At 42.2% G+C, this 144,179-nt stretch overlaps 4 protein-coding genes across 5 annotated transcripts; 1 reads left to right on the top strand and 3 right to left on the bottom strand.

Annotated features, from left to right (window-relative positions):
* Window positions 1-13,878: 13,878 nt before the first annotated feature.
* tox (thymocyte selection-associated high mobility group box) lies at window positions 13,879-61,011 on the top strand (the record flags this gene model as incomplete). Its single annotated transcript, XM_080467083.1, has 10 exons — window positions 13,879-13,983; window positions 32,351-32,416; window positions 36,933-37,043; window positions 43,641-43,925; window positions 50,349-50,594; window positions 51,537-51,761; window positions 52,350-52,430; window positions 52,527-53,048; window positions 59,128-59,291; window positions 60,383-61,011. The coding sequence occupies 10 exons, from the start codon at window positions 13,879-13,881 to the stop codon at window positions 60,414-60,416; spliced, it is 1,839 nt and encodes a 612-aa protein (XP_080323209.1). The 3' UTR covers window positions 60,417-61,011.
* Window positions 61,012-74,317: 13,306 nt separating this feature from the next.
* Window positions 74,318-78,339, bottom strand: LOC308120484 (quinone oxidoreductase-like). Its single transcript, XM_080481105.1, has 8 exons — window positions 77,749-78,339; window positions 76,908-77,060; window positions 76,646-76,809; window positions 75,866-75,917; window positions 75,476-75,625; window positions 75,296-75,397; window positions 75,055-75,150; window positions 74,318-74,632 (listed from the first exon to the last, which is right to left on the bottom strand). The coding sequence occupies exons 1-8, from the start codon at window positions 77,854-77,856 to the stop codon at window positions 74,471-74,473; spliced, it is 987 nt and encodes a 328-aa protein (XP_080337231.1). The 5' UTR covers window positions 77,857-78,339; the 3' UTR covers window positions 74,318-74,470.
* Window positions 78,328-83,241, bottom strand: LOC308120470 (quinone oxidoreductase-like; the record flags this gene model as incomplete). 2 transcript variants are annotated; one of them, XM_080481086.1, is made up of 8 exons in its annotated part: window positions 83,035-83,241; window positions 81,398-81,550; window positions 81,136-81,299; window positions 79,864-79,915; window positions 79,457-79,606; window positions 79,277-79,378; window positions 79,012-79,107; window positions 78,328-78,734 (listed from the first exon to the last, which is right to left on the bottom strand). In XM_080481086.1, exons 1-8 carry the CDS (start codon window positions 83,140-83,142, stop codon window positions 78,573-78,575), a joined length of 987 nt encoding a protein of 328 aa, XP_080337212.1. In that variant the 5' UTR covers window positions 83,143-83,241. The 2 variants fall into 2 exon arrangements, with proteins under 2 accessions (XP_080337212.1, XP_080337211.1); XM_080481085.1 differs by having other exon boundaries at window positions 78,573-78,734; window positions 83,026-83,188.
* A 2,871-nt stretch (window positions 83,242-86,112) lies between these two features.
* Window positions 86,113-143,185, bottom strand: hydin (HYDIN axonemal central pair apparatus protein; the record flags this gene model as incomplete). The annotated part of the gene is made up of 83 exons (XM_080464816.1): window positions 86,113-86,322; window positions 86,971-87,246; window positions 88,359-88,580; window positions 88,647-88,877; window positions 89,074-89,224; window positions 90,057-90,220; window positions 90,297-90,506; window positions 90,895-91,117; window positions 91,639-91,748; window positions 91,870-92,037; window positions 92,155-92,307; window positions 92,457-92,655; window positions 92,856-93,025; window positions 93,877-94,098; window positions 94,182-94,389; window positions 94,462-94,609; window positions 94,728-94,887; window positions 95,065-95,191; window positions 95,256-95,453; window positions 95,854-96,090; window positions 98,157-98,317; window positions 98,401-98,610; window positions 99,054-99,196; window positions 99,514-99,744; window positions 100,541-100,649; window positions 100,983-101,178; window positions 102,185-102,333; window positions 102,448-102,680; window positions 102,889-103,093; window positions 104,047-104,119; window positions 104,607-104,762; window positions 105,226-105,396; window positions 105,477-105,567; window positions 105,848-105,941; window positions 106,027-106,228; window positions 106,299-106,471; window positions 108,007-108,166; window positions 108,256-108,375; window positions 109,109-109,291; window positions 109,365-109,690; window positions 109,777-109,822; window positions 109,897-110,483; window positions 110,807-110,971; window positions 111,899-112,150; window positions 112,261-112,335; window positions 112,732-112,859; window positions 113,267-113,404; window positions 113,487-113,657; window positions 114,796-114,918; window positions 114,994-115,123; window positions 115,462-115,701; window positions 115,787-115,936; window positions 116,035-116,115; window positions 116,669-116,782; window positions 117,611-117,677; window positions 119,573-119,700; window positions 119,864-119,991; window positions 120,602-120,776; window positions 120,866-121,051; window positions 121,234-121,443; window positions 121,834-121,957; window positions 122,387-122,598; window positions 122,685-122,777; window positions 123,349-123,492; window positions 124,174-124,317; window positions 124,830-125,094; window positions 125,409-125,647; window positions 126,025-126,177; window positions 126,257-126,418; window positions 126,813-126,948; window positions 127,276-127,376; window positions 127,771-128,012; window positions 128,646-128,713; window positions 129,250-129,473; window positions 129,679-129,797; window positions 132,119-132,218; window positions 132,661-132,766; window positions 133,165-133,354; window positions 141,726-141,850; window positions 141,950-142,149; window positions 142,393-142,524; window positions 142,691-142,792; window positions 143,030-143,185. 83 exons carry the CDS (start codon window positions 143,183-143,185, stop codon window positions 86,113-86,115), a joined length of 14,004 nt encoding a protein of 4,667 aa, XP_080320942.1.
* Between the last annotated feature and the right edge of the window lie 994 nt (window positions 143,186-144,179).

The raw sequence follows: 144,179 nt of genomic DNA, 5'->3' as shown, positions 1-144,179 counted from the left end.
TCCTTCCTTTTTACATATAAATCATACAGTTGTGGTCTATACAACGCGGAACTGCAATGCTTGGGTCTGAATTCCTCATTATTATAGCTCCACAGGCCCCTTTTCAACCCCTTTTCTGATGTGCTTCTGAGAGCAACTCGTTTTGGGGCTGTCTCTTCAAATGCAAATGAGACACTTCATACCCCGCCTCCTCTCCAGGTTGCAGAGGTCACACTCGGTTCAACGTCACCCTGTTCGGCCATCTTTGTAGTTTGATAGAACAGATACAATTATCTAGCGGCGCAGAAACTTTATATTCACACATTATTTACAAAATGTCAACAACGGAAGATTTGTCCATCCAGCCATACATGTTGGAGCCAGAGTCGGACCCGGCGGAGCGAGATGAAAATGACGATGATGCACCTACAGAACGTCTTCATATGGATGTAACGCAATGGTGTGTTACTATATTTACACTAACTTCTCCATCCATGCCCACTACTACAATACTGCCTGTATTACAATGACTATTTAACACAGAAGTTACATTATAATCTAAAACGAGCACACAGCGCTAACATATGAAGACGGTGCAACTGCTAATGCTAAAAAAACAATGACAGGGACGTCTTATCATCACACTTTTTAGCGTTATATACAGCTTACCGAAGTGCTCTGTTCGTCGTCTCCATAGATAGAAGGAACTGACCGCTCAATCAGACGAAGTCTTTCGGCAAATCCTTCTTTATACTGGCGGAGGTTGCTGAAGCAGTCATTCTTGAAGTGCTTCGCGCACACAAAAATGACCTTACCCACAGATGTGGGTACATTTCTGTGAAAAATAAAACTCAACCAGGCACTTCGAAAAGGTTCTGATGCTGGGAGACGGTGTAACGAAGCTTGTGGGTTACTACATCCAACAACCGAACATTTCGACTTATCCTCTCGTAACTTCGGTTGGACTACAAAATCGCAGCGAGAAACAAAAATGGCGGATTGCTCGAAATGTCGATGTCCTAATTTGGCAGTTCCGCTGAGAATACTGTGACGTCATTGTTCAAAAAACGTAATAGAGAATAGAAAAATCGAAACCGATCGCAAAATATGACCAAAACAGAATATAAAGATATCAACGGAGCACCTGAAGAGACTACTTTGAACTTTTCTGTACTTCTAAACACTCTAAATATACAACAAAATGCATTTAAGGGCTAAAAAAGTGGATTTAGCATGATATGTCCCCTTTAATCCGAGATGAATGAACTTACTGGCTTTCAGCTCAGAAAAGGCCTGGTCTAGAGTTTTAGTAACTCTTCAAAACCAGGATTTCGGTTGAAAAAATATATACTGCAGCTCTATTTTCATAATCTATGTCTCTGCTTTCATTCGTTGTCTAGTTCTTGTATCTGGAATGAAGTGACAGAGATGTAGTGTTTGATAATGTGGCTCATACATTGATGAAATGATGACGTTTGCTTGGTTGATGTTGTAGTTGTGTTTGAGACATGCATGTTGATGGACCCTTGTTTTCTAGGGGATTAAAAGAGTTTTAAATCAGTTATGTTCCTCGTAAGTTCAGCAGATCTTCAGAAAAGTTATTCTTGTGTTTTCTAAAGCCATGAAGTCAAAGGGTTATTAGAGCTTTGCAATGAGGAGTGCTGAATGCGACTAAGGAACCACTCCCACGAGGAGGTGGTGGCTGTTGATGCTCTTTCACTGTTAAATTCATGAAAATGCACTTTTTTTCTTTGATTTTGTGGCTCCATTGCTGTGTGATGCCAATGGAGCCTCTATACGGTGGGACATAAGGGAAAACTCAAGGAATTGATTTCACTTGGTCAGAATAAACAGCTATCTTTTATTTAATTTTCAATATTATATTTAATAAGATGCAAAAAAGTTTGTAGACGATTCTAACTGTAACTATCACAATGAAGTTAATATGCTATTAAGGAATTACTAAAAAAAACAATTTTATCTGATCATTTTGCACCTGTAGCGTCAATGAATATTCACATTTTCAGTTAAATTCCAAGCTATTTTTTTTTTTAAGTAGATAAATACATTGTATATACAGCATAACATCATTTACAACAGAACAGATTTATTTGTATTCAATTTGGTATTGCGTTCACAATATAGTTTATGATTATAGGAGATAATAAAGATTAAAGATAAAGAACTCAACAGAATTCACTTACTCAGGTGTTAAAATCCACAACATAAATATTAAATAAATAGCAGTTTTATGGTGATTCAGCGTTGCAGTTGGTGGCACTGTTAAAGGAACCGCAAATTCACACTGTCTTTTTGAAGTTTGAATGTTCTTCCTGTGTCTGGATGAGTTTCCTGAAAGCACAAACACAATTGTCTCATTGCAGCAAGAAGCACAGTGAGTGTGTGGACAAGGCATGGATGAATGTTTGGTTTCCTGTTCAAAAGCCTAACTGTGTACACCGAGAGACTCACGATTCAGATTAAGTGCGCACTCCTCTAAGTCTGATGAGAAAAGAAATCCCAAACTAACAGTGTGTGGTTAACCTCCACCTTCCCAAAGTCTGTACCACTTTCAGTCAATCCTCATTCCAATTCTCTGCCGCTAACGACTGGAACTCTGCAACAATTCCTAAAATTCACCTCATACGTATCGCCCTCATCATTTTATAAATCAGCTAGAGAGACATTTCAGGACCACTGCACCTGTTTTCATCCTTTCTGTTTTACAATTTGTGTATTTTGTTTTGTAATATTGTGTGATTTGCTCTGCCGGTATCTTATTTTCTTGTCCATCTTGTTCTCTGAACCAGGTCATTATTGAAAATGAGAACCTGTTCTCAACTAACTTGTCTGGCAAAATAAAGATAAGATAAAAAAAAAAAAAAAAGACTACAGAACCCGCAACATAAAAACAAACTCCCCAGAGGAAGGCCCGGATTCAAACCCACAACCTTCTGGAATGCAGCAAGAAGGCGAACCATTAAACCACCGTGTGGCTGGTGATCACATGATTCCTGCAAAACTTTATTGTTGAAATAAGCTAAAGAACAATGGCCGCCATCTGGACTATACCCTAAGCATGTTAAACGTGTTAAAGTGACAGTGTCTGATTCATTGAGTTTTACAGAAGCACAGCTCATCGTTTTCCATTCACATCACCTCACAATGCTCCACAGCGGACTGCAACTCATTTCCTGTCAAGCAGACTTCCCTGTCAGCGGTCCGGGGCTGAGGATGGAAATGCCCAATGACAGCCTGGACATGATATGATGTACGCAGAAAACTCTGGGGCTTGTTACTAAGTGCTGAAATTTGGGGAGCGCCACTTCGCCACTGACTTCATGCTCCCGAACCGTCCCAGATAAATAATTTTTCTAGATGAGTCACCTGCCGCAGAGAGTTTATTTTGAAGGAAATGCAAGTGCACATTTTTTTTTGCGACATGACAGACTCGCTAGTGAAATACATGAACACTGACAGAACTTTCTTTTTTTTTTTTTAAAGTGCATTGTGTTGTAGAGCCGACTGTTTTCGATCGGAGGCCAATTTGGAGACTTTTTTGGGGGATTGAATGCAGATGAGGGACAGAGAGCGTGCGCAGCATTAGACTTAGAGATCAAGAAAGTAAAGGCTGTCTCTCTCTTTATTATTTAGGCTGTTAAGAGCAGATTTAATTGCTCAGTTAATGTATTTATTTATTCATCTTGCGGCTGTTGACTGAGTTAATGCTTTCTCTTTGTGAAGTGGATGCATATGGCTTTGTTTTCTACTGTCAACGTTAATAGCAGGTTGAACGTCTCCCCATGGGTACATTGTTCTCTTCAGCATCTGTTACTGCAGAGCAGTTAGCAGAGCTTTTCAGCAGAATCATAAACATCTGAAGTGGTGCAAAACAGGAACATCAATATTTCAGTATTGTCAATTCGCAAATCGTGTAACATTCAATTTTTTTTTTGTTTTGTTTTTAACAATGAAAAACACAGAAACATGAGATGTTCTATTCTTACACTTCCCGTTGAAATTACTTTTCATTTTACTTCCTTTCCATAAAACAACTTCAAACATTGATTGAGAATACTGAGAGCCAGTGACAACTAATGGGATTAATCCGTCATTGGATCTCTGTCGGTTCTTGCTTCTGGTAACAAAATGTGTTTCCCGTCTTACATTAAAACATAGCAGAGGATTGATAACGAGAAAAGTGAACGGCCAACACGAGTGAATTTATTTCCTAATGTGAGCAGCTGGCTAAATAAATACCCTAACTGTTTTTAAGCACTATTAGACACTGACTGCAGCACATTTATTTCATAATGAGAACAAATACTTTGTGAGTTGCTTCAGAAACTGCAATGAGAATACTCTCTAACTATGTTACTATCACAACTTCAGCATTCCTCATCAAACATTTATCAGTTTGCCGAAGAAATTCTTCTTAAAATACCTGAAAAAAAAAAAAAGATGGCTGTGTTGATACAGGATTTGATCGCCCGTGGAATTCACTGTACAACGCTTCAGTTTTTTACTGATCGAACTCATAAAGATCCTGCTGTTATGTTTACAGTCATTTTTGTCATTATTTCTTACCCCGGCACACCCTTGCAGTGATAGATGGGTCTCTTAAATACATCATTTTTGTTATAGAAAAGCAAAGCTACAGTATAAACGTTAGATTTTGTTCTTGCAATGCATGTAAATCTAAATGTGCGTGTGTGTGTGTGTGTGTGTGTGTGTGTGTGCATATATTTCACACAAGCATAATAAATAGCCCACCATGAAATAATGATGAGATTGAGTGTAAAACAGTGACTGCAGAGAAAAATAGGCCTGAATGATGCATCAACCCTTTCCCACTAAAAATGTGCAAATGAATTCAGTGGACTTGACATTCATCGAATATGAGACTGTCAGATCAGAGGAGGGTGTCTGCCTGTGTGTGCGAGTGTGTGTGTGTGCGTGTGTGTGTGTGTGTGTGTGTGTGTGTGTGTGTGTGTGTGTGTGTGTGTGTGTGTGTGTGTGTGTGTGTGTGTGTGTGTGTGTGTGTGTGTGTGTGTGTGTGTGTGCATGTGGTCCAGATAATATTGTGGACATGTAGATGTGTTTGCATGACTGTTTTTTTTTTTAACAAAACACAAATCCTTTTAGATAAATTCTTAAATTCCACACAGAAGACACAGTTAGATGAAGGTTGAGGTTCGGAGGGATAGTTTGTAGTTTTAGCTAACATTACAGAATGGCCAGGGGACATTGATGTAAGTCTGTTCGATGTTTGTCGATACAATAGGTTAAAAAAAAGCTGAAAAACAATTATTCTTTGATATAATGGATTGAGCTTTTCAATCAATGTCTATTTTCTGTGTACAAAACTGAGGCTCTTTCAATTCCTCATAATGAAAGTCGCCTGTCTTCTTTCCTTTCCTTTCCATCAAAACCACAGTTAATCTGTAATCTATAAATGTTTGTAATATCTATTGCATTTAAGTATATGAATAATATAATTATTTGTATCTCATCTCATATCATCTCATATCATCTCATCTCATCTCATCTCATCTCATCTCATCTCATCTCATCTCATCTCATCTCATCTCATGCAACCATCTGCTCGTGTTGTATCGCAGCACCATTTGCACTTGAAGCCTGCAGTTTGGATCAATTATCAGACTGTAAAGTCAAAAACTAGATTGTCCTGAAAGAACTGGCTCTGCTTTGACTCAATAAAGCCGCCGCCGTATATAAAGTACGCATTAAAAGCTTTTGGCTCCAGGTGCATTACTTGCTCATTAGCATCTTTTTGGTGTCTGTTGAATAACATACATTGTAAATGCAGCGTCGTAGCGAAGGTCATGCGACACGTTGTTTACATCAGAGATGAGCCGGGCCCATGGGGGCTTTGGTCCCAGCTGAAGTCTGCAGAGCTGAGCCTAGCAGCTCCTGACAGCATCTCAGCCTCTCTGATTTACAAAGTGACAAGCAAAACAAAAGCCTCAATCATTAAACCTATGGACTTGACGGTCTCTGAGGTTTTATTTTATAGAAACGCGTGAATAATTGAAATTCCATGGGGGGGGGTCTGGGGTCTTTGACTGCAGTGTTGGAGGAGCGCAGAGGGAGAAGCAGTGAATACAAAGATCAGCGTCTCTTAAGATGTAACCACGCTTGACGTTCATCATATATGCTGCTCGACATCACTGTAACTATCCCAAAAACATGAGCTCAATCGCACCCTGTGGACTAACTCCCCTCTCATTAAGTCGTTGGCTGCAAGCCAAAAAAAAAGTATACAGTAAATAATACACAGTTATGTAAAAACATGTAATGAGAGGGAATAAAGGCGTTGAGGAAACAATTAAAGGATAATACTCCTGCCCTCAACTATTAAATCTTCTTTACTATCCTATGCACTGTATTTTCCATCAACTATCCGCTCAGTTGTCTCCTTTCATGAGGAATTCTATAATCGGCAGTGTTTTACTGGGAAGGTCTCATAAAGTGCCTTGATTCCACCGTGACAGTTAAAAAAAATGACAATAAGTGACAAAAGCTGAAAACAGTTACAGCACAGCCGAAGGTAGGCGCCTTAATACCGGGGCCTCCACAGGACCCCTGAATGTGTATTACCCAAATCAACATGTAACCCAAGTAGCATTTAAAAAAAACACAACCATTGTGTGTAATTACGGTAGCTGCTGTGACTCAGGAGGTGAGAAGTCCTCCACTAATCCACCTGGCAGGTTTTGATCTCTGCCGTTCACGTGCTGAATATCCTCAAGCGAGACACTGAACCACAAACTGATCCCACCAGCAAAAGCAAACAGCCGGTGTGTTTGTGTGTTTGTGTGTTTGTGTGTTTGCAAAAAAGGTAATTCACCATTGCAATTGACTCAAAACACAATTACACTGCACATGCATTTCAAAAGAACATAACTTGTAAAGGATGAATTATTACCATTGATTACGGTGCATGTTATAATCCTCTTGGAGATTAGAACAGTACAAGTCTTTTTTTTTAAAACTCTTGTCCAAATTACCACAATGCATTTTTTTTTTAAAATAATGACGCAAATCTTATATATAGAAAGAAGATATAGCTTTTATCTAATGTGTAAAACAAGTACAAATTAGTAAAGGTAAGATATCGTGCATTGACTGAGATCAATTAGTGTCAATTTATTAGCAGTAAAGCTAAATGCTCATTGATATCAGGCACAGACTGTGAAACTGCAATCAGCATGTTGTTAGTAATCTCTGATACTACAAGCACGATACATATTCCACGAGCAGGTATTTCAGTTTTGCTGTGATTTTCTTCATTAATCTTTCCACTTTAAAACTATGAGGCGTGAACAAGTCACACTGGTGAGAAAGACACACAACAGACATTCTAATCACGCAGTGAAACTATGGATTTTACAAACATCTTCAATTAAGGGAAAGTGTTCATTAAGTCACTTTAGATTATTGCATTTCAATAAGTCCTTTGTGTATTTTGCGTGGCGACCTTTTCGATCGCAATTGATTAATTGAAACCAGTGTGCACTTTCATAAGGTATTCTCAAAAGACGACTTTCTACTAAAATAACGACAGCAGCTAAATGCTTATGAGAGAGAGAGAGAGAGAGAGAGAGAGAGAGAGAGAGAGAGATTTAAACACGATTCATAATGAAATATTAAACGGTTCACTTTACGAGCTGAAATAACCCAAGCATGCAATGGTCCTGTCAGAAGTCTCCACATCCAAAAAATGTTGCTCCTGGTCACGCAAAGTGAGCATTAGAAAAATCTCACAATGCACTTTAATAGATATTTGTACCTCGTGTCTTCACTAATAAACTCCTTTTTTGTGTAATGTTCTCTCTCTCTTTCCCTCTTTTTCATCCATCTCATACTGGGAAGCCATAATGCCTAAAAGAGCCGGCTGTTTTCACCCAGGAGTGGATTGCTGTGCTATGAATCTATAATGTAATCCCCCCCGACATGAAGAGACACACATCATTCAAATGCTACAGTACATTACGATTTCAAACCATAAAAAAAAATGTGTTGGAAAGTTCATGCATGAGAATCTGAGAACTGCATGAGGGAGAGGGAGAGAGAGAGAGAGAGAGAGAGAGAGAGAGAGAGAGAGAGAGAGAGAGAGATTTTGTTCATGAATGTGTTTTTGTGTGCTGACATGCATTAGCATATATGGTGCACCACTGTGTGTGTGCATGCGTGCATGCATGGTGTGTGCGTGCATGTGTGTGTGTGTGAGTGTGTGCGCGTGCGTGTGCGTGTGTGCGTGCAGTTGTGCTCCTGTATCTGCATTTAAATCTGTGTGCGTTTGTGTGGGTGTATGTGACATATTTGTAGTATATAGGTGCACGTACGTGTGATTGGTTTAGTGTGTACAGTATGCGTATGCATGTGTGTGCATGTGGAGTTTTATAGAGAGCAACTGTGTGTGGGGGAGGAGAATGTGGAAGTGAATTATGCCTTTTTCAGAGGGGAGGGGTACATTTATGTATGTGTGTATGTGGGGGATGGGCGACTCACACTGTACGTTCACTAAGTATATGTGGGCTGGCTTGTGGTGTGCATGTGTGTGTGTGTGTGTGTGTGTGTGTGTGTGTGTGTGTGTGTGTGTGTGTGTGTGTGTGTGTGTGTGTGTGTGTGTGCGTGTATGTGTGTGTGTGTGTGATAGAGTGTTGGCAAATGTATAAAAAAAGACAATTTCATATACTGTATGTGTTTGTAGTAACTACAGTGTTTTCTTTGAAACCACTGAATGTTTCCTAATGTATGTGTTTGGACTGTATGCATGTGCTATTATGTGGGTATAGGAGGATAATTGTGTGTGTGTGTGTGTGTGTGTGTGTGTGTGTGTGTGTGTGTGTGTGTGTGTGTGTGTGTGTGTGTGTGTGTGTGTGTGTGTTTGTGTGCGTGCGTGTCTGAAGTGAAGTGAAGTGGATTTTTGTGTTAGATATGCATGTGTTACCATCTGTTTAAGTTCACCGTATGCATGTGCACATATGAGAGTATGTCTTTGTTTACGTACGCTTTTCTCAGATAATGGAAATATAATGTTCTGTCATTAAAAACGATCCAGATGGGAATTAAAATTAACTTTCAGTCTGCCGTGTATGAAATGGCCCTTCCTTTTCTTTTGCTCTGAAAAAAACAACAACAAGAGTCTGATTCACTGTTTCGCTTATTCTGCCTCCACCCTGTAAAATCACTCATGCATTAGCTCGGTTGTCTAAATTAATTGTCATGATTCAAATGGCTTTTCAATTGTACAGCACTACAAGCTTTTTTCTTTTTTCTTTCTTTTTTTTTTTAGAGCCCTGAAATAATCCTATGCTGTACCATGTATTAGCTGTGAAATGAGACTGCAGGTGTTGCGCATACCACAACACAATTAACTTGTTTGCTGTGATCACATCCAAAGTTAGGCGGTAAACAATAAGGATCTTTTAAGCGCAAATGCATCTCTTTTCTAAATGAATACTTTCGACATTGAACCTTATTTCAGTGTTTGCAATCGACAGAAATGAACCAAATCAACAGGAATGGCAGGTCTGACCGAGACGCATGTTGAATAATCACGTTGTCGTGAAAACACATTTGCCTCACATGTTATTTCCAAAGGCCGCATAGTGGCGAGGTGTTTAGCCTTTTGGCATCATAGTGACTATTTTCTGCACGGAGTTTCCATGTTCTCATTGTGCATGCAAGGGTTGAAGCTAACAGTTGACATCGTGATGGACCTTCGACTTATACAGGGTGTCCCCTGCCTTTGCTCATATGAACTGCTTTCAGTATAAAACTTGCTAAAGTGCATGCACGTGAAAATATATTTCAATTATATGCATTTTATGGACGATCAACTAAGAATAATACCATGAGTGACATTGAGTACAACCATGACTGTTCAAATGAGGTTTTTGCATTAGATCCTGTTGACATGAGAACGGTCTACTTCTTGCAATCATCAAGCATTTTCAGATGGAATAAACTCCACGGTGCATTGTACATAAACTCCTCCAAGTCTTCTGCACAATCGGGGGACACACAGCATTGTTTTTAGCCATGGTCTTTAATTTATAAAATGACATGTCACCTGAATAACTTGCTTAGAATAACATAAAAATGATGATTCCAAGAAAAACCAAATAGATACACGTTATCTACTATAAATAAGGATTTAGTTAACATGTTGTTTTTTCTGCTGTGCATATTAGATTAGATAAAACTTTATTGTCATTCCGGTGAAATGTTGATTATTAGATGCAAACAAGCAGTAAATTGCAGTTTAATATGGTATGTGGGAATGTTTTGTTTTGGAGTATTTATAATGATAATAACAATAATATGTACTTTAACACTGATGTTAAGTTTAAATCAACCACCATGCTTTAGACAACATGAACGCTTATGTAACGAACAACTGGGGTTAGAAATGTCATATAAATGTACATATAAAGAAGAAGTATTTATATTAACTATTAAAATCAAAAAAATCTTATGTGGTTTATAATCTGCAATGGTATTAATTGGGCATTGAATCAATGTGAGCTTTTCAATTTTAAGAATAACTAGTTTTAATATATTTATAATGAAGGTGAATTATTTTTTCTCCCAAATTGGCAGCGCCATTAAAACTGCACTAAAAATATAAACGTAGCAATGTACTCATGATTTATGTCGAGACATATATTTGTGGCTTTATTCTTACAGATTTACTGTAATAGCACTTTTTGAAACTACCAAGAGTTTATGAAATCATTAACGGAACCAAAACAGCAGAAGGAATTCTCTTTCAATGATCCACTCTGAAGTGACGAACTCTGAAATGCCTGTACGAACGCTCAGTCCAACCGATCATGATATATATATTAGTATCATGAAGACGGCTTCACTTTCTTGAAGAGTTTGGAGGTGAAACATCTTTGAGAACTTAATTTTCAGCTGTAAATACATGCCAGTCTGGAACACCTGTAACTTTACTCAAACTGCATTCGACTTGTTTCGAAATGATTTCAGATCCTCTCCAGGGGTTTTGCATTGATTGATTGATGGGCGCCAGGGTTTATAGAGCAGCATTCATACGGCCACAGATGAACCACACTAATCCGCCTTTCTGGGAAACATTACATGCTCGCTATATGTCTGCATTCAAAGGGGCAGAGTTATCTATAAATATACACATTGTGACCTCTGTGTTATTTATGGCCTTCAACTCATATATTTGAATAAATAAATCTACTGTGTGGGCTTAATGGTCCTCTCACAGCAGTGTGCAAGTGGGGAGTGAGTATCAATAATTATATGAATTATACATTAACAAAGGATCCAATCAGTAAAGTCTTCAAGTAACATCCATAATTAATTACCCTCTGTAGTTTTCATTTTTTCACAAATCAAAATATCCACCTCTGAAAGTTTTATAGGAAGGAAAATTAAGTTGCTGTTGACCAACAAGATGAGGGTTTAATTTACATTACAACGGGGAGAAGACAAGACATAAGCAGACATTAACTGACAAACAAGACCACGAGTCAATCCAGTGAGTACAGTTACAAAGGATTTTTCTCAATGAATCCAATGAATGTGATGGTGTGAGGTCTTTAGAAAAGCCCCTCTGTCAGTCATGTTGAACACCAGAAGAGCCACCAAGAGCAAACCAGCTCACATTAAAACGTTGCATTATTTTTCAGCAATCCACATCACTAGTTTAATATCTCACCAATCTTATTTTTGCGGATTTCGTGAAAGGTTGGAACAATTTGGTTGAGTGTTGTTCTCTCGTTGTATTTTTCGATGTGCCGTTACTCTTTTTACTTTTATATAGATTTTTTATTTTTGTAAAATCTATTGTGGTGTTATGGCTGTAGAGTGCTTCTGCCCAGTTTTCCAAGATAACTTGAACTTTTATCTGACAGTTCTTTCCTGTTATTGTTTTTTTAATGAGAAGCTTGTGTTATACATGTGATATGATGGTGAGCCTTGTGTGTCATACTTTGGAAGTCATCTGTGGCACTGTGATAAATAGTATATGTGCAGAAAATTCTATTTCTCTACCTTCTGGAAGTTTTTGTCAGCAACTTGCAGCTCTGGAGTCACGTTTAGCCCCTCTCTAGTGGCTCATTGAAGCTCTCACAAAACTATATGTAAATGTAACTTTTTTTTTTAATCTAATATTTATTATTTTTCCACCTAGGATTGGCTGTCAAAAAGTGACATGAGTGACATTTAAATTCTCACTGTCTTTTCACATGATGAGGGGAAAAAAGAGTTTCCTTCACCATGGACAGACGCATTCACTTTAATAAACCTAGTGCCTCACAGCGAGAAGGTCCAGGTTCAAACACCAGTCGGGCCTTTCTGTGTGGTGCCTGCATGTTCTCCCTTGTGAGTGTGTGGGTTTCCTACGGGTAGTTCAGAAGGATGTATGTATGTATGTATGTATGTATGTATGTATGTATGTATGTATGTATGTATGTATGTATGTATGTGTGTGTGTGTGTGTGTGTGTGTGTGTGTGTGTGTGTGTGTGTGTGTGTGTGTGTGTGTGTGTGTGTGTGTGTGTGTGTGTGTGTGTGTGTGTGTGTGTGTGTGTGTGTGTGTGTGTGTATGTATGTATGTATGTATGTATGTATGTATGTATGTATGTATGTATGTATGTATGTATGTATGTATGTATGTATGTATGTATGTTATTAGAAGGGCATGAGACAGGTTAGTTTTATCCTACTGATGATGTGTTGTTACAATAGTAATATGATTTGCAATCTATATGTTGTGGTTCTGAGATGACGTCAGGGCTGACAGGATAGGAGTAGGAGTTTCAACAATATTGATGTAATATTGATTGACCCTTGTAAGGTTATTATTTCTTTTAACGAAAGTAAGCTTTATTTTGCTGTGAAAAATGTTATTCCCTTACACAAAAACAGAAAACAATATTCGATTGACTGACAGGAAAGAGTTGATAAGAGTGCCCTGCTCCTCCTTTGACCTTTATAATCGGTGTTTTGTGCTCCAGAAGCGGCAGGCTGGACCGCAGGACGCGCTGGACGCGCTCTCCCCTCTAGATGGAGCGCACGGTGCCGTCATCTCCGCACGTCTGTCAATTTATCCCTGAAAGAATGAAGTAGTGTCGGCCATTCCCCAAAATAAATCCCCTGTGTGTGGAGCTTTTTATTATTATTATTTTTTTAACCTTGCAATTTCTTAAACAGTCGCTGAAATCGAGCGTATAGATGAATTTTACGCATTGCGCGCAGGATTCGCAGAAGCGCGTTTTTTCTTTGTCGTCACGTTGTTTCCCGTCGATCGTGTGCAGGCTGTTATTTTGTGATGAGGTGAGCTTCCGGGGTAGTTTGTGCTGACTCTCGTTGACTTGACATCCGAGCTCTTTGTAGTGCCTCCTCTCCGCGAGGCACCACGGACGGACAGCACCGAGCACACGCGCGCCAGCAGCAGCAGCAGCAGCAGCAGTCACACGCAGCCACACGCAACCTCACGCAGTCCCAGACAGGGACAGACAGGATCGACAGCGCCTGTCCAAACCTCACACCGGGACCGGAGAAGAAGAACGACGCTCTTCTAAAGTGCGCTTTCAGTTCTCTCCCCCCCCTCCTCTCCATACCAGACGCGCTTTTACCGGGAACTTTGCTGTTCCAATGAGCGGCATGAAAGCCGGTCTGTATCGAAGAGCATCCACCTAAACTTCTCTCACTCTCAGGGCTCCGTGTAGCTTTGTTTTCTCCCCCCCCCCCTTTTTTTTTTTTTTTTTTTAAATCTAAACTTTATTTTCTCGTGGCGTCTTACACACAAAGAAGGACAAAAAAACAAAAAAAAACAACAACAAAGAAAAGCCACAAGACAGACGGAGAAGTGGATGTATCTTCAGCCATGGATGTAACAGTTTACCCGCCTCCTCCCCAGCCGCTGGCCGCTCCAGACCACACCAGGCTGGGGCAGCTCTCCTACCCTGACCCGGCCTTTGGGACCAACAAGGTAAGAAAGGATGGAAAGAAAAGCAGCTGCTTCTGTCTGCTCGTACAAAAGGAGACACGAACCAGTCTGTTGCCCTATCTCCGCTGCCTCCCCTCTCCTGTGTGTTCCTCTTTCTTGCCCTGCCAATTAAGGGCTAATTAATTGCCTTATTAGGCTGCAGTTAATTACCGCAGCTATTGACGGTAACTACATCTCATTGTTACTCGTTTCCTCTCAACACATTCACCCACTAGGTGATGCACAGCCTGTAATTTCATTGCAGGTTTGTCTTCAAGCAGGGAAATGACACCTATAATTAAAAACTTCGCTAAAAGGCAATCAGGCTCCTTATTTTAGGCGCAAACAGAGGAAGGGTTGTTAGGAGTGGATACCGGCGAAACAGAGAGACTCCTTATATCACTTTACTAGAATTCACAGCAGTGATTCTCATTTCTACCTCTGTCTGGGAATCCCCCCCCCCCCCCCCCCAAAAAAAAGAAGAAAAGGTCAGGGTCAGATTCGCAACAGAAACCAGGACCTGGTCTTTTGGACTCATTCTTGGATGTCTAAATAAAGTAGAGACACACATACCCAGCCACAATGCTCATTTGACAGTGATAAATTACTTGATTATTTAATTAGCTTCAACTGAGTGCATCCAGCAGAGTTAACAACTAATTAACCTCTCCTCAAGCTTTGCACTGTATAATAGCAGGCATACATCTATGCATACTGCGATTTTTAACTCACAATAATTAGAAGAAATATATATCTCACTGCCCTTCCATAGCATGTGCAAGCTGAAGTCATGTTGTTAGAAAACCTGTGATTGGCTGCTCCCTTTAATTCTCAATTAAATGAAATGTAAATATTTGTTTTGGGAAAAGCATACAAAGCTAAGCCAGGATAATATTCACACAGCAGGGCAGAAGCAGCAAGGTAAACTGAAAAAGGATCCAGTAACATCCATGTAATGAGCTCCACTCACCTCAGATGTGTAGTAGTTTTCATTTTCAGGGGAAGGGGTTATTAAAATATATGGAACTTGGGGGGACCAGCAAAACCGGACTACTGTAATTCAGTTCTGTTTTGTTTACGCTAAAGCGACCTGCTTTTCACATAACTTCATATTTAATCGCTTTTTTTTGAAGACTTAAACTATCTCGTGTGTCACAGAACCAGTAGCACCATTAATACCAGCAGACACAGCTTCTGATGTGCTGGTTGCTTCAACATTATCTCAAACCATTAATGTCCATTGACTACAATAAAAGTGGTTTTCCCCCCACTACTCCTTGCTTGCCAGCATCTGCCTAATATCCACCCCACCCCCTCCTGCATCCACCCACCTTAGTCACATTCCAGGTTTTTATTTTTTTTTAATGTATATAAAGAGCTGTTTTGACATCGTATAGCATGACCATTCTAAACTATGAAAGCTTTACGAGATTTCATGTTTCTTGCACTAATGTCAAAATAACCTAATTGTTAGTCTTTCTGTTTCTACCAGCTAGTAGAGTTAAAGGGTTTTACATGGTCAATCTTTTTGTTGATAAATAATTTTTGGTGGTTAGAGAAGGTAACTGGCATCGTGATTGACAGCTGTCAACTCCTCACACTGGATTGGTTGGGATCGATTTCAGGGCGGGGCTACAATCCAACTCTGACAATCTACTGTGATCATTACTAATCACATGTATTTTAGCTGTACTTTTATACAATATTTAAGGAAGCAATCTTTCGATCTTTACACGCGGTCCGTGGTGGGCGACTGCCTCGGGTTTAGGCTATTGGTTGATTATTGATGCCCTCGTGTTGCACTCTTCTAACTTTGGTGTGTGTGTGTGTGTGTGTGTATGTGTACTCGTGTACGTGCAACATCGGATTTACAAAGCAACACAAATTCCATTCATATCCATGCGTCGGCGTGGAATAGCCAGCTCAACATGTTACTCTGTAACCTTCACCACTGTATTGACTGGTCTACTGCTATGTGGCAGGATAAACATGTGGAAGTGGGAACAGACCAAAGTAAATGAGAACATGGGTATCCCTCTAAAGCTTGTAGAAAAGTGAAAATGAAAAACACCACCACTCAAACGAGGATTAAAGGCTCTCACACTACATCTCAACACATTTCTAATTGGAAATGTTTCTCTTCTAACTGGGTTGAAAGGGAAATGATGAGGTTCCCACCCTTTATATTGTCTTGCACTTTTTTGAAGAAGAAATATGAATAACGGTGCACACTGAGTGATGTCACGCCTGCTTTGCGGAAATCTTCTACTTTCAGAATCCTTCAGTTTTTGCAGATATACACGTGGGTTGTTTTTTTAAAGTCTCAGTCAGAAACAGACTTTTTCCCATTTTCAGTTCCCTCCCGAATACACTCCAGTAACTTCAAATCGTTCTCCTTAGTCTCCTCTGATCTTTCAGTTATTTGAAAGGAGGTAATTGATCATTTTCACCAGTGGTTTGTACTTCTCCTCGGCTGGATGATGAGAAGTACTGTGAACTCTGCGATTTTGGAAACTCAAGTTTTCTGAACATAATTCTGCATGCATAAGTGAAAGTCTTTGCCCTCAGAGCAAAGACATGTAAAGTGTGATAATTAATATTCAATATGCGGTTCATGTGTAGGTAATTGAGATTACAAGTGATTGATGGCCCCAGGTTCTGTATCTGACTGTGACCTCTTACCTTCATACATGCTGACTGGGCGTCAGTAGGATTTTTTTGTTTTTACACTCAAGACTTTATGAGCCAAGATATACATTCTGTGTGTTTTTCTATTTTATTGTTATTGCTATTTTCCGCTGACAAGTTTATTGTCTGAAGTCGGAGCTCTGTCATCAAAGCTGCAGTTCCTGAGCTCAGATACTGTGGAGAAAGGTGCAGCATTGTGTTGCAGTGTTGCCAGCGAGCGTATTTGTTTCAGTAAGAGGGAAGGAGAGATACAAGATAGAGGCTGGTGATGTGGAGCTGTGTGGTTGGGGGTAGGGGAGAGAGAGAGAGAGAGAGCGAGAGAGAGAGAGAGAGCGAGAGAGAGAGAGAGAGCGAGAGAGAGAGAGAGAGAGAGAGAGAGAGAGAGAGAGAGAGAGAGAGAGAGAGAGAGAGAGAGAGAGAGAGAGAGAGAGAGAGAGATGTTGGGGGTAGGGATGTTGTAGAAGAGAGAGTGTGTAGTGGGGGTGGGGCCACCAAGGTTTGCACTATATTTCTCTGTGTGTCTTTTGATTCACGGCTCTGTCGGCCTGATCGACGAGATCATATTACTGTGTGGGGGAGCGAAAGGCGGGAAGGAAAAAGGAAAAGAAACGGAGGAGTAGAAGAGAGAGAGGCAGGAAGTGGGATTCAGAAAAAAAGAAAAAAGAAAGAAGTAATGTAAGAGGAAGAAAAAAGAATGGAGGAGAGAAGAAGGAACGGTGCGTTAGTGAGCGAGCGTGCAGAGGTGTGTCCTGCAGATGTGTTAAATCGAAGACGTTACAACAGTGATGATCTGCATTTTTCATTTCAATTAAATAGAGAATCTCTGCCTAGTTAGGTAGTGGAAAGCGACCGCCTCGTTCCGTATTATTCCCACAATGAAGAGTCATAAGGACGAGTCTGACGTGGATTTAATTCTCTTTGGTGGCATACATTAGCTTCTTGGATGCGTGTGCTCGTTAGATGGTTTTAAATCAGAAATCAAAGTGAGATGTTTGTATGATGATAACATACCATCAAACCCAAAGCACTGTTCGGCACAAGCGAATTTGTGTTGAATTGTGTTCACTCGAAATGAGCATTTCATTGTCGTTTTTGCACAGAACAGGCAACTACATTGAATGTGAAGGTTTATCATGACATCAGCGATTGAAGTCACTGTATAAAGTTGGAATAATGAAAACCTGGGTGGATTGTGGAAGATTGACGGATAAAAAAAAATTTAAAGGTTTATTCAAAATGATGCCTAGGCCCTTTTTTTATACATGTACAACATAGCAACATGGGATATGTTTTGCATGGCTCTTGATTACGAGGATTTTCAGCATAATGAGGAAAACCTTATTGACGACACCATCTGGTTGCATCAAGAAGATGTTTTCACTGCAACATATATCATTTGTATTCCTGCTCTCGCAACACAGTGATGTGTCGTTAAAAGTTTAATGCTTTTATTTATCCACTCGCAGCACTCAGGTAAAGTAGCCTTGGCCGAGGAGCACACGACTGCATCGTACCATGAAAATTACATTGTTTTTTCTCTAAAAGATGTACTTCAGTTACTGAACTACAGTGGACGTAGACCTTGGACTCTGGTGGTAAAGTCCTCTCCATCCACGCTTCTCCGCTCAGAACCTGCTTTGTGGTGCAAAGTCGCTTTTTTCACCATCTTTTGACCAGGAAGGTATGTACAGATGTTGGTTTAAAGATTTTAAATGTCATAATCTGGGAGGGACAACTTTTAGAGTTGTTCTGCTTTGGCTTTATCGTCTTGACCAGATGGCAGAATTATGACTTCTACACTTTTACAACTAACATATATCAGAAATCATGGCTAGTAATTAATTGAAAATGGCTAACTGCATATCTATCTTCAAGATGAAAGTGTTAATAACCTTGTGAGCATATTGTATTGTTCACTACTACATAATGATTTATAGATTTGTACTAATTGCCGCTATTTGTGTATCTCTGCTCCAGATGTTAGATTTTCTCTTCATTGTTTGAGTTATGTCAAAATAAAAGCCACAAACACAATGAAATGCTTAATTTTGTCCCGCACACACACGCACACAAAAAAAAAAATCCTTTCACCTACATCGTTCTTCCATTATGTGTCGCCACGCAGATGTTTCAGTTTAAATTCTAACTATACATTTACAGTTGTGGAGAGACGTGGTTGATGTTTGACATACCAGAGTAGCCAGACAAGATCTGTCTTGAAAACTCAACTGCAAAAGGAAAAAAAAAAAAAAAAAGAAAGGGTTCGGTATGAGCTGAAAATTGCAGTTATGTCGGGCAGCCACACACTATGTTGCTCCATATACAACTTGTTATCAGTGATGGCTCTCTGCCGTCAAAAGCAGCTCAAATCTTTGGAGGATTTGTGGAGCAGACAGTTATGATGGACATCACGTGGTTTGCAGTGAGACAGATGGCTGCATGTATTTTTATTGCAACAACAATGTGTGCTTGAGGTCAGATTTCGCTGCTTCCTCAGTGGGTCAGTTTGACATCAAGCGTCAGCGTTGTTGCCTGCGTAGCCAGTAGCATTTTATGGATGAAGTCCTGTTGAGCTCTGACTGGATGCGAGTGCTCACAATGAGTCTCAGCAGCTTGGAGTAGAAGCTGGAGTTTTTGGTGGAAAGAGAATAGAGTCCGCGTTTGTGAAGCTGTGAAAATGTGTCTTTGTTGGGGAGCTGTCCAAATGAATAGTTCAGTTTTCAAACAATGTCACACAAGTACAAGAGCAGTTCTGGCAAAGTTAGATGGGGTAAATGAGGGAGAGTAAAAGAGGAAGGAAAGAGGGACAGAAAGAGAGGGAGAGAGGGCCTAATGTAAACATAATCATTGTGAAAGCTGGGTGAGGTATTTCTAAAGCAAATAAAGAAGAAGAGAGAACATGGAGGGCACAGAAAAGAACAGGAGAGTTTAGATCGAAGCGCCACAGCGAGGAAATAGGATTTCAGTAAAAAAAAAGGCAGCGTGAACAAAAAGAGCAGCAAACACGATGAACTGAAATATAAATTTAGAGTGGCAAAGTCTTTACTCCTCACCGCTGTACAAAAATAGAGTTAAATATTTTTGCTTTGTGCTGTAATGACCATGCAATGGAGCCGTACGTTATTAACGTCTGTATTGTGGTGCAGTGGTTTGTAGTTCCTTCAGATCTGCTTACATAAAAGCCGACATCAATTACAAACTGTCAGCACAAAGTGTGGAGTGCAGTTGAAACGCTTCACACAGAAAAGCTGAAAACACGGTAGTTTGCATGCCAGGCCACTAGAAGGAGCTATTTTCATCCATGCACTGGTACATTTAGAAAGCAATATCAAATATTCAAGTCTGGGCCCAGTCAGGATCTACTCTAAGAAAATCCAGACGACACATGTGGTCAATGTACACTTTCTTATAATTTAACAGAGTGAGTTGCACAAGTAGTACTGTGAGAGCTGACATTGGTATTGCTGAAGTTACAATACTCCTGGAAAATGCAACTTTTCAGAAACACTGTCGCCGCACATGCTCACCACGGCCGCAGCAAATAGTTGTTCTGCACATGTGCGAGTCGATGGACAATAACAACAGTGTCGGCCTCCAGTGTCTTGACTCCCAGACAGTCCACATTCTCCTGGGACTTGGTGGGTTTGTAGTTGACAGTCACTCACAATAGAAATGCAACTTCATCGTCGCTCCATACGACTGTCCATGTACTCGCCGTTGTTGTTTATAGAGTATTGCTCACTGCACCTGTGTGTGTGTGTGTGTGTGTGTGTGTGTGTGTGTATGGTTTCATTACAAAAACAACTAACGGCACCAACTCGTGGTCAAACTACATCGTTTTCAGAGTTTCAGTCATAAATATTGCTGGGAAACTTTTCTGAAACTAAAACGCGAAAACAATACATATTCACTTGAATCATTGTCGTGTAAACAACCTGAAAAGGTGTTGGTTTTTTATGCTCTTGTTGTGTAAACAAACAGTCAAAAGTTTAACCAAAGTTTATTCTTGCGAGAAGGTTGTAGTGTAAACGGGGCCTTTAACGCTCTTTAACCAGATAAGCCTCTCTTTGAACTTTTTTCTTTTTTTTTTAATGGCCCAGTCGCAGCTGATTAGGGGCAAGAGAAAGAACACTGTGATTTGGAAGAAAAGAAAAATCTTAAAGTACAGAAACATCGATTTTTGTATTCATTGCAAATCATATCCTTATTGCAATACTCACCAATGCTTGCAGCAACCTTATGACATAATGTGTGTTTATCCGATATTGTGCGGCTGTAGCGTTTATATACATTGTTATGATAGAGACCCCTGAACGAAGTGTGTAATTGCTAACTTTATATCACCAAGATCCACCAGAAAGAACATTATCTTGCAGATACACAGGCCTTCACAGCACCACAGTTAGTACATTCATTTCTGGCTTTCTGCCCATAAACTGTATTCAGGCATCTGAATGTGGACTTGAACACAAACTCACCGGGGTCTTTCCCAACGGAACCAGGCAGGTTGGTGTGTAAGTCACCTTGGCAAACAGAATAATAATATCACACCTTTTCCTTAAGCTCGCTGTATAGCTGCAGGGTACACAGCCTTTGTCGTGTCATAATGAATGTGCTCCACGTGAGTTGGCCGACTTTACTCACTGTATATTGTGATTACTGGCAAGTCGCCACGGCATAAACAGGATGATCCTCTCGGCTGTGAAAAAAATAATAATTTAACACGCACTTCACCAAACCCCGACGGCGGTTTACCGTTTTTAAAGAACACATTTTGTCAGTCAGGATTACAAAAAAAAAAAGAATTCATGTGGATTTGTTGGTGAATTTAGAATGACGCGTCATATAGAAGGAAGCCAAATGCAAATGTGTTGTGGTAATTTGAGTTTTCATAGCGATGTACAGCGAGAACACAACCTGCTGCTGGAGGTTCTCAACTGGCTTGAATGTTGTTGTGTTGCTTCCCAGTGATGAGTAAGGTGAGGGAGGATGAGCAAACAACAATCTTTAATGAAACGTTTTAATAAAGCACGACTTACGGTGTTCTTCCATTTTAATTGCACATTGTCGTAATGATCGTAAGTCATTACCTCCTTCATAACATTTCTCTAATGTCCTTTATTTTAGTGTAGCGGAATAAAACCATGAAATCAATCAGAAGAGGATCTTCAGATCAATTCTTCATCCCTTTAATCACTAATATACGATTGGATCACCAATTACCATGTCGGTTGATTTCAAGCTTCGGGTATCGGATGTGACGTTTTGGAGTACTTTTATGAGTATGAACACCCACAGGTTACACAAACCCCCCCCTCCAAAGAGTTAAACGAACTTCAATATTCTAATTTATGATTTGCTTTGGTTTATTCCTGTGATATTAAATCAAATGCCAACATTCTAATAAAGTCCAACAAAAGTTACTTAATAAGGTAACTTAATCTTATTAGTTATAAGTATGTGTTACTCAAACGGAACACTTTGTAGTACCAATTCAGCTTTAGTCAAGAAAACACATTTTTTCAGGATCTAATCTTAAAATCTCCAGTTTACATTCATGTTTTATAATTTTTTTTACAAAAGGTCAAATTGCATTGATATTACATTATTCACATATATAAATAGATTACATTAATATTCTGATCACATTTCACCTCCACAGTTCTCTTGTCTTATGGGTCTTTCCCAGCAGATTTGTCCGTATGACGTACTTCCATTGTCCCCCTCCTCCGGTTTTCCAACCAGCCAAAGTGTCGGCATTTCATCTAATTATCTATCAGAACACAACCGGTCAATCTGTCTGTCCGTCTGTCCACATTGGCCGTCGTTCTCCGCGACAGAACGTCTCGCCAGACCCCCCTCCGTCCCTCCCCTCCCCCGACGCTCGCCGGTGATTGGGTGACTTCTCAGCACTGTTGCTCGTGTGCTGGTGCGTCTGAAAGCGCTTCAGTTGGTCGAGTCGCTGGGACGGAGCGATGAGGGACTCCTGGTTGGTGGAGGGATGCCAAATGGAACAGATGGGCGGAGACAGAGCGCTGCCAGAAGAGACTAATTATCAGGATTTGGTTTCCAAAACAAACATATTGCAATCAAATCGCATATTGAAATCATTGCTGCATTGTTCTGTGTTTGTGTGTGTGTGTGTGTGTGTGTGTGTGTGTGTGTGTGTGTGTGTGTGTGTGTGTGTGTGTGTGTGTGTGTGTGTGTGTGTGTGTGTGTGTGTGTCTAAGTGACAATGACTTGGATCAATTAGCTTCTAGTAGAAGAGATTGGATCTGTGCCCGAGGCATTATCCAGAAACTGTTGCGGCCCATTTTTATTATTTTTTTCCTTAGCGCTCGGCTTTTGTTCCCAATCAGACAATCATAGCTGTCGTAGTGAAGTGCTAATTACTGTGGATAGATTGAAATAACTTTTATCACATTGGAAATTTGTAAACTTGTGCCTGTTATGACCTTGTCTCCTTCTGTTCCCTCAAACTGTTTGCGATTTCAAACAAACTTTCGTGCTCCTCTGTGATTTATGTGCTGCTTTTATTCAGCGCGTACAATGGAAATCTTAGGCTCGTTAACTCAGATTTCACTCATATAAAGTAAGAAAAATATACACAAAGCAACATTTTTGGGTGTTTTTATCTGAACTTTAAGAAAAATATACATATATTTATTAAAACTGTTAAAAGAAATGTCACTACAAAGCTTGGAAAAAAAACTGCATTCATCAACTGGAGGAAGCCATAAAACAGCGTCTGCACTAGACATGTCAAGCTCCAAATTACATTATGCTATTATATTTCTTACGTCAACCACTGCTTTTCCACCCCTAAAAACAAACCATACTTTGTACATGAGTCAATGCACGGATCTGGAACATTTGTAAATTGCTGGGGGGGGAAAAAAATCAGAACAGGAGATAATTGGTAGACGAAACTAAAAGGAGCTGTAATAACAGTGTCACAGTTTATCAACTGGCAATGGGAAAACAATGTGACAGTGTGAGAGGCGTAACTGATGTGATGAACCTACAGGAAATTCACATTTAAATCTGCCTCCCTCAGCTTTCTGGGCTTTTTCTGGTGAGTCTCAGCTCATTGCTTTGCTGGCCGCTGTTTGGATTCACGCTCGATGCCTTCTTGATGTTGTTCTCAGGTGCAGCAGGCAGCAGCTATTTTCACTCAGAAGACTGTACACACTCTGCTCAGCTGCAAGCAGCCAACAAACACTTTCTTCCAGGGCCTCCGTGTCGGAGGCACAGTTTGTCACATTTTCAGTGCAGCGGAGGAAAGCAAACAAACAACAAACCAAAAAAAAGAAATGCATCAAATAAATGAAAGTAGTCAAAAGTCTCCGATTGGCTATAAATCTTACGATAACCTTTCACACACCCAGAGTGTTGAATTGTTTGTTGGTTGGTTTGTTTGTTTGTTTGTTTTTTTACAAGTCAAAATGTCTTTTGATGCTGTTTTTAGTATTTGTACCTAACATGGACTTCATGTAGAATATGGTGCTGTGTTGGTAGAATATTTTGATTAGTGTTTGTATCTTGTACCAAGAGTGTAAGAATCTTTACAGCTGCATGCTCTCAATAGAAACTATGATTTTAACTTAAGAAATGGCTGAAAGTGACATTGTTTAGACTCTTTCTGTCGTCATTGTACAGTCAATGATGTGCCACTTAAGAAAGAATTCATGGGACAAACACACAAGTGAAGTCTATTGGATAAACAGTGTGAGCTTGGAGACCGTTGGTGAAAACACAAAGCAGAGCAACAAAACGACTATTGGATCAGAAATGCATCATATAACTTAATGAATGTTGATTTCACGAGACATTATGGACCTGCAAAAAGGCAAATGCTTCAAGCCGATCGTCTCATCGAAATCACTGAGCTCCACAGGGTTTTTTATGGTTAAGCATGCCCAAAGACATATTTCAGGGAGAAGTGCCAAAGCTACAACTTTTCTTGATAAATGTGTTAATGATGCGTTGGCTCTGTTGGCCTTTAGGGAAAAACCCTCTCCAAACACACACATACTCGCAAGAATGTGATCATGTTTAGGAGAAAGTGAAGATGTCCCTCCACATGTACAGTGCAAAGTAGACACGAACGTGATGGCCTGGGTACACTCCGTGGAGATTTACAGTCGGGGTGGATACATGGAGCCAATAAAACTTGGTTTATATTGTCGTCAGGGTGACAGAGATAAAAACTGATAAACAATCGTTGAGCTGAACTAGCACAGCTGCAAGTAGCACACACACACACACACACACACACGCACACGCACACGCACACGCACACGCACACGCACACACACACTATGTGGAGGTTGATTCATGATCCCTCATACAGTTCAGTTGAACAAAATACGTTCAGTCCAGCAAAAGCAAATAGTTTCACACGCCACGGGTGATAAAAGTGGTAACCAGTGTCTTTTTTTGCCACATTTGCTCAAAGATCGCTTCACAGGAGAGGTCACGTTTCCAGCTCGGACTTTATCTGAAGGGATGTCAGACCCAAGTGTGCAAACATGCTGACGACAGAACCTTTTCTACCACCCACTACAGTATTAACTACAATCACTGAAGCACATGCAAATATCCAACATTATCTGAAAATTTCTGTCGATTGATTTATTATTTTTCAATGTAACGCTCTCCTCAATTTTTTTATTTTATATTTTATTTACCTAAATCACATCACTCTTTGCACATGTTTTAGGGCCTCAATAAATTCATTTGGTTTGGTTACAGAGAAGACAATCGGTTATCTGGGAAATGGTGTAAAATCACGCTCCGCCCATTTCCATCCTCTGAATTCACTCTTTATCACTCCCTCTCCCCCATGTTTATATCTTTCTCCATCTCTCATTCACCGCACATTTCATGTCTCCACCTCTCCCTCATTTTCCCAGCTCTGATTTTTCCTTGACATACTGTATTTCTCTCTTTTCGCTTTGTCCTTGTCTGTCATCCTAATAGTCTCTCTCTCTCTCTCTCTCTCTCTCTCTCTCTCTCTCTCTCTCTCTCTCTCTCTCTCTCTCTCTCACCCCCCTTTCTACCCCCTTCCTCCGACCCTGACCCACTTAGCTGGCTGCTTGTTATTCAAACCTTTGCTTTACCCACACAAGTACACACACACACACACACACACACACACACACACACACACACACACACACACACACACACACACACACACACACACGTAAAGAAGCGAGGAGAGCGAACAGCGAAGATGAGAGTGAGAGACAGAGGCATGGGGGGGGGGGGGGGAGAGAGAGAGAAAGTAATTTGGTTTGACTACAAACCTTGCCGTTCTCTCTAGTTTCCTGCCTGAAAGGTTTAAGACTGATACTGATTTTTATGCAGCCTCATGTTGATAGCAAATGTAAAAAATGTGAGATTGTCTTCACCAGGATAATGAAGGTGAGAGACAAAATCCCTCAAAACACCTTTCCACGTTGACACGGCATCGTTCTAATAGCCGGGGTTTTCCTGGCTCTGCCTCAGCTGTCACCTGCTGAACCTTCAATTACTTTAAAATGCAAAATAAAATAAAATTCAGCGTAGCCACCAGTAAGTAGACGTACCCGGCCAGCTTGTCTGCCTACAAGAACACTATTATAACTCTGTGATCGAAAAAAATCGAATGTTTTTAATGGGTTAATTTTCCAGCTATTGTATTACACCATTTCTCCAGGAAGATCACAGGATTTTCAAACAGGTATGCATCGCAGCGGAGCCCGGCAGCTATTGCACCATCTGTTGCGCCGCACATGTCCATTTTTCTTGGACCAAAGCCAGCAGCTAGTCTGCAAACCGCTCATACTTGCTTACAAAGTGTTTCATATTCTCCCAGAACATGCATCCCATATCTGACTGTGCTATCGTTCGCTTGTCGGTGTTGCTTTAGGGTACAGGTGGCTGCAAATGATAACATGTTTCATAGTTTTAGAATAAGTGTTGGTTTATATAGAAATCCTTGTTTAATCAACTTTGCCTCCCCGTACTTGGATGCTGCAAAAACAAAGTATGTCCCATTTAAATCAAAGGAAAGACACGCAGTGCTCATTAATGATGCCTAATCCAACATGTAAAAAGTCTAAGGAGAAGTACTAATGTAATCCCACAATCGCATCATACTTCTTTATTACTTCATCCAGATTAGGGATGTATTAGGCCGGGCCCAGCTATGCATGTACAAATGCAGAATACACCCTGGACAGGTCACCTGCCCGTCGCCGAACAAATGGAGAGAGAAAACCACACACAGACTCACTTTCATGACCCGAATCACTGCTGGACTAAACCTCCAAGTGATTCTTTCTTTAGGAGGAAATGGTCCCAGACTTGGAAGCGAGGCTCCATTGGCCGTAATGTTTATTCCCTACGGAGGGCTATCGTGCATGTGCAACAGTGTTGAGAGGAAGAAATGGAAATGTTAAAAACCACACGTGATGAGAATGACGATGAGTTTGCATTTATTATTTCTTCCACCCTCAGATTGATCATCAAAACTAGCTTGGAAATTGATCCAAATGAGCCTATTGCACCAAAATGTATGTAAAGTTTTGACTTGACGTTAACATGGTTGAATCGGTTCTTGTGTCCTATTTTGATACTGAAGATTGACAGTTCCTCATTTTTTTTGCTGTCCGTCAGTGGAAACAAATGCAACTGTTGGACGGTGGCATAAAATTGCTGTGAAAATTCTTTTGAACTTTGTGTGGAAAGGCAGCAATGACTCATTTTATAATAGCAACACAAACAAGTCAAACCCTGTTTCCCCTCATTGAGTCCACGGCGCAGTACACCACAGCTGCAAACCAGCATAATTGTTGTATTTGCTGTATTTATCAAGTTTTGCTCATCATAAAATAGCAGTTTTTCCTCTTGACAGAAATGAATGCGTCCTGCTCTCATATGAGTGACAGTCAGTAGAAAAACCAGAACGAGTCGATCAGTCTGCGCAGCTCCTTCATTCAACTAATTGAAACAAAGGGCAAATAAACATCTGCATCCCGAGTGTTGCTCTTAACATGTCAGGACACATTTAGACCGTTTTAATGGATTCTGCATCATTTAAACAGAACTTGAGGAATCATGAATTAAAGTCACTGGCAGCTGCTGAATTCCCCCCATAGAGTATCTGTGTCTGTCCGTCCTTTTGAGTTAATGAAGAGCATAATAGGTTCCACTCTGCCTCTCAGACTGAACGCCAGCTGAAAAGAAATCATCACTATTTCTCTCCTCTTGCTTTTTTTCCCCCTCCCTCTCTGTCCTCATTCTTTCTCATCTCCTCTCTTCTCCTCTCGGGGTACTTACAGTAAGTTGAGAGCTGCATTTGTCCTTTTGCAACACACCACTGCATTAGCCACTTAGCTTACCACCTACAAATCACTGCCGGGATGTTTTTACGTCTCGTGTAGGATTTGTTTTGTGTCCTTTCGAGAGCGTCGGAGATTTGACGAGGACTTGAGTAACTGCAGTATTGAAGCACGGAGTAAAGGTTGCAGTGTGCGCGTGTGATTTTTGAGATGAGGGCTGGGGCACAGGAGGGGCAGCGAAACCGACTGAAACAAAAGCAAACGGCACATGAAGGGGCGGCTCTCCTGTGTCTACCTGAATCCCAATCATCAGCCAATCATGGGCTGGTGGAAAGGATGTAACAAGATGTCAAATCAACTATGATATCAAACTTGGCGTCGTCATGCTCTCCGCTGGGGTCTGCAGTTGATAAACCAGAAGTGTCCATATGGGGCCCAACTGCCGCAACATGTTGTGAAGCTGAAATGAATCTTGCACTTCACTGAATTGTACTTAAACATGTTAACATCTCAATAAAACCAGGCTAAACTGAAATATTGTTGCTGCAGCTGATTGAAAATAGTAGAACGATTCCCACAAGGAACTGAGTATCTGGTGCATTAAATTTGAAAAAACATAAATAAATTGTAAAATCTCTGAGCCTGTTTACATTTGACTAATATATACATTTTATTAAATCTCTACATTGATCTCTTGAAGCCTTTTTGTTGTAATAAATCTAAACCCAATAAATCCACATCTGTTATACAGTTGAGTTTTTTAACTATCAAAATGTAAACAAATCAGATTTTCAACTTGAAGCTTTGTATATGAAAGAAAACTAGACTTAGGATAATGAAATGCCATGACTTGAAGGATCATTTAGGTGCATGGATTCATTCATGGTCCAGCCATACACTGTTCATTGTTGTGTATGAGCAGTATGCGCATTTTGGTTATTTCTAACTTTCTTAGTTTTTCTTGCAATATAAAACGTTTTTTCCACTTCTGGTGCGTCATAGTTCATAGTTTTTGGTGATAACCTACGTGGCCACTGTTCGAAACATTATGTTGCATTCAGGTGTGTTTGTTTTTCTTTTCATTTGCAGTCTGGCAGGTAGATATCAGGCTTTGTTCACTTGATTCCAACGTGCAATTGAAAGGAAGACTGAAGATCTGTTGGAGATTATAATATCGCCTTTCTTCACTCCACAAAAAGCATTACGAATTAACTGTTAATTCTACAAAGTCAACAAACCGTTTGCCACGCAACATTTGTTTTTTTCTTTTTCTTTTCTCCTGTTGACTCTGTAAACCTACACCTCATTTGCATAATACCCAACAGCTGGCAAATGGACGGGGCAGCTACACCTGTCTGTCCACCTGTGGGGGTTGGGGGTGGGGGTGGGTGGGGTTGCTGTATTTGTTTACACAGAGTCATTATGTGGCCTAAGATGCACGCTTCCATATTGTAAATTTAAGGCGGGTAAATGTTAAGTAACTCTAGGAAATGAATTGAAGCCAGTGACACGTCACTGTCAAACAAAGTCACAGAGACACAACTGTGTGTATTTGTTGTCACAAGGCAGTGCGTCTGTCCACCTGCTCAAACGTCTTTCTTGCATTTGTGTTTGTCAGCTTAGACAATGAATATGTACCAAGGCTTCAATGAATTATTTGCATATGTCCTGTGGATTCAAATATGGATTTGTTTGGTCTTATGTTTTATGAGTCATAGTCACTGGGACGGTTCTAATGTTTTTAAAGCTGACACACAGATCGAGTATGCTCGTACCATTTATAGGTGAAACAATTCATATCATTGCTTATTGAAATCATCACAAGTAACTAGAGACATGCAATTCTTGATATTTCTTCTAATTAATTCAAACTTGAACAGATGCTTTTGTTGTCAAACTCTGTTAATGATAAAGTGTGACTGAGAGAAAAACACGTGGCTGAAGGTGAAAGTACACAATTTGGACAAGTGATCATAAAGATACACATGTGGAAGCTTTTCCAGGAACCACTGCTGGGTTTACTTCTTAATCCTCATAAATATTCTAGTTTCTTTCGGCCTTTATGTAATAAAAATGGCAGTTTGAACACATTACTTGCAATTATCAAAATCTAGCTGCTCGTATTATTTCCATTTTATTTAAGAACAAATCTTCAGAATTTGAAAACGGCACTTGGTTTCACTCGAGGTACTTTATCTTCAGTGGAAGCACATTGAATATGCTCTGCGACGCTGCGTTCAAAAATTAATAAGTGTCCATACATAATATAACAGTGGACTAAAACTGACCTTTGTGATATCAAAAGCTGCTCGCAGTCACTTAAAGTGAATAAGGTTTGTATGATTTGGTGGGACGAGCAGCCGCCTGGTGTTTACGTGTGACATCAGGAGACTTCAAGTCTTTGTTCTTCACTGTCTGTTGTGCGGGACAAATACAAGCTAATGAGAACAAAAGGGTCTCTCAGGAGGAAGTGTGGTGCAGATAAGAGAGAAGAATAAGGAAGTAGATGACCATACTTCACACTAATAGAATGCATTGTGCACTATTAGGGAGTCTAAACTGTACTTGATATCTGTGGCTTAGTACAGATAACCAAGTGTTTTTTTTTGTTTTTCTATGTTCTTGCTCCAGTTCAATAACTAAAATGCAACAAAGAAAGGTTCAGGTCTTTCTCTCACCATGTGCCATCATATCTACCAACCAGCTGGCACGCCAGCTCTCCAGTGTGGTCACGGGTTTGTAACGTTTGGTTTCATGTTACATTTTTCAGTCTTTCTTCATTCATTCCAAGTCCACTTTGGACAGACTCAAAGTCCATCGCGTAGCCTGGCGTCACTGTGTAATATAAAGGTTTTAGTGTCAATATGTGCCCCAGAATGCTGTACGGCACTCAACATACTGACTCACTGTTTAGTTTGGACTGTTATTACACAGGAGAATGTTTCCTGTTTGGTACTAATTGAAAGGTGTGTAATTTCCACTGACATATTTCACTAACACCGTGATTTAAAACAACACAGTCACAACCTCGAGGGCAGTTTATGCTTTTCTTTTTGTTTGTTTTGACATTTATCTCAGTGTCTGCTAATCAATCGTAGGTTTATGACACAAAGTGCAGAGTGCGCTTATTGTGTTGCAGCGACACTATAGGATAGTTTCCTCAGGTTCATTCATTTAGATCGTTTTGAATAAGTTGCCAGACGACATTCGTCCATCCATCATTCAAAGCAACACAATGAATAAACACAGCATGCGTGTGTGTGTGGTTGTATTACAAAAACTCAGCCACAACTAGTGGCCTGGCATGCAAACTGCAGTACTTTTAGGGTTTCTGTGTCTATGCCAATTATTATTTTCAAAACATTTCTTTCTGAACATAAAACTTTGATGAATCAAACTGATAAACTGTTTTTTTTTTTTTTAAGTTTTCCGTGTCACCAAGGCCTCAAGTTGATAATATGCATTTGCTATTGAATTGTTTCACGTTGTATTTTATTTATGAGGTTTTGTTTTTAAAGTGATTTGCACGGGTATCATTATTAGTGTCAGAGCCGATACGGCACTTACAAAAGCTTGACAACAACTTACATCAACCTCCCAGTAGAGCAGCTATCAGCTAAGAGAGCGTGTTGTCAGCTGCGGGGAGACTTTCTTAGAGAACGTAACGTGGTCTTCACTTCATGCACTACATTATTGTTCTGATCCTATTTTAGCCACTGAAGAGAGGAATGACAGTTGAGCATGGGGCACTCTGGATGCACGTCATGCGCCCACAGGAAAGACATCGTCAGTCTCATGTAAAATCTTTGTATTTTAATTTCATTTATTAATCATGGTGGCGACAAAATGGAAATCATAGACCCCAAAGCACACGTTGAAAGTGGGGTTATATTGATTAAAGCGTGTGGTAACGTTATATTTTCTCAGCGTACAACACATTTTCTGTATACTGCATGTCGAGTGTTTATTCTTCATACGTATTATTGTTAAGAACTGATCTGTCAACACAGTTTCTGTAAATATTAACTCGCCTCTTGATGCCTCTGTGCTCCTATAAATATTGTAAACTTTTATTAAGCTCCTTGAAAATTAGTGTAAAATATTCTTATCTCTGCCTCTGTGTGACTGACGCGGACAATGAGACAGCTGAAGTCTGTTTACGACCCTCTCTCAGGCCACTATCAGGATTTTCAATGTCTGAGGAAGATGGCAGACAGATAGTGGACAGGCTGCTTGCCAGTAATCTGTTACCTCCATCTCCACTTATTGTCTCCTCGCTGGCTGTAGTGTGTTTGCTGTGTTTGATTATAGTGTGTTGACATTGTTGCTCTTGTGCTTTTTGTTCCCTCCAGCTGGACGGGGACACCATGTTCCTGGGTATGCCAGAAGCAGGCCTCGACTTCGCTTCAGCCAATCAGGTTAGTGTTTATAAAGTTGTGTTGCTTTATCTGTCTGTCTGTGTGTGTGTGTGTGTGTGTGTGTGTGTGTGTGTGTGTGTGTGTGTGTGTGTGTGTGTGTGTGTGTGTGTGTGTGTGTGTGTGTGTGTGTGTGTGTGTGCGTGTATGCTGGAGAAGACAGTGTGTGGTGTGAAGTTTCCTCGTTTGAAATTGCATTGTGTGATTTTCTAAAGACATTATCTATGTTGCCAAAACAGATAATGTTGTAAAAGTCTGATATGGAACTGTCAACTGGAGAACCCCCAACCCCACCCCCCCACCCCCTCAAAAAAACAAACTGATTGATGTTGTACGTGTGTTTCAACTCCTTGTGAAGTCTCCGTACGTGCATCTTCTGTGCTACTTCATACAACTAAAGATCTGAACTCAGAGAAAATGCAACCTCTACAGAAAAAAAAGGCCCTTAAAACAGGATTTGAACCGGGTTCCCTCTTGATGTGAGGTGAGAGTGCTAACCACTCATCTGCTTTGTTGGATTTGATAGCAGCATGTGATTTTTAGCATTCGAATATTTCCATTCTTCATGTTAGAATTGGTTTACATTTCGGATCAGCTATGCTCTGATGCCAGACCTTCATCCTGAAGCTCACATTTGAGCTATTTCAGTCTTTTCAGTTATTTCCACTCAAATCAAACCAGCTTTTGCTCTTCCTGTTGTGCAAATCGATAGCACTTACTGCTCCCCTGAAGCATTCCAAGAGATTTCTACCGATGAGCTTCCTCTTTTATCAAAAGCTGCTGTAAACTTACTAATGACTTTCAAGAACTTCTTTATGTCAGAGATGCTTCATGAGTCAGCCTACTGTGATTTGCATTTGAAATGATTTAAAATAAATTAGCTTTGAGCTGAAAAACACTTATTCTAAAGAGGAATTGTCTGCTACGCAGCTTTACATCTCAGACACTGCAAACAGTCCAAAGATATTTGGTTTACATTGGACAGAGTAAATATTTACTGTGGGGTTTTTAATTTATTTAATATATACTGTGATTAAACTTTTAATATTATATGAATTTGAATTTGTCATCAAATAAATTAAGTAACCATGAGTGATTTTCATTTGTTTGTAAATAACTGAAGTTGAACTAGTCAACAATGAGTAAAAGCCAGTCACTAGTATATTAGTACTAATTCTTTAATCTTCATGAATAGTGTTGCTTTTTATGTCCAATCCATCTCTGTGTGTACACTTTTTGAGGGGTTAAGTTTTTGTGTTTGCTGATCTGATATTTTAAGAGGTCTTACTGTGGATGCATAGAAATAACCTGATATGCTAATTAATCAATTGGCAGAAAAGTATTCCTAATTTTTCTCATCAAAATATGTTGAATTAAGTGAGGATTTGCTGATTGTTTGTAATTTCTTTGAGATTAACCTCACACTAGTAATTTGTTCAAGTCATTTTCAACATAAATGGTGATAAAGATGTATTTTTAAAATCCCCACACAAAGAAGTCAACTGATTAGCGAGAGAAACATGTTTCTGTATCTCATCAGTAATGTTCTTGATGGGCTGCCTCAGTCCGCCCTGCAGTTGAATGGAAAATCCACAGCACTCAATGTTATCTACAGGTTAAGAATGTATTTGTCGTGTAACTGATACGCTTTCCGAGATGATATTGTGCAGCTGCGATTTAAGCAGGTGTCCCTTAAACGTCTCGCACGCAGGCACAGTCAAGCCTGTGAGCCGCTCTGCAGACAGCTGTGTGAACAACATGTGTTTGAAAAGAAAAGAAAAATGCATTTTCACTGAGGATATGCTATCGTAATACTGACTGCTTTCATCTGCTGTTTGAGGCTCCGTATGAAGTACGCAGATCATCCGCTGGTAGAGGCCGAGCGGTGGATGTTTCCATATTGGAACATTGCATTCTCTGCATAAAGCGAGATCGAGCTTTAAGAGTATAGCTGACGTGTATGTACAGCTGTCCTGTTATGTCACCTCGGTGCAATGGCCAACATAGTAAAGATCAGCTGTTATTACATTACTTAGCAACAGCGCCCAGCAGTAAACACTGTTTTTATATGGCTGTGGGTGTGAGTACATCCAGAACGCGTTTCCAGAGGCCTGGTAAAGCCTCGGGAGAACTAGATGTGTTTGTTAGCACAGAATTACCTCACCGCCAAGCCAAGTTCATATTAATAAGAGGCACTACAACAGATACATTATTCATGGAGTACAATATAGAGAATATTGTGTGGTAAAGAAATGTATGATTTGATGTTTTATTCATAGTGTGGCTCCAATAGAATATGGGGAGTGGTGTGTAGAATGAGAATTTACGGCTTTATTATCGAAGCACCGTTGCGTCCATAAAGTCAGAGGTTGTTGTGATGAATGTGACCAATATCTGTCCGGTCTGACCCTCATCTTTGTCATTTTTGAATTGTTAATGGCGCGGCGGAGACGAGGCGCCGTTAAAGCAGAAACACAGAGAGAGGAAACCCACCGCTTTGACGGCTTCAGTGGAACAACACTTATGTGACGTTGGAGTTGATGAGCCCAGAGACGTGGTTTCACACTTTTCGGCTCATAACAGTTTTCCGGAGTAAACCCGTATCGGCTCTGACAAATTGTTTATTTCCGTTATTGAAAAAACTGTTTGTTTAAGAGAAACTCAACCATCTGTGTGTGTAATCCTGTACAGTGTTTTATTAGGTTACATTATTATGTGGGTCAAGTTTTACCTGAAAAGGTTAGCAAATTTTAAAAAGACTTCTGGGTAAAATAGTGAATAATATATATGATTCGAAGAGGTTCAAAAACTTTGCTTCTTTAAATATAATCAACATATGTGAACAATAACAGAGAAACTCTAGCAACAATGACATAAAACAGTAATAGTGTGTACAATTGTATCATAAAATAAGTGATAAATATAAATGGTTAAAATTTGTAATGCAGTGACATTAAAAGCTGAATATTTGCTGTTTGGTGAATAACAATGGGGCCAATAGATGAAATGTTGAAAACTACCAACAGTGCAAATGACAAAAAACTACTTGCATGTTACTGACTCGCAAGGAAAAAAAAGAAGTTCTAGCCTTTGGCATTCCTCCCATTAGGCGCAGTACTTCTCTGCTCATACTTTGTGGTTCAGCCGACTCTCAACACGAACATAAAACATCCAAACACAAAGATCCTGCTGTCATGAAGCCTGAGCAACAAAAACTTAACATATCTGGTAATAAATGGTGGCGTCACAGTTCACAAGCTGTTTATTCTGCTGCTGACATACAGATTTAAGACTAAACTCTAAAAACAAAAAAACAAAAACTAGTAATATTTTTGTCAGGCTCAACATATCCCATTATTTTCCTGGAACTTAGTTGGAAGCAGATCTTTAGAGCTGCATTATCTTTTCAGACGTTGTGGGATCACAGTGTCTCCGGGTAAATGATATCAGACTGGAGTGTAGGCAGCATGTGAGCAGCAGTCTTTGCTCCGTGCAAGTTAGTATCTGAATGAGCGAGATGTTTGTGTGTGAATATCTCCCCAATTGCCCAACCTGCGCATTCTTATTAGCAGTTAATAGTTGCGATATTGAATTCTCTCAATTTATCGACTATGAATGAGTAAGTTCTTTAAAAGCAAAGGATGAATTATAACGGTTGTAATAATGTATTGCCATTCATTTGTAGGATATAGAATAAATCACTTTACAAATAATTAGGTCAAAGTGAAGCATTGGATTTCGAATGAAGGAAAAGTTTGGGAGTGAAGTTGCTGATAAGATGTTCATTGAACGGCTCATTTCCACTTCAATCACCTCCAACATTTCTGGCTTTCTTGGTGATTTCCTCGAGGCTGGCTCTATCTTCACATACATGCTTCTCTTTTAACCCGCCAACACAAATGCCAACGAGCATCCTCCACAGATCATCAAACTGTACGAGAGCTGCTCGGCGGACGCTCTTCCAGGTGCTGTTCCACATAAATGAACGTGCAGACTTTAAAGAAGTAGCATGGCGGCTGCCACACAGACTCATTACTCTTCCTCAAAGTGACTCGTCTGTTGGTGACAGTTGTGTCAATGATGTTTTCATGTTTGTGTTTCTTCGCTCATCGCAGCTGTACAGCTCTCAGTGTAACCTTTTCTTATCAGGGTCGAGCTGTGAAGGAAACAAACAAGCTATTTATTTACAGCCTCTCTGTCTGTATCCTTCTCTTTCTGCACTCCAACGTTTTTTTTTCTCTCTCTCTCTTTTTTTTTTTCTCACCTCGCAGCTACTCATTGGTGTAAAAGTAAAAGAAATATTACCCGTGCATGAAGATAAAACTTCACTTCGACCTATGTGGGAGATTGTGCATGTGTGACTGATTATGGAGAATCTCCTTCTCCTTTCTTTCTCTTTCCCTTCCTCCCTCTTTCTTTGTCCTTGCTCTTCTTGACGACCTCTCCGTTGGACCTCTGACCTCTTTCTGCCCTCTGGGCCCATTTGAATCTTTGTTTGTCTTTGTGATTCTTCCCACAGTTTCGTGTGCCGCAGCCCCCTCACCCCCTCAGCAAGGTGACGCCCCCCAACCCAACCTCACAGCACTGGAGGAGGGACACGTCAATGGCTGAGACTCACCGCCTGCCTTGGGTGAGCACGCACATTCATTTCAACGTGTTTTAGGGACATTGCATTGACTTGCGTGAATTACCTGTGGACCTACTCTCGGCAGTAGCAATTCTCCTTTCGGGGTTCTAAATTTTGGTCCTCGTGGTGACATGAATCCCCGTGCAAATTAGGTTGATGTTCCCTCCAGTCGAGAAGAACAAGAACACACACACACACACACCACGACTTCAAAGTTTAGCAAGGCGAAAGTGCAAACTGAATCTTGAGTGTCTGTGACAACAGTGACATGTTTGATCTCTCATGTGGTCATTTGGATGAAATGTTTGTGGCTTGTGGAATAGAGGAAGCCACTTTTTTTTCTTCCCCCCCATCAGTAATGTATGATAACCACACGTGTCCATCTCAGCGAGCAGTGAGTACTCGGTTTATTTCGTGGCCAATCAAACATGGCGCCACGCAGTAATTGAATTGATCACAGAGTGTATGCTCAAGCCCAAGGAGATGGCTAAACACATGCCTTCTCTTTACTACATATTCATTTGTCATAGACTTTAGTGACAGATTGTCAGTAGTTAAAGATAATGGGAATCAACACCTTATTAAATGATGCGAAGTCGATGTTGATATTTCCAGCTGAAGTCCTTAATGGCATGAGAAACCATTTACTATAAAGGATAAAAGTTATATTTGGATTTAAAACACATTAAGACTAAAATCCATAAAACCTGTGTAGATTAACAAAGATTAAATATTTAATGTCTCTCATATCAGAAAATGCATGTATTTACTGGCTTACGATGTTTAGAATTGGTATGAAAACTGAACACAGCACTCGTGTCGGGAAGCTTTTCAGGCTGTCGATGGCAAATTCACCTACGACTGCACCACTTATAGGAAAAGACTTTAACAACAGTGATGGTTAAAACCGGCAGATGTCGACTTATTTATATACAGCGTGTACAAGCAAAGAATATGTAATCCTCTCCGGGGTGAACCTGTGCTAACTGCTGGCAAAGACTAATACGCATACATTTCCTTTCCTCGAAAATCTCTCCTCGCAGTCATAGAACACAGTGTAAAAATCATCTTAAAGTTATTATTATAACAGAAAACCCAGAGATATGTCTTTCCTTTTCATACATTCTTCTTCCTTTCAATAAAGCTCTACGGCTTTAGTCACATCAGTGGGACATTTATCAGATTATCTGGACACCCAGAAGTCTTTCTATGTCCCTCCCAGACTGATGTGTAGGCTTGGTTGGAGCTTCTGTCTCGTGCTGTCATCTAGTGGCCCCAAGCCGGGCCACTTGGACGGTAAATCTAGGATGTTATAGATTAATTCAGATTAAAGAAGATGGTGTTTGTGGGTGGGTGTTGAGTGCAGAACAGAAAACAGTGATGAAAGGTATCCCTGCATGAATATTAGAGTGGAGGTTATGAAAAATGTCGTCATACTTCCATGATATCAGATAAGGATTAGATTTTTAAACTGCATGTAAAGAGCGATTCAAGACATCAAGTTTAAGGCTTCTCCGGTTAAAGCTTGTATAGGTGGTTCAACACGACACTGAACCCCGATTTTCTGTTTCTCCAATGAAGGTTGAACACTTTGCATAACAGCGGCCCCTGTAGGTGTGTACGCGTATGAAAGATTGCTTTTGCGCAGGTTGTTGAATTTTGTTGACCGTGTTGAGACTTCAGCAGCAGTAAAAGCTGTTATTTAAAGAATGTTTAATCATAGGTAGTTCATTTTTGGTGTCAACTTGTATTGTTGTGGCCTTTTTTTTTTTTTAATCCGCCAGAGTTCCAATGTTATTTTAATTAGCAGTTTACTAGAACAAAGATGCTGAATAATAAATGAAAGTCATATTTTGCTGTGAACTGTAGCAGTCAAAACATTAACCATTTGTAGGGAACATGTCTGAATGCAAGGATGTAAGAATATATGATGGACATAAACACCAATATGTGGTGCTTCCAAACAAACCATTGATAACTGAAAAATGTTTTTAGATGGGTTTTATTTCTGTACAGGTTCTTAACATCCTGTTTTCACACCCCGTACATTACTGAGTGCTACTGCCCTACAATAATATATGTTGCTGTTATTTTGCATGCCTAAAGGTTGTTATGTTTGTGCCTGAAAAATGGATGATAATCACCGAGCTATTTCCAAAGTACAAGTCTGCGGACATAGTGTGTAACAAGCTTGTTGTGTTGTTGTTTTTTTCGGAGCTTTCTGCTGGAGATGAACCTGTGCTTTGCATTGTGCCCTTTCTACTCGGCATGAGCAGAAACCACAGCAATCTCTCACTTTAAATATATTTTGCTGCTGGATCACAAGGATACAATCAGTATTAAAAACCTCTGAATGCATCTCCTCGAAATGCCATTTTGCTTTCATGTCCTTTCATAATTGAGCCCCACATCATATGAAAGAGGTTTGTTGTTTATTATTAGATGCTTTGACCTTGACCTAAGGTTTTACCTCTTCTCCATGTGCACAGCAAACACTAAAATCAAAGAGCACCAGGAGCTTTTTTTTTCCACTCAAAGTCATCTCAGCATCAGTTTACTCTTTATTAAATTTTGTTTTAGGATTTGAATTCCACGTGATGCCTACCTAAAGCTGTACAGCACATGCTATTCAATCTAAACGGCACATTGCACATCTTTCAGTATGTATAGTGCGTTTATACAATTGCAACATATCGGTGAATAAATATGAGTTTTGCGAGTAGATGATATGTAGACGCTTCAAAGTTGGTTGGATGAACTATTTGAACTCTACATACATGTTGTCACACATAGTCCCAGAGACATACATGCTACTTTCACATGGTTATGCTGAGAGATTAGAATTACTACACTGGTTTTATATGTCTTTGCCTCCCAAACAAGTGAAAACATTCAATCAGCATTGTGAAAATAGAGTGGGAGAATTGTCAGCTGAGTATTCATCACACACGCACGCACACACTGTACCTTGTGTGTTTAAATGTAGCTCTCAAAGGATACTTTGTAGTAATTTGTGTCTGCCTGTCTCTCTCTTGGGTATAATAATACTTATAATCAATTCGAAATGTCAGTTTCTTGAGAGGACTGTACTTAAAATGAAAGAGGTAAGATTTACTTGGTCATTGCAGTTGTAGTGTCAAATTAGATCAATGTTACTCTCTAATACCTTGGATGTGAAAACTTTATTCTAACTATACAAAACAGAAGCACATCGAATATGAATGTTTACCATTTTACATCTGATCCAGCTGTGCATTTTTACATACTTTTTTTGTTTAGTAAAAGTTACCAAAGGTCACACAGTTCTCAGATCCAAATGCGATTTTTCCACGGAACACGGAGTTGTGAAAAATGCCTTTGTAATGTGAACACAACATGTGTGAAAGGACTTAATCCTGACTACATTAGCCTGCTCCTTGTGCACTGGAAGCTCCTAGAAAGACTATTGTACCGGCATGAATGGAGGAGCAGAGAGAGAGAGAGAGAAGTAATTTATGCAGAAGTTGAAGAAATGATGGGAGGGAGAGAGGGAAACAGAAATACAGACAGACAGACAGACAACAGACACAGTATAATTTATGCAGACCTCTGAGCTCCAACGCGACACTACCACTAGCGAGAGCAGGAAAAAGACTGGAGGACACGTTGGTTTATCAGCACCTGATAAACACAGTGCTGGAAGCGTGCTGTTGCTACACATCGTAAGACGTTCAAGGCCGGAAGCGTTCGGTGCCCCCTCGCCTCATGATGCACACCCGTCAGTACAGTTGATTGACGTTCTGGTGTCGCCTCGCATGTAGTGCGGTGATTATTACTCACATGTGTCCATCAGCACGCTCACCAATGACTTCACTGTGTTGGATTCAGTTAGTTGATCCCAAACTACTTGGGAGCCTTTCTGTGTGGAGACGCGTCCCACAGTCCAAAAACATGTGTTTGGGGTTAATGGGTGACTCCAAATGGCCCCTTGGTGTGGATATGAGTGTGTGAGGATTGGCACCCTACTTTTGAACACAGTCTGCTGGGATCTGCTCCAGCACCGCATCTCTGAATTGGCTAAAGCAACACAGATGCTGGATGAATGGGCTGATATCGCTGCGCATCGTATGTGAAGGCTCCGATTTTCTCACGCTGATGTTGGTGCAATTTGTTATCATAGAAATGGTAGAAGCCACAGATTATGAGCACATGCACATTGTCAAAACAAAGCATTGTGACAGATTTCACTTGACACTATATAACACTTCCTGGATTCATTTTAAACATGGGTAGATATTTGTATGAGGAAGTTATCAGAAGTACCAGCATAGCTGACATCTTTCTCTGGATTTCAAGTCAAAGGAAAAGCTACTACTTTTCACTTAATGGGACCATGTGCTGCTTACTTAACAGGCTCGTTGGGGGGGGGGGGGGGGGGGGGGAAGTAAACTTCGAAAGATGTGTGTTGGATTTCTAACAGACTCAAGTTCACTGAATCAAATAATTACCCAGCATAATGCGGTGAGAAATGCATCGGCGTCGGCTCAGACTTGCTGAATTTATTGAGATGTGCATTGAAATGTCTGAGAGAGAAAGATAGGGACCTACCACGATGCATGGCGATGAAAACACGTCATCCACTGCAGCAGTGTGGTTCACTGACATGCCTTTAATAGTTTTATTGCAACATTGGAGCCAGATGGCGAAAGGAACTACACAAACAACCCAGCTTGCATTGGGCAGAAAGCAGGGGACTTGCTGAAGAGGCTGCAAAGCTGATCACAAGGTCCAAAGAAGATGAATCAGGGTCAAAATATTTATACAGTACTTGTTTGGATGAGCTGTTTAGTCTTCAAGGCATCGTTGGCTAAATAAAAAAGCATAGGCTGTTATCTTTGCTTAAGAACTTGCATACGCTTAAATTAGAAAATCATTACAAAGAGTTTGGTCCCTCGTGGTCTTTCTGTCAGCGTTTGGGTGACCCACAAAATTACAGTTTGCTTCTGATTTAACTCGCATCCGTAAAAAATGAACAAAAGGAAAGAGGGTAATTGCAGTGTTCCTCCTCAGTTAAAGAATATATGCATTTTCCTGATTGTACATTACATGTGTCAGTTCCCCACATCCTATTTTAAAACAGTAAATCCGCGAGCCAGAGTCGTGGTACATGGAGAATTTAAAGATATAACGCAGTCCCTAACTCATCACTTAGCTCACAAGTCATGCAAGTTATAACTCACCACCGCACGCCGGCTTTTGATAGGGCAGCAAAGAGTAACGGGGAGTGAAAGAGTGAGGGATGAAAGAGAAATCGAGAAGGAGATTAGGAGAACGAGAGAGCAAAAGAGGGTAGGAAGAAGGATGGTGAGAGATGAAGAGCAAAAGAGTACGAGATGGAGAGACTGGTGTGGCCAGCCAAGCAGAAAAGGCTGTCAGTCTCTATAAAAGATCTCCTCTGTCAGATTAGTATGAGAGGGCTTCTCTAACACTGCCTTTTCACTCTCGTGTCTCTCACTCCTCTCTCGCATGATTCTCTCACTCCATTTCCCTCTTCATGTCTTCCTTTTATGTGTCTTTACTCTCAGAATAATTTGTTATGGTATACAGGGACTGCGGCTGGTTCTTCTTCTTCTTCTTCTTCTTTTTTTTTTTTTTTGCATGTCAGATTAGCACTGATGTATTTTTACATACAAAGATCTGCCTGTGTCTATTCTCTCAGGCGAAATGGGCTTGTACATATAAATTACTGTATTGTTCTGCTGCTGAATGAGCGAGCATTTGTTCTGAAGGCTTTCTTTCAAGACTGGGAATATCATTAGTGATAATTAGTCTGTGATAGGAGCTCTTGCTGAGAAAGAATGACTACATGACACAACACAGAGCTGAAGTCCAGACTGAATTCAGCTCTCCGAGGTAACTATAATGGGCAGTTTTTCTAATCTCACCCATCTATTAACTGTGACACTAATGTCTCCTGACACTTTGGGCTCCTATAGTCCCCTATACAATTCTTATTGATTTTCCACAAGTTGTCACAGCGCTGATAACAACATTGCTCATCCACCCAAGTTTTTACATGTCCCCTATATCATCATGTGACAGCCTCCTCAACTTGTTTCTCCCTTGCATCAGTTGTCGAAGAGGAAAAGGAAAATGTGTGCTTGGCTTCGTTAATGTGATAGAATATATAGGAGGATATAACAATGTCAAGTAGGAGCGAATGTGATCATTGAGGGATCGCAAACATGCCTCTGTAATTATATGTCTCTTCAAAGAATGTAGAAATCGACATGCATTAGAATTTTTTTTTAATCCTTCATGCGTTAGGTAATTACAGACTGCTGAGGCAGTCTCGGTGCACGTCACATGATCAGTCACCCACTCTTTTGCACACCAAAACACACCAGTGACTAACACTGGCGTACAAGTTGATCGCACACCATCGAGAGCAATTTTGGGCCCCAGAGCCGCAGCAGCCCCATAATAACACTTTCTTCACCCGTCGCCTGTGAAACAAATAGTTTGTGTTCTTTTTGGCCACTTGCTCATGTCATGTCTAAACAATACAGCTCAGAGATGCATTTCTTACATTTTTTTTACTTGTGTGTGTTTTGTCTGTAGTCCTACCCGGTGGGCGGTTTGGGCGATGACGACTTCAACATCCCGCCCATCACCCCCCCCACCTTGCCAGACCACATGCTGCCCCCCCACCTCCCCCACGACTCCTCTTCTGGACCGTACCACCCCCTGGACCCCCCGTCCAGCTCTGCCTCTCACCACCCCTACCAGCTGCAGGGCATGGATCTGCCCGGCATGGCCGCTGGTCAGGACGGAGCTGCCATGCTGAACCAAGACGGCGGCACGTTCAGCCCGGACAGTGGCCCGATGACCAGCACTCTGTCTGTGGTGAGTAAAACCCGAGTCTAAAAAACCCCCAAACTTATCATATTTCAAATAAACATTGAGAAATCAGCTTGAGCAGACCTCCCCTGGTTAAATACCCCATAGTGCAAACTTTGCACTACTCTGCCTGATTGCACTTTGATCAGCCTGCTTGTTTTCTTGATGGTTTTAAAGATTTTTCAGAGTTCACTGTAACAAATTCCTCATGGCAAGCTGAGCCGGGCTTCAATAAACGCACAACTTTTTCTTATTATAGCAGATGCATAGCGCCTCGCGTGTCACTCCTCCAGATGAAGCCAGAGTCTCTGAACTTCATCGGCACGTCAAATCGTTACAGCTACAAATACAGAGAAACTGTCAACGATGTATACCCATCCTGGCTGTTAAAACATTTGAGAGAGTGCAAACTCAAAATTACTCAATGGCGTATAAAGATCTGTGAATAATTAACAGGGAGATGCCACGTCACTTGTTGAAATCATGAAAACTATTAATCTGAGTCGACTCGTTCTCAGGTCGGACGTGTTGCGGGTGATAGAAGTTAAGAACATTTCAGTTTTTAATAAAAGAAGGAAGTGAATCTGAACATAAAAAATCTAAAAATAAAAAAAATAAAAGTAGTATTTTTCTGTGTAGGTTTCGATTCTCATTGTGTGTTTAGTTTTTTTTTTTTTTCTTAAAACAAAGTGTGATATCTTTTCTTTCACCGGCGGTGCAGCGAGTGCTTCATTAATTACCAATTAGTTTTTTTACTTTTTCGATTTTCTCCATAAAACTAATGACTACTTAAAACTACTTTTGTTTCCCTTAAACACTTCAGTTGTTCATCAAAATCCGGAGAAGAGTTGTAGCTGGTAAATCTAATGAATCTCTGAAATAGTTCCTGCCAGTTAATGTTTTCCAATGTTGTTTATTTTACTTGCGTGTCACATCTTTATTCATTTTTAAACCCTTTGACGGTCATTTTAACAGTTCACAGCAGGCCATTCTGTTCTGGAGGGTGAAAGATTGAGTTTTTTTTGTTTATTTTTGTTTTGAACTGGTTTTACTTTATAACTTATTTATAATATTGAATACATGCATAGGGTCAGTGGTCACCAATAACTCACCCCGACCCATTGTATAGTAACGACAGGTATCATTCATCACATTGAATGTTATATACTTTAAAATGTTATACTTTTCAAGCAACTAATAATCTGTTCTATTAAAATAGATAGTTTTGAAACTCTTCACTTATGTGTTTGAGACTTCAGATCATTCATAGTAAATTAACAATCGGTGTTCGTCTTCAGATCAGCATTAATGGCCCTCAGGTGCATTCTAACTGTATATCTCCACATTTTACTCGCTTAAACTGTGTGAAATGTGATATCGCCGGCAGCTGTGTTATTTGAAGGCCAGTCGTGGCAGCTGGTGGATCTGACATTTGCTTCGTATTTTCAAGTCTTCATTTCACAGTAAAGTGAAAATCTTGCTTTTAGCTGTGACATTCACTGTGTCAAACAGGAAAGAAATGAAAGCTTGACTCCAGATTTGCTCTTACCTCAACTGTCGTGGAAACCGGCTGCACGGTGATGGTGGTGGTGGTGGTGGTGGGGGGGTGTAAGTGTCAGTATCCGTAATAAAGATTGCTCCCATTTCTTTTTTTTTCTTTTCATTTTTTTATTAAGAATGAAACGGTCTCACCTCCCACTCATCATCTCTTAGTTTGTGCGTCTGTTGTCTCAATCTCCAAAGTGAACGTACCCACTCTTAATATTAAGTGTCATTTTGCAGCAACATGAGACGCGCGAGACCCTGACTTCAGCTGAAATAAAGTGGCTGTTAAACACCACAAGTTAGACTGTTTTTTTTTGGTTGTTTTTTTTCATAACTTTTAATTAAATTCTCATTCTTCCCTTCTTGTCTTTGGTTGTGATTAACCCATTAACTCTATAACAGTAGAGATAATTATTCTGGTGGCTTGAAGGAAAGGTCTTATTTCTCTCTCTCTCTCTCTCTCTCTCTCTCTCTCTCTCTCTCTCTCTCTCTCTCTCTCTCTCTCTCTCTCTCTCTCACTTTTATATTTTCATACTAACATACATTTACTGCCAGTCCATGAATTTATGGTTGCCTAGCAACCATGCCTGGCTCGGTCTAATCGGGGTGGGTGAGGGGGGCTAAAACGACTGTGTGTGTGTGTGTGTGTGTGTGTGTGTGTGTGTGTGTGTGTGTGTGTGTGTGTGTGTGTGTGTGTGTGTGTGTGTGTGTGTGTGTGTGTGTGTGTGTGTGTGTGTGTGTGTGTGTGTGTGCTATTCTTCCAGGAGGCAAGACTACTCAGTTGCAGTTGATATTGCAAAGTGGAGTCTTCTGGTTGTTTTGGCATCTGATAATGAAGATGGACACTGTTAAACGATTATCTAGGACTTTGATGCCCTTCTCCATTAGAAATTTTATTATAACTCCTAATCTGTGATTTTTGTAAAAATGTATTTCACCCTTTTTAAACCAGAAAACCATTTTCAAATCCGAAATCTCCCGTTTACTCATATTAGCCGAAGCCTGGCAGCAGCACATGAAACGATTAACAGGGTCTACTCCAAGCACCTTCAGCATGAGAATATGTGACATTTATGCAAAGTGAAGTCTGTAAGAAATGTGCAGTAACTCAAGATGCATGTGTTTGGTATCTTTGTCCTTTGCAATGCATTTAGTTTCATCCCATTTAGGAAGCAATTACGAGTGATATCTGCAATTAATATCTTCTTTCATTTGGCACTATTTCTAGAAGGTTTCATTTCAGTTGTCTGATTTGGAACGACAAAAATATACGATTTAAATGTCTCACTTAAATTGAATTAAGCTGAGTCAAAACAGCAGCTTTCTGAGGAGCCTGATTCCATCTGATCTGACCCAGGGAAACCAGATCCTCCGTAATTAAGTTATTTTGCAACTATACATTTCAAGAAGGTGTAATATAAATATTTTAATGTATAACACTTTTGTGTGTCATTTACTGATTTCACACAATTAATAGAGCTGGGTTACCTTTGCAGCAGTTTGTCTAAATCAAATGAAAAAAGAAAAAAGTGCCAATCTGCAGAAATGTGTAGAAGCGTGTGACATTCACACAGAACAGACTTCACCGTTACCTACACTCATGTGGAGATATGACTCTTCTGTCTTTTCCTCCTCTTATTTACGTGTATTAGTCATCACTCAGGTGTCAGGGGTTCCCCCTGTGCTCTTCTCCCAGGACATCATCAGAAATGACCTCCCACCCACAGTGAAGGAAACTTTATCTGTGACTCTGCTCTTAGTTCAGAACCCGTTTTCTTCTGACTGTGATGATCTTGGTTGATCTTTTTCTGTGACCTTTCAACCTCCTTCTTCAGTGTAATATTGCTGCTTGTGCTGCCAATATAGTCAACGCATTTCTATGATCCATTAACACTTTATTATCAACATCATCATTTTGAAGCCTTCACATTCAGCCAGAAAGATTAGAATCTGTAATATTCTCATTCAGAGTCATTTGGTAAAGTCTTGATCTTGAGCCTGAGGGTGGTGCAAGATGCTTATTGCCTCCGCCAAGGAGGTTTTAAAATCACCTGTCTGTCTGTCTGTCTGTCTGTCTGTCAACAAAATATCTCAAAACCTTATCTGCGGCTCTTCATGAAAATTGGTACACAGGTACATTTTGATCAAAGGAAGAACCTATAAAATTTTGGTGGTGATCTCGATCAATACACATTGATATATATACATATATATATATATATATATATATATATATATATATATATATATATATATATATATATCACAATGTGTTGTCTTATCTTGTGTTCTTTCAAATTATTACCAAACTACATAAATGAATAAAAGCGGCTGATCATTTCCCTGTGTCCAAGTCCACACTTGCTAGAGGTCAGAAATCTCTGATTCTCTTGTTTTTTCTTGCTTCGGCATCCTCCGTATAAAGAATCAGAATTCCAGCTACATTTATGACATAGCTATGCATTGATTGGTTTATTTTATTGTGCTTCTGTTTCCCTTGTGAATTAGAAAAGTTTCTGTAAAATATGAACAGGACATTGTGGCTGTTTACTGATATGACATCTGTTGGGAGTCCCATCTCTGCTTCGACCAAACCACAACTAATATTTTTCAGCATTTCCACCAGCACATTACATCAGTTTGAAACCTCTTCCCATGTCAGAGAAATGTCACTTATTGTTCCACCTAAATACCGCAGCAGTATTGAGATGCTGCTGCCAGTAACCGAGTTCAGGTAATGTGTTCCCAGGAGGGCCACGTCGCTCCAGACCACATCCGTTACCATTCGGTGCTGAGTAAGGAGGAAAGTCTGCACACACCCCACCATCCGTGTTGGTATTTGTGACGATATGTGTGAAAGTTCTCATGCGGAGGGAGTTAGAAATGCTAAGTTTTGTTTTCTTAAGAAATGGATAGAATGTAAACCGACGACTGACTCATTGCTGAGACGTCAGCAAAAAAAAGTTGTGAAGTGAATTAAACGGCAATCGTGCATTGTGCGTTCATGGCGTCTGGCCGTAGAGGCACGAACCAGGCTGTCTGGTCACTTCTATATCTTGTAGTAAACATTTTCTGTAAAGTTATTGAGGCCCTGAAATGAATGGAGCAGTGATTGTATCTGCTCATTCGGCCCCTGGGGACTTGGCTTCTTCTCATCCACATACACTGGTGTGGCAACTTCTCGGGAGTGCTGCAAATTAAGTTTCAAATCGGCACTGATGTACTTACACGTGAGGAGGAATTGATGCTTTTAAATGACTTCTGATCCCGTCTTCTCTCAGACCTGTATTGCCCGTTGCCACAGTTACTATCAGATTTCATTATTGCTGAATCCTGGACTGCTGCACACTGTACCAGCCCTGCCAAGTGAAGGCAGACCGAGTCTGGAGGCTTTGTCTGTCACATAAGCGTGATACATACCTCAAATGCTGTTTTAGTTTGTTTTTGTTTTTTTTCATTCTTTCTGCAGGACGACAGGATGCACACAACACTGACATATAGTCATATTTTAAATGCGAAGCAAATAATATATATCACCAGAATAACAAAAATGATTAGACTGATATTCGTCCATTATTCATTCTCTTCCTTTTTGTCTGCACAGTTTCGCTAAAACCTGCATTATTTCCACCGGTAACTTATTACAAATGAATGCACCTCTTCCAAGATGAGATTCAATTACAGAGGTGTCAAATTTAAAAAAAGGTTTTTGCAACAATTTAGAAAATAACTTGAATTTGAATTAAAATGCCTTATTTATAGGTGTTGAATGTTAAGTAAAAGCATTTTCTGCATCATGAGAAGGAACACATATCTGTGCCAGTGCTTTTTAAGCATTTTTCTCATATGCACATGTGCACCCTCATGAATTGCTGAACTCGGACTTCATTCATTCAGTGTTGGCTTTAACAATTTCCCACAAGTCTGACTCGAATCCAATAAGCAATGGAACATTTTAATGTCTTTTAGGTTGTTTGGAACTGGTAAAAAAAAAAAAAAAACTACTATAGTGAATTAATCAATGACTATAAATACAGTAATACTCAGTAACACTATTTTCTATATTTATTCCATCCTTACGAAGGGATTTAATATCATAACTACTGTTTAACTGAAGTGTATGTTCTGTTGTTTAACACACCTGGCAAAAGTAACAACATTGTACGTTACAGCACAGAACACGATTACAACATACAGTAACTAGTATCAACATAGTGTTATCTGTGCAGCCAAGAAAAGTCAGCAAGAAATATTCTTTGAACATATACAGTATATACAGTATTTAATATAGTATCTTAACATATAATGAAATAATTGATATCTTGTCATGTAGTAATTTTAAATGTGATTTGCGGACCACTTAAACATTCCAAAAAAAGAGGCTTGATTATCTCAGCTGAAATCAAACCGGTTGACATCTTCTAACTGTGAAAGTGGAGCAATGTAATAGTGACTAGAATAGAGACTAAGCACTGCTTTGGTGGTTTTGAATGTGTCATTTAGGTTTTGACTGGGTGCTGTTTGAAATGACAAAGTTCATTAGAAGGTGTAACAAATACAGTATTTGACTCACAATTAGAATGTGTTGGCACGTGCTGTTCTTCTTTATGTCTTAGAGCCCCAACTGGTAAAAAGTTAAAAACAAATTATGATTTTTCTTTTTGAAGGCAAACCAGCTGAAATTATTTCAATTTAAGGGTTGGTGCAGTAATAAATAGAACTACTTTTTTATTTTTTTATTTTGAAGGTCAATAAGCTCACAGTATGTCTGGGGATGATTCACACTGATGTGAAGAAAGTAATTCAATCATAAATACACGTTTATAAGCAAATAACACATTTCTAGTGACTCCATTCATTCACGTTCATTATTACTTTGCACAGATGCAGCAGATGGTGAACTCGGACTCTCGGTTCACCAGCAGCCAACAGCCAATTGAAGCAGCGCTCGGACCCAGGAGCCAATCAGGAATGAGCCAGCAGGGCCAGTTGTCCACCATCAACCAATCCCAGCTGAGTCTGAGTGGGAACGCCGTTTCCCACAATTCCCCCTCTCCCCCTGGAAGCAAATCTGCCACTCCGTCTCCATCCAGCTCTGCACATGAGGACGACAATGATGACGGACTCAGGGTAAAGGGGGAAAAATAACACATACACAAATATAATGACTGACTTCAGGAGGAAAGGATGGGTGAAAAGCCATAAACTGAGTCTGATTAAAGCTTCATGTTTAGGAGCTGCTACTGTTTTATTTAGTTATGCACATGACCATGTAGTTCACTTCATACTATAGACTAGACTTGGGTTGGCATGGAGAAATTAAACAGGCTCATCAATCAGTGAAGGTAAAACATGTTTCAAATAATTCAAAGTGCTTCAGGAGGCAAAACGGTGCACATAAGAACTGACATTTAGGGGCACATTGAGTAGAAAATACTGTAACCTGAGCCCAAACAAAGAAAATGTTATCGAATTAATAAATTCATTATGGTACTTGTACTTGAGTTTTGCTCAATAACTACAAACTGACTTAATGCAATCAGTTCAAAATGTTAACCAGTTTGAAATCATGTTTTACAGACGTGTGTGTCCTCCAAGCAGTCCAGCTGGAGCAGCTTGGCTAATCCTTTGAATGTTATATATTTAGTTTCTATATTTCTGTTCATGGAAACTTGCTCTCCTCATTGCGTGATTGGTTTTCAACCACTCGTTTGAGAGACTGGTGGGGAGTTTCCCTTCAGCTCTTTTCAGAAAACAAAAGCTGTGGTTACAGCTTAGTCCTGTGACTCATGAAGAAGTGTGAATTGTTAAAATGCAGCCTTAAAATAATGCAAGCAACATAATTCACCGTTGTTTTGCCTTTGTGTCATTTTGAGCAGGATGTCTTTTTGTTGAATTATTGCTGCAGATTTCTCTTTGCTTCATTAGATTCATATCTACAATCTGTAGAGATCCAGAACAGCAGACGTGACATAAAATCTCTCTTTGCGTTAATGTTTTTCTTAAGATCATCACAGAAGTGTTCATTTTGGTGGCCAATGAGAGAACGTCATGCAGTGTTGTTCTCTGCAGGGAGAGAAACGACCAGCAACTGTGGACATCTCAAAGAAACCCAAAACACCAAAGAAGAAGAAGCGAAAGGACCCCAACGAGCCAGTGAAGCCAGTGTCGGCCTACGCTCTGTTCTTCAGGGACACTCAAGCCAACATCAAGGCCCAGAACCCCAACGCCACCTTCGGAGAAGTGTCAAAGATTGTGGCCTCCATGTGGGACGGCCTTGGTGAGGAGCAGAAACAGGTCAGTTCTCATATAGATGATTTTCTCTGTTTACATCAACAACAACCTCTTCATGTAGTCATGTGTTCCCGATTTAAAAAGAGACATTGAAAAGAAAACAAAAAAAACATTTGGTCTAATAAAAAACTGCAAACAAATCTCAACAAACGGAGAATGTTTACATTACTTTTTGCTTCTATCATCTCTTTGTACATAAAACCACAAACCTCACCGCTGAATCGAACCTCGTGAGAACAAGCATGTTTATCTTGATCAGAGAAACCATAAAGGAAGTAAATGTAATCTCAGTGAGACTGATCATCTTTGTGACAGGAATCAACTGCATCCGCTCCTCTAATACCACTTAGATTACCAGTTAGTGCACTGTGAACATTTCTACAAATGGCCTGTCTATTGATTTCTACAGCGTTCCGTCAGTACATTGGGAATTCATTATTTTGGTTATTAGCGAAATGTGTCAGCTGAGGAGAAAAAAAAACATCAGTTCCCATGATGATTTTTATCAGGGAACAATATTATTAAGATTGGAAACTGCCTGATTATGTTGCTCACATAAAGACTTCTTGTGGTTTTGTTTCTGTGTTGCAGGTGTATAAGAAGAAGACGGAGACGGCGAAGAAGGAGTATCTGAAACAACTGGCTGCCTACAGAGCCAGCCTGGTCTCACAGGTGCCACGCACTCTGAGACTTTAACTGATTCACAAATTATGTTCAACGATAAATGTGAAAAAATTGCAAAACTAATTACTTTTTCGTCTTTCCCAGAGCTACAATGAGCCATCTGACATGAAGCCGCCTCACTCTTCCTCCTCTTCTTCTACCTCAATGTTTCCTCCCAAGTCTTCACTCTACCCGGGCCACCCGGGCCACCCGGGCCACCCGGGGCACCCGGGGCACCCGGGCCAGCACCCTTCCTCTGGCTCGCTCTCCCACCCCCACTCTCTCCCCCACCCCCAGCACCCCGGCATGTACATGTCGTACCCTCACCCATCACACCCTTCCCATGCCTCGAGCCCCGGCCTCGGCCCCCACCTAACACACCCGCACACTCAAATCCATCCCCAGCTCCAGGCTCTGTCCTCCAGGGGAACCGTACCCAGGCCCAGCGTCCCCCACCAGGGAGCCCTGTCCCTGGGCAACGTGGCAGCCGCGTCCACCCCTCCGCTGCAGATCAGCCCACCCCTCCACAGTCAGGCACACCTGGGAGGCCTGCACAGCCCACGCCAACAGCACCAACAGCTCAGTGGACACTCACTGGGGATGGCACACTCCCCTGGCATCACACAGGTCAGCTGCTTTCAGTCTGTAATCTCACAACCTCACTTTTTATTTAAACATTCTAAGTGACATGTAGGCTGATTGTAGTCCTTTCTAAAAATGGCTTCGCAAACATGGTTGAGATCAGTTCTCATTCATAGCATTCAGTTTGCTTCGTCTTGGGGCGTCTCTGACTCATAGAGGTTCGTTTACCAATCGCATTGGTTATGGGTCAATCCTCCAGCTCGCGTCCTTGAGCAAGGCACTGAAGCTCACATGCTCCCAGTGAGGTTTGAGCACCTTACATGGCGGCTGTCATCGTCAGTGTTTGTGTGACGAGCTGTATAAAGTGCTTTGAGGCCACTCACACAATGAGAAAAAAATGGTCTATGGAGGTTAAATCGAATGATCATATCTGCTGCTAACACTTCAGAATTGACTGCAAACACAGAAGGTTATGACTTTCATTCACTTAAGACACCAAGTTAGCAACTGTAAGTGCAAAAACCCTCATTAGAAATACAATTTGCCACAGTACTTCCTGTATACTACACTATAATTTCATGGCGAAAATATTATTATAGCTATTATTTAACATTTTACTTGAACTCATGACTTTAGTCTGTGCACACACACCTGAGGGTTTCCCCAGACGCTTACACTGGATAGGGTCATATTTTGGGTCATATCAAATTGTATTGCAACCCCACACAAGTCTCACATTTACAATTATATGTAATAAAGTCATACAGTTTGACAGTTTGGTGGGTAAAAAAGACGAGGGTGAATTGGTCACGTATGTATAAGGGATGGTGGTGATGTAAGGGAAAAGGATGTTGCGGATGGAGCTGCCAGGTGTCGGGAGGAGAGGTGAGGAGGTTCATGGATGCGGTGAAGGAGGGTGATGAACTTAGACGACAGGGTGTAATGGAAGCAGTGGATCTGCTGTTGAAATTCCAAACAGGAAAATGCTGGAACAATATTTTTAAAGGGAAATTAAAGAGTAATTGCATTGCACAATACATGTTTTTTGAAAATCCCACCGCAGAGGAAGTTTCTGCTGTGCGACTCCTCACAGTGGAATCAGATGAAGTTGTGTCAGCATCAGGTCAAACATTTGCGAAAGTGTGATTCATTGCTTAGAGTCACTCTGCCCTCCGTCTTCATCAGTGATCCTTGTTTTCATCTCAGTTGGTTAATTAAGTCATTTTGAGATAAGATTCCTTTTGGAAAGTGCAGACTGTCATGCCATTCTCCTCTGTTCAGTGATTTGCGAGAAAAGGGCAATGGGGCTGATAAACTCAGATTTGATTAACAAATTCTCAAATAATTATTTGAGCCAGAATGTGAAAAGGGGACAAATTTCCAGATCTGCAATTTTCATTTCAGGAGGCTGGTGGCAAATCTCTGTATGCAGACATGCAACCAAAAGTGCTTCACATGTGAACGCAAACAAAGGAAGACACACCGAAGAGAAAATACTAATGAGCGAAACAAACTTTGACATTAGTAAAAGTCAGTCCAGTAAAAATATTGTGACTCAGCGTCTGTATGAAACTCCTATAAAGTCCTGCTCTCTGTGGGTTATCCTCTGTAAGACCCCACACTGCACACTCCGAAAGCCTGCAAAAACAAATACCGATGGTATTTCATCTGCTTTAAATGTCGCTGTGAAGGCTCCAATCTCATTTTAGGTAGTACGCCTGCCAGCCATAAAGTCAAAACTACACTACTATGTCCTCTCAAAAAGAATCAACGGTCAAGGATTGGACATTATTGTTGGTAAGTGAACAATGACGTCCTGTGGGCCGTTCCTTGCATGCAGTAGTTAGTACTGGTGACCACAAATGTTAGTTCGGTTGTCAGCGTCATAGGAAGCAAAGCCTCTGGTGTGATCAGATGCACTCAAGCAAAAACTAGAAATGTTCGTATTGTCTGCATTGGCCACACCTCAGAGTTATTCTCGTGGAATACAGTCAAGTCATTCATCAAGGAAGACGATAACACAGCAAAGACGCACGCACGTATATTTGACACATTTGGACGGAGTATTAAGTGCATTTGACACAAAAACACAAGATATTAAGTATGTTTGACACAAAAACATAAACATTGGCAGCTGCCCGGAGCACAAACTCAACAGGGGCGCACTAACGCCGCTTCATAGATGACGGCTTTGAGTGATGCGTTCAGGTGCTCGTTGACGTGTCGTACGCCCACTTTCCGACATGTTAAGGAGCTGCGGGGCTCATACGGTAGCCACGTTACATGCTTATTCAGCATTATTGTTTTGGAGGATTGGATTTCAAAGTACAGTCACTGTGGAGTATTCAACTGTTAACACACCTTAATGAGCGGACAGCCTGCCGAACACGGAAAACGGGCTGATTGTCGTAGCTGACAGCTTTGGGTGATGCGTTCAGGTGCGCCACGTAAGCGAGCCCTCCGACATGTTAAGGAGCTGCGGGGCTCATACAGTAGCGACGTTATATGATAAACGTGATTAAAATATGACGGGTACAGTCATTAGCGAGGTGGAACGTGCATGCGCAGCTCACTGCAGTGCCAAAGTTTGGGGTTGGGGGGGGGGGGGGGGGGGGGCGTCATGTGTGCAGAGAAGACCATTCTTCAGAAGAAACAAAGCCATATGATACTATACTAAATATATATGGACATATACTAGATATATGAAACATATATAAAATATCAATTAGATATAATATGTAAAACCACATTGTACAGGATTTATTTTCTCCCAAAAATTCTGAAATATCATCCGTGGATGAGTTGTCCTACAATCCCTTAACACATGCAGCTTGTCCCAACAGGAAAGGTCAAGCCTGAGACATCTGTTTATACCTAGCTTTATCCCGACACACACACACACACACACACACACACACACACACACACACACACACACACACACACACACACGTGTGTGTGTGTATCTTATTGTGACCGTCTACTAATGAAACTAAAAGGAGTTAAAGAGAAGTTACACTAATCTGGATTGAATTATATTCTAACCTTCTCCTTGCTGCCTGAATGAGTCAAACACCATAAAAGAAGATTTTTACTTTTGGACCTCCTGATGAAACATTCTACCCAAAATGTGAAGTTTTGTTGGATAAAGTGAGTGTTTGTTTTTTCTAATTGAACTAACTTTATTATGTCATTCAGCCCATCATTTGTTTTAAAGTGACTCTCCTCAGACTGGAGCGAGTGCAGGATGCCTGTGACACGAATTTATGTTTTGTCTTGTATAAGACACTTTGAAGCAAATACCCTCTAGACTTGCTAAAATATGCAGGACTAGATCACCACTGAGTCTCACTTTCCATTTTATCCCTCTTTTTATAATGCACTTCTAAATCCCACACTCCCGTAATCCCTTTTTTTTTTTTCTCTCTTCCATCTTGCTTTTTTTTTTTTCCCCGAAAAGAAACCAAACAAAAAAGAAGAAAAAGTGAAGAAAAGAAGAGGACACAGTGACAGAGCTCCAAAGTTTTTCTATTTTTTATTTTATTTTTCTGGGTGAAGAGTGAGAACTGCTGGGGGAAGGGAGGAAGAGAGAGAGGAAAAGGGAAAGGAGAGAGAGAGAGAGAGAGAGGGGGGGGGGGGGAGAGAGAGAGAGAGAGAGAGAGAGAGAGACAAAAGAGGCAGATGGGGTCTTTGTGAAGGAGTGAAGGAGAAGAATTTGCTCAACAATAGATGAATAGGTGAGGTAGAGGAGGAGAGGGGGAGGAGAGCGAGGGAGAACCCAACCACCTGCTGTCCTCCTCTTTCTCTTCTTTCACTCACAACACTCAGATTAACTTCCCTTTCAGTCCCCCCCTCCCTCTCTTCTCCCCCCCCTGCACACTCCTCTGCACTTGTCATCGCCTGCACTCATTTTTCCATCTCCCTCTCCTCCCAAACATATCCTGTGGTTTTAAGACACGCTCACCTCCTTTTCCCCTCTCCTCTTACCTTTTCATCTTCGGTTGTCCTCCGTGCTTCTCCTCTTCCTCCTCTTCCTCCTCATGGCGGATGATAGAATCAGAAAGATACTCAAAACTCTGTAATTACTGCTGATGAACCTGCAACTGATCTGTCTCCCTTTCACTTCAGTGCGATGCAGGTCTTCATTCGCGTCCCCATTCATCAGGAGCCATTTTGCCAAAGAGGTGCTAATGGCTGGTTTGCTCCAACTGTCTATGGACGCATTCAGGTTAAAGGAGGAAGTAAACAGGCCACCTTTCAAACCTGCTCAAAAGACACTTTAAATGCATGTGAAGGATTTTACCTTTTTAATGACTTTTGCCAAGTAATGACCTGGTACATTTCAAGAATAGTCGATGCAACTCTATTGAACGAAAAGTTATTTCTAAAACTGCCAGACATCCCCATTGAGAAAAATCAGACAGCCCCTTATTAAAGCTTTGATTCGATCCTCTCATGTAAACAGTAAGTACATCCCATGGTAAACGTGGGCTGTCTGGGCTCATTTGGGATGAAGAACTTTACATCCTTAAGTTATGCAGGAAAGGATTTTCACCATGGATTCTGTTAAACATCGATAGGTGTCTTGTGTTTTATGTGAACATGTAACCGTTGCTTCAGGAGTTGGTATTGCCCTTCTCAGGAAAATAAATCCCTTAACAACATTCTGTTCACAAGTTTCTGACATCGAGCTGCTAAAATCTCAACGGGTCCGTCCTGCAAATGTGGTTTCGCTCCAAGACATTGAATACCGGGGCCGCTTATCACCGACACTATCCAGGCTTTGAGTCTGGGATCAAGACCTCTGTGGTGTTTGGATGTTCTTTACTCCTGCTCTCCAAAAACATGCTTGTTGACTCTTAACACACTTGTAGGGCTAAATGTGTGTTTTCAATCACATACTGGGTCGCATTTGCATGAGAAGCAGGTTTTCTGTTCTGCTCGAGTAATCCACAACTGTCAGCTTCTTCTCGAGCCAAACATTGGATTGTTTCAATTGTTTGTCCTTATTACTTTGTTCAAGGATCCATATCAGGATTTGAAGTTGTTATGCTGTACTTGGTATGATGCAGTTATCATAAGCAAATAGCAAATCACAACCACAGTTTTCACCATATTTCCTCACAAGAATCATGTCCACTGGTACCGATGCCACTTTCTCAGGACATCTGACCAGACCCACACTATTCACTGAGGCATGAATCCTCACAGGAAACCTGGAGTTTGACCATTTTCCATCACACTTCTCAAGCAGGTCACATTTGTGCAGTCGGTCATTTTAGATTAACTTTGGTACCAACAGTGAGAAGTTTCCCGCGGATCCTTAAAACATTCTGGGAAACTTTTCACTTTGTCTTTCCGCACTATACTATGCTGCTTGTTGGATTAATTTATTAATGCATAATAATTAAGAGTGAGCAAACTTTCTGTTTTGCCCAAACATGTCATTTTATTCCTGTCCTAGTTTTGATACATTAATAAGGTCCAGTTTTATTTGACTTTATTGGATTTGATCTAAATTGAGTAAACTTGGAGAATCAAGTACTGCAATGTGAGGCCAAGTGTCCTCTTTTGTAAATCAAAATAGAGCTTCTCTAATAATGAAGCTTAAGAAAATGTAATGATTCTAATGCAAGTTCAACAGTTAGATGTAAGGATTTTATTTTTCTAAATGCATTTGTAGCTACTTATTTTCACAATGATTTCAAAAAAGAGCATTGCTTTTGAAGTATCTTAAGTGTTTCCAGGGGTTTTCTGCTGCTGCTAATTGAGTTTCCCTGCTGATAAGCAGGTCAAATCAACAGGCCAGGCTACAATAATCAGCTTTCAGTTGTGTGGCGGTTTTTTTGGTGTTTTTTTTCATGAATATTAGCGTCCATATATCTCCTTCAATTTGCATCTTCACCTCGTGTTTCATTACTGCCGTTTTAACTGCTGATTTTCACGTCAAGCAATCTTGGATTTTCATATTTATGTGTAAGAGACTAAATGTCATCAACATCCAGCTCCACTTGTAGTTTGAGAACACAAATGTTCACAGGTATTTGGTTCGTACACACAACGTGAATGTGGCTTATAACTTCATTTCTCCTTTTTTAAAACGGATGATTGTTTTTGATTGCAGGGCTACCCTCCCTCCCTTCAGTCTGACTACCAGCCAATAGGAGGAGGCATGTTGAATAATGGCGCAGTGATGTCATCATCAGTGGACTACCACCAGCTGGGTCGACACACACCGAACCACCACCACCCCTCTCTGGACTGGAGCACTGATTACCATGGCAACGGGTGGGTGTTGACACAGTTTACAGATGCGGGTTTTTAACACATTTACTACTCTCCTGTCTCTGCTGACAGGACTTGGCCTGGGTGGTTTCATAATTCCTGTTAATATCTAGAACATTTAAAAACGGCTAGAAAACAGTGGAATGTGTCAAACATCAGAAATACAGATGCTCAAACACATTGTGCATTTTTTGACATATTAAAAAAAAAATGTATTAATAAAATCCAAATAAATGATGAAGAGAAAACAGCCAGGAAACAATTCAGGCCAAAGAAACGAAATCACAAAGTTTCCACTTAATTAAAAACTAATGGACAAAGTTACTTCACCTGTTACATTGCTGACACTAGGAGAAGGGTGTGTTTAACAGATTCATTTTAATGTGATATCAGCAGAAGATCTTCCATGCACTGTGGATCCATGCTTTGAACATTTTAAATGTCAGCAGTTTTAAATATTGTAAAAAAAAATGTGATTGATCACAATTAATTCACAAAAATTGTGTTTTCAACAAACTGGAACAAATGGAATAAAATAGTGGATTGACTGCCTGATTATGTCCTACCTGGCGGCCATATTCCAAAAGTCACAATAAGCTGCTCCACTTCTGGAGCTTTGCTGGTGGGAGCTGACGGCAGGTGCTGCTGTAAATTCAGGGAAAGCTACAGAACATTGATTTTTGGGGAAATCAAATCCCAACACACAAAGGTGTTAACATCTTCAACTTGATCACCAACAGTATCATAAACTTGGTGCAGAACTCGTGTTTAGGTTAAATGTCGGCTCTCGGAGTGTGTTTATACTGGAAATGTTCTGGTCCAGAAAAAAATACTAGAAGAAACATAAATTGTATAGTTTTTTTATTGTCGATTCCATTTTTTTTTTAAGGTTTCTGTGAAATATGTATTCAAACCGCAGCACCTGGGAAAAACCCCACGACACACTCAGGGAGAACATGCAGTCTCCACACAAAAACTAAATATTCTGTCTTATGAAGAGAACATGTTTTCATTATACCACCTCATGGCCCACGAAGCCGACGCTACCAGTCTGGCCATTTTGTTCATGTGTGTCTTTAATCTGTCTCCTGCAGCCTTCAGAGAGACAAGCCTCTGTATCTGAGTTAATCTCAGGACAACCTGACACCAAATGTATGCTGAGCCCTTCCACTGCCACGCCAGAGACCCTCCACCCTCCACCCTCCACCCTCCACCCCCGTCTCTCCATCAGCCCCGGCCCGCCGGGTCCAACCTTCAACCCAGTGAGAGAGCCATCGACTGCCACCACGATGTGGACTCGCGCTGGACTTGGAGAACACCTGAGTCCGAGCCAAACTCCAGTTCAGCACTTAAAAGTCCCAGCAGTAGAATTAGGAAGCATTTAGTGTATTACTACCGTTTTCTTGAGGTACATCAGTGTTAAGAACTGACAAGAGCATCTGTAATCGTCTGTCTTCTTGACCAACCACCCACTGCTCAGTGCTACCTTTTAAATGGGAATTGTGTGGAGGAGAGGTGGGCTGGCTACGAGTCATGCTGATAGGTGTGTGTGTGTGTGTGTATATACTCCCGCCCATGTCTAATTTCATGTCTGCTCTGAAATTTCATATCTTCTTTCTCATTTTGTAAGGATGGTGTTCTCCACCAGTTCAAAAAGCTCTGAAGAGCACGTGTAAATTGCTGTAACATAATTGTTTGAGTTCTCAATTTAAGAAATTGACCCCCCCCCCACCCACCCACCGACCCCTTTTATTTTGACATCATAGTTGCTGTTTCTTTGTGCAACCGAAGCCAAAAGGACGGCACAAAAAAAAAAAACGAAGGGTTAACAAACCAAATACCAGTCCCATTGTTTCCCCCTCTCAGTCTTTAATTACAAGAACATAAGCCTTTGATTTGATGCAGTGTGGACTGAAGTCCCACACACAGTCCGCAGAGACTGGAAACGTATGGCGAGCACAGCGATAATGCCTGAATTCACGCCGCTTCCTTCAAGCTAACGACGTACACGAGAACGATCTGGCGCAGCACCTGAAGCTGTTTTGTTGTCGCCTGTTTAGCCAGGCACCCAGTGTGAATAACTGTGTACCATTAAGGAACTTTCATTGTTCTCTTTTAACAAACCCAATGTATTTTAGTCCTCGAAATAATGAAATGTCAAATTGTTTGTCGGAGAAAAAGAAACAAAAGCAGTCCTTTGTATGATGACGGCTCCTCCTCCTGGCATATGTCTGTTGATAATATTGATTTGGATCCAAACTGTGTGCGAGTGTGTGAAGTGTTAATGAGGAAGCGGAGCGGTTGATTGGGTTGCATGGTCTCTTTTGTCATCTCTATTTCTCTGTGCACAGAGGCTATTTAAGAAACTATAACTGTTGCTGGGTTGCTGTATCTTAATGTTGTTTTTTTTTTCTGTTTTTTTTTAATCAAATCAAGTTTTGTTTTAGTGTTAATGATAATGATAAGAGACATATCTCTCTCACTCTGTATCTCTTTGTATTAATGTGTTTTTTGGCAGATGAAAGGACTCTGAACAGCAACCACGAAGATTTTCTTATTTTTAGATTCTAATGTGTTTGAGAATAAAGTCAGCGCTGCATTGATGTGCAGTGATTACTCCAAATCCTGCCTCTTTCATGTTGTTTATTTCTGAACAAGTTGTGACAGCTGCTGTAATTAGCTGCACATCATAACGTACACCTTTACCACTCCTGTGACACAGTACACCTGACGCCTGTATTTCACCCCTTGCATGTATGCAAAGTAGTTGGCAAGTGCAAATTAAAAGGCTTTGAAGTCTCTGAAAATATGTATTTTTAACCTTCGCGGGCTTAAATAGGGAATATTATTCAGTGGGCTTCATCTTTCCAAGTCACATAACACATCAGACCCATTTGGGTGTGCTGGAGATGAAAATGTTGGTCACTATTACTTTTAATTACTGCAACCGTGAGAATGACATTGTCTACAACAGCAGCTATCAACCTTAGTCTGAGGTGCTCAAACTTATATTTTGTCAGAATACAATACTTTCTAGAATGTGGACCTGGAAAACTGCTCATTGTTTTCATTTTGAAAGCTCCTGAATCCTCTGATTGCTTTTCACGAGAATATCAGCGATTGAACGCTGCATATTTTATTAGAGGTGGTCTTGAAGGGATCCGAAGAAAACCTCTAATGAATCTCTAGCAATGATAAACGATGCCAGTTGGTAGTTGATGGCGAAACAGGAGTACTAAGCATGTAAAAAAAAAAAGAAATTCTATTTGAGTGGATTAAATTCCTAATGTAATATCAATAAAACTTGAAAATGTTGAGTAAAAAGTAATGTCAAGATAACAGCTGAACAATGGAGACTAAAGTTGCTGAATAAAGTCCAAACAATTGACAGAATACATTTTAAAAATGTAAAACGACTGAGAATAAATGTAGAAGTCTGAGCAAGTCTCTGAATGTTATTTCAATTTTACACAAAGTCCCAGCCTTGAATCAAAAAGGAGATCATATAAATAAAACTTACCTCCTGGCCAAAATTACAACTCCCTAAAATTGATAATGTCTTTTATTGTGGGTTTGAGTGTAAATAGATCTTCTGTATGACCATAACATTAATAAAGCCCATCATCAAGTTTGTACTATTCAGGGACGCTGAATCTCGAGATGATGAACAAAATGTAACAATAATCCACCTTTTAAATAAAGTGTTTGTCAACCATTGTTGTCCGTGATTTAACCCAGAGGAGCCAATCACCTCTAATGATGAATAATCAATTCAACTCCATCTGTGCACGATGTCAAACAAGAGGAGACTTTGCACAAGCTGCGGCTCCCTTCAACAAACCGTTTTCTATACATCTTCAGCAGAAACGAAACATGATGGGTGTGAGGGTGAGTCAGAGCTTTAACACAAAGAAACCACATCTCACGCAGATGCGTGCAGAAAAAGTTACATTAGTGTGAACAATGCAAGGCGTCGAGGTGCAGTTAGTACTACAGCCCAGTATGAGTCGGTCATATTCTGAATTTCTCACTGGCTCACGTTGCTCATGTTTCTAACCACATGGATGTTTTTCATCAGTCGGCTTGTCCTCAGTGCAAAACCACCTCAAATTGTTTATCTGGCCTCACACATTATGACGGGTTTGTGCTTCCTTGCTTTCTACATTTGACATTTTGCTGTTTTAGAAGAAGATACCAAATGTCATAAACTGGACAGATTCTGCTCTGTCTGTCTTTCTTGAATTCATTAATCTTTTTCTTTGTAAAATAATGAGTTCACACTGTTCACAGAGCTGCCTAACTGTGTTAAGCAAATTAGGTTGTTGTTTTTTCCCGCTCGCTGTAATTACATTTTGTGTCCAAAGTGCCATTTCAGTTTCATCCCAGCTTTACATCAAAAACAAGGCTGCAGTGAGGCAGTAGAGACTCCCTCTCTTTTTGTGTCAGCAGGTACACAGCGCCTCCTGAAGATCACTGAGGAAACTGCAGCCAGTGCCACAAATCTTCTTCATTTCACACTCCTTTATGCTGTCTTCATTTTAATGTTTACAGGACAGAAGTGAGACCTGCTATATTGTTGGTTTTTGGAGACAGATAAATCTCGAGGAAGATCAAGGACATATTGGATAAATAATGTTGAAAATGGATTGAAATGAAAGAGAAAAGATCTCAGAGAAGGTCCATGGAAGTAGTGAAGGAGGGCATGGACATGCACGTAAGCCTGGTAAATTGAACCGTATGTGGACAATGTTTAGAGATCGGGAGTGTGAGGAGTGAAACCCAACACACTGCAAACAGCCATCCTGGTGCCAAAACAGAAACCCAATCCAGACGTGACACATCAAAACCTCCTGGACCTGCTGCAACGTGCACAGCTTAGAGTCATGGCTGCTGCAGTTTGTTTATTGTTCAGAACTCTGAAATGTTCAGTGTTTTGATGTCATTATTGCTATCTCTTTAATTCTAAGCGCTCTTCTTTGACCACAAGGCTTCAGTTCAAGGAGTTACTGTATATCCACATTTTCTGGGCGAATTCAAGAGCAATGATGATGTAAATTAAAAAGAAAATATTGATTTGTTTTTACAAACGATCCAACCTTACAGTACATTATAATACGATCCATATCGAATTGTAATGTACTGTAATGCATTGTGATGTATCATATCATATCATATCATATTATAGTGTGGGGTATCGTAGTGTATCATATCATATTAGATGGTATTGCACTATATTATATCGCATCACATTGTATCAAACTGGCACTCAAATCTTTTGGAATAAGTCATGAATCATGTCTTCATGTGTTTCTCTGGTTAAAGACCGTCTGGGTTTGTCAAATGCTGTTTTGATAATTATAATAAATTTTAATGAAAAGAAGAAGAAAAGGAAGCAAGAACTTTTCACTCTTTGAGTATTTAAAAAAAATAAAACAACATCAGTTGTATAACACAATACCAATGTACAAATATTCATTCAAAAATTAGTTAAATGAAATCTCCAAAACCCCAAACTAAAGTTGTGATGTGAGTGACTAGCGGATCTTCCTTTCCAATGCAGTGGGAGCGCGGCCTGATGTCTTCTCTGGAAGCACCAGCCTCAGTTTCCTCCTCGGGGAGGACCCTCCCTCCTCTGACAGGTACTCCTGCTGCAGCAGAGCAGCTCCTGCAGAGGAGCCGCTCTGTGAGGACACGTCGGCTGCAGCACCCGATGCAGACACACCTGCTGCCTGCACGCTGTCTCTGGACCCAACCACTGCAGGCGCTTCAGCTGCCATATTGACCATGGAGACACCTGGAATGTCCCCTGTCTCTGCCTGACTCTTGCTGTCGGAGATATTCTCCACTGCGGCCACTTCAAGATTCAGAGGGGTCACCTCACTCATGTTATCTTGACCCTGATCAGCAAATCCGTCTTTGGTTGGTTTGGATTCACCAGACAGTAGATGGACTCCTTCTCCGATGGGAAGACCTGATCCCTGCCCCGGGTCGGACTTTAGTTTGGCGACAACAGCAGAGCCATCAGGAGGAACCTGGCTCTGTGAGTGGGACTGAATAGATTGAGTATTAACAACTGTGTTTGCTGCTAGATGTGGTGGAAGTCCTACGGTGTGGGAGGCTTGCGGAGGCGTTGCTTGGACCACTGCTGCTTGCAGAGGATTGCCGTATACAGAGCTGGTGAGAAGAGAGGGAAAAGCAGCTTGTCTGCTGAGGCTGTCTGGGATTCCACTTGGAGCCACGTTGGGCCCACTGACTGCTGAACCTGGAGCGATGGACTGAGCCGCCACGCTGGGAGCTGAAGTGGTGGTGTTGAGCTGGAGGTGTCCTCCCTGAAGGGAAAGGCTACTGCCAGTGGAGGCAAGAAGGGACGGGTCGGTAGCGCGATTCCTGTCAGCAGAAAGGAGTGAGAAAGGATGCTGGGGAGACAGCTGTGCAGCAGTCAGAGCTCCTCCGGCTGCTTGATGCTGAACATCCTGCCAGGTTTGTCCTTGTCCAGAGACAACAGCAGAGACCAGGTTGTCAGCAGCAGGCTGGGAGTTTTCTGCTTGTATGTCGTCAGTCTTGTTTCCTTCTCTACTTTCTTGAAGTCCTTGCTCACCTTTGGAGAGGTGTTTTTTCTTTGCCAAAGTTTTGCTCTTTTGTTCTCCCCGGTCTCCATCCTCTTCTTCATTCTCCCCCGCATCATCCTCAGTCGATCTTTCAGATTTCTTTGCTTTATCGCTGCTGTGTTTGGATTTCTTTCCTTTTCTTTCCTTCTCTCCTGTTTCTTTCACGGCTCGTCTCTTTTCTTTTCTTTTTCTGGGGCTGCCTTTCTCTGTGCTGCCCTGCTCACTTTTCTTTTTCGGGTGGACTTTACTTTTTCGTAGTGGATTTAAATTGAGTTTAACCTTCCGTCGCCCACTGGATTGGACCTTGTGTCTCTTTTCTTCAGCTTTGTCCTTGGTCCTGTGGGTCGATGCTTGTTTCCCCTGTCCCTCTTCATCCCGACTGTTTGCTTTCTCTTTTGTTGGCAGACCCTCCACATCAAATGTCACATTCCTCGTTTCTCTTCTCAAGTCGGTGTTCTTCATCATGTCGGAGTGGTGTTTACCGTTCCTCCCTCTGTGTTGAGGGTTGAAGCCGTCAAAATGAGTAGCATCTCTCTGACCACTGTGAAATCTCGCAGGCCTCAGGTGGTGGTCTGGGGTTCTGTATGTTCTGTGACAGCTCTCACAGTGTAAGGCCTCACTCCCTCTGCTCTTCGCCTCTACATCTGGCCGAGGGTTGTCTGCGTCTCTGCCTGGCTTATAGGCCGGCGTGTCCCTCTGCGCAAGAGAAAAGGAGTTCATGTTGCTTTGCGCAATGAACTTGTTCGGAGCGTCGCCAGAGAAGACTCCCTGCTGAGGCCCCGTCCTCCTTCTCTCCTCCTCCATCATCATCATCATCATCTTCTTCATCCTCCTTCTCTCTCTGGTCTCTTCCGTCTCCATCCCTCCATTCATCCTTCTCATAGCGTTCGATCGAGGACCATCAGCGCTGCAGCTTGCACACCGAAAATGTCCGCCGTTGTCTTCAGCCCTTGACCTGAACTGAGTGACGCCATAACCATCCGTCCTCGCATCTGTTGTCAATCCATCCTTGTTCCATGGCAGACTGCCATCGTCCTGAAAGAAAATGTCCCTCCTTCGCTGAGTCCCGCTGACGTGGTTGAGTTGGTGGTTCGCCGCTATTCCGCTCACTTCTGCCTCCTCCTTGAGTTTTTGGCTTTCTTTGATTCTCTTTTTTTGATGCACTTTATGGTAGATGAGGACAGCCAGCAGGGTCAGAAAGACGCCACCTGAAACACAACAAGACAAGTTTTAAACTGCACATTTTAAACACATCACCACTCCTTCCCACTGCATAATGAAGAATCTAAAGCTACTAAATCTGAGATATGGGCAGAAAGGCGGTAAATGTGTGTAAAGTGTTTGACCAAATAAAACTAAACTTCTTCGACAACAAAAACAGAAAGTAAATCCTGAAACAAATTTAGAAAAGGCTGTTTTTTGTTTGTTTTTTAATTTTTGTCTTAGTTTATTTTCTATTAATTTGCAGAATTTAAGATTCTTTTCTCAATTAGTCACCGGAGGATGATTGATCCACTTCAGATCACCAATCTTATCATAAAGTTAATCTTCATTGCAAAGAACACAACAGAGGTGTTCATTGTGAAGAAAGAGACTATTGTCCTAATGTGGAGTCAATTTGCTTCCAATTGTGTCCAATTCCTCAAAAACTTCCAGCACTAAGATTTGTTCATGACATAACAGTAAGTCAGCAACAACACAGAATTGAATCAAGTAATATGTTTTGGACAAATTAAATTGACAACCTGTCTTTAAAGGTTCAAACATTCATAAGTTTTGTCCGAACATTTTGAAACCCAAGCACAAGAAAACAAAACACTTCCATCAAGAGAAGTTTTATCTTCAAGAGATGTCTCTATTTATTTTTTTTGCCTAATCAAACCAGCAATATGATTTGTTTTCCCGCCTTGCTTGATAACCAGCAGAAATAAAACAAAGCTCAGATCCGGACTAAGAGATCAGTAAAGCATCAGTGAACGTTATCTCCCAAGTTCATTGATTCTGTAAAATGTCATAAAAGGAGCATATGATATTTAGATTTTTAATGTTAAAGTTTTACAAGAAGATATTAAATCAAAGGTAAACTTTTTCATAATCTATTCATACTCCTTTGCAGTAAAACAACCCAAAACATTTTGATTTGGCCAAAACCTTTTTTTTTTTCTTTTGTCCTTTGTGGAGATTATGTTTGAATCAAATGGAGCTGTATGTCGTCTCTGTTCTAACTGTACTAAAATGAGTTTGACACCCACATGTTGAAACAAGGACACACACACACACACACACACACACACACACACACACACACAAATTATCAACATTTCTTGACTCCGCAGTGTTGTGAATTATCCATCATTCTCACCAATAAAACAGACGACTGCAGCGATGGCCACATCTCGAGCATACAGCTGAGGAGTCACACTGCCTCGCGCCTCAATCTGCACCGTGATGTTCTGATTGGCTGGGACACAATTGGCCTCAGTCAGCTCCAGTACAGTAGTTACAGCCGGGTTGTCCGCGTTCACACATACCATCCTACGGCCATTATACAGCGTCTGAAAGAAGCAGGAAGGAAATGTTATGAGCTGGAACTACAATTGTTTTTAAAGAGGTGTAATAGTGTCATTGGTTCCTGCACCTTGTCGGGGTTTTGAATGTAGGCGGACAGGAAGGCTGCCAGCTCCAGCAGCTGGCAGGAGCAGTTCCAGGAGTTCAGATCAAGGTTTAGGTTTGTTAGCCAGTTCAGGTAGGAAAAAGCTTCAGCCGAAGCAGAGGCCAAGCGGTTTCTAGAAAGATCCAGAGTCTTCAGGCTAACCAAACCACGGAAGCTGAAAACACACGAGGGCATTGTTACAGACAAAATCACATGTGAGGTGACACTGAAAAATAGAATAAGCGCTTAACATAAGGTAACCTGTTTGTGTCCAGATGATGAATCAGATTATCTGATAGATCCAGACTCTCCAGATCCCTGAGGTCATTCAGAGGGAAGGACCCAGAGTCCAAACTGGTGAGCAGGTTTCCTTCCAGTTTCAGGCTCCGCAGAGCTTTTGTGCCCCGAAACCAGCCAGCCTCAGTCTATAAAATATATTTAAAAAAATAACAATTACAATAAAATAAGTTGAATAAATTGAATAAACAAAATAAATAAAATATATAAGATAAATTAAATAAATTAAATAAAGAATAAGACTGTAGGAACTCTCTACGACTAAGCAAGTGAATTATAATAGAAATGCTTGAACCAACTAATTATCGAACCAAATAAATCAAAATTAAAAACAATCACAATGATTTCATTGTGACACATACGGTATACCCCTGCAGATATACACACCATACTGATGAGGTTATGGCCCAGGGCGAGCACTTCTAGCCGGGTCAGATTGGTCAGAGCTCCACCTTGTAGATCCTGACTGGTCAGGAGGTTATGGTCCAGTAGTAAAGTGTGGAGGAACAGCAGGTTTCTGAAGGCTTCTCTATTGAGCTCTGAGATGTGATTATGACTCAAACCTAAGGAAATAAAAAACAAAATATAACAGAACCCATTAATATTGATAGTATTAAAAGACTGGAATAAAAAATTGAATACAGCTTTCTCTTCTCAAATCATATAAAGATGAGTCCCCCACAGAACCACACAAAGGAGTAATAATTATTTGGGTGTAAGATTCCCCCTTTTATCCACAATGTAAGACAAAACTGTTTGTTGAGCTCCATATGCACTGAATCAATGTAATTAAATCTAGTCGCTGAGTCTTTATATCTAGTCTGCAACTACATATAAAGGTTTTGCACAAAATTTAAAGTCTGATTAATCTCCATTATACTTACGACCAAATTAGTGACAAAAGTGTGTTTCAACAAAATATTACTTATTTCACCTCCCACTGGGTCCATTTGTGTGTGTGTGTGTGTGTGTGTGTGTGTGTGTGTGTGTGTGTGTGTGTGTGTGTGTGTGTGTGTGTGTGTGTGTGTGTGTGTGTGTGTGTGTGTGTGTGTGTGTGTGTGTGTGTGTGTGTCTCAGGATCAGCTCTGACCTATGACTGTGATGTTGCTGAGGTCGGACAGTGAAGCAGGCTGGACTGTGGAGATGGAGCCGTCTGTGAGCAGCAGAGCCTGGGTCGAGTCTGGAGCATCTACCAACACACAGCACAGGAAGCGCAATAATACACACTGATAATTGAAGCTGCAAGCAGCATTGAACGGGTCCTTGCATGCCTTGCTGGTCAGCGATTGGAGGTGATGCTGCGACTTACAGTGTATTTTGGCCTGTGGATGTGATGAGGGCCGACTGTGCTCATACGTGTAAAGTTCCAGGCTGAGTGGAGCATGTACAGGTTATGCAGCACTTCCTGTCCATCACACAGTGACTGTATATTAGTGTATGGAATTCATCAGGGTAGGTCTGTGATCATACATGTAAAGTTTCAGAAAGCTTGTGGCATGTAGAGTAGTGATACACATGACTTCTTGGTTCATGGCTGTCCGTCAGATTTCCAGGGGGCCGCCATGGCCACGCTCTTTGAGGTTTGAGTAACATTTTGTTAAATTTTCATCAGGAAAGCCAGTTGTATATCCTGGCCAAATTTCAGTCTCTCAGACTCTATGCCTGGGAAGAGTTTATATATATATATATTTATTTATTTATTTATTTTTTTGTTTTGTTTTGTTTTTATTTTTTATTTTACACAACACAAAATGGCAGACATCCTGTTTTATTAGAATATGGGTGTCAGTGGTATTTTCATGCGGCCCAAAGTTCTGCATATGTCTACAAAATTCCGTAGATGTATGTGAAATGTGTTGCCTGTAGTAGACGTTACAAATGTGTAAAAATTGTAAGGCGTGCTATATAGCCACTGGCACACACATGCCTAATTCCCATGAAATATATATTTTCTTGCCAGTTCAGTTGTGTGTGCAAAATGTCCTGCACAGTTGAGAAAGTTTAGGCAATCAATAATAATATAAATAGTACTACTACTACTGCTACTACTACTACTAATAATAATAATAATAATGATGATGATTCCTTGCATTCCAATAGATTCTTTGTACTTTTAGTGCTCAGAACCTAATAATAACCTGTATGGCTGTATTCCGTACTTATCGACAGTACTAATCAGTGATTGTAGAGTAATGTCTCACCTATAATGTGAGCCAGTCTTTGACAGATGATGGCATCCTCTGAACAAACCGCACATGAAGCAGGGCATGATGGGAAAGGAGACAAATGTTGGACTTTGATGGCTGTCAGCAGCAACATCAGCAGAATATCTGGAAACACAATCACAAAACACTTTTACTGTCTCTCTTTGGCAGACAGACGTCTGTCTCCTTTATCTTCCCCCTCTAGTCACTGAAAGTTGGCAGAAAATTCCAAGTATCTCTTTGTTGCTGACAACCAGTGTTGTGAAAAAACTTTTGACCATAACAAATTTGTAACTGGACTATTGGGACAAGACAAATTTGGAAAGACATTTAAAAGTAACACAGAAGCATCTCTTGACTTTTTAATGTGCCGTAATAATAAACATTGATGGGAACAATAATTGTATTACTCACAGGTCATGTTGTGTTACTGTGGGAGCAACATGGCGCTGAGGCAGCATCTCTTCTACGGGGCTGTAACCTGATATGGCTTCTTTATTATCGCCATCGTCACCCGTTTGGCCTTTGAAACACACGATTTAATCTTTTTAATAATGCAATCATCCCATACCATCTATCTATTGTGTTGCAGCAGAAAACAGGTTTCACTCATTCATCATCCTGATGACAGAAAAACATGCACTGTCATGTCGACTCGTGATTTCAACCAACTTATTTTCTTAAGGCTTTTAAGTTCAAATAGTGCCTTTCATAATAATACACTGGCACAGAGCGATTTATTGACAGCTGAATAAAACGCGCTCTCGTGAGTTTTTTTGTGTTACTGAATAATCCTCATTATTCAGGGACCCGATTATCAGTGATCTGTCAGTTGCTAGGCAGACAAACAGTGCTAAACGTGTTGGCAACACTCTCGTGTGTGTGTGTGTGTGTGTGTGTGTGTGTGTGTGTGTGTGTGTGTGTGTGTGTGTGTGTGTGTGTGTGTGTGTGTGTGTGTGTGTGTGTGTGTGTGTGTGTGTGTGTGTGTGAGTGTGTGTGTTGTAGTGTTGGGGGAGGTGGAGGTTGTCCCCAGAGGATGCTGACTGATGGATGACAGCCACATTGTAGCAGAATGACGCCTATCGAGTTTCTGCTGAAGCTCTTTTGCTAATGGACTTTCTTCTGGTGAGACAACCGTGAGTGTGAGTCACTGCTCAGCATCCACAAACCAGAGCAGCACCATCGAGTAACAACTTCCAACATTTAAGAAAATGGCCGTACATTACAGTGGTTGCTATGTTGCAGTTGTTAAAGATGAGGCCTTCCTGTGGGGGGGGGGGTTGCATGTTCGCCCCGTGTCCCTTGTGTTTGGTTTTTGATCTTCCCTCTGTCTAAAGCAGAGGATCTCAAAGTAATAATGGTTTTCACATTCCAGTGTATTTGTTAATAACTGTTGGGATCCAACCAGGCAATGAAGAGCAGAAGCCTTTATTGCTGTTGTTATACTTGTAGTATAGGACTGAAGCTTTTTAAAAAATATTTTAATCGGTTTTATCTTAGTTTTTCTAAATTCAGTAATTAAAATTGTGTTTAAAAAAAAAAGTAGTATAGGTGAATGGTATTAATGACTTGTTGAATTATAGTCATTAAAATTGCGAGGATGATTATGACTCTCACAGCAACCTGTGTCAGGGTATTGCTTTGCTTTTTGTCCAGCGGTAGCCAGAATTGACTCCAGCTGCTGTCCTCACGGGAGACCGACTCATTTATGGGTCTTGGTCGAACGTGTCTTGCAACACATTGATAGATAAAGACAATGAAGCACCATGAGACCTTACATCTCAGTCTGTTCCTTTGCGTTACGTTTGGCTGCCATTGTCACTTTATGATCATTGTTTGGCTTTTTGTCATCCTCCGAATCTCTCCTCCGTCATTCAGTACCTCAGTGAGAAAAATGAAGAAAAAAAATAAAAATAAACAAATATTTTTTAAGACGCTTTATTTTTAGCTGGCCTTAATCCTCTTCTTAGCATCTCTTTATGTTTTTTTTCAGTTTTCCATGCTTTGTAGTAGCTTTGTGTCTCCATTACAATACATTTTTATGATGAGGCTCTTATTTCAACATGAGTCTGATTTGAATACAGTGCTATGTTCACTGTAAATCTTTCCACCGAATAAGCTGGCTCTGTTTTTTTTTTTAGTTATTAAGTTTACTAAAGGCAGGTTTTAGCGATTTACAGTGTGTTTAAGTTATGTTGACTGAAGTATGTTTGCGTCTGCCTTTCTCACTGGTTAACAACAGAAACTGGGAAGTTTTCATTCCACTTAAAGTTTGATCAGGATTAACATTATTGACAAAAATAACTTAAAAAAATATTGACGATATTGTATTTTCAAAAATGAGGTACTTAATTATGTTTTTTTGCCTTCAGCTGTACTACCTAAAATTAAATCAAATATTTACACAGACCTGGAGGAAAGTTGTCTTGTAGCCAGTCCATCAATAATCTGCTCTAATTTAATTGAATCTCCTGCATTAGTGGAACTTTCACTGCAATATCACCAATGGATGTCTTGGGCTTGTCAAAGTTTTCTATTTCATTAGAGGAACAAAACAACTTAAAATATGTGGGTTTTTTTTCTCTTTGGCTGATTGGAAAACGATTGTCATCCTGTGCATCTCAACAATTCCACCTACTCGACTGACTCAGGGCCACATATGAATGAATGACCACGACACTCATCACTAAGACTGAAAAGTCATAATATGTCTGAAGTACAAAACAAAGAGCCCAACAGCTTTTCTAGCAGCCAGTTATTGTTCCTAGGTTACACTTGTTATCCAGATGTTGTTACACTGTCTTTCAGTTTATTTATATCTCTTGCTTTGGATCCGTTTCTAGAATAACTTGACCAAAGCAAGCAAAGAGTTTAAAGAGCTCAGGTCATCATCAGAGATCAATTCAAAACGTTTAAAGCTCCTTACCTGTTGAACAGAGCCCAGAGATCTGCCCCTCCTGATGACATGCCCCTGTCCTCTCACATACTCGTTGACAAAACTGAGTTGGAATGCAGCTTCTCGATGTGGATCTAAACCCTGACTTGTTAGTCACTGGAGCTGTGTCGTGTGCTGCGTGTAGAAGTGGGTCTATCTTAGGTTACCTGGCAGCGTCTGGAGCATGCTCAGTTGATCAGACTGTCACCTGAGAGGCACAGACATCATGTCTGACTCAGTTTCCTCAGAAACAAGCCTTTATGTTTTTGATTCTCTGAATGTCATTTAGTCACATCAGCTTACCTCTGAAAAGGATCAACAACGGCAATTTTAATCAATTAGATTTTATTCATGTAATGTTCAGTTTATAAAAAAGCCTTTTTTTTTTCCAAGACAAAGTGATGACATGGAAGGTTTATGTATGAACAGCAAGTCATTTTATATAAAGTCCACTGTCCAGGTGATATTTGTCCTGTGACATGTCATCACATGGTCAGGACGATTTTCCCAGCAGCCCCGGGGGACTCAATGATGTCGTGGTGAGCCTGCACCGCCTTGTCCAGCGGATACTTGGAACCAACGACTGGACGCAACCAACCAGCTTCCATGCCCGAGTAGAGCAGCGCTGCACTCTCCTTCTTCTCCTCCTGTGGGAGGAGCACAGAGGGAGGAGGAGTCAGAAAATACTGAGGTACAAATGATTATCCAGATGTTGATTTAACTTTTTGGATATAAATGGCTGCTCATGTTCAATATTGTGAGTTGTGTGATTATGCTATTATCAGAAGGTGCTTTTTTTTTTTTAATCAAACAGTAATTTGTGTGCACTTGTCTCGTCAGAAACCGGAGTACCCAAAGAAAATCCACTGACGCACAGAAATAACAAGCAAACTGAGAAAAATTCCATGAAGCCCAAAAAGGGTCATTTGCATGCTACACTCACTAAAATTACTTTGGCTGCAGCAACTACCACTGAGCTATAGGTTGTTTAATGAAGCCATCACATTGGTACTGTATGATAATTCTAGCTGTGTATAGGTTTTTTTATTAGGTTTTCTACACATTGTACCGGTGTAGAGTAGAAGATGACCACTCCAATGATGCTGCTCTCTTTAGATATGATGTCCATGGGGCTGATCTCGATGGGGCCTCTGGCACCGATGACCTGGAGAAGAAAGGCAAAGCAGAGAAGATTTTTGAATGAATGTTTGTGGAGTATACGTAGAGGGTGTGTCTCTTCCATTTCAAGTCCTTTGCTTTGCACACAGACAAGGCTGCAGGACAGAGCTGCAGGCTGCAGTGGTACTGACCGTGATGCGTCCTCCCTGGGCCACCATCTGAAGGTCTTTACTCAGATTGACATTTGACAGCATCTCCACTATCACATCCACACCTTTTCCCTCTGTGGCTTTCTAAAGGACAGCAACACACGTATTCAGTTCTGTTCTAAAAGTCTTTCTTCCTGCTTCTTCTCCCCAGAGTGTGACTACCATGATTTTGTCAGCGTAGCCATCTTTTCGGTGGTTAAAAGCCTGGTGAGCTCCGTTCTTGAGGACGAGCTCCATCCCGTCTGGAGTCCCTGCAGTCCCCAGAACTGTCAGGCCCATAGCCCGGGCCAGCTGGCACGCCGCCACTCCCACCTAACGGATGGAGAAAAGAGATTTTGGAGAACGATTTCATCTTCTGTCAGTCATTTTTTTGGGCTTTATTGCATCAACCTTAGTTAGAAAATTGTCGCGCTGTCAAAGAAACCTTAGTGGGGGTCAGCAGGTGATTACTAAGAACATTATCGTGACCATAGCTTGTAGACATAATGTGTCTTCTATCTGATGTTTTCCACAACAGACACTTTGTCTCTAGTGTCTCAAATATAGTCTCACCCCACCACTTGCTCCATGGATGAGAACAGTCTCCCCAGCTTTGACATGGGCTCTGCAAAGCACAACACAAGATGTATCAAATGGACATGAGGTTCAAACATACATGGTAAATCGATTCACTGACACTAAAATATGTTTTACAGTGATGTTTCTCTTAGTTGACAGTAGTAAAGTTAAGATGCGATTATATGATTACGAGTAGGCGGTGTGTCTCATTAACTAAAACAGACTAATCTTAAATTTGCTGCAGATAACAAACAGCTTAATCAATAGATTGGAGATTGAGCTTTAACTCTCATAAATAGACCTCAGTAATAGTAACATTATCTGAATTCATTTACGTGCTCCGATTAGCCTGCAGCAGTGAATTCAGTTCGATGCAGAGCTTTTACAGAGTTAAGTAGGTCAAATCTCAGACTTTTTGATGATTAATACACTATAATCTGACACTTACTGTACCTGTCCTGGATTAAAGGTCATTACTGACTTCAGTATATTAACTATATATATCATATATTTTAAGTTTTATTGCTTGATTACTCTCAAGCTGGAGTCAATGCCAAACTAAAATGTAACTTGTAACAATGACTTGGCTTTTTTTTCGGAGACAGTTATTAGGCAATTCTCCAGCACAGAGCTCAAATAAATCCCACAAAGCAATGTCTCCCTCAACAGGTTCTCATTAATCACCAAAACAACCGTTATTCAGAATATCAAAGCAGCCAAAACGTAGTGATCCTTTAATCCACCCACTCCCTGGACTGCTGGAGCGGCTCTTACTTGTGAACCAGGGCTCTGACGGCGGTAAAGTATGGGATCCCTACGGCCGCTCCCTGAGTAAAGTCTAAGGCATCGGGCAGCTTGTGGACGCTGTCGTCCGGCGCCACGGTGAACTCTGCATAACCTCCAGACTCGGTGGCGGTGGTGAATACACGATCACCTGCCTGCAATACATTAAACCATTAATAAATACAGCAGACGCCTTTCTCTTGTATAGTAATGTGAATATTTGAACAGTTGTGGCCATCCTGCCAATCCTGACCTTGACTGCAGTGACTCCTTCTCCAACAGTCTCCACCACTCCAGCCACATCAGAGCCCAGAATGAAGGGCAGGGGGGGCTTCTCTCCAAATGTCCCGGCCCGGATGTAGGTTTCCACAGGGTTCACTCCACAGGCGTGGACACGGATCAAAACCTGCAACCAAAAGAGGAAGAAGATGCACTAATGAAAACTAATAAACTTTAAACAAAACATAAAAGAATTGACAGGCTTTGATTAACCATTACAAACTTTTCTGCCATTTCTTAATCTCTACACAAACTACCAGGCTTTAGGAAACACTGTTTATCGATTTAAATATTTTCTGGCACTGAATAGATTCTGAAAAAACAATACGACAGTGGCTCTGATTGCTAGTTATAAAAGCTTTCTGGTAATCTCTGGGCTTCTAAATAAAAGACAAAGTAAACGATCCGGCCAGTGCAATAACAATGATACAAATGTCATAAAACTACATGACTTGCAAATATTCATTGGGAGGCGGTCTTGGCAGACCTAAAAATTTGAAGTAAATAATTTAAGAGTGATCAGGTTGAGTTTCTGTTTCAAATAAGACTATTATTGCATTTTAATTAATGAAAACTGTGTTTTACTTAATGTCCATCCGGTTTGCTTTTATTTTAAAAAGATTTTGGTGGTTGACCTTAAAATATTATGTTTTATGGACGTACAAACTCAATCATTACTAAATATTGAATTAGGCCCACCACCACAAATACTAGAACTATATGCAAGACGGCTTTTAAAAGCATTTCTATGGTAATTCCAGCTTCTGATCTGTATGGAAAGAAAGAAAGTTGCAGGACTTGCAGAGCTGCCTCACCTGTTTGCTGCCGGGCCGAGGGACGCTCACTTTCTTGCTCAGCTTGAGGACAGACGGAGCTCCAAACTCCGTCACTCTGACGGCTCTCATCAGTCTGCTGCCCGACATGTCTGCTCTCTGCCTCTCGGATGACTCAACTCAGGAGTTCCTACTTTTATAGACAAGCCCGGCCCACTTCTTCTGGCGCCGTCCCCACAACAAACACATGCTTGGATTACATCATCAACTGTAGTGAAGTACGCAGGATACGTCGACTTAGAACGCTGAATAAACAGAGTAACACCTGAGATCAATCAGCTGCTGTCACTTTACATAGTTTTCTTTTAAATCCGCAGCCATGTGTACATCAAACAACAATGTGAACATAGACTGGCTCAGGCACTGAGACTGAAGGAATGACTGAGCTCATTTCAAACCAAACTTTGGAACAAATGTTAGAATAGAAAAAAAGACAAGAGCTCGTCTGGAGTTTGATCCGGATCATTCTGGATCAGTTTCCTGCGTCAGACGTGTTCCTCTTTAAGCACTAATTCTCATTCCGTCAAATAGAATCGCCAGTGAAAGGATCAACAGGAATTTCGTATAATTAATCTTTATTGATGTGATGTTTAATTATAAAAATGCGATAAATTCATCTGACTTCCTTTCACTACAGACACCAGCCAAAGCACATTGTAGAAGAGTGTCCACAAACTAATGAAAGGTGAAACATTAAATCACTCTCAGGCTTCATTTCTGGGATCAGTTTAACCATAATTCAACATCTTTGAAGGGTGGACTGCCTCTTCCAACCACAGCAGGGGACCATTGACACATGTCAATCATCACATGGTCAGGACGATTTTCCCAGCAGCCCCGGGGGACTCAATGATGTCGTGGTGAGCCTGCGCCACCTTGTCCAGCGGATACTTGGAACCAACGACTGGACGCAACCAACCAGCTTCCATGCCCGAGTAGAGCAGCGCTGCACTCTCCTTCTTCTCCTCCTGTGGGAGGAGCACAGAGGGAGGAGGAGTCAGAGTATGATGGATGTTCATAGGTCGATTCAGCGGCTCGTGTTCAGCATTGGAATTTGTGTGATTACGCGTTCATCCGCTTTAAACTTTGATTCGTTGGTACACAGGCAGATGGTTTTTTTTGATCAAACAGTGATAGGAGCTCTTCAAGGAAAAATCCTCATCCTTGGTCATTTGTCTGCGCCTGCCTTGTCGTCACAATCATCCTAAGTGTGTATATGGTTTTTGTGATGTTACTTCATTGTACCGATGTAGCAAAGAAAAGGGCCACTCCAATGATGCTGCTCTCTTTGGACATGGTGTCTCTGGGGTTGATCTCGATGGGGCCTCTGGCACCGACCACCTGGAGAAGAAAAGCACAGCAGAGCCACAAGAGAAGAGTTTTGAATGAGTGTGTATTTAGACTTTGCTTTCTTGCATAGGAGCGGGTTTTCTATCATCTGAAAACAAAGCAGAAACCAGCGGAGGAGACAAGGCTGCAGGACGGAGCTGCAGGCTGCAGTGGTACTGACCGTGATGCGTCCTCCCTGGGCCACCATCTGAAGGTCTTTACTCAGATTGACATTTGACAGCATCTCCACTATCACATCCACACCTTTTCCCTCTGTGGCTTTCTAAAGGACAGCAACACACGTATTCAGTTCTGTTTTAAAAGTCTTTCTTCCTGCTTCTTCTCCCCGGAGTGTGACTACCATGATTTTGTCAGTATAGCCCTCTTCTCGGTGGTTAAAAGCCTGGTGAGCTCCGTTCTTGAGGACGAGCTCCATCCCGTCTGGAGTCCCTGCAGTCCCCAGAACTGTCAGGCCCATAGCCCGGGCCAGCTGGCACGCCGCCACTCCCACCTAACGGATTAAGGGGAAAAAAAAAAACACACTTTTTTTTTTTTTTTTATAATATTTTATTGTCTCAATGTTTGTGACTCATGGGAAATTGTGGCCTATCAAAGCATCTTTAGTGGGAGTCTGCAGGGGTTTACCTAGAACAATAACCTACTCCCACCGTATTACCAATTAGTCATAAGTCCTTCTTCATTTGATGTTTTTGTTTACAATACAAATGTTTGTCCTTAATGTCTAGAATTGAATAAAATGAGTCTCACCCCTCCACTCGCTCCATGAATGAGGACGGTCTCCCCAGCTTTCACATGGGCTCTGCAAAAAAGGTATACCACGTGGACATTAGGTTCAAAAACTCAGTGGAAAACAGGAATGACACTTAATTATGACTTAAATTTTTTGATTTTAATAGTTTTATTCTTGTTGTTGCTACATCGGTCCATCACCCACGAAACTATGAAACCGTCTCTTGGACTGTGGAATGTCACCTCAGTGATGAGTCCACAGTTCTCTCCTGGAAAAGGATGACATCCCTCCCCCAGGTAGGAGGAGTTTTTCCTTTGGGTCTTATTCGTGAGTGACGGGATGACAGGTGGCTGCAGTAATGCAGTCACTGCAGCAGACTGTCGTGGTGAAGAGGAGCTGAGCTGTACAGCAAAGCTGTTTACCAGTTGATCTACATCCCCACCTTCACCCATGGCCATGAACTTTGGGTCATGACCAAAAAGAAGGAGATGGCAGAGATGAAATTAGTTTTTTCCTCGCAGGTGACAGGCGTCACTCTTCATGATAGAATGAAGAGTTCAGCCATTCAGGCAAGACTCAAAGTCGAGCAGGTACTCTTCCACACTGAGAGGATCCAGTTGAGGTGGTTCGTCTCATTAGGATGCCCTCTGGTCGCCTCCCATTATCAGTGTACCAAGCACGTCCAACTGGAAGGAGTCCCCGAGGACAGCCCCGGACCCGCTGGAGAGATTATATCTTGGGCTTGGCCCAGGAGCAGCGTGGAAACCCTTTAGAAGAGCTGAAGGAAGTTCCAGGACACAAAGATGTCGAGGCTCCATTGGTCTCTATACTGCCACCATGAATCCATGCAGACTAAGACTGAAGATGGATTAACTTGCTGGAGTAAATTCAATTAGTAGCAAACGCTTTTTCCAGGGCTCTTTTTAAAAATTTTTTTTTACTTTTTGTTGAATAACATACTATAATGTACATACCTGTGCAAATATAAGGCTAATTAATAACCTCATAAAAGAATGTACCTGAAATTTTAAGCGCTGTGGTTTGATTACTCTCAAGCTGGAGTCAATGCCAAACTAAAATGTAACTTGTAACAATGACTTGGCTTTTTTTTCGGAGACAGTTATTAGGCAATTCTCCAGCACAGAGCTCAAATAAATCCCACAAAGCAATGTCTCCCTCAACAGGTTCTCATTAATCACCAAAACAACCGTTATTCAGAATATCAAAGCAGCCAAAACGTAGTGATCCTTTAATCCACCCACTCCCTGGACTGCTGGAGCGGCTCTTACTTGTGAACCAGGGCTCTGACGGCGGTAAAGTATGGGATCCCTACGGCCGCTCCCTGAGTAAAGTCTAAGGCATCGGGCAGCTTGTGGACGCTGTCGTCCGGCGCCACGGTGAACTCTGCATAACCTCCAGACTCGGTGGCGGTGGTGAATACACGATCACCTGCCTGCAATACATTAAACCATTAATAAATACAGCAGACGCCTTTCTCTTGTATAGTAATGTGAATATTTGAAAAGTTGTGGCCATCCTGCCAATCCTGACCTTGACTGCAGTGACTCCTTCTCCAACAGTCTCCACCACTCCAGCCACATCAGAGCCCAGTATGAAGGGCAGGGGGGGCTTTCGTGCATACGTCCCGGCCCGGATGTAGGTTTCCACAGGGTTCACTCCACAGGCGTGGACACGGATCAAAACCTGCAACCCAAAGAGGAAGAAGAGGCAGCTGAAGGAAGATCTGTCAAACGAGAGTCCATAAAGAGACACAAACTTTGGGGGGAATATTTCAGTAAAAACAGAAAAACCTGTAATTCTAGATTAACTCAATTGCAATAGTCAATAATGAATAATACCAATAAGAATGAAACTATAAAATAAGGCATTTACATGCTCTGATTACTGAACCAATCTAGTGTGTCTGAGACAAATATCTCTGCACTTGTTTAACTCTTCAACACAAAATATCAGGCTTTGGGAAACACTTTAAAGTCAAAAGAACAATTATTTCATAATGGCTTTAATTGATAGTTGTAAGAGCTTTCTACTAATTTATAGGCAAAAGGGTATATGTGCCAAGTGGAGTTACAATGGAACAAACATCATAAGATAACACGACTGTTATAAATTTCTTTCAGTGTACTTTTTATTGAATTAAAAAAAAAATTAAATAAAAAAAAAAGAAGGAAATTTTGTACCCCTGCTGTCACTTTACTACATGGTGTTCTGCCCTATGAAAGTTGGTTATTGCACAACTCTTCTGCCAACAAGAATATGCAAAAAGTATTAACTTTAAAAAGGAGGATGGTTAAAATGGGTCAGAGAAAAAAAATCTAAAGTCAAGCTTACTTATTTATTCACTCTTGTAACTGTAGTTGGTCTGTCAAATAATGTCAAGAAGGACGTCCAGACTTTAATCAATGTCTTTTCACAACCTCTCATTGTGCGTCTGATTTGTTGGTAGTTTAAGTTTCACCAGTACGCCCCTCATCCAATGTGAACGTGATGGTGGCACAGAATCTTTGTACTTAAAGGGTATGAGGCAATGGGCTAAAAGGCCCTACTCCTACATGTGTAATTCTAGAGATTCCCATAAAGTTATTGGGATGAACTGTTGTTGCTGCTGAAAGAGCTTAAAAGATGTTTGTTTGTTCCAGTACCTCTGTGAGCTAGGGAAGAGCCAGAACATGAGGCTCAGTGTTGCACCAACCCTCCTACATCTGTCACATCCAGGGTCCAGTCCTGGGTAATGGAGCTTCTTTGGATTTAGAGAGGTGTGCTCAAATGTCTGCACACATGGAGGAGTTAACTGTTCCTTTTTAATCACGTCCATATTGTTGTTTGTGATTAATGTTGTCAAGCTTCTCTAATATCTGATAATGAAGGGGAGTTTATATCATAAATCGACCCGACTATTGATGAGATTTCCGCCTCTTCTTTTCGCAATACAATCAATTATTTTGTTAGTGGCTTTGTTGGGGAAGTGTGAGGTTGCTCCTTTATCATGTCTGATCTGTAAATAAAATACATGGATAAAGTGTGATCAGTGATTTCTTTGTGAATTATTACAGATTGGGATCCATGCACCCTGTCACAGTGATTTGCACAAAAACAGGTGAACTTTGCCCTTTCCTCTGGGATTGTTTGAAAGAAAAGTCCTTGCAGGACTTGCGGACCTGCCTCACCTGTTTGCTGCCGGGCTGAGGGACGCTCACATCCCGGCTCAGCTTGAGGACAGACGGAGCTCCAAACTCAGTCACCCTGACGGCTCTCATCAGTCTGCTGGCCGACATGTCTGCACGAGCCTAAACTACTGCACACAGATCACACAGATCACACACCTCCGAGCAGGATTTCCTTCTTTAACACACGCCCACCCTCTTCTTCTCGGTGTTTCTCGGCGCGTTGCATCCAGCTTTGGTCGCTTTAGCGCCCTCCTTCCAACAGGAGAGCAAGAGTGCAGTCTGACGTTCAAACACTTAGACGCCTCATTGCGTGCTGGAGAGTGATGCAGCGTCGCCGCCATATTGGATGGGGCATCTCGCTCTCGGGTAGCGCCAGAGTCAACGGGAGGTAACGCAGAACGAGCAACTTTGTCCGTGTTTTGTTTCCAGGAAAGCTGAAGAAAGCCGCCCAGCGGACCTTTCTCAGCCTTTCTCTGAAAGTGAACCTTAGTCTGATGACGTGAATATTTCATATGTTGCATAAAACTGTGAACATTATGAATCGGCTCATATTAAAATCTTCCCCTTGCTATTCCTTTTAGACATAATCACTTATAAGCTTTTCACATTTTAAATACACACACACATATATATATATAAGGCAAACCTGACATTTTTTCTGTAAGGGGGATAAATAGGGATGTGAAAATATACATCCTTTAGATCTATGGCTGCAAACCAGTGTCCCGGATGCACCAGGAGAATCAGAACTGTCTGTGTCAACAGAATATCTTGACTAGAACCTGTTCCGGCTCTGTTCCAGCAGTACTATTCAAATAGCTCCTTTGTCTAGCAGAGGAACAATTTCTTTCCGCACAACGTGAACTTTCTCCCCCTGAGCCCGTGACTGCAGTCCATCGTTATAACGGGGGGAGTGGAGGCGAATTGCAGTCTGAGGAATAAGGTCAATAGAGCATCTTCCTCCTCTCACATCCAGATTATAAAGCATCTTCCTCCACTAACTTCCAGATTGTAGAACATCTTCCTCCTCTAACATCAACATCATCATGTAACTTTAGTAAAATGCTAAAGTTAAGCTCATACTCTCTTTCGCACTCAGTAGTAATTATTAATTCAAAATAACATTAAAAGATGTTCTCACTGATGATGATTAAAATCCTGATTCTGCATTTTAGAGGCTTGTACTTTAAAGGAAACTGGTCTCTTCACTGTCTGCAAACCTCACAGCTGCTATACTTATGGTTTTATGTATATATATAAACTATCTTAAAGCTGTTATCATTTTATTTTAAATTAGAACCAGTTAGGAAAACTTCTCATAATTACTTAAAAATGTGTTTTACCCTCTCCATGTCTTTAAATCTTTTGGATTTAAAGACATTATAGTATTTCTTGCTTCCTGACCATGACTCTATTTAAGTTCATATATTAAATATACATAAAATGATCACGTGTCCATATTATTGTGATTTGTGTCAGATTGGTGTGCAGGAGTAACAATAGGCTTTTAAAGTAGTTTTTTGTGCCATAGATTGATTGTCAATGAATGAATGAATGACTTCATCCCCTGTAAACACAGCAGGTCTCGGCCAATCAGACGCCTGCAGACACGAGGAAGAAGAGGAAGACGAGCGGTCCTCAGTCCTGACATGTCTGCACTCTGCATCCCGCTCTTATTTTCCAAATCCTTGTTTTCCTCCACGTGAGCGATTCTCTCTCAGCCTCTCGTCCCCCCCCTCCGAGAGGCCATCAACCGTCGTCTTGTGTCATTTATGAGCAGATCTTTTACAGCCTTGCATTAGAAAACACTCCTGTTATTGTGGCGTTCCAGAAAATGGGGAAAATAAATCAATTTTTAATTGGAAACGACAGGCGGATGTGTATCAGACACTAAACAGGAGGATGGATGGTCTTTACATTCCTACGAATCCAAATGGTCCCAAGGCTTCATCACAGAGGAGAATATGTTTTGTATAAGCTGCTGACGATCCAGATGCTAAATTAAGATGTCGACACCTTGATGATGGAGCCGGACCAACAAACCCACACTGTGTTACTGCATGTTCTCCCTCTGCAGCCCTTATGGCCAGAAGAGACCATTTCCCAATTCATTTAGCCGAGATGAAGCCATTTCTGAAAATCAGCGCGGGATAAAAATAAAGCAAAAATGCAAGCAAAATCTGTATTTTCAAGTAACTTTCTGAAAGCTTTATTGAGCCATTACGGAGGAGCTGAAAAGCCACGTGAGGCTCTGGACCTTCAGTGGAGACCTCTGACCTCGGCCTTTTGGTTTTACGCTCTGAAATTGAAATGAAAGCTGCTCTTTGACCCGAATAATCCTCCTCAAACAGATTATGAATATTATTATGAAGTAACAGGATGAAAAGGTTGTTAAATACACAGACTTGTTAACAGTAAATTTACGAATGTAGAAGTGATTTACAGTAACTGTGTCAAACTTACGACCCCTGGAGGCAATAAAGGACCTCCGAGGATCCAACCGGGCCACTGGACCATTCTACAAGGAGTACAAAGTATAGAAGTTACAAAGAGTACAAGTGACAAAGTAGAAAAGATACAAAGTGTAGAAGTTATAAAGTATAGAAGTTCCAAAGTATTTTTTGTGTGTAAAAAAATTGTGTTTCAGTTGTTCAGGTTACAAGTTACAGAGTATATAAGTTAGAAAGTGCAGAAGTTACAAAGTAAAGTTACAAAGTATAGAAGTTACAAAATATAGAAGTTACAAAGTACTTTTTGTGGGTTAAAATTGTGTTTCAGTTGTTCGGGTTTGTAAAAAGAAATGAAACTAACTGTGAGATTTGTTCTATTTTGAAGTTTATTTTGGCCGTGTGGGTACACAAAAAACAAACTCCTGAACAAGGGTTTGTTTGCCCGGGTATAAAAGTCACTGCAGTCAGAACAGAGCCTCCAGGAGTTTCCACCCTTTTTAGAGGAAAAGCAAGATGTTAGCTCCACCATGTGGCCACATGGAGAAACTACAAGAGACATACTACTGAATCTGAGGGGATCAATGCAGATTCAAGCAGAGTGGCGATGCCCGGGTTGGGCTCGTCTGCACTAAGAGGAGTCGCGCCTGTGGCCCCTCAGGTAGAACACCCAGCTGTAGGTCTCACTGTGGCCCTTGGACCTGTGGCTGCAGACCGTCAGCCTGCCGAACCAGGGCCCTGCGTCGCCCCCTGGAGGAGCCTGGAATGACACCTGGAGGTCTCGGGTGGCTTTGGAGGCGATGCTGTCGAACGCTTCAACCGAGAAGCTCGGGTTGTCCACCTGAAGACGACACAGATTCCGTTGAAGAGACGGTGAGGAGGAAACATCAGAGGAACATCATTCCAGGAAGATCTCAGAACTAAATGAACCAAACCACTTCAGTAAGTCATCTGACTTAAACAACAGCGCCCTCATGTGTTCAACATTATCATCACAATCCTCTGGTCAGTCTTAATGTCCGTTTCTACAAACTCGTTTATATGAACTCGTAATAAAATTATCTGCGTATATTTAACTATCTGCAAGATTACGTCAAAACTTGCTGCACGAATTCTGTCAACTATTTCACCAGATTGATATTAGGCCACGGAAGATTCCATTACATTTTGGAAGTAATCCGGATCTGGATTCTGGATCCGAATTTCTTTTTATAGGCTTTTAAGAATTCCGTCTAAACTGCAGGACATTGTGTTGTTTTGTTTTGTTATTGGAAAAAATTCTGTACAAATGTAAATGAGAAAAAAACCCTACATGACAGATCTTTGCCAAATTTTCACCACCTTTGGCGAACATCAGAAATCTTTGATTGCTCTTGTTGAAAATAGGGAGTTTTCTGTTCAATTTTATTTCGTGGTTCAGTTTGATCTTTTCACTCTAAAACCATCAGACCCTTTCCTGTTTGGACCTGGTCTCTCAGAGGGTCTGTACCTGGCAGGAGAAGGTGGTGGTCTGCAGGAAGACGTTCTTGAAGGGGATGGAGATGCGGGAGCCCGCCTTGATGCTGAATGGGCCCTGGGCTTTCGGGGGCTTGCCGAGGCCGTGCAGGGGGAAGTTGTACTGACCCGCGGTCTTTGAGGACAGCGTCAGGTGACCTCTGGATTCTCCCAGCTGATGAGGCTCGAAGCAGACCTTCACGCTGACCTCTGACCCCGACTCCCCAGACCCTCTGACCTTCTTCTCCACGCTGAACTCTTCCCCTTCGACCTGCAGCACAGAGAACAGAGGAATCGGCTCTGCGATGAAAATCCACTCCTTAAAGATACAGTCTGAATAGGAAGGCATAGGAAGGCGGTGAGATTAAGCCTGGTCCTTCCATTTTGTACAGACCAGGCCGGCGTCTGATGGCGTGAGACAACCTTGGCTAGTTCTCATTCAGAGACAAAGTTCCAGGTGGAGCAGGGGTGAGAAGATAAGGAAGAGGGACAGAGCGTCCTTTTGCATAAGCAGTGAGGATGATGTTGATAAACAAACCAGCCTCGGCGGCCGGCTGTCTGGGGCTGTCAATTCTTGATAACAATTGTTTTCGGTCAGGCCGAGCACATTTCTCTCAGTCTCCGTCCTCAGTCTCATCACAAATCCAATTATGTAGACGTCTTCCACGTCCTCGATGGAAAGAATCGACAGACACACGATCCTCCAACTCTCCCAGGAGTCCAACGTGTATCCGGCAGCAAACGTTCGGTCAGGACAGGCGGGCTCCCCTTTGCCCATTCTTATTGTCAAAAAGATTTGGTCGATTGCATTGAGAGACCAGATGATCAAATCTAAGATTTCAGTTTGGATAGAGATGTAGAGAGAGGCTCCTACTAGATTCTGACAAAAACAAAGACAAGAAGCAAGCAAGCAGGACAGATAAGGGAGGAGAGAAAGAAAAAACATTCGCCTTTGTTGTGAGCAGGAAGAAGATGATATAATGTATTATAATGTAACGTAACGTAATACAGTGTAGTGTTTTGTACAGTGTAGTTCAAGTTGTCTATGTCCTAGAATTTGTGAGAGTAACGTGAAGTTTTTTTCCACACTTTGCTGTTACAAAGATGTCGACACCTTGATGTTAGAAAACATCAAGATGAATGTAAAAAATCTGGTGCATGATGGGAAATTCAGTGAGAAGAAGAAGAGACCCCTAAAGCTCCAGATTGTAAAGTCTGTCTGATTTGGTTCCGAAGCTTTGCTCCCATTAATAAAGCCACATAAAGCTGTAAATATAAAGAAATATGTGGTAAAACATCCTAAAAAGTGTCCTCCAAAGGTTTGTTTGTGGGTTTTTTGGCAGTTTTTCAAACTGCAAAAAGCAGCGCGCAGTGTTTCCTGACCTTGCTGGAGTATTTGGTCTTGAGCTGGGCGTTGTTGACGCTGACCGTGAGCCAGTGGCTTCTGCCCAGCGTCGTGCTGAAGTGGACGGTCTTCTCTAGTGGGGGGGGCAGAGCGCTGAGGAGCAGGTCGTAGGGGAACGTCCCCAGCTCAGAATTGGACAGAGTCAGACGGGCCGTCGACTCTCCTGGGTGCAGAGGCTGGAACTGGAAAGTCAAGACGCCCTGAGGAGAAAAGAAGGTTGAGTCGAGTTTCACGGCTGCTGGTTGAGAACAAGCAGCAGAACCCACCTTGGACTGTCCTGGAACCGTCAGCTTAGCTGGAGCCTTGATGTCGGAGCATTTGCACTCGATGGCGAGGACAGTGGCTGTGCTCAGGGGGTTCTCCACCTCCACCGAGGCCGAGGCGGTGTGGTGGACGGCAGTCTCCAGCTGCACGGTGGACAGGACCCCCGGAGGAGACACTTTGAACGTGAGCAGGTAGAAGAGGAACTCGCCCGAGTTCTCGTTACGAAACGTCACCTGAAAACACACCGAGGTGAGTGTGTGTGTGTGTGTGTGTGTGTGTGTGTGTGTGTGTGTGTGTGTGTGTGTGTGTGTGTGTGTGTGTGTGTGTGTGTGTGCGTGTGTGCGTGTGTGCGTGTGTGCGTGTGTGCGTGTGTGCGTGTGTGTGTGTGTGCGTGTGTGCGTGTGTGTGTGTGTGTGTGCGTGCTCAGACCTTGCTGTGGAACGGACCCTCTCTGTACATGAAGAAACGCAGCTTGTAGTCCCGTTGGGACGCTGCGGGGACGTCAATGTGCCGGAGGCCACTGAGGGTCACTGTGGCGTCCAGTCGGTCCGGCTTCAGTGCTTCTATCAGCACAAGAAACCTGAGGAGGAGTAGAAGACCATCTCTACATCTGCTGACAAGGACAAGAAATCAACTGATATTTAAGATAGACATAGAACAAAAAGCTTGGAACCATCAAAGGACTCTGCAGGTCTTTACTTGGATCAGATCTTTTTGTGTGATCGTTCACGTTACATTTTAAAAAGGACCTCTATCAGACTGCCGTGTGAACGTCATCGGGCCCCAGAGCGCATGTCCAGAAGACGCTGTTTACGGTAGTCAATATGGATGGCACGCCGCTCAGCACCAGGGTTGCCAGATGTGACTCACTGTTTTCAGCCCAAACAATGTAAAACCCACACACCTCAATAAAAACCAGCCTAAATTCCAGCCTGTGTAGAAATCCTGTTTAAACTGTAAAACTATTATATGTGTAATGTAGAACATGCCATAAACACATAAACGCACGAAATAAACAAAGTTAAAAGGTAAGAGAAATTAGCTCTAATTGGGGGATACCCGCCATATTGCTTCCACCAGTTCTCCCTCCCTCGTGAACAAATAGTCCGATGCAGGTTTGAGGAAAGACTTTTTTTTTTTTTAAACATAGAGGGGGAAATATCAGTTTTTGTAAATGCCTGGCTGAGTGTAAACGTGGCCTCAGTGTGCAGCACAGAGAGTGACGCCTGCTGTGATAAACAAATGGATGAGTTAAAAAGGTTGAGACTGAACTGATGAGAAACTTTATATTTCATATTGGAAATGGGGAATAAATAGGCCGAGTTACTCACGTCCATCAGAATCAGAGCCGATCGGCAGCAGGCTGTGTGTGTGTGTGTGTGTGTGTGTGTGTGTGTGTGTGTGTGTTGTACCTCTGCTGTCTGGGGAGCCAGTTGTGAACAGGAAGAAGCTCCTCATGCTGAGTTTTGGCCGGCAGCAGTCTAATGATGTTTTGTTCTTCTTTGGGAGGATCAGCAGTTCCCTGCAGGGTGTGCAGCACGCCCCTCCCATCAGGGAAGGAGAAAAAGATGGATCCCTGAAGAAACGAGGAGAAACACACCAACGTCACTTGACGCGTCATACTGTGACCTGAGGGACATCCGCGGTCCTACCAGGTGCTTCTTTCCACCGGAGGTCATCGTCAGGGGTCTGTAGGTGACCTCCAGCTCCTTGTTTTCATTGGGACCGAAGGACACGATGGGCGCGGCGCTCCATTGCTTGCCCTCGATCACCGGCCGGACGCTGCACGCCTGATTTGTGGGGTTCAGGACTGTGAGGGGCTGAGAGTCGGAGCTTCGCACCGGGCAGGTAAAGTTCACCAGCTGGAGACAGAATAGCACAGAGAGGAGCTCTCGTCTGAAGACTCTGGATCAGCAGACCTTCAGGATCACTTTCCACCAAAAACAAGTCAGCTGGTTAAAGATCATTCTCTGCATTTAACTGATCCTATTCACAGCTTTACCTCTATGCTTAGAGTGAGCTGCAGTGTAAAGTAAGAGGGAGACACACCTCCCAATGGGAAACCAACTTCAAAACCAAACAAATAATATGTGTCAGATAAATGAGGAATGACAGAATTTAATCTCCTGGATTATCAGTTTTCATCATTTTCTTTTTAAAGAAACATGTCTAATTGATTCCAATACCTTCCCGGACCACAAGGGTCCACCGTTTGTTTTGGATGGGAGTGTGTTAAAAAGTGAGTGGCACCTCTTTGGCGGTGGAGGCCGCGATGCAGGAGCCTGCGACGGTCAGAGTCAAGTCTGAGGACAAGCCGTCCACAGAGCAGCGCAGCTTCTCGTATCTGGTGTAGTTACTCAGCTCCATGGGGGCAAAGGTCATGGTGAAGGGTAACTCCACGCCAGGGCCGATGTAACCTTTAGTCGGCGCGATGGACAGCTCCGCAGGGAAATCCTCACTCCTCCATTTGAACCTGAGCAGGATTTAAAACAGACGGCAGGAGACAACGCCCTCATTTCAAAATGCATGAAACCAGATCGGGTGTTTCAATGAAATATGTTCTCTGGATTCTGCTTTTTGTTGAAATGATTGAAATGAACTACTTGACCATTACATAAACATCTAAAGGGAGAAAAGGAAGTTCAAGGAGCAGGGTTATCTTTTCATAACTTATAAAATGGAAAACTGAATCTTAAATATTCTAACAGGTCACAAATGAATAAGACTGAAGTTTAATTCCGTTACTAACAGAATGAATCAAGTACAAGCTGCAATAATGTCAAAAATCTGAATACGCACATGATATCACACAAAGTTAAGCATGGAAGAACTGTAATAAGACGAATTCTTCAGTAGAGAACAACCTTAAAAAAATATCCAAAACTGGAGCGGTGGTGGAGTTTTGCTTTGAGTTCTCTCTCAGTGTGTGTATGTGTGTGTGTGTGTGTGTGTGTGTGTGTGTGTGTGTGTGTGTGTGTGTGTGTGTGCTCTCACCCTGCACCGATGTCCCCCGTGTTCCTCATGAGGATTTTCTTCTGGGACTGACAGCGCTGCACGACGGCTCCAAAGGACAGATGGTTCTGGTCCAGGAAGACCTCCACACCCTGACAGTCGGAGGTTAGATACAGGTGGTCAGAGGTTAGATACAGGTGGTTAGATGTTAATTACAGGTTGGTTACAAGTGGTTAGAGGTTAGTTTCAGGTGGTTACAGTCTTACAGCCTACCTGACAGCAGCCGTGGACGGTCAGCAGAGGTTGGATCAGACCTGAACAGTCGGCCTGCAGCTTGGCCGTGAACGGAGGATAAGGCTGCTGAGGAGAGAACTGAAGCTCAACGTGACAACAACCACCAGGCTTCAGCTTCAGCTCACCGGCTGGACTCACAGACAGTTCCTGGAGGAGGAGGAGGAGGAGGAGGAGGAAGGGGGGGGGGGGGGGGGGGGGGGGGTGTCATTGTGTGTGTGTGTGTGTTTCAGGGAGTGTGTTTCTCTGGGTGTGTGTCTGAGCCACCTTTGTGTCCAGTGGAGAACTTGCACTGAGCATCAGGGAGAAACTGAGGTCCAAACTGCTGCGGTTGATCAAAACCAGCTGCTTCTTCACCTTCTGGCCGACCGTCGGAGAGCCCAGCTTCAGGTTCCTCTGGCGGGGATCCTCCACTTCCAGCTAGCGCAGAGAAGCGCACGAAAAAAACAATCAGACGATTCATAACAGGACGTGAAGCACATCAGGTGATTGTGAATGTTTGATCGTTGATTTTATAAAATTTTTTTAATAAAATATGAGCCAATCACGTTAAAAGAATCAATAGTCACCTTCATTTCGACGCCCTGTCCCCGCACGTCCACCTCTTTGCTCACGCAGCCGTTCAAGAGGAAGTGGAGCTTTTGCTGGTAGCGACGAGCCTCTCGAGGACAGAAGGTGACGGGAGCCTCCATCACAGCACCGGGAGGCAGAACGTCTGGGTGGAAGTCCAGTTCCAGGAACGCAGTGTTGGTGAATTGACACTGGACACTGAGGCCGGACACACAGAGGGCAGTTCAGTTGATATTGTGGAAGCCGATACACATGCAAAATAACAGACTATCACTTTAACATGTTTGCCTTCATGAACCTGGAAAACCTTTTGTTTATGCTAAAACAATGACGTAAAACAGGCAATGTGAGTCTCCTGATTCAGATTAATTTGTTGTCGTCGTCTTTCCTCTACACACCTGATGCCTCTCTGGCCCCTGTTGGTGATGAGCAGCGTCCGGCAGGGCGCCGACATGCCGGGACTGACCAGGAAACACTTTCCAAAGTTCAGCTCGCTGAAGGAGAACTCGAGGCTCGGAGCAACAGCCGATCCTTTAACTGCAAAACTAAACGTTGGCCCACGTTTCACCTAAAAGACAAAACAAATCCACTGAATTGCTCATATCACTATCATTCCACTTTGTATAATCACTTAGAAATTCTTTAAAACATCCTGCTAATAAATTGCACAACATGAAACACATGTTTTTTGCACTTCCACCAAGTTGATCAGTTTTCCTTCATTTTTTTTTAAAACATTCAGTGAGAATTTTACAATTTTCATTGAAGATTTTTATCTAGAAGTTATAAACTATGATCCGAGTTTGTTTGGTTTTCCTTTTTCCAACAGAATCTTAAATCTATAGGATTAAAATGCTGTTTAGTTGTTTTATTCTGGACTTAAAAACAAATGTAGAAGAACTTTTGTTTTTAAAAGCTAAAAGGAAAAGAGAAAAAGAAATGAATGAATGAATGAATGAATGAATGAATGAATGAATGAATGAATGATAAAAAGAGATGAAGTAAAAATGAAAAACTAAAACAGATGTAGAAGAAAGAAAAAAGTAAAAATTAAGAAAAAAGAAGGAATGTTTTTTTAGATAGATAGATAGATAGATAGATAGATAGATAGATAGATAGATAGATAGATAGATAGATAGATAGATAGATCTAAAAGTTCTAGAAGGAAATTTTTTTTTTGAAAAGCTAAAAAAATATAGAGGAAAAAACTGATGAAACAAGTAAAAACCAGACGGAAGGTTTTGAAGTATTCTTGAACAATAATTGAGTCCTTTTCTAAAAGGGTTTTCTAAAAATACACTAACATCCGGGATTATTCTGGGATTATTCTGGGATTATTCTGGGATTATTCTGGGATTGGACACTTGGTGACACACAATCTCCCGACCTGATATTTCTGCTTGCGGAGTTGAAACCCACCCTGATGCTGAGAGTGACGTCCTGCAGGTTGCAGACATCCTGGGGGCAGAAGACCAGGCCGGCCTGCAGCTGCTGTCCCACCTCCACAGCAGCGCTCTGCGGCTTCACCTCCAGCTGCTGCAGCAGCTCTTTGGGAGCCGTCAGGTCGAAGGTCACCTCCAGGACGAACCTCGCCAGGTTGGATATCAGGAAGTTAAAGGACTTCTGCTCTGAAACTCCCACCTGGGAAAATGAATATGCGGAAAGTCAGGAGGGGATCCTCAAGTTGGAAGCTCAGTGTGACGCTGAAGTGAAAGTGACCCAACCTTTTTGAAGTCCAGCGTGTCCTGGTGGTCAGGGACCACCTCTTTGAAGGCCCCGTCTGATTTGTCCACGCGAACAGAGGCATTCATCATGAAACAATCGGCTTTAACCCTCAGTGTGAGCGGCTCGGACTTCCTCTTCACCTTCACAATCAGCCCGAAACTCTCATTTCCCTCCCGAGACGGAGTGAAGGACACGGTCAAAGGCAGCCTGCAGGAAAAGAGCAACAGATCAGTTTGAAGTTAAACATATAGTTTCACACTCTTTCAGAACATGGGGAACCTTTGTTTAGGATCCAGTGTGCTGGTCAGCGGCTGCACACTGAGACTGGACTGCTGATCTTCACTGAGGAGAGATGACCGCAGGATGGAGAAGTGGAACGAGTCCTCTTCTTTATTCACCACATCGATGACCTGCTGCACTTTACAGCCTACACACACACACACACAGTTATGAACAGATTAGCTTTACAGTGAGTGTTTCCAGAGTGTCAAGCAGTCTGATGGAGAGTGAGAAGAAGCAGCAGAAGCTGTGTTACTGTTACACACCAACGAGCACTTCTCCGAACTGGATGTGGACTCTGTCCAGGTAGATGAGCGGTTCCCTCCTGGTCCCCACACACAGGAAGGGAACAGACAGAGTCTCCGTCACAAAACTCCACAACGACTCCACCACGTCCTGCTGCTCAGCCACATACTCGAACCACACCTGCACACACACACACACACACACACACACACACACACGCACACACACACACACACACACACACACACACACACACACACACACACACACACACACACACACACACACACACACACACACACACACACACGTGAAGAAAGGAGAAGTTTGACGGACTGTGTGTGTTTTCGGTCTTACCTCTGCCTTCTTCCCGGGTGCGACAGTCCCACTTGGGGTGACACAGTAGAACAGGCCGTCTCCTTCATCCTCACACGTCCACTTGAAGGAAAAGGGTTTACTGGTCGGGTTGAGGACATGAAAACATCTGTGGAATAAAGCAAAGCGTTAGGACTCTGATGGCGATGATCCACCTCTGCAGTCTGATGTACCTTGTTGTTGTAGTGGAGACGCCCACAGCATTGAACTCCAACACCCGGGGGTTCGGGTCCAGAAGACTCCTGAACTCCGGCGGTCTGCGGTTCTCCAGGTAGTCCGAGTCCTCCAGGTCGAAGTGGCAGTGGGGCAGCAGACTGCGGCCGCTCACCGACACACACGGGGGCTGTACGCCATCCTGCAGGTTAGGAATACTGGAAGAAGAACATGCAGAATTTAGTGTCCAGGAGGATGTTCTGCTGAATATACTGAAGTTCCTCTGAAGCAGGACCAGTATAATAGTGCCATAATAAAATTAAAAGTTGACAAAATGAAGCGGTAATGAAAGAAACTACTTGAATTTCAGTACAATACAGTGAAAGAATTGTAAAACTGTAAAACTCTGGTCTTTGGCCCTGAAGGGACGTCACACACAGTGAACATGTGAGCTGCTTGGATGTGGGTGTATCGGTGTTTGAATTTGTTGAAAGCATAGATTTCAGTTATGGCCTTGCGTCAACATCTATTTGGATGACTGCTTTGCAAAAAGGAAGAATTAAAAAATAAACAACAAAAAACCATTAAAGACATTGCTGATGCTGTTACTCTATCTACCTGCAGAGCACTCTGCCCTGGAAACGAGCCACCTCCACTGGAGAGAAGCGGAGGCTGAAGTGCTGCGTGGCCCCCGGTTGGATGCGCCCCATGTGTGGCTCCACTTCAAAAGGAGCTGATTCCATAGAGCCCGTCAGCAGGGACATGACTCCCGCCAGAGCACTGCCGGGACGCAGTGCCGACCCCGGTCTGGAGCGCAGTGTGGACCCCGGGGAACCCCTGCTGCCAGGTCGAGAACTGCTGGAGGGCCCGTCTGTTCGAGACGATACGTGTTCACATTCATAGAAACGGTCGTTTTTTTAAGCATTCACTCCTAAATGTGTCTGGTTTTGCAAAATACGGCACACGAACAAGAAGATCATGATTTCAAAATAGGATAAAGTCATACCCATTTGAGCTTCTTTGCTACAGCTTGAATCCAGGACAACGTTCCAGACAAAATCCAGGCTCACTGCGCCTTCATTCACTATCTGCAGTCTAATGCAAACACACACACATTGCTGGCTCGGACTTCTTATTGCACATCAACAAAGAAGTGTCTAAACTTTGTTATATGAGAGCCACATTTGCAATTTTTAATGTGTGTGCCAAAACAAAACATTTCAGGACAGACTGTGTCCCATAATTGGCTCTCAGGCCACATTTTGGATTGTTGAAATTCTTCAGGGTGAGATATTTCAATTAGGGCTTTTCCACCAAAAAGAACCAGGAGCGAGTTCAGGGCCGGCGCTATTGGCAGTTCTTAAATGCGCACTGCCAAAGCTGTTTGTTTTTCCTTTGTCAAGGGAGCCGAGTGAGAGACACATCATTGTGTCACTCAAAAAACGTCGTACGCCACTTATTTCACCAATGTAGCGCTGGCAGTGCGCATACAGGAACGAGGAGACAGACCGTGTACATCGGTTTGGGTCGAGTCGCTCCATCTAGTTTGGTCTGAACCTCGGATGAAGACCAAAGAGCCAGAAAACACTGCGTCTCCTCGTCGCTCCATTGTTATTTTTTCACATCCATCTTGCTTTAGTCCAGAGCCCCGGAGTGGCCAGAGAGAAAAAAAATAAATAACGTGAGAATGAGATAATAAGTCATTCCCTCAAGTTAATAATGCGAGAGAATGAGATCATTTAATCTGTGGCCACAATCCTTGTTCCTTCGCATTATATTTCTTCACCCCGTCTTATTTGTTGTTATGGACACTTTGAGATCAAATGATACGGACCACATTAGATATTGGTGTTTTCTCACTAAACCATGTGAATTACAGACATGTAAAACTCACCTTGGTCCAAAAAGAGAGGATCTAATTGTCAGCAGCTCCGATTCATGTATCCCTTCTTTAGCATAAATGAATGAGCTTGGGGCTTATTTTTCAACATTTGGGCATTACATTGTGAATTTCTGCTCCTTTCACTTTATTTCTGGATGTGTCTGAATCACATGCTTCAACATTGGGGAGGAATGGAGGTGTAGAATGATAGAATGAAGCTCTAAAGCCGTTTCCAATGGCAACCTCTGTAAACACAAGCTAATCAAAACAACAAAAGTTCTCTTTACCATGAAGCGCCATTAAAAGGCACATTTTATGGCAAAAAACCCCAAGATTTCATTTATAGTACCGGTAGTATGTAGTTTGTTTTGTAGTTGCTAATGAACCAAAAGTATCACGTCTCATAGCGGAGCGCCCTGCAGTCCACATGCAGACCTCAACCTGCGGTCATAACACCATGCAAGACCTGGAAGTGAAGTTAGTTACAATGACGTTCCGAGCAAAAGCGCAAAAAAACTGACAACGGAAAACTGCTTCTAAATTATATATCCGATGCAGCTGACTTTGTGTGACAACGCAGGAGCAGTGCAGTACAACATTTCAATTACAGCCACCGGCTCCGCCATCGCAGATTAAATGATCTTGTTCTCTTATTACCTATTATTAGCTTGAGGGAACGACTTATTATCTTGTTGCCCTGCATTATATATTTTTTTCTCTATAACCACTCCGGGGCTCCGTCCTTTGGCGATGTTCGCTGTAGATTTCAAAATGCCGGTACAGCATCTCGTAGGTCGCGATAACTCTGCCCCCAGCTGATGACTTGTCAGATCCCACTCGGGCCTCGCTCTGGCCCAGTAAAAATTTGAGGCCGGCTTAGCACCCGTTTAGACCCTGATAGGCCGCGGCTTTGGCAGTGGAAACACAAAGAACTGGTGCTAAATCAGGCCCTGGCCCCGAACTAGCACTTAAAGTTTGTCATTTTCATTGAAAACGTTGTCTAAACAGAGCCTGAAAGTAAGAATGAGCTCTGACTCACGGGTGGATCCTGCTCTGGTACAGTAGCGTGTCTTTGAAGTTTACGGCGTCGGCGTTGCAGCTGAACTTCACGTAGTCACAAACTGCACTAATGCGCAGATCCAACTCCCACTGGGAGTCTTTCACCGCCGAGCAGCTGGGCTCAGGATCAATCTTCACTACCTGCACGCACACACACCTAAATCAACCAGAGTTTCTTCACACGGCGCCATCTGACACTCCTCAGTGTGAGTCCAGTGTCAGACCTTGTTCTGTGCTGCCTGCTGTGACGCTCTGGAGCTCAGCCACCGGACCGTCCTCTGCCGGTCGTCCCAGTCGGCCACCTCGTCCAGGGGCTGCTCGAACTCCACCTGCCACAGTTTACATCTCACCGACCATCTGCTGAGAGTCAGGGGCTGGCAGGAAGTGAAGGTGGCTGTTACTTCCTTCGAACAACCAGCGTGAAGATGCCCCACCTGTGGAGAATGAGTCCATGGGAAAGGTTGAAATGGGTGATCAAACTATTTGAAGAGAATGAAGTGACAGGACATGGAAAGATAATTTTTCAATTCTGTCTGTGTATTGTCTAGCTTGATGTGTCGGTCAAGATCAATTCCTGATCCCATAGACACGAAGAAGATGAGAGGCTGAAGGTCAAAGCATGAAAGTGATGAAGAAAGGTGATTTCAGTTACTTTTAACCTTCACTGTGTTCTGAGTATTTGACAAACTGCTAATCTGAAGGATTTCACACACAACAATCAGAGTTTCCAAAGGATGGTGAGAAACAGAGAAGATCTCCAGAGAGAATGATGACGACCACACTGGGTGTCTAACCTGGAACCAGCAGGGTCTACCGCTTACACACCATTAACATGGCGTGATTATTATGGTGTGGCAGCCATGTTGCTGTGAGTTACCTGTGGAGAAAAGGCCACCTGGGATCCACCTGAAGGCCACTCGAACTTCACTGCATGGCTGCTGCTGTGGTTGGTCATGGTGAAGCTCTCCTGGTGCGAGAAGCGCACATGGCAGTCACCAAAATCCAGCATGTCGTACTGACCTGAGAGGGGGGGGGGGGGGATAGAGAGAGAGGTGGGGAGAGAGAGAGGGAGAGAGGACGAGAGAGAGAGGGAGAGAGAGAGAGAGAGAGAGACGGAGAGAGAGAGAGGACGAGAGAGAGAGAGAGGAGAGGGGTAGACAGGACGAGAGAGAGAGAGAGAGAGGGAGCGAGAGAGGGAGAGACAGGACTTACAGAGCAGTCCTGCATAATGGTGGAGGAACTGCTCAGTCTCTCTCCTCTCCTCTCCTCTCCTCTCCTCTCCTCTCCTCTCCTCTCCTCTCCTCTCCTCTCCTCTCCTTTCCTACCTTCCTCCTCCTCCTCCTCCTGGTCCAGGTCCTGCTGAGACCTCCGGATGTTTCCCAGTGAGACCATCTCCTGGTAAGCCTCTCCTGTCACTCGTATCGTGCTGCCGCTGTACTGGTTGTCCTCCACCTGCAGTAACATCTCCGCCCTCACATTCAGCGGTCTGTCAGAGCAGAGGCCGACCTCAAACTCCATTGATTGGTTCACGTTCAGCCTCAGAGACACTCTGTGCACCACCTGGTGCTCTGTGGAAGAAGTCAAGGGTGACAGATCACAGAAGTCTGTTTAGTATGGGGATCTACCATCAAAGTCTACAGCCACCAAGACCTACAGTCGATAAGATCAATCAGATAAACTTCACCTGGAGCCACAGTGCCCATTTTGCATTGTGGATTTGGACCCTAGGGTGAAGGACCTGGACTGGATGGTGTCAGTTTTCTGTTATTTTGGCAGTAGAGACTGTTTGGTATGTGTTCGCTGTTTTGACAGTTTTGAGAGCGGCTTTGGGGGCCATCATGTGGCGTGGGGTGGGATTTCCTGATTGGACCTGGGGTGGGACTGGCTTCCTTTCTGGGTTGGATGCGATTGCACCTTTGTTCTCTCTTTGCAGGGTATCTTCCTAGTTATCATCAGACTGTATGGGCATGTTGGTGACCATCGGTGGTGAGGTGGTTGGCACAAGCCCGCAAGATCATGGCTCTGAATATGAATATTTCAATAAACTTAAGCATTTATTGGGTTTATCAAAATGTGTTTTAGGAGTAGATTTCAAGATTTTTAACATCTCTACAAGACATTTTGATATAGAAGTAGACGTAAAGTGTAAGACTGACCAAGGTCAAGTGTGCATTTCACCATTTTTAGTAGAAAATTAAACAGTGAATGTCCTGCTATCAGACATTTTTTGACATCCTTCTACCTTCAGTTAGCAAATCTGGTTGGTTGCTTCACAAAGAGATGAAGAAAACATGTAGAAAAGAGTGCAGGTGTGTGTGTGTCAGTGATTCTTGGTTTGTTTTGTGTGTACAGGTGAAGCGTTACCTGCGTCCACAGTGTCCTGGAGTTTAGTGGACGTTATGGTGCTGCAAGAGTTTCCAGCAGCAGCTTTGAGGCTGAAAACATTGTGTTCATCCAGCATTTCGATGTGAACCTGAAACCATAATTCCACAGAGCACTTTAATTAAACTGGAAAAACTTCCAGGTTAAATTAAAATAGATCAGATCAGATCAGACTTCATTAATCTCACATGGGGACATTCGATTATCACAGCAGCAGTTTCACATTGCACAAAATAGCAAAAAACAGCATAGTTGCACACAGAGAACAGACTATGTATGTATAAATAGATAATTAGATAAAAAAATATAGAGAAATAGAGAAATATCAACACCAGGATGGGGTGAAAATACACATAGTAGCAGCAGCAGTAATATTTACAATAATTCCAGTACTTCCATACATTCAGGACGAGTGTCTTCTCACCTGAGCGGGAACGGTTCCATCATTGAGCAGCACCAGAGGCAGACTGCTTCTGCGGCCCACCAGCACCCGTCTGAACTGCATGAGGAGGATTCCTCGCCTGCTCTTCAGAGCGGGACGCAGCAAACACACACTGGGCAGGGTTCCCTCCCCTGTCAGCTCCACGTCCAGAATCTTCCCCTTCAGGGAGGGATGCATGCTGGGAAAAGTGGCAGGAGACAGCCAAAGGTTAGCAGTTCCATCCCAGTCTCACCATGCGTCCTGACTGAAGAGTTTGTGATGGAGGAGGACCAGCTTGTGTGGGAGCTGGGTGAGTGTGATGGTTCAGGTCAAGCAGCCAACTGGAGGCCTGCGGACCTCAAACGGCCACCTGACCCATACTCTGTGACCCGTGAGCCAATTTTGAAACATTAGGAAATTAGTTCACTACTGCACACTGTAGCGTTGGTGCCCATTCTAGTTATTGTATGTTTCATTCATTTTTTTGTTTACTTTGTATGGAGCATTGCCTTTCAAGTTTTCAGTTCTTCATTTATTGCGATATGCAAGTGAGGCTTTCCATCAGGGGAGTCAAACATAAGGCCTGTGGGCCAAAACCGGTTCACAAGAAAGTTCTTAAGAGAATCGGACAAAACACAACACAGAGAGCCAAGCTTTGATATTGGTGATACTGCTATAAAAGCTATAGCAAACTAGCATTAGCCTCAAAGCCATGCTGTCAGGGTGAGTTTGTAAAAACACCCACATTGCAACACAGAGAGAAGTTTAGTGGACTTCTGACAGTATTTTCCACCAGAAGGTTACATTAAATTTGGCTTTATGTTGAGTTTGCTGTTATTTTCAATAGTAATTATTTCGTTTTGTAAAAATATAGACATTTCCGTCTCATATACTTATACTCTGCACCACAACAAAGAAAACCCATCAACTTTAAAATTAAAGATTATTATGGAACTATTTTACCATTCTACGCTGCAAAACACATGAAAGGTTAAGACAGCATTTCCAAGAGTGTGTGTGTGTGTGTGTGTGTGTGTGCGCGTGTGTGTGTGTGTGTCTCAGTGTATGCTTGTTCAGGGCTGTGGTGGAGGTTTCATTCTGAGAGACTGTTTTTTTTTTTTATTACTCTGTGTACTTTGTAATGCATAAAGGTTCGATGGTCATAAAGTTTGACAGCAGAAATACGAGGTGTGGTTGGTATTTACCAGCTGGGTCCCTCCATGGTGGCTTCCAACACAGCGCTGTACAGCTGCATGGTCTGAGGGCAGAACGTGACCACAGCGAAAGCGTGCGACTGGTTGGGAATGTTCAGTGTGGTGGCGGACAAACCAAAAGCCTCCTCATTTTGAGGCGTCTGTAAGACAGTCACATCTATACAGTCACTATCTATATAGTTACAGTCATACAATCACATTCATACAGTCACATTAATAATTGATGATTGTAGAATAAAGGTGTGACGCCTCACCTCGGTTCCATCATGTTTGATGGTTAGGTTGAGCATACAGGGGACTCTGCTGTTGTTGGAGAGTTTAAAGCGGGCCTCAGCAGTTCGCCCCACCAAGACTTTGTTAAAAACAAAGATGTTCTCCTCCAAGACGTAGATACTTTCTGCGTTGCTGAACTGCTCTGAGGAGAGCTGACTGCTGTTGTGGCACAGATGGTGTTCCTCAAAGATGGAGGCCAGGTCTGAGGATATGCCTGAGAAATCAACACAATGAACAAGAGAGTCAGACACAATATCCTTGTTGTTCCTCGCGTCGTTGCTCTGGAAACGTTTGTGTTGTTGTTTATCATTGTGTCGGTTTTTAATGTGTTTGAGTAGGAGGTGCGAACCGGCTCAGCACTCATCAGGCCCACGGTATGTCTGGAAACACTTCACCACATCAGCTGACAGTTACACTCTCACCTGGCCTGCAGACATCAGCTAGCAGTCGGTACGGGATGCCGCCAGGGTGGTGTGAGGGGTCCCGGCCGCTGATGTCAATGAGTAAATCCTGCTTCCAGGTACCGAGCTGATCGGCTGCACAGTCCACCGTGACGAGCTGCTGAGCACCCGGCTGCAGGCTCCCTCTGCAGGGAGACACCGAGAAGACCCCCCTGGTGAGATGGTTCTGAGGGAAACACAGAGGAAGAACATGTAACCTCAAATCAAGGTCAGTTAAAGGCTGAAAAGATAAATCTTCAGCTCGCTTGTGAAGGTACGATATGTAACATTTATTTACCATGAATTCCGAGCTGAGTGAGACTGTCAAAATGTAATTTCGTTTGGTTGTGCTGCTGGTAACTCTACTAAAACCAGCAAGATATCCATCTTTCCCCAGTCTGTCTGGGCTTGCAGTACAGGTTTACACCACAAGGTGGTGCATCAAGTCACCAAAGCAGCAGCAGCTTCCATGTGAAACCAAACCAATGTAAAAATGAATCAGAATGTGGCTCCAGAGAGACAAAACTCTACAAACCAGACGAAGGACTGACTGATGACAGAGAGACTCAACACTGCCACCCAGAGTTAAGGACCATAGTTTCCGAACTATATGCTGCTACTTTTTTCCCACGCTTTGAATCCTGCGGCTTATAAAATGACGTGGTGAATTTATGAATTTTTACGGGTTAACAGGCTTCATGCTACCAGATTCTACTTTCGCATGTAGGTACATGCTGTTTTGAGCGCCTCTGCTTCTCCAAAACGTGCCCTAAAAGTGATTTTCCTGCTCTTTGTGACTTCGTCTTGTGCTGCTTTCAGTGGTACAGAACTCCAGCAGCTGACAGCCGTGGGTGATGCATTCAGGTGCATCACGTAAAGCCGTCCTGATGGACTCCGTGACCGAGAAATCTTCCTCCTCAGAATCACAATCAACCAACAACTGATAAAATACTTCATCAACAGAGATAAAACCCTGTGATTGTGTATTTGCAACTCTCTCTCTCTCTCTCTTTCTCTCTATCACTCTCTCTGCATGTATGTATGTATGTATGTATGTATGTATGTATGTATGTATGTATGAAACAATGCATTTTCACTCGAGACGTTGTGTGAGCCTGAGTGAACGAGTCGCTCTCTCACCTGCGGAGCTGCCGTGTTCTGCTGAATGGTCTTCTGCTTCATGTCGATCGGAGCACCAGGCTTCCCCGAGAAGCTGTCAGCACATTTCCATTTATTCAAATCACTAAGATCAGATTAGAAAAGACAAAACACAATTCCTCTCTGTCAGCTTCAAATCACATCGTTTTATGAACCATTAAACAAAGACACTGCAGTTCAAGCTCCCACACTGTTTTATCATTTCCAGGCTGCAGCTGACATTTAATACTCATCACTCACCAGGAAAAACTGAAGAGTGGGGTGTAGGCCATATCTTATATTCAGTGGTGCTACACTGGGTTTTGAGTGTGGCGTTCCGCATGGCAGTTGTCTGGGACCGCTACATCTCACAGTTTTCACAAATGAGCTACCTTGGATTGAGCTTGACAGATTAGTATCCTATGCAGATGATTTTACCCTGGATGATACTACTATTCATAACTCTGTGTGTGTGTGTGTGTGTGTGTGTGTGTGTGTGTGTGTGTGTGTGTGTGTGTGTGTGTGTGTGTGTGTGTGTGTGTGTGTGTGTGTGTGTGTCCTACCTTGTCCGTCTCCGTGCTGGGGGCTCGGGCGTCATACTGCAGATGTTGAACTGCGTCTCAAACAGCCCGGTGTTCTCGATGGTGAAATGTTGGCTCTTCCAGCAGCCGTAAACCAGAGGACCAAAGTTAATGTCACAGGCCGGCGAGATGTTATATCTAGAAGGGAATGGCACACATAATCATTACGGTTAATTTCTGTTCAAGCCTGCAAAGAGAATATTAATATGGTTTCTGTGTTAACCTGGTGAAAACAGCCTGGACTGAGACTCTCATGGCCAATCTGGTGACGGTCTCTCCTCCACTCCCGATGCTGGGATCGATCATCTGCAGGAGACTTGTTCAGTTATTGTCATTTAGTTCATCGTCTCGTGTTTTTACAAATCTATCACTCTGAAACGTTGCTGAAATTAAGAAAGGTGAATATAATCGCTCCACCGAGCTCCTGCGCTCTGGTTATCCCCTAAAACAGATTACAGATTAGAGGACAAACGGGAGCTGCTGAAGTCTGACTGGATGATGACGTTTGCATAAACCAGTAATTTAACAGTGTATAAAATGAACTCAGGCTCGTGTTTCCTGAGTCAGCAGTGGGATTCAAACCGGAGACTGTTTGGTTCACACCTCAAAAACCAGGATGGGCTGCTCTGTGAGGGAAAGTTCCCTGTTAGGGGAGCAGATGATGTTCACTGTGTCGGACCTCTCCTTGGGGGACAACGAGCCACTTTGGGGGGAAAGCTTGAAGAGGGAGTCCAGTTTAGGCTGGCTGGCGTCGCGCCGCTCAATCACACACCTGAGGAAAAGGGAAAAAGACGTGAATCGTGATCAGACAGTGAGATTAAACACATAGCTGAAGAAAGTGTTCGAACTCACTTGTAGGCGATTTCATATTTTCCTCGATTCTTTATTTTCAGAGACAGTTTGGCCTCTTCGAACACTTTGATTGTTCCAAAGTCCACAAAGTCTGCAACAGAGATCTCAACGTGTTTGTACAGTGTGGGATAGGTTCAGGCACTGAACTCATGATTTAAATGTCTTTGCTTTCACTAAACAAAGAGAAAAGATTTGTAGCTTTATAGATCATCATGCCGTCATCAGATCAAACTGTTTGTGTGCCCTGAACTAGTTCGACACGCCTGCTCTAATTGTGAATAGTCTGAAATGAATATTGAAAGCCTTTCAAACATGAGAAGGAATAATTAGCTTTAGCTTCATTTGCTTTTCCATTACATTATAAATTGTACCTGGAACAATGTCAAAGTTCATATCGTAGACTTCAACTACGACCTGAATGTTTTCAGATTGCACGACTCCGACAATCTGGTCCACGTCGGATACCTGGAACAGAACGTAAGAAACCTTTTACATCAGCACATGAAATGGGATCAGAGTTTCTTCCAATTTGATTCTCGCTGTACCGTACCTCCAAACGGAGAGTTCTTTTGATATGAAGAGGCTTTTTGGCCCTGAGGTGCAGCTGCAGAGGGAAAGAGCAGTCAGGTGCGATGACACCTTGATCCTGAGGCACACTGAAGTCCTCGTCATCCAGCTCCTCCACTCCCAGCAGCCTCCATGACACCGGCAGCGCTGTCTTATTGTGCATTATCATGATGCGACTCTCCTTCCTACATAAACCAGAGATGTGCTGAGTGGAAGAAAAACACAGACGCACACCATACACAATAATTGTAGTACCTGAGCAGCAGAACCCTGTTGAAGTGGAAGTGCTTGGGCTCCAGCAGCAGCTCCGGTCGAACTCCCCAGCAGGAAATGTTGATGACCACAACTTCCGGGTTGTCCTTGATCTGACAGATGATACTGTCCGTCATCTGCCCCAGGTTGGTGGGGTAGGCCCACACTGTCAGCTCCTGGAACAAAGATTGATTCAGTTTTATTTCTATCTAACAGATTTGTGAGAAATTTTAAATTTTTTATTTTAAAGAAAACTCACTTAAAAAAAAAAATAAGGTCATCATATTTTTAAATTTTCAAAGAAAACAAATGAATACTCAATTTCCTTAAACAAACATTGTGAATTCCGGGAAAACAAATCTAAGATCCATCCATCCATCCATCTGCTATCCCGCTTATCCTGTTCAGGGTTGCAGGTTGCTGGAGCCGATCCCAGCTGACTGGGCACGAGCAGAATTCACATGGACACGTCGCCATCCATCACAGGGCAAACAGACAACCACACTCACATTCACACCTAGGGGCATTTTATAGTCACTAATTAACCTCACAAGCCTGTTTTTAGACTGCGGGAGGAAACCAGAGGACCCGGAGGAAAACATGCAAACCCACTGCACCACCGTGCCGCCCCAAGACGTAAAATTTTGGAAAAAAAAAAATTTAAATTTCAAAAAATAAGAGAAGATTCCTTATGATACAAAAACAAGTCAATTCTGACTTAAATTTTAAAACTGAGTGAGATTAAAATCTCAGATTCCTGAGGCTTCAGGAGCTTAAACTTGTCCTGTAACCCTGTATTAAAAGCTGTTCTTTTTACTGGAACTTTTTTACTCAACTGGAATTCAATTCAATCTTATTTCTTAACAGTCATCTCAAGACACTTTTACAGAGAAAAAACAGCAATTCCAAATGAGCAGAGAAGACGATGAAACAGAAAAACTCCCTTTAAACAGGAAGAAACCTGCCGGAGCAGAACCAGCGTGGTGCACATGCTCAGTGGCAGCGTTTTCGCTGGCTAAGACCAGACGAGCCCCGAGGGTTTCCAGAAAGCTCTGTTTGTGCCCATCTACATGGCGACAGAGCCCGAGCATTTTTGAAAAGTTTCACCTTTTGGAGCCATTTCCAAAAAAGGTGCGTTTTCAGCGGCTCTGACAAGGTTTCTGCAAGAATCAGCCAGTAAAATTCAATGCTTTTGAAATGCCATGACCATCAACTCAAGAAACATGATACAGGTTTCTATTTTTGGTAAAAGTTGATTTTCATATGAAAACTGTCATGGCCAGAAACAATTAACAACAATGGTTTCTACATGTTTATGTGGATGTACAAATCTGGAGTTTTGAATGATTTTTAATTTCATTTAGGGCTTTAATTTGTGCAAAATCAATTTGATGACTATAAATGCTTATTAATGTCCTGCAGAAACCCCGTCCAAGAGCAATGTCATGTTAACTGGCACCAACACGCAACAGAAATTTTGTTTTTAGTTGAAATCATTGCCCTGAGCGATAGTGACCTGTAATAGTGAAACATGGAGAGTGAGAAAGGAAAGCAGCTCAGTGTAGGTCCTGCAGCAGTCTAAACCTCCATCAGCCTCACTAGAAAATGGTCCAGGGTGTCCTGAACCAGCCCTAACTCTAAGCTAAATAGAAGAGTCTTAAGCCTAATGAAGAGTAGTTGTGGTACAACAGCTGATCAGGCTGTGACGTACCTGTTTGTGGCCGGGCTGAAGGCTCATGGTCGGAGGGTCCAGGACAAACGTGTTGGCCCCCGTGTCATGATGGAAAGTGAACTGAATGTCAGCCGGCAAGCCCGAGTCGTTATGAATCACCAGCTTCTCGGCGTTCTCTGGAAATGGCACTTGTTTGTATCTGCAGAGGACAAAGACAAGTCTGTAAATAAAAGGACGTCCAGGACAGGATAAAGTTCTCATGAGCTGGATTGATGGTTTATAGCTCACCTGTCTCTTTTCTTACAGCAGAGTAAAGGTCCAAACTCAAAGTATTGAGCTTGGATCACGTAGCTTCTCTGGATGTCTTCTTTCATCTGTGACACCTTCTTACTGTGAGTGAAAAGTGTCCTGTGGAAACAAGACATCATTGCTTGATTTCCTTTAGCGGTGAATAAAAACATTCTAAACATAAGTCACATTGACAGAAGAGAACGGCTTCGATTGAGATAACATCGATCGCTCTCCCTGCATTGTTTATTCAAAGGTGAGAAGAAAAAATTACAATTTCATGATTGCGTTTTTGAATAAATACTGTTTTGTCGAAATTCACTTTGTTGTGATTTCCCCCTTTTGCACCCAAGTTAAATATTAGCATATATTAATGTGGTATGAAGAAGAATGTTTTAATGTAGACATAGAATTGCCCAGAAAACACACTTAAAACCCCTGAGGGCAGCCGGCTGCCAGCCAAGGCCTTCACTCTGTGATTCAGCAGTCAGCTCAGGTCATTGGACAACCAATTAAAGGCCCCACTAAACTTCTAAAGTGTTTTTAGTGTCTGTCTACATGACAACGGTACTTGAAGCGACAGAAAACCTTTTGAAAATGGCTCCCAAGGGCAACTTTTCAAAAATGCTCTCACTCCGTTGCCATGGAAATGTGGGAAAACGCAACTTCTCTGAAATACCGCGAGACAGTTTTTCATTTTCTGCTTGACAGACCTGCATCATTCATACCTGTTACACTGAGCTTTGATGTCTTATTTGTCTTTATTTTTATTTTTACTTTTCATCTGATTTATTTCCGTCTCACAGCTGACATCTTCTCAGCTTCATGCTGAGTTTCCTTCAGTCATACTCACATGTGGTCTTTGCAGATGGATGGATAGGTGCAAATCCCCCTGCAGGTGAGCTGGTATTGTCTCTGCGTCCCCGCCACCTCCAGGTTGAAAGTTTGTTCGAATGTCCCTGGCGACGCTGAGTAGAACCAGATCTTCAGGACCACCTCCTCTCCGGGCGGGACCACCCAGCGAAACGCCGTCAGGCTGCAAGATGTACAGACGTTCTGTAAAATGAGAGTGGACGGAGCTGGTGTCAGTGTCTGTGTGCTCGTCTGACCTCTGGCTGCGTTTTCTCTCCAGGATGGTGTGGTGCTGGTCCTGCTCGGTGCAGTTGGGTGATTTGCTTCTCGTTTTGAGAGCCCTGTCTCTGCCCTTCCTGTCTTTGTCCTTCATGATGGTCTTCATGCGATTTTTAGGGACAGCCGGTCCTGAGTCCTCCTGGGGCTGCTCATCCTGCTCGTCAGGTACTGAAGGACCAAGGAAGGTGAAGCACTTCTGCAGAATCTGAACCGGTTCTCTGTGTTTGGGGAAGGGAACAATAGAGAAGGAGACGGGTGGCGGGATCGGTGGTCCCTTCGGTCCTAATCCCAAATCATCCAGCACCTACAGACAGAGGACATTGAGGAAGACATCAACCAGTCTGCTGTTTGCAAACACTGAGAGATTACTGAAGTGAATGAGACTCAGACCTCCTCCGGAGGAGGCAGACGGCTGCTCTTCACCAGCTCCTCGGGTCTGAAACACTCCATCTTTGTGACGTTCAGCACGATGTGAGGAATGATGTTCTCCACTGGTGCTGGTACTGCTACTGCTGGTGCTGCTGGTGCCGCTGGTGCAGGTGCTGTTGGTGCAGGTGCTGGTGCCCGTGCCACTGCTGGTGCCGCTTGTGCAGCTGCTGGTGCTTGTGATGCTGCAGGTGCTGGTGCCCGTGCCACTGCTGGTGCCGCTGGTGCAGCTGCTGGTGCTTGTGATGCTGCAGCTGCTGGTGCCCGTGCCACTGCTGGTGCCGCTGGTGCAGCTGCTGGTGCTTGTGATGCTGCAGGTGCTGGTGCCCGTGCCGCTGCTGGTGCCGCCGGTGCAGCTGCTGGTGCTTGTGATGCTGCAGGTGCTGGTTCCCGTGCCACTGCTGGTGCCGCTGGTGCAGCTGCTGGTGCCCGTGCCACTGCTGGTGCCGCTGGTGCAGCTGCTGGTGCTTGTGATGCTGCAGGTGCTGGTGCCCGTGCCACTGCTGGTGCCCGTGCCGCTGCTGGTGCCGCTGGTGCAGCTGCTGGTGCTTGTGATGCTGCAGGTGCTGGTGCCCGTGCCGCTGGTGCAGCTGCTGGTGCAGCTGGTGAAGCTGCTGGTGAAGCTGCTGGTGAAGCTGCTGGTGCATCTGCTGGCGCATCTGCTGGTGCTGCTGTGATCTGGCCGGAAGCTGGTGAAACTACTTTGTTGGTTCCTTTCTTGTTCCTCTTGCCAGCAGAAGACTGAGATTGAGAGAAGATGAACAAGGCTGAATCAATCGAGCTGCAAAAGCTGTGATTCTTTCTCAATATCTGTATTTACATGGAATTAAGTAATCAGATTACAAGGTGATCCCATTTAAAACTGCATCCTGTAAAGTGTAGCTACACACACACACACACACACACACATACACACACGCACGCACACACACACAGATCCATGAAAGCTCTTTAGCTCCAGAGAAAACTTCACAGAACAAAGTGATCGGCTCACCAGTTTCTTTGCATGGCGATCCTCGGACCCGAGCAAAGCTTCTTTAGTGGGGAGCGGGAGAAGCAACAAGCCCTGGACCCGGTCCCAGTACTGCAGGATGTGATCCATCTGGACCAGGTCCTGCTCGTACGCCCTGAAGCCAGACTGCAGCTTGTTCACAGAGGACTGAAGTCCAGACCGAAGCAGGAACATGAAGATGTCAGCGAACGTGCAGAATCGATGAATACAACTTTGTTTCTATCACACTTTACACACCAGAAAGAAATTATGCACAAAGTGTTTGACATAATGTTAAAACCTCTAAATCCAACGTCAACCCCACATTTATTAATGTTGTCACCAGAATGCATCATGTATATCCACTATTTTTACTTTTTAATCAGGAGAGACAAAATGCAGTGTCAGGCCTTGTTTCCATGACAACATTTCAAGTGAAAACGAGTCATTCTGGCATTTCTGTTTCAGAAAAGGTTTGCAATTACACAACAATGTTTTGAAAACGATGCCTGTTTACATGCATAAGTACAGTATTTTCTAGACTATAAGTCACGCTTTTTTCAGTTGATATACCTCGACATGAAAAAAAAAGCTTCTTATAGACCAATTTGAACAGGAATTTTTGTTTTAAAACATTCATATTAGTAATTACATTTTCTTTCTTTTTACCTTCATTAAGGATGTTATAAAATCACCCACGTTTGTGTGTCTATTAACAAGATATCTAAAAAACTAATGATCTAATCAAAGGAAGAACCCATTCAATTTTAAGTAATTGCTACAAATTTTCATTTCCCTATATATTTTTCCATGCTTTGTCTGTCACTTTAAATGACAATTGCATTGTGGGTAATGGAGTCATAGCATGTTTTGGTTTTGGGAGGTGTAGTTTGTTGTTGTCCTGTTGCCCTCGGTGCTTTACTGCAGATGTGTGTGAAGTGACCAGTGTTAATTGAGTGTTTGCTACAAGAGGAATAAACGGCCACAATTCTGCAAAACGCGTCTTCCCTCCTCCTTCCATCAACTCCACAAACTACCACGGACGCACGCACGCACACACACACACACACACAGAGAACACACTGATTGGCTCGCCTGTTTCTCTGCTTGGGGATCCTTGGACCGCAGTGAAGCTTCTTCAGTACCCTTGGTGCTGCCGTCTGTCTTGGCCTCCCTCTGAACTTGCTCATGGGTCATCAGGGCTTGGTAGGGGTTGGATAAGTGGACCACGTAGATGTGCTTGCGCTTGTTGAGAGCTTTGAGAACGACCAGCAGAGTGTTCGCTGCAGATGGAGTGAAGGCTGACGCCAGGCCGTCGATGACGAGCCCGCAGTGACAATCACCAAGCTGCATCCAGGTCACAAAGAGTCACAGGAGAAGACATGAGTCCATCTGTCACATTTACAGTAAAACTGACTTGATCTGGTGAGGAACCTCTCCAGTGAGTTTGAATGTACCTGAAATCTTTCTGCCAGGAGATCAACCAACAGCTGTTCAGTGAACAGACTGCGCAGGATGGACGGATCTGCTCCCTGAAGCAAAACAAACACAATACATTTACAACTTTCAGCCGCCTTTATGCCCAGATTAAATGGACAGAATTGAGTTTTAGACTTAAATATAGCTCCTGAAAAAATATCTTTGTTCCAAATTTTCGTCATGAAACTCTTCAGAAATGTAACAGACAGTTATTGTCTGTTTAACATATTATAAGAGCTCATTTTTCTTCTCTTTGTTTTGAGGCTCCAGATGAAAAATGGTATCTGACTTGTGTCCTATAGGTTTACACTTCATTTTATTCATAGATTTAATCAGAATGGTGGAGGAAAAATGAATCTGTAAGTGTATGCTGCAGTAATTGGAGAAACTGATGATTAAATCCATTAAATAAAAGATAATCTGAGTGTAGCACAGTGGGAGCTGTTCACCTCCAGGTTCTGTTGCCTGCAGAGTTCTTCACTTTGTTCAGTATGAAGAAGACGAGCTTCTGAATTTGGGTCGGAGGCTTTGGGAGGTTCTGTGGGAGGCACTACTGTCATATCCTCAATGTCCTGAACTGAGACAGGAAGTAGACAAAGTATGTTTTATAAACGTGTGCTGGTTGAGTATAGAGCACACGTTCTGTATGTATGTATGTATGTATGTATGTATGTATGTATGTATGTATGTATGTATGTATGTATGTATGTATGTATGTATGTATGTATGTATGTATGTATGTATGTATGTATGTATGTATGTATGTATGTATGTATGTATGTATGTATGTATGTATGTATGTATGTATGTATGTATTTATTTTATGTATTTGTTTTTCTCTTTTTCTTTGTGCCTCCTTGCTGCCTCTCGGCCAGCAAGTCAATGTACATGGGAACTGCTTCTCAATTGATTTAATTCACAAGTATACTCCATCTGTCCGGTCTAAGTTGATGCTACTTTCACTGTATATCATGTTACTCTCACCAGCGTCCTGGTACAGGCGCCTCGCCGTCACGCTAACAGGTGAGGATCCTCGGATCAGAGCGTCTCTGATTACTGCATCCACGCTCAGGCTCGCCACTCCGTAGAGACGCGCCAGGGAAGCTGCTGCGCTGCTCACATCTACAAACAAATCTGATTTCAGACAGACTCGTCCCAGTAATGTTGTTGTGTGTGTGTGTGTTAGTGCAGAGTGTGTTTGTGCCTGTCTGCGGGGCTCCGTGCACGAGGATTGCGATGCCTCTGCGGTTGCGTGCGGCCAGGCCTTCAGGGGAAAGGTCCAGGCCCATGTGGCGGGCGACAGCTCTGCAGACAGGAGTCATCTCCAGCTCTCCCAGTCTGCCAGCGTCATCATTTCTGTTCAACTGTGAAATGACTGAACACACAAAACACGCACTTCACACAGAAGAAAACACAGCACAAGTGTAGAATTTTCTGGGATAGACTCTTCTTCTATAGCAGGGGTCTCAAACAGTTCATGCATTTTAGTTATGTTTTATTTAGTTTTTTCCCCACAAATGTAAAACCACCATTTATTTTTCAAATAATGAAATTCTATAATAAAAGTCCACAAAAAGAAGCAGCAGAAGACAAAAAAGTAGAAACATATGGTACTTCAATTTGAAGCATTTTATTATCCAATATTTGCAGCAATGAAATCAACTGAATTTGTATAGCACCAAATACAACACAGTCATTCCGAGGTGCTTTTAACAGAGAGAAACCCAACAAATCCACATGAGCAAGGATAAGCGACGGTTGAAAGGAAAAACTAAAAGGAAGAAACCTGCAGAACCAGGCTCAGAGGTGAAGAAACCTGCAGAACCAGACTCAGATGAGGAGAAAAGGGGGGTAAGGGGTTCTCTGAGTGCTGCCCCCTGGAGGTTCCTAGGTTTTCTAAAAATAGAATGGACGCAGAGCTTTCAGGATCATCTCATGAGGAACCAGCTCCCAGGTTCAGCTACTTTGAAGGTTCGGCTCAAGACTTTTCTGTTTACTAAAGCTTATAGTTAAGCCGTGGTTCCAATGGGGCGGAGCAGGAGGGTATGGTGCGGCAAAGCGTGGACCACGCAAAAACCCGTCCCGCTCCATCCCGGCACAAACAGTGCGGTGGGACCGCGACTTTAGAGCTGCTTCAGGACCCTCGGCCGTTTACTAGTGAAGCTGCTGGAGGTTAGACTGCTGGAGGTCCGACACTGAGCTGCTTTCATTTCTCACTCTCCATGTTTCACTATTACAGGTCACTATCGCTCAGGGACATTTGTCTCTCTACGGTCTGGTTCTGCAGTTTCTTCCTGTTAAAATAGATTATTTTCCTTTCCACCCTCTCCTCTGTTTGCTCCTGTTGTATCTGGTGCTATAGAAATCAAAATTGAATTAAAATGGGTCTGGTTTGTGTCTTACTGTGCATTCACATTCATTCATATTTATTTCTATGTAAGATCCACTAAATGGGAGAAAAACAGCATTTTACACTGATGCACATTTGCTTCTTTGTGACCTGGTGTACTCACGTGTTTCAGCTGGCTTCGTGCTCATTCTGCTGGCTTCTGGATGAGCATCACTTGCTTTTGGTTTTTCTCTTTCCTGGTTGTCAGGTTTCTCAGGTTCACCTTCCACGTTTCCTCCCGGCTCTCCTGCACACAAACACAGACGTCACACCCGGAGCAGAGCTGGACTACTCTGTGGGATGAAGATGTTCCTGCCGCTACCGTCGTCCTGCGGCTGGGAGCAGCGCTCCTTGTACTGGTCCAGTAACTCTACAGGAAGACCTTCACCAGGAGTCCTGGGAGGGAGCAGCAGGACGTTGTTCTCATCGTAACCCTTCGTCACACGCAGGATCTGAGCGAGAGAGAGAAATCGAGCAGGGGGGGAGCACAAATGTCCAAGTGATGAGAAGGAAGTGAAGGTAAAGGAAGAGTCAAGAGAAGAGCCCCCACCATCTATCCATCCATAATTTTCAAACCCTTTAATTTCCGTATTTTAATCAAAATATTTTTCAGGGAAAAGAAATACCTGCAGGATTACAGATCAATAGAACTGATGAACTGATTTTAGTTTCTGGGTCAGAATTTTACAAATTCCGCAAAAATGAACAACTTTTAATAAATTCTTGATTTGATTTGTTCTGTGATGAATTCCAAAATGTGCAGATTAGGTCATGGACTGTGTGGATTCACCTTTTCCTCCTCCAGGTGCTGCTTGTCCAGCTCCAGGATGTAGAACTCCAGGGGGAAGGAGCCGGGGTTCCTCACTGTCACCTCAGCCTCCATGTCGGTGCTGAGCGGAAGGCAGGGTCCGATCTCCAGGACCGCCGGGTCAAGCTCCAGCTTGGGCTCCTCGCTGCGACCCTGAGCCGAGATCAAGAGCCGCTGCGAGCTGTCGGCCACGCTGATCACCAACCTCCTGCTGTAGGAACACTGACCGGGAGAGAGAACGCAACATGCTCCATTTCTGTAGTCAGGAACTCAACGGTTTTTCCTGCCAGGAACTCTGGTATCGTACCTCCTCCAGAGGGCTGAACTTGACGTGGACGTTGACCCGTTCTCCAGCCTCCAGCATCCCACGGCAGGGAATCATCTCAAACACGGGCAGAGGCGGCCGATGCTCCCGGAGGAGCTCCACATGCTTGTGCAGAGGCAGGAACTTATCCGCCTGGAGGAGCAGAACGACAGAAAGCTTCATTCATCTGCTCTCATGTCCCGTCTGTTTCACTTTCAGACTGAAATGTCATGAATCTCCACGAGTTGCACCTTTTTGAACGGTTTCACCTCCTCGGCGATGGTCCACTGACACGACACCGTCTGCTGGTTCAGCAGCTGGCTCGTCCTCATCTAACAGGAAGAGTAACAAAACGTGTGATTATTCAGATTTAATCGCAGCTTTAAAGACTCTGCAGGTCGTAGTACCTGACAGAGTGTCAGCAGGAAGGTGAAAAAACGCCAATGAGTTCGTAACTTTTCTGCTTTTTTCACTTTAAAACTTGTGTTTGTGTTTTTTGATCATCTGTTTCAACTGCAGTGGAGATCAGAGTCTTCTTCTTCTTCTTCTTTTGGGTTTAACGGCAGTTTGCATTCCATAAAGTTGCATTACCGCCATCTGATGATTTTTATCTATCTACAATGTTTGCCATCGTTGCCACGGAGGCGGACATCAAAGGATGTTGGCAGCGGGAGGCAGGCACACAAAATTTCCTCTGGAATTGTTTAGTTTATATATTACCATTTGCTACATATGATATAATGCTCACTCATCTCGATGTTTTTCATTAGTTTTTCTCATAATCGATCCACGTTCTCAGTGGAAACGATCATGTTTTCCTGTTTCTTGGTGAAGTTACCCATTAAAGACTGATCTGGTGTTTTACAGTGTGTCAGTCTGCATTACCTGACACATGCCGCACTGCACTGTGTCAAACTGCAGAGACTCTGATGAGACGGTGACAGCCGGCTCGGTGACCGCCGCACACAGTCGAACCTGCACCAGCGGACCTCCGGACACCTGGAAACCACACAGCAACAACGATTATGATACACAGGATAGAACTGCATGGACAGAGATTGAAGGGACAACACCTTGTTTTTGCGCTTCCGTTTCAGACAAGTTTCACGTTTAGACAGTAACGATCTGAAAATAATGTCAGTGATTACCTGACTCTTCTCTAATGTGTTTCTCCTGTCTGCTCCCTCCCTGTGTATATAAACTCTCTTCCCAAGATCATCTTCTTACCTTCGTATCTAGACATCAAGCACTCTGCCTTTGTTTTTCTTGTGTAGCCACCAGTTTTAGTCTCCTTTGAATTAACCCCTTTTTTAGAAACGTTTGTTGGGAAACTGCTTTTTTTCAAATAAATCTCTGGAAGTCAATGGTTGTGTTGGAGTTTCCATTTGAGTTCAAGCCAGTTATTCTGACACACGGTCACGTTTAATGAACTCTCGTCTTTATGCTGCTGTACCTGTATTGGCAGAACGACATAGATGTTCCCCGTCTGTATGTTGGCTTGGAGAGGATCACATTTAACTGTGAAAGTGTGTGTTTCTCCACAGGGAAGGTTCTTCACTCTCTCAAAGTCTGCTGTGAAGCCTTTCAAACAACAGGGACAGACTCATTTTAGTGGAACATTCAGGAATAACAGAAAACATGAGAGTAAACACAAGGTAAAACCTGCAATAAATGATGAATTATATACACACAGTGTGGCCATGTGATGTATTGTTGGACAAAGGAGAGATGATGAAGTACATGAGGCGTTCCTCTACCTGTGCCTGCCAGATGTTTGAGGTCTGCGTGGAAAGAGACGGAAATAAATCCACTGTTGGTGATTCTCACTGTGTGAACGATGGCTTTGTTGGGAAGGACAAATCCAAAGTCCAGCAGGTACTCTGGGAGTGGAAACCTGGAAGACAGGACAGACACAAGTCAGGCTCCAGCAACAAACAGGGTTTATTCCCTGAAATTACCTTCAAATGAATAAAAATACCTTTTATTTAATGTTTGCGTTCTTTCTTATTCTTGTGCCTGGCTCTTTGAGAGGCACCAGTGTTTTAAAAATATTTTTTATCCCTCCGATTGTCATGTTGGGAGCACGAACACACAAAAAACAGTTCACAATGTCTGGAATATTGTGTTATGCCTTTTGACAATTTGGCAGACCTTTTATGTCAGAAATGTAATTATTTTATGCTCAATCAGCATTGATTTCTCGAGCTCAGTACAACAGCCAGAGGATAAAAACAATAAGATTATACACTAAAGCCGGACTGTCCAAACTACGGCCCATGGGCCAACTGGGGCTGGCAATCTATTTTTAATTGGCCCGCAGAGAAGTCATGTGCTTTTAAATAAGAATGTTTCTTCCATAACATGTTTGGCGTTTGGTTTGTTCAATATCAACTCCTACAATTTATTAAATGGTAACAATGTCGTACTCAGTAGTCCACACGGCATTAGAATGCTGTATTTAAGGTCTATTTTTTTCTAAATCTTACCAGGGGAGGCCCCTCTTCCTTTTATTTATTTTTTTAATATTTACTTGAGTTTATTTTTATGATTGTATAGTAATAACAAAAAACACATATATTCGTGTGCTGTGAAAATAAACCAGGTCAGGCAATATAGACCTCACCTCGCGTGGCTGCGAGTTTATTTTTCCATATTTGGCCCTTGGTGAAAAACATTTGGACAACCCTGCACTAAAGTCTTAGTTTAAGGTATAGAAAACAAACGGAAGTAATAAAAGGAATATAAATAAAAGGAAGTTGTGTGATGAACTTCAGATTCCAGCTGCTGTGATACCTTCACTCCTCTAAGAATCAACAATAAAAACCTGATGTATTGATTTTTCACTTGACTCCCCTGCTGCTGTTTGAGCTGTAGTGTGGTGTGCTGCCACAGGACTGAGGAAGGAAATAAGCTTGTACATAAATATTTATCGTATGTTTTCATTAAAATCTTCGGAAATAAACATTTTGATTTCATTATTATTGGTTGTGCACACCACAGTATTATTCAAAAACGATCTACGCTAAAACTGTTCTAACTATTAGAAAATGCACAGCGGCTACAAATAGCTAAGTGAACCTGCTTTGCGGTTCTTTTGGTCATGAAAGTTTAAGACCCCCGGTTCATCCTTAGAGAAAAGAACTTATCGATACAGACCATAACAAAGAAACCGTATTTCACAAAGTGTGTGTTATGAGCTTCCTTCAGAGTGTGGTAAGAGTGGAATCACTGAGTTTTACAATCACTGCAAAAACTCAAAACCTAACCAAGTTTGTTGGTTTTGTTTTTAGTCAAAATGTCTCATCGCACTTGATTTAAGATTAATTCACTGAACAACTAATATTTCAGCAACACAGAGGGACTTGTTTTAAGACAATGCATCTCAAATATCTCGTCAAGTCAAACCATCTTGAAATTATCTTGTTTTGAGTTGTATTTTAGAAGGTTCATTTTACATTTCATACATTTTTTCAAGCTGAGGTGTCGTATGAGATAGAAAATCATGATTTTAGAATTTTTTTGACACCAAGCTTGAAAATGCGGGTCAATATAACGCAAGAAAAGTTTTTCCTGCTAATTTAAAGATCTCAATATTGTAAATATCACGTCTGGTTTCAAGAAATCTTACCAAGGCAATTCTCAGTTGCTCTATAATGGCAGATGTTTTGAAATCATTTGATTGAGTGTGGTAACAATTTGGGTCCCTTAAGAAAGAGGTTGGGACTCACACAATTGTGGGTGTGCTGGGTTGAACTGGCACTGGGTTCAACTCGGCATGTTTGTACTCACTTGCTCAGTTTTTGCCTCGTTCTAGAAGAACCTTGTGAGTTTCCAGAACCCGGCTGGTCATCGGATGCAGCGAGAGCGTTTTGTTTGACCAGTAGCCTCTCCACCTCCATGTGGAGCAGCTGCTCGTACTGGAGACGCCAGACCAAAGAGGAGACGGAGGGAAATAAGACGAAATAAAACTTCTATTAGCAGAAATACACTGTCGCGCCGGCAAGCCGTGTAATAAGTGCAAACTTGAAACTGTTAAGAGAACTCAAAACTCTGAGTTGATCAACAAGTTGCATTACTGACTGTAAAACTGTTGGTGATCTCTGCTGAATGTCCATCAGAAGTGTTTCCATCCATCAGCTCTTCTCTGACTCGGGGCGCCTCCACTGCAGCTCTGGCCTGATCCATCACTTCACTGTAGCTTTCCTCTGCTGTAAGACAGTCACAGGGTGCTGTTACTGCACAGACACTGCGATAACAGGACCGTCAGTCCCTCAAATACAAGGCTTGTGCAAAACTAAGAGGTATTTGGATGAAAAACAGAGAAACAGGCATGTGTGAGAGGCTAAATCAGTGTCTGGGAGATCGGTGTCAAACACATGGCCCGAACGTGGACCGAAATTAGTCCGACAGAGTCTAATCCATTTGAGCCAAATGGGAAAAATAAAAAAAAAGAAGCAGATATGGAACAAAACTGAGACCTGAGCTGGGAGATCAGCGAGGCAGCCGCGAAAACTCACCGTGAGCATTAGCATTAGCATTAGCATGGAAGCCAGACAGGCAGGGGAAATTATTAAAAAGAAAAATGTCACTGGAGAACATATTTTTGGGAAATTTGTTTGAGTTTTGCAAATTTCTTTTGACATTTTCAAAATGTACTCGTACAACAGCAAAGGATGAGAGCAAAAACACACAAAAAAAGATTGTTTTTTAAAATGAGATTCAATAAAAAATTTATAAAATAGGGATAAATATCTGAATAAATAAAATGTCTGTTTGGTTTGGCTCGATGACGTTTGTCTGTGCGTGTTGGATACATACCAAGGTTTCGAGGCAGATTCAAGCTGATCCTGGGGAAAAGTCCCACTCCGGTCAGCGTGATGTCCTGCGGTGCGAGGTACGCCGCCTGCAGCTGAAGCTTCTTCTCAAACACGTCGGGGACGCCCGGGAGGTAGCGCACACGCAGACGCTGCTCCGCACCGCCGCCGATGTAACCCTGACACGCATGAGAACCACTCAGATCGTACTCCCACATCTCAACCGAGCTGTTAACATTCCCAACAGAGACATTAAAAAGCAGCTCACCTCAGAGGGGACGACTGTGGGACAGCCGGGTTGGACCTGCTGTTCTCCATCCTCCTCCGAGTTTCCCCCACCTTCATCCATCCCTCCATCTTCTTCCTCTTTCTCGGGGTAAAGGATTCTGAACTTGAAGCCCACTCCGCCAACATTTCTCAGAGTCATTTCAACCTCCCCGACTTGATGGAAAAGCTGGAGGACAAGTGAAGAGAAGTCATTCTGGCTTTTCTTTTTCCTTTTTCCTTTTGTGGTTTTGCACAAAATCTTGACATCATATTTGTCTCGGACCCCAAAACGCAACAACAGTTTTGCGTTTCCACTTGAAAACACTGTGGTGTAAACGGGACCTCAGAGTGAAAAGTCCTCTTTCATACCTGCAGACCAAAGTCCAACCAGGTGGGCTGGAGTGTGTAGTCAATCTCCGATGCTTCTCCTCTGAGTTTCAGCTCGTACGTCGGCCCGTCGTCCACATGGCACTGTGCGATTATCTGCTTGCTGATGTTGTTATGAACGAAGAAGGACAGTCTGACCTGCTGCTTCTTTCCAGGTTGCAGGTCAAAACACGTTGGCAGAATATCAAAGATCTATTTGTACAAAGAGAAACGCAGTGAGTTAGTTGTGTAGTTTGGAGCTAAAACATTTTCAGCTAAAACATCAAATCTTAAAAGGGTTTGATGTGACTGATGTGGCTGTGAGGCCTCGTTCACACCAGAAACGTCTCCTGAAAGCTTCTTCCTCCATGTCAATAAAATGGATGATTCCAGAGAGTTTGAACAGAACAAAACTTCTCCAACAAAGTGTTTATTTGTCCCTCAGTGAGACCTGACTCAACATTCCTTTTCTTCTGGGGCTCACTTTGGAACCGTTTGTTCTTCTGATCCTCCCAGCAGTGATTCAGAAGTGGAGCAGCTTCTTGACTGTGTTGATTTTTGCTGCTGACGCTCTGATTGGTTACTGTTTGTGTATTTTCGTACCTCTGGCGCACGCAGATGAGGCTGTGTCATTTTGTCCCGATCGTCAGCAGGGAGTCCGGAGCTGTGAGGAGATGCAAAGGCAGGAGAGTGTTTCAGCTCCTCTTCTTCCTTCGTCATCATCGCGCTTTCACAGCGAAACACAATAACAATAAAGAATCTTCAAGTTAAATATTGAATTTCCCTTACATAGTTTTTTAACTTCTATTTTATAATCTTGTTGCACTCTTTTCTTGTCTTTATTCCCCATTTTCTTATTTCTATTCTATTTTGGGTGATATTTTGTCCATATTCTCTCTGTTTTTATTTTTGGGTGATACGTGTCTCCACCGTAGGAGGGAAAGCGCTTTGGATTCCACTGTGTGTCTTATATGTGCAGCAGAATTGACGGTAAAGCTCACTAAGACTTCAGCTTGTTTCTCTGTGTTGTGATGAGCCGGTGAGTAAATATGAACTTAGATCAGACACCCATGAAGTTCTCAGCTATTAAATTCTGTTTCTGTTCTAGTTCCACTCAACATTTGTACAGTCTGGTGAGAGTCTGGTGTTTGTTTACCTTTGTTTGTGATCATCCAGGAACGTCCAGTGGCAAGACACAGGCAGCTGGGAGCAGTTTGTGATGGTGATTTCTCTGAAGTTCACTGTGCAGTTCACCACGCAGCCAAAATCCACTGTGCTGGAGGAGAGGTGGATGTTGGGGTAATGGACCTCAGCGTGCAGCACCACCATGTCCTCCTGTGGGTGTCCCCTGTGACGCACTTTTAGTACCTGTCACACCAAACACCAGTTCTGTGTTATGACTTACTGTTTGTAAATCATGTTTTGGTCTTTACGGAAAAATGGTTTTGCGATACCTCGTCCACAGTCCGCGACATCTGATCCTGATAGAAATCCGGATTAAAGCAGATCCACAACTCCATCTGGTTCGTGTCCGCTAAAAGGACAGACTGGAAAAAGAGAGAAAAGGGTTTTTTAATGGCTCAGGTTGCTGCTGCGATATTCAGCCATGGTGTAGAAACGGAGCCAAAGTCCATTTTCAAAATCGGAAAATCCTCAAGAAATTCAATTCTTTGTAAACATGTAGCCATCAGCTAACTATGAACATGTAGCCACCAGCTAATGCAAAGGTTATCAATACTGTTACATTTAAACTGCACACAACTGTTAACTAATTGTTGAAAAAGAGGCAGAATAAATAAATAAATAAACAAATAAGTACATATAAATGTAAAATAATGTATTATATCTATATGCTAATATAAAATGAAATGTGATTTATCAGGATTAATTAGTGACAAACACAGTGGTGTTTTCTAGGTGTTATGTTTCTATTGGGAAGTGAAATGGCTCAACACTGCCACACGGTGTACACCAGAGACACGATTCCAATTTTACGTAGTGACCCTTTAAATTAATATCTTAAACGATGCATTTTCTGAGCAACCAATCCATTTTCCTTGTTCTTGAAATGAAACAACAGTGGAGGTTGACCTAAAGAATGAAAGTAGAGACGTGCACCTTGGTTGTAGTTGAGCTCTGTTCTCCTGAGGCTTCACAGAGATAGAAAGGCTCTGAAAGTGTGAGCTCCATGGACAGAGACAGAGATGACACATTGTCCAGGACCAGTTTGTTGTACAGGCGGGGCAGATTCTTTCCTTTAACCTGTAAGTTTAGATAAAGTAGATCCATTTAAAAAAGCTGCAGCTTAACCAATTATTCTGTGTTTTAATTCATTCCCTTGTTCTGAGCGACCTCTTTGCTGTCAAACTAGTCTCAAAGCCCTGCTGTCAGGGTGAGTTTGTAAAATATGCAGAATGAAATAGATATAGGAGAAGCTTATTGGACATTTCACTGTATTTTGTACCAGAAAGTTTCATTAACACTGTCTATATGTTGTAATTGCAGTAATATTCTGTAGTAATTGATTGGTTTTGTAAAAATACAGACATTTTCATCACAAATACTCTACGGCACGAGAAAGAAAAACTTTAAAGTCTAAATTTTTAGGTTATTATGACACTATCTTACCAGTCTGGACCACTTGAGATGAAATTGGGTTGTTTGTGGCCCGTGAACTACACTACAATGAATGAAACCCTGTTTTCAAGGCTATTTTAAAAGTACAGTGTGTGAAATGATGAGCTGTGGCCTCACTCGTGCAGCTACCACCCTCACTCAGGCTAGTCTGACATGTTGAAGTTCTGAGAAGATAACACAGCTCAAACGTCTGCTTCACTTCCCTGCCGGGAACATCCCTCGGCTGTATATTGTTTTGCTCAAATGACAATAGTATGAAATATACAGAGGGCTGATTTCTGTTTGTAAGTTTTCTTGATCACAAACCTTTTCTGCGCAGAAGTTCAGCTGTTCTGGAGAAATTCTGAGCAAAGGGGCAATAAAGTGACAGACGACATCCACAGCCATGATGTCTTCCAGAATGCCGTGTTGGCCGATGATGCCACGACACACTAGACGCTCATGTACAACCTGAGGAGACCAGAAACCACAATCTATTACATGTCATCTAAATCACACCTACACAAACTGCTGGACACCGTTTTCATGACAAGTGAAAATGCATGGTTTTTCCATTTTTGTTTCATAAAAGTTTCACGTTTACACACAAAAATGTTTTAAAAACGATGTGAGTTTCCAACAAGTTGGATTGTTATTACGGTGACTGTCAAAATTAAACTACCAAGTCCAGGAGAATATGGACTGGGAGTCAGGACACCACGGAAGAAACATTGTTCTGATTGTGTCTGCTGAGCATGTGCAGAACAACTAGTTACTACGTTCGTGGTGCACATGCCCAGTAGCAGGCAGCTATAGCATTTTCAAAAAGTTCAATTTTCCCCATTTTCCATGGAGTTAAAATACAAAAAGTTTAATTTTAAGTGGCTCAGAGCACCTTTTCCTGCGTGAACAGACCCCCGAAACACAACAAAAGTTTTCCGTTGTGTGTAAACAGGGCCTCTGAATGTGGAAAGCTCTTTTACCCTGGTTGAGTCTGAATATCCTGTGAGCACCATGTCAGTAGAGCAGCCTGGAAACAGCTCCAGACGAAAAGGACTGATGCTGAACACGGGTTTGTCCTGGTCAGGCGGCTCCCCGAGCGCTCCACGGCTGGTGACTTTTCTCTGCTTGGCAGTGGAGATGGCCAGCGGGTTTGTGGAGGGCTTGAAGTCTTTGGTCTTCCAGAAGAGCTTGTGCACGCGCTGGCCGAGGTTGGTGAGCTTGAAGTGGTACTGGCATGAGCCATGGCTTCAACACAGAGGACAAATCATGAGACTGTCCAGAACACACCATTTCTACTCTAAGCCACAGAGGAAACTGTGAGGACATTTATGTTTCAATTAATATTTCTTCATCGTGAGGAGAGGAGATCCCTATCAGCTTGATTGTTTTACCTTCATATTTTCAAGAAACATTGGAGCACTCTCCAATCTATTATCTGGCGGGAGTATCTCACAACTACACACCAACAAGAGCTTTAGAAGTAGAGACAAGTGGAGGATGAACAGGGGAGCTACGAGGGGACAGAGGGCAACGGTCTGCAAGGAGAAGCCGGGATCTACCTCAAGTGTGTGCCGAGGTCGAGGTGGGGGCCAAGCGGCCTGTCGCTGACTATGGTGGTCCCGGTTCCCTCGGCAGACAGAGAGACGGTGAGCGTATGGTCGTCCTGGACACAAACCTCCAGCGTGTCTTTGAAGGTCAGTGTGTCCTTCAGGTGAGCCACAACCCTGACCTCTAACTGGCTCTCCGGAAGCACCACACCCTCGCTGGGCTCCACACGCCAACATGGCCTCCTCAGGCTCTGAGGTGAAAGAAACACAGAGGAGCCAGTCAGTGGCTGGGTGGAGAGCGAGACGATCGAACCTGCTGCATCTCACAGCTTCATCACACAATGACAGCAACCGTTTCTCAATAAATTGCAAAGAACTACAAAAAAAAAAAAAAAAAGGTGGATGGGAGAGGCACGTCATGAAGAGATGAAAGGAGAGGCACACATGCTAGCATGTTAGCTGATTCGCATAGCTTCTGTTTGCTACTAGAGCTATCGTGTGCTATGTGAACAAGCTAACATGCTAACGTGGGCTGTCACATTCACACCAGATTTCCTCTGGGACTTTCTCCTAGTATCTTGATGGCTCACCGATCAGTGAGAAGGTTTGTGAGGGAACGTGTTCGTACCATGCGAGTGGTGAAGTGAGCAGCGATGGGCGACTGGTTGATCAGCTGCAGGGTTTTTGTGACGTCGGTCAGAACCGGGATGGGTCCGACATGCAGCTGCGAGGGGTGAAGATGAAGGACTGGCCCGCGGCCGACGCAGGACGCCGTCACCTCCTGCATCCACACAGAGGAGAGAAGGTTCAGAGGGACGATGCCACATTGTCCGCCATCAACCATGCTCAGGCAATCTTACCAGCGGCGGCTGCAGGCTGCCGAACACGGCGATACGAAGAGTCTGACGCTGCGGCCCGACAGCTTTGGCCAGCAGCAGCAGTGGGAGCTCCTTGGAGGAGCCGGGGGGAATCAGTCCTCTGGGTTCAGAACTATGCAGAACCAGGCTGGGGTTCTCACCCTCCTGGAAACAGTCCCACAGAGCACAGCAGGAACCTGGGGTCAATATATCTTAATGGCTGAGTGGGATCAAAAACCTCTTTTCATTCATTTATGAAGGGAATGTTCAAAAAGTTATCATCTCTGACCTCTTGTGAAGAGATGAGGATCATCATTATGATTCTAATTGTGGAGAAAAGGAATGTTTCTAAATGGAGCTTGAGCTTTAAGCTTTTACGTTTGTCTCATATGGGATCGTAACTGTCCCAGAGGGCTCCAACTTGCCCTACACTCCTACTCCTTGTTAGGTAAATGAACATTGTAGTGCATGCGCAGGGTCTTAAATCTGCTTCATATGTCTCAACATTTTTCTCCAGATTTGAATCTTCTTGCAACACATTGATCATCAGCTGCCTCACCTGATCCAGTAGGCCGTAGCAGGCGGGCAGATCGCTGCGGTTAGTCAGGCATACTCGCCGTTCATAGGCGAGATTGAGGAAACAACGTTGAAAATCCAACATTGGAGTCTCCACCAGTATCTCAGGAACAACACACCTTTCAACATGGAGAGAAGAGAGACGGACGATCAAGACGACAAGAAATGATCTGATTTCACATTTTATTGTACCAAAACATGGCACAGACCAGTATCACATTACATTACCACTAAATTATCTCCACCTTCAAACACACCAAAGGTTCTGGTCCCACAAAATTATTCTCGAGTATGTTTTTCATGCATCTTCTCAAATACAAGAAGATTAAACTGCATTTTGACACAGGAATAGCCCATCACACAAATACACACACACAGTGACTGATCCAGGACCGTCACGTCAATGGAGGAGCGTGTGCATGTTGCTGTGTGTGCATGTGTCTAACCTGGCGTTGATAGGAATAGTCATGACTTCCTCCCCGACGCCTTCAACATCCACCACCAGAGACCGTCTGTATTGTCCCACAGTGTTGGAGCACAGCGTCACCTGAGAGACACATCAGATAGAAACTGTGTGAAAACACTAAAGCTCTGAAGGCCGCAGGAAGCTGTATGGAAGAAAAGTCAAGCTGCATCGTGACGTAAACTACAGTTTTCAGGAGTTACTGAACTGAAGATCAAATGGGTTTTTCCTCTGTAATTCCTTTTCAATCAAAGTCAGGTTGCTCTGTTGTCGCGTCCGCATGTGAGCACTTTACTGCTAAACTAACAAATGTCTCACTAAACATTACACCTCTGTGTCTTTAGATTTTTAGTCGGTCAGTTGGAGCTTTGTGTTTGTGGTAACTGATGCTGTTTTCATTGTTGAAAGGTTTTGTGTTCTTCTGATTTCTGATCTGTGATCCTTGATCTGTGATCTCCGAGTCTCTGCAGGATCGTACCGTAATGCCCTCATCAGACAGGGCTCCCACAGAGCTGGCGGCGGGGCCGATGGTGAACTCGACCGGCTGCTTGTGAAGTTCTTGAGCAGCGTGGCCCCGCCAGTTCTTCAGAGACCTGTCTGCCACCTGCTGGGCAACTGTGACGCTGGGCGGCCCGAGTCCGTCTCCCAGGACTCGCAGGGCCAATTTCATTGGCACATGGGACGAGTTGGAGAGAGTACAGTTGAAGGTCAGCGGGAAGCCTACACAAAGGAAAGAGGTGGAACATATAAAGGAGGCATTTTAAAAGCAATCAGCTATAAAATAATGATCACCTGCGTAATTCATCAAATTCTGACGAGCATAACTTTAAGATTTATGAGAATTATGGCCGCTAACGTGATGAAAAGGACTCATTATATGTCTGTAACTTACTCAAAATGCATGCATTAGATTTTTTTCACCATGAAATAAATTTAGCATTACAGTAATTGGTGATAATTTCAATGATACCTGGTTGAAAACCATAATAAATTTGGGGAAATCACTCTGACAGAATGGCATTGAAGCTAAAGCTACTTTGCCTTTCACAACAAAGTTGCCATTTATTGCTCGTCGTGTGTTTCTGGGTTAAGGTCAACATTTTCTTTAAAATCTTTTACAATTTTCTGTTCAATTTGGATGGCCGGATTACAGCCTCTAGCCGGCCGGTTTTGTCCCACGGGCCTGGTGTTTGACTCCTCTGATACAAAGCGTATGAAAATATGTAACTGATCTGACAGCACATAAATGAATGAATAAATAAATAAATAAATAAATAAATAAATAAATAAACAAATAAATAAATAAATAAATAAATAAATAAATAAATAAATAAAGTCAAAAGAAAGCCTCACCGAACGCCACATCGCCAAAATTGATCTCAGAAACATCAAAGTGGAATGAGGGACTGATGACAGAACCCCTGAAAGAAAAAAGAGTTACATACGGTTACAAAAGAAATGGACCATTTTTGCCATTGTCTTTAAACTGTAAGATAATGTGTCACCCAATTTACATGCATAACAATTTACAAATAAATACAAAAAACTTTGAAATACGATATAATACCCTCGCCACAAAATGAATAATAAACAATAATCAAGTAAAAAATTATAAATACAGCCATCATGAAATATTTTGAATAACCACGCAGTTTGCGCACAATAACTACATAAACTACACTTACACTATGCAATAACTATACACAAAAACCACAAAAATAAAATAACTATAAATAAATGGACTTATTTAATATGATCACTTACAGTAATATTAATTGGGTATTGATTTAGATTTGAAGCAATGTGAGCTTTAAGTTAATAGTAATAACTACTTTAATTATGGAAATATTGAAGGTGAATATTTTCCGAATTTTGTGGCGCCCCCTGGAGGCCACAGCACCTTTTGCATTTGACTATGTTGCCAAATGGGCCAGCGGGCCCTGCGGTCCAGGTTCACCTGAAGTTCAGGACGAGAGGCTGCGGCTGCCCTGTGACCATCAGCAGCAGGTCCTCGCAGAACGAGCCCAGGCTGCGACTGTGGAAACTGATTTCCACAGTCTGACGGACTTCGGGGAGAAGCACGCCCTCTACAGGCTGGAAGGAGAAGCAGCGGCCGAATGTGGTGTCGGGGGCGGACCACCTGAAAGGGGCTTTTATCGGCCCTTCGTTCGTCATCTGCACCTGCACGCACAGCAAAAGAGGAGTGAGGGGGTGCGGAGCTATCCTGAGAGCCAGGAGAGGACTTTTTTGAGTTTTTTGTCACAAAAAATATGTTTGTCATCACTGAATATAATTACCACACTGTTCTTGATAACCTCTCCACACACACACACACACACACACACACACACACACACACACACACACACACACACGCTTTTCTGACCTTGTAAAGTTCTCGACTCCCCATGTAAACGTTCTTCATGTTCCTGGTGTTAGGGTAGAGGTGGATTTCAGGTCCGATGCCTTCGCTTCTGATCCTGAGAGGAAGCTGCGATTGACGACCTGAGAGCAAAGATTCAAAGACACAAAGAGTACAGACACTGCCAGGTGTAATTAAAGTCAGAGAGGAGAATCCCAGACAACACACATTTTACACACTATTTAGTCTGGAAGTTTTTTCCGAGTCTAAACATTAAATGTATTGATTTTAAACTATGCATTTAAGCTGCTGAAGCTTCATGCAGCGACAGAGCAGTCTGTTGAGTCTTGATCTACTCAGTTCATCAACTGCTGAAAATAACAGGCCCAAATACTAAGTCCAGATTCAAACATGTCAACAAACAAATACCACAAGGTTGAATTTGATAGAATAAATCAGAAGCTTACAACTTTTAATTCCAACTTTGTACCAACTAAAATGGATCTGTAGCTGCAAAACATGTTTAAACACTACAATGAAGATAACAGAGCTCTTAAGGTTGTCTAAATAGTTTTGCTGTATTTTTTAGTCTTTTGTAGTTGTTGTTATGTTTTTTTGGAACAAAAGTTTCGATTTCAAGTTGTGCATATAACAAAATACAAAGTGCATTATTGCGACTAAATAAAATTTGAAAAAAACAAAAACAAACAAACAAACAAACAAACAAACAAATGAGAAGAAAAATAAGATAAATAATCTTTGGTTCAGGAGCAAAGCAATTCTGAAAATACAACTCAAAAACTCCAGACAAGGGAAGGGACAGAAACAAATTTAGTAAAGTAAAACATACAAGTGTACAAGAACCTCCTCCTTCTTTGTCCTTTCCATTTTTCCTCGCCCCCTCCCTCTTCCTTTCCCCCATGCTCGTTCGCCCTTTAAGTTGCTCTTTTTCAGTTGTTTGGTCATTTAGAGTACCGTAATCAATTACCGGAGCCCACAGAGTCAAGAACAGACCCATTCGACAGTGGAGTTTTGCTGTTGCTGTTCTCCATAAAATAGACTGAATTTATCCTTTCTTTCCATTGATGCAGAGGGGGGGGGGGGGGGGGTTATTGGTTTAAGCCAAGACAAAGTTATCATTTTCCTTGCTACTAACAGAAGAATAAGTAATAATTGTGTTTTTGTCCATACCCTCTGTCTGAAATTGAACCTAATATATAGTATTGTGGGTCCAGTGGCAAGTCAACATTCAGGATGTATCGTATTTCTGTTTGAACATAAATATGTGGGGTCTGCCACTTGTTTACAATTCCTCCAGCACAGATTTGACCTGTTTTTATCATATTTTGATGTGGTAGTAGGAGTTTTAAAGTACCTAATTTTTAGTTTCCAATTAAATTCTTTCCATGTAGGACTGCTGGTGATTTTGAGTCCTTTTTCGCAGGTTTTTTCTCATCCTCATCCTCTCCAACCCTCTATAATAAAATTCATCTCTAGTTCCCATTTCTCTTTTACATCCAACAAATTTCTTGTTAGTGGTTTTTTGTTTGGCTGTTAAAACCCTTTCAGATCATTTTTTAGCTTTACCTTTTTGACTTTTAGTGGATTTTATCATTTTAGCAGTTTACCTTGCTTTTACCTTTCCACCTTCTATTTTATCTAACTAATTTAACTATGTTGGCTGATTTTACCCATTTTTGGCAGTTTGTAGCGATTTTTAACTGTTTTCTTTGTTAAAGCCCTGTTCACACGACAGCGTTTCAAGTGAAAATGCGTAGTTTTTGCCTTTTTGTTTCATAAAGGTTTTGTGTTTACATGGCAGTGTTTTGATAACGATACGCCAAAAACAATAGAGTTATCATGTAGGGCCACTAGTGGGTGCTGTTGTTTGTTTTTGTAAACATTCATAATGTTCATACATGGACTTTCTAGCGGATAGACCACCAAGTTGGACTGTGATTATGGTGACTGTCAAAATAAAACTACAAAGTCCCAGGTGAATATGTACTGGGAGTGGTGACACCACAGAGGAAACATTGTTCTGACTGTCTCTACTGAGCATGTGCAGAACTACTAGTCACTACAGCGGTGGTGAGCATGAACAGTAGCAACGTCTCTGCCGTGCACATGGATACAAAGCGTTTTGCAAAAGTGCTGCTGTCGCCCGTCAACATGACAACAGAGTGTTTTCAGTGGCGCCAAGCGCCGTTGCCGTGCAAATAGACCCTCAAAATGCAACGAAAGTTTAGAGTTTTCACTTGAATTGCTTGTTGTGTAAATGAGCCCTTTGACTTTTGAGTGGTTTCACCTCCATTAGCTGTTTGATTCCAGTTTTACTGTGACAATAGCTGAAAATGACAAGAAACAACTCGACGACACAATTTGGAGTTTGACTACAAAATAAAAGCCGTCAATTCAATGTGACATTTCACCTTTACACCATGTGTTGATTGTTGTGACTGACCTGAAACATCACAGTAGATGGTTTGTTGGTAAAGTTTGGCCTCCTCGGGCTTGAAGATGATGCTGAACTGTGCAATCCTGTTGGGTTGTATTTGTCCGCCCTGAACCACATCAAGAAAAGAGAAAGGATCATCAGTATTTCATGTGGAACAATATGAAAGGAAAAAAAAACAACGGAGGAAGATGCTCTATAATCTGGATGTTAGAGGAGGAAGATGCTCTATAATCTGAATGTTAGAGGAGGAAAATGCACTATAATCTGAATGTTAAAGGAGGCAGATGCTCTATAATGTGGAAGACAGTGGGAAGAAGAAGCTCGATAATCTGGAAGACAGTGGGAAGAAAATGCTCTATAATCTGGATGTTAGAGGGGAAAGATGCTCTATAATCTGGGTGTTAGAAGAGGAAGATGCTCTATAATCTGGAAGACAGTGGGAAGAAGATGCTCTATAATCTGGATGTTAGCTAGCGTTACATCAGTTAATGGGAAAAAAATGGTCTATATCAATTAGCACAGTTGGGGTGTAATAATCTGGAACATACCGCTGGTTCCACAGTGATGCAGTTATGCGAGAACTCGTGATGGTAGAGGAGGTCTTCTATAGTCTGGCTGCCTGGTTTGTGTGAGTGAAGCGCCGCAGACCTCTCCCTGGACAGAAGAAAACACAAAGGTGAGTGAAGAGGTGAAGAGAACAGAGAGAGACATAATCTGCACATTAAATACAGAAAATAATTTCTCTTAAGCGTGGTCCAACATGATCACACCGATCCTAATGTTCTCTGTGTGATGTGTGGGTGGCTTCGTTGTCAGCGTTGCTGCACTTCACATGTAAACTGATTTCGTTTTCAGAACGTCGCCGTGTCAACGTGAAACTTTTCTGACACTAAAATGCAACAATGACATGTTTTCAGTTGAAACGTTGTGGAGTAAACATGGCCTGAGAACACTCTATTATATGGATGAAATGATGTATAAGTGAATATGATTGTGATGTGATTTCAGAGTCTTCTGCGTGAGTGAAATGAAGTTGTTTTGTTTCTGTGTACCTCAGAGAGCTCAGGCCTTCTGGCCCGGTGGTCCAGCAGTAATGCAGCGGGGTGTCACTGTCGTTGGTGATGAACATTGTGGAAATGCTGGCCATGGAGATGAACGTCTTCCTCAAGGTGACTGTGTCGCATGGAAGATGGACGTTGAATTCCTCACAAGACCCGAACAAGCTGATGTACACGCGTTCACCTGAGAAGGACATGTTGAGAGTCAGACGATAACGACTCGGTTTTCCCCCCTGACAGTACAGACCGTCTTTATGTCTGCATGACTCTTTATTAGTTAAATGATATTTTCTGTATTGGTTCTGGTTCTGGTTTTGTTCCCAGAGTCCTGACCCGATTATGACAAAAGTACTATGTTGACTTATTCCTGACCTAGATCTTGACCTTTTTTTTTTTATTTTTATTATTTTTTATTGAAAAATACCAATTTTTAATCACAAAATACAATTCAATGATTTTTTTTGCTTTTTCAACAACATGAGTGCACACGAACAGTCATATAAACAGTAAAACAAATAAATGATATTAGATTACAGATTTCTGTGCAAACAATGAACACCCCCACCCACCCCCCCCACCTTGGCTCAACAACACACCTCCTATTGAATATTTTACCTATTTACACAATAACGGAAAGCTATAACAGGCACATACAGTTTGGGTATCAGCTGGGCAATACTTGTAAGTCTGTGAAATAGGAGATAAATGGTTGCCATTTTTGGAAAAATTTCCCCGTACTCCCACCCAACGTATATTTTATTTTTTCAAGCTTTAAAAAAAACATAACATCCTTGAGCCACTGGGAGACGGAAGGATACTTAGCAGATTTCCAATGCAACAATAAGGAACGTCTTGCCAGTAAAGATGTAAAAGCTATTATGCCTTTTTGCATTGAATTAAGTGTAAGTGAAGAGTCAGGAATCCCAAACACCGCAATCAGCGGACAAGGTTGGAGATTTAACCCAAGCACAGCAGACAAAATAGAAAAATAACCTGCCCAGAAAGCCCTTAGGTCAGGACAAAGAAAAAACATGTGACTGAGGTGAGAAGGAGAGCCATGGCATTTATCACACTTGTCTTCCACTTCTGAATACATTTCAGATATTTTAGACTTGGAGAAATGCACCCTGTGTAGCACCTTAAATTGGATAAGTCCAAGCCGAGCACAAGAGGTGGAAGATCGTATCCTCTCTATTGCCTGTTGCCAGGATTCCTCCTGTATTTGTATTCCTAACTCTTTTTCCCATGTACCTTTAAGTTTGTCAGTAGAATGGTTGTTCAAATCCAAAATAATACTGTACAACTTTGAAATAATTCCTCTTTGATTAGGAACAAATGAAAGCATGGTTTCCCACTGGTGATCCGGAGGTAAAGAGGGGAAATCAGAAAAACATTTAGAAACAAAATTGCGGGCTTGAAAATAGCGAAACAGATGAATATTAGGTAGGGAGTAGCGAGATGAAAGATTGACAAAACTATCAAAAATCCCATCAACATACAAATGTTTTAACTGTGTAATACCCTTATCATGCCACACTGTAAATGTCGGATCTGAAAGCGAAGGAGGGAATAAGTGATTGTTTTTTAGTGGACCAGAGGAAGATGTAGCTATAAATTTAAAGTGCCGCCTAAATTGATACCAGATCTTTAATGTATTAAGAACCACTTGGTTATCAGTGTATAGAGAGGGTTTTATAGGAAGCGAGGAATAAATTAAAGCGGGAATAGAAGAACCCCTACAGGAAGATAGTTCCAAATTACACCAGGAGAGACCGGGAGATTTTAACCAGTGGCAAAGTTTAGAGATATGAGAAGCCCAATAATAGGCCAGAAAATTAGGTAGTGCCAGTCCTCCACTTAGTCTACATCTCTGCAGTAAAGTTCTACGAACCCTAGGTGGTTTCCCACCCCAAATAAAAGAACTAACTATCTTATCCAGTGAATTAAAAAAATGTATTGGCAGAAAAAGAGGAATTGACTGAAACAAAAATAACAATTTCGGCAAAATATTCATCTTCACCACATTAATCTTGCCGATTAATGAGAGGGGGAGGTTACCCCATCTCTGAATATCAGATGTGATCTTTGAGATAAGGGGAGTGAAATTAGCTGAGAAAAGGCTAGATAGTGAACGGGTCACATTTATACCCAGATATTTAAACCCTGAAGGATTGAGTTGAAAAGGTAAGTCCGACTGTTGAAGAAGACATGCAGTAGAATTAATGGGAAAGCACTCACTTTTACTTAAATTCAATCTATAACCTGAGAAGGTGCTGAAGTTCTCCAGAATATCCAAAACAGCAGGGATCGAAAGCGTGGGATCAGTTACATATAATAATAAGTCATCCGCATACAGTGATAATTTATGTTCAATTCCATTACGGATGATTCCTTTAAACAATGGGGAAGATCTTAATGAAATAGAGAGTGGCTCGATAGCGATGGCAAATAGCAAAGGAGACAAAGGACATCCTTGGCGACTTCCACGTTCAAGAGTAAAATAATCTGAATAGACATCGTTGGTATGAACACAGGCTTTGGGAGATGAATAAAGGAGACGAATCCAGGAAATAAATATATCACCAAATCCAAATTTCTTCAAGACTGCAAACAGGTACTCCCACTCAACCCTATCAAACGCCTTTTCAGCATCCAAAGAGATCACCAATTCAGGAAATTCAGATGAATGTTTTGAGTAAATTATGTTGAAAAGTGTACGTGTATTGAAAAACAACTGACGTCCCTTAATAAAACCATTCTGCTCCTCAGATATTATGTGCGGAAGCACATTCTCTAAACGGAATGCAATGACTTTAGCCAACACCTTAACGTCTACATTGAGCAGCGATAAAGGTCTGTAAGAGCCACAGGAGGTTGGATCCTTACTAGTCTTTAAAAGAAGAGCAATGGTAGCTTGTGTCATGGTTGGTGGTAAGGAACCAATATCAAAGGATTCATTAAATACAGATAATAGAAGTGGAGCAAGTTTATCAATAAATTTTTTATAGAATTCAATAGGAAACCCGTCGGGGCCTGGGGCTTTGGATGACTGTATGGCTTTGATTGCTTTTAATATTTCCTCAAGGGAGAGTGGAGAGTCCAGTTGCTCAGTGATATGAGTATCAATGACAGGATTTAAAAGATTCACCAGAAATTTGTTCATTTTAGTTTTGTCTTTAGGGAATTCAGATTTATATAATGAAGCGTAAAACGATTTACAAGTAGCATTGATTTCCATGGAATCTGTGATGGTATTACCATGTGAGTCCTTAATACTCGGAATCAAACGGGAGGCTGCCTGTCGCTGCAACTGGTGAGCTAGTAAACGACTGGCTTTGTCGCCATGTTCATAGTACGAGCTACGACTGCGTAACAACAAACGTTCAGCCTCTGTGGTTGAAATTCGATCAAATTCTGCTTGCAAATCAAAACGCTGCTTAAATAGTTCAGGAGAAGGGTTCAGAGAATACCTTAAATCCAGGTTACTAATTGCTGATGTGAGTTCATTAAGTCTAGTATTAATCCTTTTGTTCAAAACAGCAGAGTAAGAAATAATTTGGCCTCTCAGGTAACATTTGAGTGTCTCCCATAACAACGAATATGAAGTTGATTCATTTCGGTTAAAAGACAAAAACTCATCAATAGAATTTGAAATGCGACTGCAAAATTCTTTATCAGACAAGAGAAGAGAATTAAATCTCTAATGTGGAAGGCTGCGTTTATGGGTAGACATTTGAATATCTAATAATAAAGGTGAATGGTCGGATATAACAATACCTAAATAATCAGAGGATTTAACACTTGAATTAAGCCTACTGTCAATAAAAAAATAATCAATCCTAGAATATGAATGATGAACCTGAGAGAAAAAAGAAAATTTCCTACCAGAGGGATTACGAGATCTCCAAGGATCCACAAGACCATTCTGTTTTACAAAATCAGAAAACACTTTAGACATAGCAGATCGATTCCGATTGCGAGGATTTGACCGATCCAAGGTCGGGTCAAACACACAATTGAAATCTCCTCCAAGTATCAGCATATGGGTATTCATAAATGGGATATTACTCAACAATCTATTTGCAAATTCCACATCATCAAAGTTTGGGGCATAAACATTCACCAACAAAACCTTTTTCCCCATTAGGGTTCCAGCATCTATAAGGTATCTGCCATTCCTATCAGCGATAACGTCAGTGGATGAAAACTGAACTCTTTTGTTAATTAAAATGGCGATTCCTCTCGCTTTTGAGTTAAAGTTGGAATGAAAAACCTGGCCTACCCATGGGCAATGTAGCCGACGGTGATCTTTAATGCGAAGATGGGTCTCTTGTAAAAATACTAAATCTGAGTGTAAACATTTCAAATGTGTAAAAACCTTAGATCTCTTAACAGGATTGCCCATACCCTTGATATTCCAGCTGAAGAATCTAAGAGAGGTGCCTGACCCAACAGTGCTGTGATCTATGTTGCCGTTGACCATTTAAATAAATGAAAACAAAAATGTAAATAATCATGAAGAGCCAAGGTGGGGTGCCCTCCCCACAGTATACCCCTACACACAAACACACCCAAAGTCCCCATATAACCACAGAACAAAGGGGACAGCAGTGTTTCCTGCAACATCCAAGAGTCGTCCACAAGAATATGGAACGACCCAGAGACTGAGCTGAGCTAACAAAAAAAAAATACAAAGAGAAAAAGGCTAAAGGTGGGAAACTCCCACCGACTTCAAAACTGTATAACAATATGCGCACAATAATTAAGTATTATAATAATATAAATAATAAAATATGGAAAGATTCAAATGAGAATAATATGAGAAAACAACAAAGATAAACTTAAATATATTTCCCCACATCACATATATGTAAGCAGCAAAGAACCCAAACACACACAGGCAAAGAAAATAAAATAAAAAGGGAAATAAATAATATAATTTAAAGACATGAGAACAGGCCATGTCATGTTCAGAAAAATGCAAATAGCATAAAATGAAACATGATACAAAATAGTATAACCTTCTTATTTAACAACAGCATATATATATATATATATACATACACACATACATACATATATATATATATATATATATATATATACACATATATACACACATATACACACATTAAACAAAACTAAATAACAATGACACTAATTTAGTGAGTGCAGTAGAAAACAAAACAGATTAAATGCTGCTCGAACAAACTATTAAAGGAGACATATCATGCTTTTAAATCCTTCCTTTTTACATATAAATCATACAGTTGTGGTCTATACAACGCGAAACTGCAATGCTTGGGTCTGAATTCCTCATTATTATAGCTCCACAGGCCCCTTTTCAACCCCTTTTCTGATGCGCTTCTGAGAGCAACTCGTTTTGGGGCGGTCTCTTCAAATGCAAATGAGACACTTCATACCCCTCCTCCTCTCCAGGTTGCAGAGGTGACACTCGGTTCAACGTCACCCTGTTCGGCCATCTTTGTAGTTTGATAGAACAGATACAATTATCTAGCGGCGCAGAAACTTTATATTCACACATTATTTACAAAATGTCAACAACGGAAGATTTGTCCATCCAGCCATACATGTTGGAGCCAGAGTCGGACCCGGCGGAGCGAGATGAAAATGACGATGATGCACCTACAGAACAACGTCTTCATATGGATGTAACGCAATGGTGTGTTACTATATTTACACTAACTTCTCCATCCATGCCCACTACTACAATACTGCCTGTATTACAACGACTATTTAACACAGAAGTTACATTATAATCTAAAACGAGCACACAGCGTTAACATATGAAGACGGTGCAACTGCTAATGCTAACAAAACAATGACAGGGACATCTTATCATCACACTTTGTAGCGTTATATACAGCTTACCGAAGTGCTCTGTTCGTCGTCTCCATAGATAGAAGGAACTGACCGCTCAATCAGACCAAGTCTTTCGGCAAATCCTTCTTTATACTGGTGGAGGTTGCTGAAGCAGTCATCCTTAAAGTGATTCGCGCACACAAAAATGACCTTACCCACAGATGTGGGTACATTTCTGTGAAAAATAAAACTCAACCAGGCACTTCGAAAAGGTTCTGATGCTGGGAGACGGTGTAACGAAGCTTGTGGGTTACTACATCCAACAACCGAACATTTCGACTTATCCTCTCGTAACTTCGGTTGGACTACAAAATCGCAGCGAGAAACAAAAATGGCGGATTGCTCGAAATGTCGATGTCCTAATTTGGCAGTTCCGCTGAGAATACTGTGACGTCATTGTTCAAAAAACGTAATAGAGAATAGAAAAATCGAAACCGATCGCAAAATATGACCAAAACAGAATATAAAGATATCAACGGAGCACCTGAAGAGACTACTTTGAACTTTTCTGTACTTCTAAACACTCTAAATATACAACAAAATGCATTTAAGGGCTAAAAAAGTGGATTTAGCATGATATGTCCCCTTTAAGGCAAGTGAGCCCATAATGTAGTTCAGCTACCAGAACTCACCCAGGAATAATTTTTTTAACATAGTCACTGGCTTCCTCCGCTGAGATGAAGTCCTTCTCAACACCATTGTAAGTGATGCGGAGTCGCGCTGGATGAAAAAGACCATACCGAGCACCGTCAATGCCCCGGAGTTGACGTTTGACCTCGTTAAATGCAGCTCGAGCCCGAGCTATCCTAGCAGTGTGGTCAGGGAAGACGGAGATGGTCAGGTCTCCAGCTTTAATCCGCTGAAGTTCTCTGGCGCGGCGCAAAATGTCCACACAGTCACCATGATAATGGAACCTGCACACAATGGCCCGCGGACGATCACCAGGCTTGGGTTTCGGCTGGAGGGTCCGGTGGGTACGATCCAATAGCGGCTCCTTATCCAGACCGAACGCTTCCTTCAGTAAGGCGGCTACAACAGTGGTGGTGCTGGTGTCGGGACCCTCCGGTACTCCTACAATCCTGACGTTGTTACGCCGTGATCTGGACTCCAAGTCCTCACATTTATTCTCCAGCTTGGCGACATTGGCTGTGAGGGACTTAATAGTGGACTTCATCTCGGTGATATCATCGGAGCATTCAGTGAGTGCCTGCTCCATCCCGCCGACTGTCCCCTTGAGCTCGGAGATGGCAGCATCGGTATCAGCCCTGTCTTTCGCCAGTTGTGTCTTCACCGCCTGCAGGTCGAGTTGAATGTTAGCTAAAACATCCCCGAGAGTATCCTTAAGCTCTTTCTTAAATATATCGGCAATATCTTTCCTCAGCGAAGCCAGCAACTCAAGCTTGAGTGCCTCAGTGTCAGGCGAGCTTGGGGCGACCTCCGCAGGAACCAGCGGGTCCCGCGAGGACGTGGTCGGAGTGAGCTGAGCAGGCCGCAGCTGCGTCTGCGTAATATTGCGGGTTTTCGAGTTCCTCCCAGTCATTAGATCTTGACCTTTGACCCAATCACTCTCAATATTTAATGGGACTATCCTTGGATAAAGACAAACCATCCCTGAAAGTTTCATGCAATTCACGTGAATAGTTTTAGTGAAAGCCACGTCCATGTCAACAGACACCGATCTCCTATGATCTCCTCCTTGAGGTGCCTCTCTCATCCGCTTTGGATGAGACATTTTTTTCAGTTTTTTTGAATTTATTCAGAAATGGTTAGCTGTTAACATCCCAAAATCAACTGGTCCTTGGATGATGAAAAATCATCCCAAAAAAATTTATGCAATTCGGGTGACTAGTTTTTGCGAAAAGTTGGTCAAATACATACATACCGTATAGTTCCCAATAGAAGAGCACCGCCGAATAGAAAACACCCCTTTTCAAAGATGTGGAGCGCGTGAGGAAAAGACAAACCTCTCTACTTGATAAAATATGATATTACTAAATGTTTCAACCTCCGTTCACATGTTCCCGATAGACACGCAGTGGCTTGCACTCGCCACTGCCCTTCTATTGGGAACCATACGGTACATACATACGTACAAACCAATAAATAAATACACGCAGACGTAAACAGAACCTTCTCGGGCCAACGTTCATTGGCAAAGGTAATCATAACCGAGCATGAATCATATGGAGCAGTGGAGTCAAACTTATTTAACTTCAGGGGTCACATGCAGCGCCAATTCCATCTCTAGTGGGCCGGACTGGAATAATAGTGCCGTAATAACCTTTGAATTTAAACTTTAACATTTTATTTTGTTGTGGTGTGAAGTACACATTTTTTTCACAAAACCATAGAAATACTACAGAAAAGTCCAAAGAGCTATTGCATTGTGGGTGTATTTACAAACTCCCCCTGACAGCATGGCTATGAGACTAATGCTAGTGTGCAATCTTCATGGCAGCATCAGTGATTTCTCAGCTCTGGTCTCAGTGTTGTTGTGTCCGCTACTCTTTAGTTTGACACCCCTGATGTAGCGCATTGTACTTTAGTCGTTTAGCATAACATGTACATTGTAAGAAGTATCGTCAAAAAGGACAGAAAATCCTGAAAAGTCACTAAGAACCATGGAGATGGCTTGATGATCTGTTGTGTTGAGAAGACGTGATTGCTCTCACCAGTGTGGTAGTGGAGAAGCAGGTCCTCCTGGTGGTCTCCGGGGGTCGTGGGCTGAAACGCCACCGTCACCTGCATGAACTCACCCACATCAAGGTTCCCACAGGTGGGCGTCACTGAGAACGGCCTAGAATCAGGAAGGACTGAGTCAGAAGTCTGAAGAGGTTGAGTTTGTGTCACTATGACTCAGAGACAGAGAAGAAGCCAGAATGGGTTGGGTTCGTACCTCTTGGTGTGTAACTGGAACCTGGCGGCGCTCTTTCCTACGTTGCGGACCAGGTGGGTTTTCTCTGTGGACCCTTTCACGGGACAGACAGGGAGGTCGATTCTGTCTCGGAAGTCGAGGATGGCGCGTGGGCCTACAGCACGGACTGGAACCTCAAAACGTTCCCTCTCTGTTACAAAGACCAGACTATGGTGGTAGTCCTGGAAGAGGAGGAGAGAAATACCATATAGTTCCCAATAGAAGAGCACTGTCTAATACAAGACCACCCCTTTTTTTAAAAGATGTGGAGCACGAAGAAAGAACAAACCTCACAACTTGATGAAATTAAAGTTTTTGCAGTGGATGCAAAAATGCAGAAACAAGAGTCAATTTAATTGACTCTTGTTGGGAACTATACAGTACATCACTTGTGTCACATCGAGTGAAAGTGATTCCTGCTGTACCTTGTTCTCCTGAGGGGTGAAGCAGACCGTGAAGGTGACAGACAGTCCTGGTGCAACCTTGTTTCCCTCTTTGGGCAAATCCACGTGGAAATACTCGGAGTCCTGCTCTTCCAGCTTCACTCGCCGTAGAACCTTCACAAAAGACACAAACCCCAATCATAGTACGGTGTAGCTTCCAGTTCTCCTTCTGAGTTGAAGACCTTTTTAAGAATTGGATTGTTTTTGCTATTCTTCCTCCAAGCTTTTTTTTTTCTTAAAGACCTTTTTCGCCTCTCATGACTCATATGTAGTCACACACCTTGTCAGTGTTGAGGAGGACCACTGGGGTCATGTAGGTCTGAGCAGGACGGAAGTTCTGGAAGATCAACTCAGAGGGATAAGGCTGGAAGAGTGGCTGATCCTGGAGACACACACACACACACACACACACACACACACACACACACACACACACACACACACACGTACACACACACACAGAGTATACTTTACATTGCAGCTGGTGTGTAAGAAGCAGACCTGGGCGTCATGCAGCCCTTTGAGATTGAAGTTAATGTTCCTTGGTGTCGTTCCAGTTCTTTGCAGCATCTGCTGCCGTTCCAACAGAGATCTGACATGGTTAGGAACTAGTATTTACTTTGTGGCTGCCGCCGTCCAGCCACTCCAGGATCCGAGGCGGGCGAACCTCACTGGTGTTTCTGTGAAGCTCCTCTGTCGACTGTAAGATCTCCTGGGTGAAGACCGACGGAGTCACCTGCAACCACCGCATCATCATCATCTTCATCATAACCATTACGACCACCAACATCATCATCATCGTGATAAAATTGACGTCAGTAAAGTGAGTTTACAGGGAGGTTAGGAATAAAAACCCGCTCACCCTTCTTGGCTCATTATCCTCCTTCACAAGTTGATATTTGCGAAGCAAAGCTGCCTTGGTTTTATCCTGATTCCTAACAGCTTTCATTTTTTATTTTTTTAGCAAAAGTACCTGTAAAGAAAAAGAAAGATAAGTGAGTTCCCTTTTTCAAGTAAGTTTTTCACAATCAAATATTGTCATGTGAACAGGCGTCTGTTCACATTCTAAGCTATTTCACACAATGTGTTGTCTACATTTTGAGAAGCTCCAAAGGATAATTCAGTTTCAATTTTGTTTCTATAGCGCCAAGTACACTACAGTCATATTAAGACACTGACGTTCTTGAGCGTCCCTTGCCACAGCAGAGGGCCTGTTTCAAAATAAAGGCCCTCTGAAATAGAACACATTTTCTTTATTATTTTTAACATTGAAGTGGAAGGAAAAAAACCTTCAACCTCTTGATTCTTTTTTTTTCTTCATAACTGGACTATTTGTGCTGTGCTTTTGAAGAAAAATACAGTTTGTGTCTGCCAGCATCATTAGATACTGGGGATTTTACTTTAAACTGGAATGACAATTTTTTTATACGCAAAAATCCTGTATCAGGATTCTGAGAGGTTTTGTCAGATTTGTTCTGTTTATTGAAAAACTTCTGTCATTTTCCAATCATATTCTCTGGACTGAAGTCAGCGATGAGTATGGTTGGCTGGTTTTCTTTCGTTTTGTTTGTTTTTCTTGAGACAGAAGTTGAAGTAAAACTGCAGTTATACCATTCTGTAACAGAAAGTCTAAACAACATAAACCTAGACCAGGATGGAATGAGTGTGTGGCTCACCTCTGACGCATCAGGAACGGTGTTTGTGACGATGAGGACATTCAAGGGCAATATTGTAAATTATATGCTCAAGCTATCATGCTGGTAACGTAC

The sequence above is a fragment of the Lipophrys pholis genome, assembly GCF_963383615.2.
Source record: "Lipophrys pholis genome assembly, chromosome: 1".
Lineage (NCBI taxonomy): Eukaryota > Metazoa > Chordata > Actinopteri > Blenniiformes > Blenniidae > Lipophrys > Lipophrys pholis.
This window is presented reverse-complemented; position numbering and strand designations above follow the sequence as displayed.

What these genes read in the sequence shown, in the direction of transcription:
- LOC308120484 (XM_080481105.1), bottom strand. Translation starts at nt 77,856, where the DNA reads ATGTCGGGCAGCAGACTGATGAGAGCCGTCAGAGTGACGGAGTTTGGA. An exon ending in GCTACGCTGACAAAATCATG is followed by an intron (nt 75,398 to 75,475) that starts GTAGTCACACTC and finishes GCTGTCCTTTAG; the next exon opens with AAAGCCACAGAGGGAAAAGG. An exon ending in CCCAGGGAGGACGCATCACG is followed by an intron (nt 75,151 to 75,295) that starts GTCAGTACCACT and finishes TTTCTTCTCCAG; the next exon opens with GTCATCGGTGCCAGAGGCCC.